Source organism: Lathyrus oleraceus, chromosome 5, assembly GCF_024323335.1.
Source record: "Lathyrus oleraceus cultivar Zhongwan6 chromosome 5, CAAS_Psat_ZW6_1.0, whole genome shotgun sequence".
In the NCBI taxonomy this organism is placed as follows: Eukaryota; Viridiplantae; Streptophyta; class Magnoliopsida; order Fabales; family Fabaceae; genus Lathyrus; species Lathyrus oleraceus.
Window position 1 is genome coordinate 536,682,735 of NC_066583.1, and position 144,179 is coordinate 536,826,913.

At 39.4% G+C, this 144,179-nt stretch overlaps 2 non-coding genes and 1 pseudogene across 2 annotated transcripts; 1 reads left to right on the plus strand and 2 right to left on the minus strand.

Annotated features, from left to right (window-relative positions):
- Nucleotides 1-30,684: 30,684 nt before the first annotated feature.
- LOC127081921 (transcription factor SPATULA-like) lies at nucleotides 30,685-94,055 on the minus strand (annotated as a pseudogene).
- On the plus strand, nucleotides 83,038-83,144 carry LOC127090211 (small nucleolar RNA R71). Its single transcript, XR_007791739.1, has one exon. It is a non-coding gene; the product is annotated as a small nucleolar RNA R71 (small nucleolar RNA).
- A 12,786-nt stretch (nucleotides 94,056-106,841) lies between the features above and the next one.
- LOC127088443 (small nucleolar RNA R71) lies at nucleotides 106,842-106,948 on the minus strand. Its single transcript, XR_007790278.1, has one exon. It is a non-coding gene; the product is annotated as a small nucleolar RNA R71 (small nucleolar RNA).
- Nucleotides 106,949-144,179: the final 37,231 nt, after the last annotated feature.

Sequence of the window (144,179 nt, forward strand, 5' to 3'; positions counted from 1 at the left end):
TTGTGGTTTTATGCTGCTAAATGGAGCTTCAAAATGACAGCAAATGGTGGTTTAAATTTCTGTTTCCATAGTACAGATCATGGTATGGTGGGATATATGGACAAGCATGGTTGAATTTGTACTTTCCTTACAAATCAAGCAACCAAGTATGGATTCATGATGAGTGCAAGTACTGCATATTTTGACTTTGCAAACACATTCTAAATGACATTTATGAGCTGTTCCAATTGGCCAAATGTTGAAAAAATGCTTGAGTCAAAAAGTCAACTCTTGGTCAAACTTTGAATTTAAATGAAAAAGGTCCAAAAATGCCATTTTGATTGGTAAGGTTTTAGGTCATGAAATTTATATTTTTGGAAAGAGGATGAAAAATGTGGTTTGTAGGAAAAAACCCCACCAAATTTGGCCAAACGGTTTGGGAGATATGGCCTTCTGAAGTTCAAGATTTTCTGAAATCGATTCGATCATAACTTGCCAACCACACATGGGAATTGAGAGTTCTAGGACTTTTTGGAAATGGGAGAACAAGATCTTCAACTTTCATGTTGGGCAAAAATTCATTTGAGGCTTGTATCACAATGTAAGTTTGAGGATCAAAACTTTCCATTTTTGGTAAGTTTCAGTTACAGGCCCAGTTTCCGTTTTGGGAAATTCATGATCTGGCTTCAAATTCTTCCATGATGGTGTTTGGCATGATATATGATGACTATTTGGACATGAATGAACTCCCACAAACCAATTCCAATCATCAAATCTCTGATTAAACGGACAGTTGACCAACAGTTGACTATTAGGGTTTTTGTCTGATTATGCATTGACTGATGAATTCCAAACCCTAATTCCTTGAGAACTTGACTTCAAATGATGTCCCAAGTTGTATGAACTCTTGATTATTGACCATGGTGCCCAAATTCCACAAGAATGACCACCATCCATTGCTTTGACTGACAGTTGACTTTCTTAGGGTTTTTGACTGTCTGTGTATGAACTACTGACCTCTGAGCCTTCAACCCTTGACTTGAACACTTCAAATGGATCCCCAAGTCATGTGAGCTTGTTGGACAAACCTCAAGGCCTTGATTCAATGAGAAATTCCTTTGCTTGCTTGGTTGACTGATCAGGAGATTAGTTTGACCTAATTCTTGACTGCTTGCACTTGAGGCAACTGAGGAACAATGCAAATGCTATGCAATGGATCATGACATGCTATGACCTAATATGAAAATGTATGTATAATGATAGGTGCAAATTTGAGGTGCTACACTCCTAACGATGGCATCTCTAAGCCCATCCCAGACATTTATTGCAAGTACAACATATACAGGTTATCAGATACAGCCTAACGTACGGTTCATTCTGATTCAGCCCAACATATGACTTCTTCAGCAACTCCAATGCGGTCTAACGTACGACCCATTTGGACCTTCAAATCCTCAGATGCTGCCTAGCGTACGGTACATTCAGGGGTGTAGTCTAGCGTACGACTACTTTCTTTTTCAGATGCAGCCTAACGGACGGCTCATTCTACAACTCGGATACGATCTAACGTACGATCCATTCTGAACTTCAACAACCCCAACGCGGTCTAACGTACGACCCGTTTGGATCTTACAACCCTCAGATGCTACCTAACGTACGGTACATTTCTGAAGTGTAGTCTGGCGTACGACTACCGCTTTCATCATCAGATGCGGCCTAACAGACGACTCATTCTGCGACGGTCTAACGTACGACCCGTTCGGATGTCCATCCCCTCAGATGCTACCTAACATACGGTACATTTCTGAAGTGTAGTCTAACGTACGACTACCCCTTTCATCATCAGATCCTACCTAACATACGGTACATTTCTGAAGTGTAGTCTAACGTACGACTACCCCTTTCGTCATCAGATTCAGCCTAACGTACGGCTCATTCTGCAACTCAGATACGATCTAGCGTATGGTCCATTCTGATCCTTTATCCCCAACAGCATATGACACACTCCGACTCCCCAGCGAAGTCGGCAGCCTAATGGATGACTCATTATACGGTCTAACGTACGACCCAGTGTGGCACCCATGTCTTCAAATTGGCCTAATATACGGCGCGATCTGAAGCTTTCGTCATCAAACCTCCCAGATGGCATCTTTAAGCCCATCTCCATCAAGACCAACTGTCGATTCTCAAGTGCAAATTTTTGGGGCATTCTAGTGTTCAATAATCTTCCACCTCCAGACCACGAATGGCGTATACACCATTCTAACTCTCTCGGTCCAAGAATATTGAACAGGGGCAGCTGTCATACCCCAAAAATTACCCATCATTTTTCCTAAAAAAAAAAAAAAAAAAAAAAAAAAAAAAAAACGAAAAAAAAAAGAAATTTTTTTTTTTTAATTAATTAATTAATTAATTAATTAATTAATTAATTAAATAATTAGAATAAATATATAAATAAAATATAACAAATTATTTTGGACTTGGGTCTCCCTCATTTCAAGCCCATTACCCACGAAATTAGTCTATAAATACTGAAGTTTCAGTAGGGGAGTTACACTTGGAGTTTACACTGGGAGATTCACTGGAGAAAGAAGGAAGAGAAGCAAAACACTCTGAGGTTTCCTTGGAACAAAACCTTGAGGAAAAAGAAAGAGAGAGAACAGAGAAGGACGGATAGAAACTTTGGCATAGGAACCCTGCCTACCCGGAGAATTCAGAGTAAAGAAACCCTGAAGGCAGCCCATCTGCACCGAAGCCATCGCCGTCCAATTCCCGCTGCCTAACTTATTCCGATACTACAAGTGGTCAATCCCTTCAACCTTGAATTGGCAAACAGGTTTGCGTATCTCTATTGTTTATACTTTCAATTGGCCATATCTACATATATAATGTATCATGATTAAATGTTGATATATAATTTGCTTTCGTATGGGAATCTAAATATGCCTGAATACCCTGAATGTTTGATCATGTTATTCCTGTGATAAAATGCCATAAAATTCAAAGTTCCTAACGTGGGGCTGTTTTCAAATTCAAAATCCGTGGCCTATTCTGTTTTTTTTATGTTTTTATCATAGCCATGCATTATTCATCCTATCCTATTTATTGTTGTGATATTTCTCCGGTGTAATCTTCGATTGCACCCTGATTTGGTGTTCTGACATGTTTCTTTTTTTGAGTTTCGTAAAGGTTCACATATCCCAGGAAAAGGTTATTGGCTAGGTATTCCACTTTATTTGTGGGATACCCTTGTGGAGTTTCACCCTAAATTAATTTTTAATGTATTAATTTCTAATGTATTAATTTTTTAATATATTATTTTTAATAATTTTAATGTGGAGTTTCATCCTAATTATATAATTAATTGTAAAACTTTGCCTTTGAATAAGTGATCTTGGACCTCTCTTTGTTGCCTTACGATTACGATATTACGGTCATGTCCCGCGAACGTGGGGATACCCTTAGCAAAGACCCTTCGGTTAAATCATCATAAAATAAATTATAGTCCCTCGGATGTTGCCTTCGAATATACAACTTTGTCCCTCGATGACCCTCCGATGTTGCCTACGGTTAAAAGATGATAGTCCCTTCGAATGCTAAGGTATCCTCGTAACTGTTGCCTTCAATGACCAATCGATGACCCTACGATGACCCTTTTACATCCAAAGGATAAAACTACTTATTTCTCAATAATAAGGACAGTTTTACCCTCATAAGGATAGGAAATACTCATAAAGACCTTGGGTCGGTATAACTCTTAATTGCTGGCTCACAACCTAAAACATTTTTTCACACCTCACACCTTTCAAAATACCTTCAGAAAATCACCACTTGGTATACATTCATACTAGAATCATTACCGAGTTATATTTTTCTAAACAATTTTCAAAACTAAACGAGATAATCACTTTGTATACATTCATACAAGAATCATTACAAAGTTAAATTCTCTTTTCAAAACAATTTTTCTAAACAATTCACAAACACTTTTTTTTAGACAAAAATAATATAAGTGATCGAGCAATTAAGAGCCCATGGATAACCATGGATACAAAAGGGTGCTAACACCTTCCCTTTGTATAATGTACCTCCCGAACCCAAAATCTAAATTAAGGTTTTTCCTGTTCTTTTCCACCTTTCCTTATTGGATAAAAGAAAAGTCGGTGGCGACTCTTGCTAACCGCGACATTGCGATTAAAACCACAAAAAAGTCCAGTTCACCGTATGACAAATGCGCTTTTGACATCCATTTGATACAGTTTGATAGAATGATTTATAACGAATGAGACAAGTAAGCGAATAGATTCTAACCTGGCGACTGGGGCAAAGGTTTCATTGTAGTCAATGCCTTCTTGTTGACTGTAACCTTGAGCCACCAGTCGAGCTTTGTTTCTGACAACTTCTCCTTTCTCATTCAGCTTGTTTCTGAACACCCATCTGGTTCCGATAATGTGAGTGCCTTTTGGTTTAGGAACAAGATCCCAGACATCATTCTTTGTGAATTGATCTAGTTCTTCTTGCATGGCTAGAACCCAATCGCTATCTTGAAGTGCCTCATCACAGGAAGTAGGCTCGATCAGAGATACTAGTCCCAGAGGAGTTTCTTCAGGTGTCTTGAAGGTAGACCTAGTTCGGATAGGTTCGTCCTTGTTTCCCAGAATCAACTCTTCAGATATGTTGAAGCGACTTTTAGCTTTCTTTGGGATTGCTGGGGATTTAGTTCCTTCTGAGGTTTGAGTGGTAGTTGATTCAAGAGCTTTAATCTTCTCGTCAGAACCTGCAAGAGTAATCTCCAGATCTGCAAGTTTCTCAACTAGCTTTGACTTTTCAGGGTCAAGCTTATAATCAAATCTGACATGAATTGATTCTTCCACAATTTTGGTTTCTGTATTGTATACTCTGTATCCTTTAGAGAGTTCTGAGTATCCTAACATAATACCTTTTTGTGCTTTGGAATCAAACTTGTTCAGATGTTCTAGTATTTGTCGCAACTGGTGCGAAAAAAACAACCGGCGAGGAAAAAGAAAACAGAAGAGTCGTCACCGTTCGTTATTTATCCCAAAGGAGGGAAAGGAAACGATCGAAGAAAACCTGAAGAGAAGGAAAAGACAAGGTCTCGCAACCAAATCTTGGGTTCAGGAGTCGATTATGTGAAGGGAAGGTATTAGCACCCCTGCACATCCGTAGTGCTCTACGGGATCCACTCTTGTTGTTCTAGTCTAAAGGGTGTAGGTATATCTAATGTACTATCTGCTAAAAGAAGGTCAAAAGAAAATGAAAATGACTCGCAAGGGTATCACATCCACTGCCTACGTATCTCATCTGAATATGAGAATCAGAGTCTTCGTAGCTCGGCTACCTATGGGTTAAAGAGAAGTGTGCTCGATAAGACATCACATCTTATGCCTACGTATCTCATCTAGAATGAGAATCAGAGCAAAACGTAGTTCAGCTAACTATGGGAACAAAGGTCTTGATTGCAACTAGGGAAAGAGAAAGGGAAGGTCTCAATCGCAACGAGGGCGAGAGAAAAGAATCGCGGCAAGGGCGAAAGCAAACAAGGATTAGTTGTTAGTCGTCAGTCAAACTCGACAAGACATCGCATCTCGTGCCTACGTATCTCATATGAACATGAGAATCAGAGTTGCCGTAGTTCGGCTAACTAGGGGTTAAGGATTGCCATTTGAACATGGACTTACAAAAGAGGACACCAGCTGTGTCAAAGGAAAGTGGGCAATATGTTCAACATCCTAGCAATAGGTGTCGTAACTCGATGAATCGAGTCTTAGACAGTTACCTCTTTGCAATAGAACAAATTGACATGCCACAAGATCGGAGACGCACGAAAGGTCTAAAACTGGGGAAGCTCTGCCCTAGAGTTGTCATGCAATGTGGACCTATGTGTTAGGATTTACAAAGGGAAATATCTACCTAATGTTAGCATGCAAAGAATAAGGGAATTCTACCTATGTTATCATACAAAGGGTTCTACCTAATGGGTGCTACCTAAACGGAACAAGAGTCGACGGATGGAGCAAGGAGAGGAACCACGGATAAGGGTAGATGGCGATGCCTGAGGCAATCGACTTACAGGTAGATGGAGATGCCTGAAGCAATCGACTTACAAGAGAAATGGCAATGCATGAAGCAATCGACTTACAAAAGAATGGATGAATGCATGCTAGTTATGTTAAGTTTTGAAAATGATTACTCGATGTTGGATCGAGCTTTTGATCTTGCTTTGAAATGATTATCGGATGTTCGTTTTAATTCTTGTATTAACAGATGAATAAAGAATGAAAGAATAAATATTATACACTTCATGGGAGAGGGGTACATTTGTTATGAATGGGGATTGTTCATGGCAATCAAACAATAAGAATATATGCCTCATACATCATACAAGTAGGCAACAATTATCAATCAAATCAGATAAGCACACAGGTATATAACCAAGTCAAAGAATCAAAGAATGAAATAATGGAGCATTAAACAATGCATGGGATGTATGAACATGTTAAACAATCAAGCAATAGAAAGCATGGATGAAAGAAACAAGTATAACAAATGACAGATGAATCAGACAGATAAAAAGATGCACAAAAGGTTCACTGAAATAATTAAATCAAGAAATGAGGTAAGGACCAAATAAAATCAAGATAAAAGGCCTCTAATACATGGCATATGATATGAGCAAGGGAGGATCAAAATATCTCTTCAATTGCCATAAGCAATCCCTAAGTCAAACATCGATCATAAAGAAGTCAACTGAAAATTCAAGTCAACTTAAAAAATATGAAATAAATAGAAAATTAATCAAGAAAATTATGAAAAATTAAACTAAGTAAGGTAGGGTCAGGACATCATCATCCCCCAAAAATATTTTAAAAATAATGAAAATTGGTGCATGAATTAAATGAAATAAAACAAAGGTCAAAACAAAAGTCAACCAATAAGACTAGGTTAGAAATAAATCCAAAATAAATTGAAAATGGGAAATAAAATTCCAAGAAAATGTCAGGTTGACCATGGGACATTGGTCAACCTTCATCCCAAAAATCAAATGCTAAAAGTAATTTTAAGTTATAAAAATAAAATCAAGAAAGAAAAGAAAAAAAAGTGTGTTAAAATGGACCATTTGGAATAAATAATTAAAATAAAATATTAATATTAAATGAATACGAAAATAAAAATTAATAAAATTAAATAAGACATTAATAAATATGAAAAATATTTTTTTATATTTTTATGAATAAAGAAAATATTTTAAAATAATTAAAAACAAAACAGAAAATAAATGGAAATAAAGAAGGAAAATGAAAAGAGAGTATGTTAGTGCTAATGGGCCATGAAGTGTGGGGGTGTGAAAAGCAAACGCGAAGGCCCAAGGTCCATAAACAACTTAAGTCAGGTGTGACATGATTAAATAACATTTTAATTTAAGAAATCATGTGGACATAACATCAATTGGGCAACTTCACTTAAGTGACTAGAAGACAAAAAAGGAATGGACAGTCCAGATTAAAACACAAGTCAAGGATCCAAGGGCTCATGAAGCGCCACATAATCATCTTCTTCACAAACCAAAAACCCTAGCCATGCATGCAGAGAAACGTGAAAAACCAGTGGACTTTCTCAAACTTCCACTCAAGAATACGCATGCTATAGGGCACCAAATGACACGAAATAAAAACCAAAGTTCAAGTACAAAATGTGTAGAACATCATGGTGATTTGTTTTAGTAAAAATAATGGCTTAATCATGGAGAAAAATTGACCACAAGAGGTCAACATGGACACGGGTAAAGTCAAAAAATTCAGCATGCATAAATTAATAACAAGAACACAAGCATGTGGTTGGCATTGTAAACAAGCATGAAAAAAATATGAGCACATGAACAATAATGATAATAATGATGAGCATGGTAATGATGATGATGATGATGAACATGGATATATCCATACATGGCCATGGAAGATAGAATAATAGAGTTTACCTAGTGGAAGTTAGGTCCACTGCCCCTTTGATAGAAGAAGATGATGGAAGAATATGATGCCTCCTTTGTGTTTCAAGAACCCTAATTCAAGAGCTTGTTGAGAGAGAATGGAAGTTGACCTTGTGACTTTGCCTTGCCTTGCCACGAAATTCCAATGCCCTCTTCTTAGGTTTATGGTTTTCCTCTTTTAAATATGTAGGTCAAGTGTTTAAATGGGCTTTGAAACAAATGATATCCATAAGAATAAAAGTGCAAAGTGAGGTGTATTAGGGCATGTGAAGCTTGTGTTATTTTGGGCCAAATTTAAGTGAGTAAATATCCAATGCATGGCCAAAAACGTGGGCTGGTTTGTGCAACATGACTTGGCTTGTTTGGCAAGCAAGAAAACATTCCAAGGTGGTGACTTTATGGCCATGTAACTTGATGATCAAGTCTCCAAATGATGAAATAATGTAAACAGTAGCAAGACCTCATGGAGCATAGCAACTTTCATGTTGAGCACAAGTTTAAGTGATGAATGGAAGAATGTGAAAAATGGCCCTCAAGCTCAGGTTTCATCATGCAAAACTGGTTGGGCCAGTTTGGCCTAAATGCTGCCTAGAAAATCAAGTCATGGTGCCCACTTTAGGTGAATGTATTTCTCAAACCATGAATCCAAATGAGGTGATTCCAAAAGGAGGTGAAAGAGGACATGGCAAGGCACAATTGTTGTGAAGAAAACATTTTCAAATGATGTCTTGAAGTGCAAGAAAACTGGCCAAGAAGTCTTGACAAACTTTGAGGATTTTGAGACTTAGAAATTTTTCTAAGTGTCCTAAAAAAATGTCTCACTTTGACTAAGCATAACTTTCTCAATTTTAATCCAAATGGAGCAAACTTTATATCTATAGAAAGCTTGGGACAAGAGGAACAACTTTTATGTTGGAGAAATTTTCAAATTGAGCTTTTATCTTGACGGAAAATGGGCTTAAAGTGAGTGCAACAATCATGAAAACTTGCCCTAAATGGAAAGTCAACCATTTTCAAATTAAGTAACTTTTCCAATTCCTGATTAAATGATGAATCCATGATCCAACCTTGATCAAATTTCACATGTAGGCTCCCCTAGGCATGAATTTTGAGATTCCACTCTCAAAAAGTCAGGAGTTGACTTTTCTGGCCCCACAGTTGACTTTTCCCAAACTGTCTGATTCCCGATTCCAATGATCAATTGAAGCACCCTTGGCTCAAATAAAGAGCTGATTTTTTGTATGTAGACCCTTGTGGACATATGGAGGGCCATGGAAAAGAGTTTCACCCAAAGAATCAGAAATAAATTGATTTTATACCAAACCCTAGTTTTAGGGCAAAATTGATCGGGAACTGATTGCACTGCTTGCCAATGGATCTTTCTGAGATAATTGTGAATATTCCTAGGCCAAGATGCCTTTATAATCATGAAATGGATGATACCCTCTAATTCCAACCAAACATTGCCTGTTGCAGGTAGCCATGAAACCCTAATTTCCTGATTAAATCCAGATGAACACTCTGATGGCTCTGAATCCTTCACTGATGAACCGAGGACCACAATAAGATACTTGGAACCCCCTGAGACCCTTGAGACTTGTATATTTACAAAATGAAGTCCAATTCTCAATCTTGCTTTGTGTGGGCTCCTTCTGTTAAGGAGTGATCAATCAAAACCTGATTTCCTAGTCACTAATGCACTATGCAATGAGTATGACCTAATATGACACTAATGAAGTGTGAAACATAATCCCATGCTTCCAAGAAAATTGAAGGGTAAATTTTGGGGTATTACAGCTGCCCCTATTCAATCAACTTGAGACCCGAAAGGAAGATAGCAACGACTTTCGCACTTTCGAGGTATCAAGGGATTGAATACGATAAAAGCCCGAAAATTTACACTGAAGTGAAAAATGAAGTAATGATGCCTGTCAGAATCGGAAAAGAGGTGGTCTTAAACAAAGAATCCGTCTAGTACGGTGAGAGTCGGTCTGAACACCGAAAAAGGAATGTTAGCCTGAATACCAAAATAAATGGTAACACAGAAATGACCATGGCCTGAATGCCGCTTGTCAATCTGAATATTGGAAATGACTTCGATCTGAGCATCGAAAGATATTAGATTATCAACATCGGTCTGAACATCGGGAAACTGGCCTAAGTGCCACTTCGGTATGAATATCGGAAACTGGCCTGAATGCCACTTCGGTCTGGATACCGGAAACTGGCCTGAATGCCACAAGTTGCGTCGACCTGAACGTCGGAAACTTCTTTGATCTGAACATCGGAAAATTGGCCTGAATGCCACTTCGGTCTGAATACCGGAAACTGGCCTGAATGCCACAAGTTGCGTCGACCTGAACGTCGGAAACTTCTTCGATCTGAACATCGGAAAATTGGCCTGAATGCCACTTCGGTTTGAATACCGGAAAACTAGCCTGAATGCCACTTCGGTCTGAATACCGGAAACTTTCATGCCTGTCAACATCAGCAGAAAATAGGAGAGTGATGATAATTGAGGCGGCGTGTGGGCCAACGACCCCTGCTGGGAATGATAAAGAATAAGTTATGAACAATCTTCAGTCTGAGTACTGGAAACAAACTTATGGCTTATCACTTGGGATACCAAGAATGTCTTATGCTTTACATGCGTATGTTTGAATGTTTCGATGGCGTAATGCTCCATGAAAATGGAAATGCTATGCGATTTGGGAGGACGCAATGCAATATGATTCTACATGCAGGGATGTGAAATGCTAGGCTAGAGAGAATGCCAAGCCGAGGCAAGGAATTCTGCTGGGGGAATGACCACAATCTTCTGGACCCTGGCAATGCTGTCGGAGATACACAGCACAATGAACTCTGTGGGGAAATTGTCACACCTCGAAAAATGGGGATACGACTTTAAAGAGAAGCGCGATCGCACGCTCGCAATGATGGATTGAACAGAGTCGCCACCGAACTTTATTTATTCCTAAAAAGGAAAGGGGAAATATCGATAAAACCTCTAAAAGAAAGGATAAGATATGGTCATCGCAACCAATATCAGGGTTCGGGAGTCGATTACGCAAGGGGAAGGTATTAGCACCCCTCACGTCCGTTGTACTCAACGGGAACCATTAGGTTAGTTGTGTGCGTTAGTGTTAGTTGAAATGTTAGGCTTTTCGAATTATTAGGTGGGAAAGAAAGAAAAGATGAGAAGAGAATGTTTTTGGATTTTTGACGAAGGACTAAACCTAAGTTTTTTATTAGTGGGCCTGGCAAGATTTACGAATCCTGCTCCTACATATCTCAAAAGAGAAATCAAGGCTTACGTAGTTCTGGGTAGAAAAATGTTTGTTTGTTGGTCGATTTTAGCGAAAGCTATACTGTATTAATCGACGAAAACATTGTTTTACCCAAAACAGATGAGGAGTGGACGCATACCACACATCGAACGGATTTATAAATCTACATTTGGAAAAGCGTCACTTATCTCGACTCAACAATCATGGCCGAAACATTGTTTTGCATCACCTTAAGACAATATATATTTCATTTATGAAAAAGGGTCTTTGATTAGTCGCACGGTGGCGAAAAAGAGTTTGATTGGTTGGGTGTATTTTGAGTAATGGCGAGAACTTGGATGAGTGAGATATCCATCTCGAATCCTAGTCTCAGGAGCGCACGGTATACACCATGTTCCATTTTCATCTTTATTGGCAAAAGTGTTTAATAGAGATTAAGTATTTTTAGGTTTGATTGAGAAAGGGGTTTGAAGAAACCGCATTGACAATTTTAGTCGATGACGAGAGCTAAGATAGGCAAGGCATCCACCTTGAATCTTAATCTCAGGAGTGCACGATATACACCATGTTTCATTTCCATCTTTATTGAAAAAAGTATTAAGGTAGGAATCAAGTGTTTTCGAGTTTGAATGACGAGTACTTATGACTTGCAAACTCTTACAGCCTGGGTCTAACACTCGGGACTACGTCTGGACATTCCACCCAGGCAATCTGTTTCTTTCCAATATTGCTAAGAAAATGATTCGAATATTTACGAATGTTTTGGAGGGAAGACGAATATTTACGGCTTGCAAGCTCTTACAGCTTGAGCCTAATATTCGGGATTATAACTGGATATTCCATCCAGGATAATCTTTTTCTTCACGTTTTATTTAGAATTTTTTTTTTAAATATTGGAGTGTGGAAGAGAAGACGAATATTTACGGCTTGCAAGCCTTTATAGCTTGAGCCTAATATTGGGGATTATAACTGGATATTCCATCCAGGATAATCTTTTTCTTCATATTTTATTTAGAAAAAGATCTGAATATTGGAGTGTGGAAGAGAAGACGAATATTTACGGCTTGCAAGCCCTTACAGCTTGAGCCTAATATTCGGGATTATAACTGGATATTCCATCCTGGATAATCTTTTTCTTCATATTTTATTTAGAAAAAGATCTGAATATTGGAGTGTTAACGGAAGAAAGGCTTGAACGTGTATTTGAAGGTGATGAGGAAATGAAATTGAATGATGAAACTATGTAAAGTTAGTGAAATTTAAATCGAAAATTTAGTGAATTTGAATGTGATTATTTATGTATGTAAAACTATGAGCATGAGTACTAATAACCTAACTAAATTAATCAACACACAAAAATCGATTAATCGAATAAAAATATAAAGGTAAAATAAATAGCAAGAAGTTATGAAATAAATAAATTAAATAATACGCATTAAAAACAAATATAGAGATATGCTACTCCAAAGTATCGAACTCGTCCCACTAAAGCAAGTGAAACTACTCTCTCTCCACTATGCCACTTATGATTATTTATTATTTTGATAATAACTGGAATATATAAACCAGAATAGGTGAAAATAATTTAGAATAAAAACTAATTAGAAGAGGTGGGCAACTGTTAACTAATTAAAACAATGGAGGAATCCCAAAGGATAACCCTAGCCGCCTGACTGTTGGGTTTCCAAAAGATTATGGATTGGGAACATTAAACAGTATTAACAAACACTAATTAATAGAAGGTACAAGGAAAACTAAATGCCTTAAGTTTTAAAATGCTTAAGTGCTTGTTTTTTAAAAATAAATAAAAGAGGATTATTGGGAACGTGAGAGGAATACCTAGCGAACCCAGAAAACCAAAGATCTTCCTCACGAAGAATCTCAGGCACTCTCACTCGCCATCTCTCCATCTCTCCATCTCTCGCTTGCTATCAACTTTCAAACCCCGAATCTCTCATCATCTCCCAACCGTTATCTCTCAACCTAAACGCGAAAAGAAAAAGAAGCCATGGTTTCCAAGAGAAAATCGAACAAGACGGCTCACCTTCGGCGGTGACGGTGAGCTTGACCTTCCTCTCTTTACTAAGTTCTTCACACTGGCGATTGAAATTAGGTTTTTTCCATGTGGTATTTAGCGTTTCTGTTGTTTTCAAGTTAGGATTTCCATTTCTCTTGGTCGCCTCTGAATTTTTCGTCCTCCCTCTTCTCAATCTCACCTTCCCTTTTATATTCAGCAATTAGGGTTTTAGGTTGGCTTATGGAGATCGAAACAGGTATCTCTGCGAAACCCTTTCGGTGTGCTCAGTTTGGATTTCCCTGTTTGATGCTTGTTCTGGAACAGTAATGTGAACCTACCCTTTCTCGCTCTAACTTTGTCTCAATTCCGTTTTGGGATATTTCTTGAAATTTTACTGCCTCGCTGATTTACCTTGCTTTCACTGCAGTGAAAATTGGAACATTCATGGGTAGCTTCGGTTTTCATGGCCTTGATGGTGCGACTCCATTATGAATTCGTTGTAGATGAATTCGTTATGTTGCTGTTATGGCAGTGCAGGTTGGGCTCTCTTTGGCCATTATGGTGAAGCCAAATCCGTAGCAGTGAATGAAAAGAGAAAACAGGTTGCCTTGGTTCTGAAAAAGGTTAGAGGTTAGTTACCGTAAGTTAGAACTTGTTATCCTCTGTGGTGTAGTCGTATTGATTGTTTTGAAGCTTGTTAATTCCTTGTGGTATGTTGTTGCAGGAGTAAAGCCTTAATAGAGGGTTGAAAACTTGATGAGGGGTCGAAATTAGCTATATTTGCCGTGACAGTTCGATTCGAGATGCTGCCTTGTTCTAGAAAACTAAAACTAGGCGGCGCAAAACATTCATCATTTGCAGATGAGGCAATTGCGTTGACAGAATTGTGAAATCCAATATTACCCTCACCAAGATTGAATAAATCGGTTTGAGAAAACATCGTAGGTCGCGATCCTCCTGATAGAGACACCGGATGCAGGCTATAACCATTTCTTATCATTAACATCTGCAGAAATGATCACCAACATTGCACTTGAAGTTGAAGCTGCTTTAAATATTCTATAGCCTCATCAAGCATTGAAGCTTTGTCTTTCTTATTAGAATTCGGAATTAAATTCTGCAAAGCTTTCAATTTCTCATTAATCTTACTCCTCCTTCTCTTTTCAGATAAATTATGAAACTCTGCAGCTCTGCTTTTCTTTGATGAAGAACGTGATGGTGGGGTAACTTTTGATAATGGCAACTCTGAAGCTTCATCATTCAATTCCTGTTATGGAACGAAAGGCGTCGCCGTCATAGCTCATTGGAGAACTATTTGGAGTTGTTATAAGTTTAGGATGGGATTACTTGATGTCTTATTATTTGTTGGCTGCTGTAGCTTGGATTAATGTGAATATGCCTGGGACTGATACAGGTTATTGGCCATTGATGTTTGTGCAGGATCCTTTGGTTTGCACTTACAGGTGTGATGCATAATTGGTTAATTACTGCAGAATTTTGGACATATTTGCTTCAGGAATGAATAGAAAGTCTGAAGGTTATTGGTTAGCTTGGGAATTTCGGCTTGGATACGTCTACGAAGCGCATTGGATGGCGGGGTTATTTTGGAATTCTTATGGGATTGGGTTGGAAACGTATTGAATTGTTAGATTGTGTATTGAAAGTTAATTGAATGAATGGGATCATGTAATGAATGTTTATTGAATTGTATTGAATGGAATTGGATATATTGAATGAAAGTTTGAAAGTTTGAATGAATTGTATGGTTATGGTTGTAGGTTGAACTTGATTGAAGTGATTGTAAAGAATAAGAATGGTTGTAACTTGGTTTATGGAAATGGATATTTGGTTATAAAAATGGATATGGATTTTAGAAATAATCCAAGACTAATCTAAATGTCAATTTAAAATCAAAAAACCAATAAAACCAATTAAAATCAAATTAATCTATAATTTGTTAAAATTACTTTGATATCAATTCTAACATTTATTTGAAAATTAAAATCAATTAGAGTTTGAATCATTAGTAAAAAAACAATTAAGATTAAATTGAAATTTGGAATTAGACTTTATTTGAAATTAAAATCAAATTGAAAATTAAAAAGTCAAATAATTAGAATCCATTTTGTAATTAAAAGCACCATGATCGAAAAGGCCTAGATAATGACCAATGTTTATCAAAGTAGAGACAATATGGATTTGGGAATGGACGGTTGACTTTGGTCAACTAATTGACCAAAAAGTCAACGATTGACCTCAGACGTGAATTAGTGTTTATACTAAAATGAATGCATGATGCATAGTGGATGAATGCAGATGGATCTAAAATCGGGGTATGACAGTTGCCCCTATTTAAGTATCTTCAACTAGAGAATATGAAGCAGGACACTCTTCATATGATTATAGTGGGAGATAGTTAAATACTAAGAAGACCCGGATTTTGATCCTGAATCCCTATGACATGATATGATATGATATGCGCCGATGCAAGATTCTCTTTTTTTTTTGAAATTTTTATCTGCTAGGGATATGATGAACCCTTAATAGGAGATGCTACTAGACAGATCAACCTGTGGGGAATGCTGATAGTCTACAGGGAGACAGACAAATGGTAAAAAACAAACTTGCTGGGGAAGACAAATCCTGCTGGAGAATCAGACACACACTGGGGAGTACTCAAAGTGAAATTTGATAAACGATACTTAGAATACAAGAGATTTCGTTAGTAAGTTCACATATGACTTACTAAACCCGAATAAGGAAAAAAATGCTACAACAGGTTCATATATGACCTGGCAATACTGGAATAAAACACAACAAAAAGGTTCATATATGACCTGACAATGCTGGGGAATATCAAGAAGTTCTGACAGCAGGTTCAGATATGACCTAACAAACTCAGAAAAAATTCAAGAAGAGTGTATCAACAGGTTCACATATGACCTGGTAATACTGGAATGAAAGCTCAACAGCAGGTTCATATATGACCTGACAACACTGAAACGATCATAGAGAAAGACTCTTCAGAACAGGTTCATGCATGACCTGACACTGGAATAAAGCTCAACAACAGGTTCATATATGACCTGACAATGCAATAAAGTTCAACAACGGGTTCATATATGACCTGAATAGCATTGAACAACAGGTTCATATATGACCTGACACTGGAATAAAGTTCAATAACAGGTTCATATATGACCTGAATAGCATTGAACAACAGGTTCATATATGACCTGACACTGGAATAAAGTTCAATAACAGGTTCATATATGACCTGAATAGCACTGAACAACAGGTTCATATATGACCTGATAATGGAATAAAGTTCAACAACAGGTTCATATATGACCCGAATAGCACTGAACAACAGGTTCATATATGACCTGATAATGGAATAAAGTTCAACAACAGGTTCATATATGACCTGAATAGCACTGAACAATAGGTTCATATATGACCTGATAATGGAATAAAGTTCAACACAGGTTCATATATGACCTGAATAAAGCTCAACAACAAGTTCATATATGACCTGATAAAGCTCAACAACAATTGGACTCTTAACCGTAAGTAGTGGATTATAACCAACTTTTAACGGATTTTACCAACAACAATAGGACTTGGAAATGACTGCGAAAACCGGATGTTGGTTTAAGGGCACCAAATACAAACCGGAATTAGAGGTCAAAGGATATAGGATCAACAACAAGACCTAGGTCAATGCAAAATGAGCACGAAGTACATTTTGGCTATGCATGATTTGGATTTTTTTTATGCATGATATATGAATGATCATGATATGCAATACTGACACTTGGCAAACTGGGAGTTTGTAGGGACTGTTTACAGAGATTCTGATTCCTCAACACCGATAACTCAAACCCGTACAATTAACAAGCGCATCCAGAGGAGAATCTATCATGATTGACAATTATAAATAACCAAAGGTCCATCCTTCTAGAGGATTAATAAGTTATACTCCATGGGGACTTTTGTTGGTGATCCAGGAATATTTATGCAACCTTAAGGCTCTCGGGGAAACAAATGATTTTCCTTTGATTTTAACATATATCAAAGTAATTTTGTTCTTTTCACTAAATTTCAAATTCTTTTTCAAGTTTCAAAATTTCATTATCAACAAATAAATGACACTTTACATAACAAAGAAAAGCGTAGACGAACACAACTAACAATGATTGGGAAAACTTGTATTTTATTCAAGAATGGTAGCATACAAATGGCGTAGCTCCATGGAATATTACAATTTGGAAAATGGAAATAAGGAAAGGTTTACGTTGAATTCAGTGACCACTAACATCCTTAATATATATGATTACCCCAAAACCTTGCTTCTAAAGGGAGTGACTGGATTAATCTTCCGCCTCAGATTCTTGGGTGTTAATCAGTAACAACTGATGCAGTTTATGCCTTGTGCCCCTAACTTTTGTCTGGATCGCCCTTTCGGGTTTTCAATCCACCGGGACGCTCCTTTTTTCCTAAGTCGCCTTTTCAGGTTTTCAACTTAGCGAGCTACCATTTTTTTAATTCATCCCTAACTTTTTCCTGGACCGTCCTTTCGGGTTTTCAGCCCACCGGGATACCCTTTTTTTGCCTAAATCGCCCTTTCAGGTTTTCGATTTAGCGGGTTTTTATTAGGCATAGTATTTTTTAACTGCATCAGAGTTCACGGGGTGTGAGAGCTCTTCATCATCCATAGTTGTGAGAATCAAGGCGCCTCCGGAGAAAGCTTTCTTCACAACATATGGGCCTTCATAATTGGGAGTCCACTTCCCACGTGAGTCCTTGTGTATTGGCAAGATCTTCTTAAGCACGAGGTCTCCTTCTCTGAATTCCCGAACACGTACTTTCTTGTCAAAGGCCCTTTTAAGCCATTTTTGGTATAATTGTCCATGGCACAAAGAAGTCATTCGCTTCTCATCTTTGAGGTTTAACTGATCAAATCTGTTTTGAATCCACTCAGCCTCTTCTAGCTTGGTCTCCATCAAGATTCTCATTGAAGGTATCTCTACTTCAACTGGGAGAACCTCTTCCATCCCATATACCAAAGAGAACGGGGTTTCCCTTGTTGAAGTGCGGACGGAAGTCCGGTATCCATGCAGTGCGAAGGGTAGCATTTCGTGCCAATCCTTATAGGTTTTCACCATTTTTTGCAGGATTTTCTTGATGTTTTTATTAGCGGCTTCAACAACGCCATTCATTTTTGGACGATATGGTGAAGAGTTATGGTGCTCAATCTTGAAGCTCTCGCATAATTCTTTCATGGTCTTATTGTTCAGATTCGTCCCATTATCTATGATGATCCGACTTGGAATTCCATAACGGCAAATGATCTCTTTCTTGAGAAACCGTGCAACCACTTGTTTTGTCACATTAGCGTAAGAGGCGGCTTCTACCCATTTGGTAAAGTAATCAATGGCAACTAGGATGAAGCGGTGACCATTGGAAGCTTTAGGCTCGATGGCGCCAATCATGTCGATGCCCCACATTGAGAAAGGCCAAGGTAACGTCAAAACATTTAGTAGGGTCGGAGGCACGTGTACCTTGTCGGCATAGATTTGGCATTTATGACATTTTCTAGCATAATTGAAGCAATCGGATTCCATGGTCAACCAGTAATAACCAGCTCTCAAAATATTCTTGGCCATGGCATGCCCATTGGCATGAGTTCCAAAGGATCCTTCATGAATCTCCTTGATCAACAGGTCTGCTTCACGTCCATCCACGCATCTGAGCAGAATCATGTCATGGTTCCTCTTGTATAACACGCCATTGCTTAAGAAGAACTTGGATGCTAACTTCCTCAATGTTTTCTTGTCAAGGGTTGTTGCATTTGTTGGATATTCTTGATTTTTCAAAAAGCATTTGATGTCGTGAAACCAGGGTTTACCATCGGCTTCCTCTTCAACTGACTGGCAGTAGGCAGGCTCAACTTTCCGCTCGATCTGAATGAGAGGTGCTTCATTATGGAATCTGACTTGGTACATTGAAGCCAACATAGCTAAAGCATTAGCAATTTGATTCTCAGTTCTCGGAATATGACAGAAAGTGATTTCATCAAAGTATTTTATTAGTTCCATGAGATAGGCACGATATGGGATCAACTTGGTATCACGGGTTTCCCATTCGCCCTTGACTTGGTATATCACCAAGGCTGAGTCTCCACATACTTCGAGGATTTTGATTCGGAGATCAATTGCTGCTTCAATGCCTAGGATGCACGCCTCATATTCTGCTATATTATTTGTACAATCAAAACACAACCTTGCTGTGAAAGGAGTGTATCCACCATTCAGATTTAATAGAATAGCTCCTACACCATGCCCCATGTAATTGGAGGAACCATCGAACATGAGCTTCCACCGAGATCCGGGTTCAGGTCCTTCATCAAGTCCTGGGGTTTCACAATCTTTTACTACCATAATGTCCTCATTTGGGAAGTCAAACTTCAACGGCTGGTAGTCTTCAACGGGATGGTTTTCCAGGTAATCAGACAACACGCTTCCCTTAATGGCTTTCTGAGATACATATTGGATGTCATACTCAGATAGTAACATCTGTCAACGGGCGAGTCTTCCAGTCAAAGCAGGCTTTTCAAAGATATACTTTATTGGATCCATTTTTGAGATCAACAAAGTAGTGTGGCAAATCATGTATTGTCTTAGACGACGAGCAGCCCATGCTAAAGCACAACAAGTTTTCTACAAGAGTGAATATCGGGTTTCACAATCGGTAAATCTCTTACTTAGATAGTAGATAGCATGCTCTTTTCGGCCAGTTTCATCATGTTGTCCCAGCACACATCCCATTGACTTTTCAAGCACAGTTAGGTACATAAAGAGTGGTTTCCCCTGAACAGGTGGAATTAGAATAGGGGGCTCTTGCAGGTATTGTCCGATTTTCTCAAAAGCCATTTGGCAGTCAGAGTTCCATTCAACTGCTTGATCTTTTTCTGAGCAACTTGAATATAGGTTCCCACGTAGTAGTCATATGAGATATAAACCTGGAGATATAGTTCAAACGTCCCAGGAATCCTCTAACTTCTTTCTATGTACGTGGAGCAGGCATTTCTTGTATTCCCCTAACCTTGTCTGGATCTACCTCAATTCCTCGTTGATTGACGATGAAACCAAGCAACTTTCCAGATCAGACACCGAAGGTGCATTTAGCAGGATTCAGCCGTAGTCGAAATTTCCGAAGACGCTCAAATAGCTTTTGCAAGTGGTCTATATGAACCTCTTCACTCTAGGATTTCACTATCATGTCATCCACGTAAACCTCAATTTCCTTATGCATCATGTCATGGAAAAGAGTGACCATTGCTCTTTGGTAAGTTGCCCCAGCATTTTTGAGACCAAATGGCATTACCTTGTAGCAAAATGTTCCCCAAGGGGTGATGAATGTGGTCTTTTCCATGTCTTCTGGATCCATCTTAATTTGATTATAACCCGAGAATCCGTCCATAAAGGAGAAGAATGCGAACTTAGCAGTGTTGTCTACCAGAGTGTCAATATGTGACAGGGGGAAATCGTCCTTTGGACTAGCTTTGTTTAGATCTCTGTAATCAACACACATCCTGACCTTGCCATCCTTTTTGGGTACAGGTACTATATTAGCTACCCATTGGGGGTACTTTGCAACTGCTAGAAAACCGACATCAAATTGACGTTTCACCTCGTCACAAATCTTCAGAGCCATGTCGGGTCTTGCTCTTCGGAGCTTCTGCTTTACTGGCGGGCAATCTGGCTGTAGCGGTAGCTTGTGGACAACAATATCAGTGTCTAAACCTGGCATATCCTGATACGACCAAGCAAATACATCTACATATTCTTGTAGCAACTCGATCAATCTTTCTTTGATGCTTGCCCCAAGTGTAGTCCCAACTTTGACCTCTTTCTTGCCTTCCTCGGTGCCAAGGTTGATTGTTTCCACTGGTTCTTGATGTGGCTGAAGGGCCTTTGACTCGTGCTCGAGCATCCTTTCTAATTCTTTAGGGAAATCACAATCTTCCTCACTCTCCTCCTCCGCTTGGTAGATGGGGAGTTCAAAATTATAGGAAGTAGTGGGGTCATCGAATTCAACTGGTTTATTGATTATTCTGCACGTTTTTTAATGATGGTTTTTTAGAAAAATGGAAGTAAAATGCAAAAGAAATAAATAATATTTTTGTAGTTTTTGAAAGGATTGCCATTTTAAGGAAAGAAAAACAAATAAATGAACGACAAGAATTTGAACAAAATGCTCTTTATTTGTCATAATGATTTTTGAAATTTAAAAGGGCCCCTACAAATGATCCATTAGCCTTGGACAAAGCTAAGGATTTTCAAAAACACAAAGGAAAACACAATTACTTTGACACGGGAAAAATTTCTGGAATCTCAACCGCTTCCCAATTTGTTAGGGCTGCCTCACACCGGTATATCAGGTTTGATGTTTCTCCATCTTTAGTGTCATCTTCAACTGCACCAACCTGATCTCCATGGATAAAACCGGTGCTTAGGAAAACTTCTTGTATGCTCCGCACACGGTCCTTTGCAGGGACCAGGGCTCCTCCATTAGTAGAAGGCTTGTACTCCAAACCAAAACGATCATTTTTCTCACTGACATTGATGACTTGCCCCTAACCTGCAGGGCCTCCACTTTCAACTGCTGATCTTGTACTCTTCAAAGAGGCGAACGACAAACTGGTTTTCTCAATAGGATCCTTAACCTCTTCAAGTGTGGCATTGGATATTTCAAGTGCTTGGAAAGAGGTCTCTAAGGCATCCTCATCAGCCTCAATATAACGGAAAGAGGAGAGTTGACTGATGATCAAATCTTCTTCACCCGAGACAATGACGAGCTTGTCATCGACAACAAACTTCATCTTTTGATGCAGAGTAGAAGTTACTGCCCCAGCAACATGTATCCATGGGCGTCCCAAAAGGCAGCTGTAAGCGGGATTTATGACCATGACTTGGAAATTGATGGGGAATACATCCGGTCCGATCTGTATTGGTAGTTCTACCTCCCCAACTACTATCCTTCGAGAACCATCGAATGCTTTTACCACAAGTGCACTAGGTTTCAATTCCGAACCTTGGTAAGACAATTTATCAAGTGCCCTCTTTGGTAGAACATTGAGGGATGATCCAGTGTCAACTAAAACTCTGGCCAGAGCATCTTCTTGGCACTTTATGGATACATGCAAGGTGCGGTTGTGATTCTTCCCCTCCTTGGGTAGCTCTTCATTGCTGAAACTTAGAGTGTTGCAGGCTGTGATATTGGCGACCACCCCATCGAATTGGCCGACCGTTATATCTTGGGTAACATGAGCCTGAGCAAGCACTTTCAGTAGAGCCTCCCTATGAGCTTCAGAATTCAGAAGCAAAGACAAGATAGATATTTTTGATGGTGTTTGATGTAACTGATCAACTATCTTGTAGTCAGATTTATTTATTATCCTTAGGAACTCACTTGGTTCATCTGCTTGCACTGTCGGTTGTGCCCCTCCATGCTCTGGGGTAGGATTTGCATTTGCAGCTTCCCTTTTTGGTTCTTGAGGGTTTATATTAATATTGGGAGTATAAATCCGACCGCTGCGGGTCATCCTGCTCGTCCCTGCGATGTTAGTGATGTCGGTGTCAACATTCTCCAAACCTTTCTTACTTTCAGCAGCTTTGGGTTTTCCATCTACCACTCCATCTACCACTGTTATGTCGTACTTCCAGGGTACTGCTTTAGTGCTTTCAAAAGGAAAGGGGGTAGGCATACAAACTACCACGGGTGATGGATGAACAACATCTTTTCTATGATAAGTTATCTCAAACGGTTCTGGTAAATTGAAAACGGGTTCAATGACTGAAACTTCCTCATTTGTTGTAGGACCGCAAATTTGTAGAACACCTTGATCCATCAAGTTCTGAATGTCATTTCGTACCACTTTACATCCTCTCGGATGAATGACACATTCTTCACAATTATCGTGGCGTGTATCAATCAAACTAGCCCCCACCAATCTTGCATGAAGTGCTAGCAATGGAGTTTTAACATTTTCCACGTTTTTGATTATACACACATCAGAAGCATCCTCGATGGCATTAACATCACCATGCGCTGACAGAGGGTTACTTTTTACGTTGGGTCCGACATCTCAAAATGAAAGAATATTCTTCTCAACCAGGTCTCGCACAATATGCTTTAAAGCATAACATCCCTCTAAATCATGTCCAGGGGCACCCCCATGAAAAGGACAATGGGCATCTAGATTGTACCATGGAGTTAAAGGATTTGGTGGAGGACCCAAAGATCTAGGAGTCACCAACCCTTTTCGTAGTAACGATGGGTACAATTCAGTGTATGTCATAGGGATTGAAGCAAACAGAAGTCTACCCCTTTGTACCCTATTTGGATTTGGAGGATTCTGTGGACGGGGAGCCTGTGCCCTTGGCTGTTGATAAGCAGGTGGCGCGGGCGCTTGCTGGTATACTGGTGCTTGTTGAATAGGTTGATAGACAGGAGCTTGTGACTGGTTGAAATTTGGTGTGACTGCTGCCACATACGGTTGTTGAACATATTGTACTGGATAAGTTGGTTGTTGTCGAGCAAATTGATGTTGCTTCTTCCATGAATGACTCCTTCGTTGACTGGTTGACACTGCATTTGTTTCACCCTCTTTCTTTCTTTAAAAACCTCCGGGAAACTTTTTGGCATTATTACCAGATGTTTCAGAGGTGGTCATCATTTTTCCATTCTTTAATCCAAGCTCAACCTTTATGCCCACAGCGACCAGGTCAGAGAAGCTTGCAGATACACTACTCACCATTCTTTCATAGAACATAGGTTTGACTGTATCCATGAACCACTCTGCTAACTCCTTCTCAGCAAGGGGTGGTTCGACTTGCGAGGCCACTTCCCTCAATCGTTGTGCATATTCCTTAAAAGACTCATTATCTTTCTGGGACATGCTGAGCAATTGCCTCCTATCTGGGGCCATATCCATGTTATACTTATAATGTTGGATGAAAGCATCAGATAAGTCCCGGAAACAACGAATCCTACTTTGATTAAGGCTTAAGTACCACTTAGAGGGAGCACCCCTCAAGCTGTCTTGGAAGCAATGCATCATAAGTTTATCATCCTCCATGTGCGCAACCATTTTTCGATAGTACATAATAAAGTGACTTTTAGGACACGAGTGGCCATCATACCTATCGAAATCTGGGGTCTTGAACTTTGTAGGAATCACAAGACCTGACACTAAGCACATCACCTTAGCAGTAGCACCAAAAACTTGGTCACCTTCCATTGCCCTTAACCTTTTCTCAAGAATCTGGAAATTCTCCTTCATCCCTCTTATGTCTTCCTGCCTTTCATCATCTTCGTCTGAAAAGTTCGGAGCATGTTGTTGATCCTCAAAATAAGGTTGCACATGTGCACGAATGAGAGGTGGTGCGAACGTGTGGACCACTGGATGATTTTCATTGATGGTTGGTAGAGGAGCCATCTGCTGAGTGGATTGTGCAAAACCAGGGGCGCCTTCAACTGGAGGTGTGAAACCAGGAGGTAAACCATAGGCTGGCCAAGTGGTTGGTACTATCCTTGCAGGTTGGGGTTCAATCGTGGGACCGGCGATTTCTGAAACGATTGTCGTTTGGGTGTCTAACTTTGCCCTGATGACCTGTAGTATATCCATGACTTCATCTAAGGTTGCTCTAGCCTCTCTATACAACCTTTTCCAGTACACACAATCATTCTTTAGGAGTAAGTAGGCTGCATCACCTTCTTGGCTCTCCAAAACTGCAAACCTCCTAGTAGCTTCTTCCAACTGGTACCTGAGATGGTGACAGTTTCTTTCAGCTTCTTCCTTTTGGAGTATCTCGCGAGACAACTTTTCCTCGCATTTCTTCAGAGTGTCCCTCAATTCGCGGATCTGTGCCTCAAAGTCGAGCTTAATTTCTTTTTTATCCATAAGAGATTTATCCAACATTCTCCCTAACTCACAGATCCTATACTCAGCTTTCTTGAGCTTTTCCTTCCTGGTTCGGATCACTGATGTGGAACCTATAAGGATATGATCAAGATCATCTTTTTGGTCTTCTAATAGCCTGGCTCTCTTGTTACTATCCTCAAGTTCTTGGGCTTTTCCCTTACGTTCCTCTTTCAAATTCTGATTTTCCAAGATAACTCGGTTCATCTGAATCCGTAATTCAGTATTCTCCAATTCGAGCTCCTTAACCTTAGTAGCGAGTTTCTCCATGTCCTCAGGGAGTATGGGCTTGGGCTCAGGAGTTTTAGGAAAAGCTGAAGCCTTTAAGATAAATGGCAAATGGATTTCCCCAACTCTTTCTTTCACCCATTGAGTGTAAGGTTCTTTGGCGAGAATGTTTCTTTTTCCTAACTCTTTACCCTTCCTTACAACCTTTAACCAAGCCTTTCGTACTGCTCTTACATCAGGATTGCTTGCTTGGATGTCAGAGAGCACAAATGGTTGTAAGTCCTTTGCGTCAGGAGGACCATCCATGGAGTAACCGTGTTGCATTCGAGATAACATAGGGTTATAATTGATGCAACCCTTGGTACCCAACAACGGTACATTAGGAAATTCCCCACAGCTGACTATAATGTCTGGGGTTTCCCACTCTCGGATATACCATCTGATGGAACTTGCGGTGAGAGAAGCTAATTTTTGAGGAGACTTAAGTTCTTTTGCCACAAAAGGACCTTCTTCGGGCATGTGTTGCATGAACCAAGTGTAAAGCAAAGGAGCACAACACAACAAAGTTCCACCCCTCTTTTCATGTCGAGCGTGAAGGGCATGGTAAATGTCAGCTAAGAGAAATGGTACTGGATTGCCAGAGAGAAAGACTTCTACGGCTACTTGATCCACAAATTTTTCAACATTTGGGAAGAGCACAATCCCATGGATCAATAAAGCCAACACAACATAGAATGCATTCCAATTTCCATTTTTCTTGAACTTTAGAGCTAAATCTTCCAAAAACATCGCGGCAAAACCTTCGCAACCCCCTTTTTCAACCCAATTGTCTCGAACAGTCGGGACATTGATACTTAGGGCTGAAGCTATCTTCTTTGGGCACATATCTTCTTCGAGCTTTGGAAATGGATTAAAATATTTCAATTTGAGACCCACGATTCTCTCAACTTCTTCCAAAGTAGGAGCTAGCTGGAAATCAGCGAATGTGAAACAGCGTAGAGGTGGATCATAATATTGTGCCAAAGAGCCGATAATTCCATAATCAACTTTCTTAGGTTCCTTGTTTCCGAACTCAAAATTTTCCCATAGTTTTTTCCGAACTCATCACGTCTGCTGAAAGTTAAATCAGAGATCAAACCCGTCAGACTGTCCAACTTAGGTTCCTTGTACTTAAGCGTGAAAGTGTGTCTCCTTGAAGTTGTCATTTTCAAGTTCTCAATTCCTGAAACAAATAAGAGACAACTAAGAGCTTGCTTTTTATGATGTTGATGCAATGTATGAATGTGATGCATTTTTTTTTATATAGGTTCAATAGGCTTAAGGCGTGGATAAGTCTGATTGCTTTATATAGAACAAGGTTCTCACCAGGTATGAAAAAAAAGTTCCTAGAGTCATGGATCCATTAGACTGTTTGCTACCTGCAGCAACTTACTTGCCGGGCATCAACTCCATCTAAAGAATCTACTCTAAGTGAGGTTCTCGCATCGATCCAACGAGAAATTCATCTCGCAGACCCACACTACGCAACCATCTTTCCTAGTTGGACAAAGAACTAAGGTTCTACAAATGGTTCTCAGAGTCATGGATCCTAAAGAAAATATTGAAGCTTACGGCAACTTACTTGCCGAGCGACAACATCCTCTCAAGAATCTACTCTAAGTAAGGTTCTCGTCCCGACCCAACGAGAAATACATCTCACGAACCCGCACTACTCAACCTCGTCCTATCTTATGTTTTTACTCGAGACTCGAGTAAAAAGTCTTTCCCACAAGGTTTGCAATCAGAGTATCCAAGTACCAAACCATAATCGAACCAATACAACAGATTCATATCAATATGACAATAGAGATAGTAAAAATAATAAAGAAAAGCCACATAGGTAAACAAACAAAGGCACACAAACGACCTAACTAGGCTTGACTCACTTAGGGATTGATAGTCCCCAACAGAGTCGCCATCTGTCGCACCTCGAAAAATGGGGATACGACTTTAAAGCGAAGCGCGAACGCACGCTCGCAATGATGGACTGAACAAAGTCGCCACCGAACTTTATTTATTCCTAAAAAGGAAAGGGGAAATATCGATAAAATGTCTAAAAGAAAGGATAAGATATGGTCATTGCAACCAATATCAGGGTTCGGGAGTCGATTACCCAAGGGGAAGGTATTAGCACCCCTCACGTCCGTTGTACTCAACGGGAACCATTGGGTTAGTTGTGTGCGTTAGTGTTAGTTGAAATGTTCGGCTTTTCGAATTATTTGGTGGGAAAGAAAGAAAAGATGAGAAGAGAATGTTTTTGGATTTTTGACGAAGGACTAAACCTAAGTTTTTTATTAGTGGGCCTGACAAGATTTACGAATCCTGCTCCTACGTATCTCAAAAGAGAAATCGAGGCTTACGTAGTTCTGGGTAGAAAAATGTTTGTTTGTTGGTCGATTTTAGCGAAAGCTATACTGTATTAATCGACGAAAACATTGTTTTACCCAAAACAGACGAGGAGTGGACGCATACCACACATCGAATGGATTTATAAATCTACATTCGGAAAATCGTCACTTATCTCGACTCAACAATCATGGCCGAAACATTATTTTGCATCACCTTAAGACAATATATCTTTCATTTATGAAAAAGGTTCTTTGATTAGTCGCACGGCGGAAAAAAAGAGTTTGATTGGTTGGATGTATTTTGAGTAATGGCGAGAACTTGGATGAGCGAGATATGCATCTCGAACCTAGTCTCAGGAGCGCACGGTATACACCATGTTCCATTTTCATCTTTATTGGCAAAAGTGTTTAATAGAGATTAAGTATTTTTAGGTTTGATTGTGAAAGGGGTTTGAAGAAACCGCATCGGCAATTTTAGTCGATGACGAGAGCTAAGATAGGCAAGGCATCCACCTTGAATCTTAATCTCAGGAGTGCACGGTATACACCATGTTCCATTTCCATCTTTATTGAAAAAAGTATTAAGGTAGGAATCAAGTGTTTTCGAGTTTGAATGACGAGTACTTATGACTTGCAAACTCTTACAGTTTGGGTCTAACACTCGGGACTACGTCTGGACATTCCACCCAGGTAGTCCGTTTCTTTCCAATATTGCTAAGAAAATGATTCGAATATTTACGAATGTTTTGGAGGGAAGACGAATATTTACGGCTTGCAAACTCTTACAGCTTGAGCCTAATATTCGGGATTATAACTGGATATTCCATCCAGGATAATCTTTTTCTTCACGTTTTATTTAGAATTTTTTTTTGAATATTGGAGTGTGGAAGAGAAGACGAATATTTACGGCTTGCAAGCCCTTACAGCTTGAGCCTAATATTCGGGATTATAATTGGATATTCCATCCAGGATAATCTTTTTCTTCACATTTTATTTAGAAAAAGATCTAAATATTGAAGTGTGGAAGAGAAGACGAATATTTACGGCTTGCAAGCCCTTACAGCTTGAGCCTAATATTCGGGATTATAACTGGATATTCCATCCAGGATAATATTTTTCTTCACATTTTATTTAGAAAAAGATGTGAATATTGGAGTGTTAACGGAAGAAAGGCTTGAAATTGTATTTGAAAGTGATGAGGAAATGAAATTGAATGTTGAAACTATAGAAAGTTAGTGAAATTTAAACCGAAAATTTAGTGAATTTGAATGTGATTATTTATGTATGTAAAAGTATGAGCATGAGTACTAATAACCTAACTAAATTAATCAACACACAAAAATCGACTAATCGAATAAAAAAACAATATCGGAAATTCAACCATTAATTAAATCTAAAAGGTAAACATTTAAAAATATAAACAACTAAATAACGATTAAATTAAATTGATAAAAATATAAAGGTAAAATAAATAGCAAGAAGTTATGAAAAAAATATATTAAATAATACGCATTAAAAACAAATATGGAGATATGCTACTCCCAAGTATCGAACTCATCCCACTAAAGCAAGTGACACTGCTCTCTCTCCACTAGACCACTTATGATTATTTATTATTTTAATAATAACTGGAATATATAAACCAGAATAGGTGAAAATAATTTAGAATAAAAACTAATTAGAAGAGATGGGCTACTGTTAACTAATTAAAACAATGGAGGAATCCCAAAGGATAACCCTAGCCGCCTGGCTGTTGGGTTTCCAAAAGATTATGGATTTGGAACATTAAACAGTATTAATAAACACTAATTAATAGAAGGTACAAGGAAAACTAAACGCCTTAAGTTTTAAAATACTTAAGTGCTTGTTTTTTAAAAATAAATAAAAGAGGATTATTGGGAACGTGAGAGGAATACCTAGCGAACCCAGAAAACCAAAGATCTTCCTCACGAAGAATCTCAGGCACTCTCACTCGTCATCTCTCCATCTCTCCATCTCTCGCTTGCTATCAACTCTCAAACCCCGAATCTCTCATCATCTCCCAACCGTTATCTCTCAACCTAAACGCGAAAAGAAAAAGAAGCCATGGTTTCCAAGAGAAAATCGAACAAGACAGCTCACCTTCGGCGGTGACGGTGAGCTTGACCTTCCTCTCTTTGCTAAGTTCTTCACACTGTCGATTGAAATTAGGTTTTTTCCTTTGTGGTGTTTAGCGTTTCTGTTGTTTTCGAGTTAGGGTTTTTGTTTCTCTTGGTCGCCTCTGATTTTTTCGTCCTCCCTCTTCTCAATCTCACCTTCCCTTTTATATTCAGCAATTAGGGTTTTAGGTTGGCTTATGGAGATCGAAACAGGTATCTCTGCGAAACCCTTTCGGTGTGCTCAGTTTGGATTGCCTTGTTTGATGCTTGTTCTGGAACGGTAATGTGAACCTACCCTTTCTCGCTCTAACTTTGTCTCAATTTCGTTTTGGGGTATTTCTTGAAATTTTACTGCCTCGCTGATTTACCTTGCTTTCACTGCAGTGAAAATTGGAACATTCATGGGTAGCTTCGGTTTTCATGGCCTTGATGGTGCGACTCCATTATGAATTCGTTGCAGATGAATTCGTTATGTTGCTGTTATGGTAGTGCATGTTGGGTTCTCTTTGGCCATTATGGTGAAGCCAAATCCGTAGCAGTGAATGAAAAGTGAAAACAGGTTGCCTTGGTTCTGAAAAAGGTTAGAGGTTAGTTACCGTAAGTTAGAACTTGTTATCCTCTGTGGTGTAGTCGTATTGAATGTTTTGAAGCTTGTTAATTCCCTGTGGTGTGCTGTTGCAGGAGTAAAGCCTTAATAGAGGGTTGAAAACTTGATGAGGGGTCGAAATTAGCTATATTTGCCGTGACAGTTTGATTCGAGATGCTGCCTTGTTCTAGAAAACTAAAACTAGGCGGCGCAAAACATTCATCATTTGCAGATGAGGCAATTGCGTTGACAGAATTGTGAAATCCAATATTACCCTCATCAAGATTGAATAAATCGGTTTGAGAAAACGTCGTAGGTCGCGATCCTCCTGATAGAGACACCGGATGCAGGCTATAACCATTTCTTATCATTAACATCTGCATAAATGATCACCAACATTGCACTTGAAGTTGAAGCTGCTTTAAATAATCTATAGCCTCATCAAGCATTGAAGCTTTGTCTGTCTTATTAGAATTCAGAATTAAATTCTGCAAAGCTTTCAATTTCTCATTAATCTTACTCCTCCTTCTCTTTTCAGATAAATTATGAAACTCTGCAACTCTGCTTTTCTTTGATGAAGAACATGATGGTGGGGTAGCTTTTGATGATGGCAACTCTGAAGCTTCATCATTCAATTCCTGTTATGGAACGAAAGGCGTCGCCGTCATCGCTTATTGGAGAACTGTTTTGGAGTTGTTATAAGTTTAGGATGGGATTACTTGATGTCTTATTATTTGTTGGCTGCTGCAGCTTGGATTAATGTGAATATGCCTGGGACTGATACAGGTTATTGGCCGTTGATGTTTGTGCAGGATCCTTTGGTTTGCACTTGCAGGTGTGATGCATAATTGGTTAATTACTGCAGAATTTTGGACATATTTGCTTTAGGAATGAATAGAAAGTCTGAAGGTTATTGGTCAGCGTGGGAATTTCGGCTTGGATGCGGCTACGAAGCGCATTGGATGGCGGGGTTATTTTGGAATTCTTATGGGATTGGGTTGGAAACGTATTGAATTGTTAGATTGTGTATTGAAAGTTAATTGAATGAATGGGATCATGCAATGCATGTTTATTGAATTGTATTGAATGGAATTGGATATATTGAATGAAAGTTTGAAAGTTTGAATGAATTGTATGGTTATGGTTGTAGTTTGAACTTGATTGAAGTGATTGTAAAGAATAAGAATGGTTGTAACTTGGTTTATGGAAATGGATATTTGGTTATAAAAATGGATATGGATTTTAGAAATAATCCAAGACTAATCTAAATGTCAATTTAAAATCAAAAAACCAATAAAACCAATTAAAATCAAATTAATCTATAATTTGTTAAAATTACTTTGATATCAATTCTAACATTTATTTGAAAATTAAAATCAATTAGAGTTTGAATCATTAGTAAAAAAAACAATTAAGATTAAATTGAAATTTGGAATTAGACTTAGTTTGAAATTAAAATCAAATTGAAAATTAAAAAGTCAAATAATTAGAATCCATTTTGTAATTAAAAGCACCATGATCGAAAAGGCCTAGATAATGACCAATGTTTATCAAAATAGAGACAATATGGATTTGGGAATGGACGGTTGACTTTGGTCAACTAATTGACCAGAAAGTCAACGATTGACCTCAGACGTGAATTAGTGTTTATACTAAAACGAATGCATGATGCATAGTGGATGAATGCAGATGGATCTAAAATTGGGGTATGACAGAAATGAACAACCACGCGGTGTTCTGGAAATAACAAGATACCGAGACTCTGACTGGGGAGAGAATGGCACTGAAAGCTTGTTGCTGAGGAAGACGACAATGGTTATAACAACCACAACCTGCGAGAAAGACGACTCAGCAGGGAAAGCAAACACCGATATGGTACCGATATTCTGCTTCAAGGAAAGAGACCATGGATCTAGTGTCGAGATCATCGATCTGGCATCGAACTCTGAGGAGTAGCCGCTTCTGCTGGGAAGATACAGTCTGACACTGTCGACTCCGCTGGGGATATACAGTCTGACACTGTCAACTCTACTGGGGAATGTATAGCCTGAAACAAACGCTTGGGGAAGTACAGTAGTGGGAACCTGCTGGGGATTGAAGAATCCAATGCTTGGATCAGCTCTGCAGGGGTAAGGTACCAACTACCAACTGTTGAGGAAAAACATCTGTGATCATCTGCTGGGAACCTTAAGGAAATGCCCCGAGTGTACCTGTTCTGAATAGACGATCCAAAGCACTTAAAATTTATAGCAATTCTAAATGTTTATTAAGCAAGTACCTGTAAAGCTCTTATGTTCCATGATGCAATGTTTATCAAAAAATTCGGACGTCATTTTTGCAAACAAAACAGTAAAATGAAAATGAACACAGAGATATACTGAATAACATGATTTTATTGATTGAATGGCCTCTGAATAGGCATTTATATCAGGAAGCAATCCCTGGAAAGAGGTAATTGCACAAAAGATAAAAACAGAAATTGATCTAATGGCAATGTGGAATGGATTTCTATCGGGTTCCAATCCTGCTATGACTCGCTCGTCTTCAAGATCCTCCAGATGATCAGCTTTCTGAAAAAGGTGATTGGACTGTTTCCTATCCTTCGAAAGTTTCCAGTTATCGACACAAGATGAGATTCAGAACTACTCAGAACGCAGTCATTCGCTTAATCCCTAACTTTTGCCTGGATCGCCCTTTCGGGTTTTCAATCCACCGGGATACCCATTTTTGCCTAAGTTGCCTTTTCAGGTTTTCAACTTACCGGGTGTACAATCTTTTCATTTTTAATCCCTAACTTTTGCCCGAACCTTTTTCATTTTCTTGGTTTGCTGGGATGCCCATTTTTTGCCTGGACTATTCTTTTTATTGTCCAGCGGGTCTATTTTATACGAAGTATTTTTTAACTGCGTCTGAGTTCACAGGGTAAGTGAAGTCTTCACCATCCATAGTTGCAAGCATTAAGGCTCCACCATCAAAAATCTTGGTGACAATATATGGTCCATCATAGTTAGGAGTCCACTTGCCCCTGTGATCTGTCTGAGGAGGAAGGATCCTTTTCAACACTAAATCTCCGACTTGGAAGCATCGAGGACGCACTTTCTGATCAAAGGCTCTCTTCATCCGACTTTGATACAACTGCCCATGAAAAATGGCTTCCATTCGTTTCTCTTCGATAAGACTCAACTCATTGAACCTTGTCTGAATCCATTCAGCTTCGTCTAACTTGACGTCCATCAAGATTCTTAGAGAAGGAATCTCCACTTCAACAGGTAGGACTGCTTCTATACCATACACGAGGGAGTAAGGGGTTGCCCCGGTCAATTTACATACTGAAGTACGGTACCCATGCAAGGCGAAGGGTAACATCTCATGCCAATCTCTATACGTAACGACCATCTTCTGCACAATCTTCTTTATGTTCTTATTTGCTGCCTCGACAACACCTTTCATCTTAGGACGATAAGGGGAAGAATTGTGATGCTGAATGTTGAAGTTCTTGCACAACTCCTTCATCATTTTGTTATTGAGATTAGAACCATTATCAGTAATGATTCTTTTGGGAATCCCATAACAACAAATGATTTCTCTATTAATGAATCGGGCAACCACATGTCTGGTGACCTTCGCAAATGACGCTGCTTCGACCCACTTGGTGGAATAGTCGATGGCAACAAGGATGAAGCGATGCCCATTGGAAGCAGTCGGCTCAATCTTTCCAATCATATCAATGCCCCACATAGCAAACGGCCACAGCGAAGACATCACATTTAGAGGATTTGGCGGCACATGCACCTTATCAGCATAAATCTGGCATTTATGACACTTCCGAGCATATTTGAAACAATCAGATTCCATGGTCATCTAGTAATAACCCGCTCTCAACAATTTCTTAGCCATTGCATGTCCACCGACATGAGTACCAAAGGAGCCTTCATGAACTTCCTGCATTAACATGTTTGCTTTGTGTCTATCCACGCATCTGAGCAAAACCATGTTGAAGTTCCTCTTATACAACACGTCGTCTTTGTTCAAGAAGAAACTGCCTGCCAATCTTCTTAAAGTCTTTCTATCATTGTTGGATGCCCCTGCAGGGTACTCTTGATTCTTCAGAAAGCATTTGATGTCGTGATACCATGGCTTGTTATCAACTATCAGTTCAGCAACAAACACAAACGCGGCCCTATCGAGGCGCATAACATCGATCTTGGAAACATAGTTCCATCGAATCACCTTGATCATGGAGGATAGAGTAGCAAGAGCATCTGCCATCTGGTTCTCATCACGAGGTATATGATACAGCTTTACTGTTGTGAAGAAAGTCAACAGTCTTCTCGTATAATCTCTGTAGGGGACCAGATTAGACTGGAGAGTATTCCAATCACCATTCACTTGATTGATCACTAGAGCTGAATCTCTGAAAATATCCAGAGTCTTGATTCTCAAATCAATGGCTTGCTCAATACCCAAGATACAGGCCTCATACTCAGCTTCATTATTGGTGCACTCAAAAGTCAGACGAGCGGTGAAAGGCATGTGGGCACCTTTCGGAGTGGCAATGACAACACCAATTCCACTTCCTTTGGCATTGACGGCCCCATCAAACATTAAAGTCCACTTTTCATCTAGATCAGGTCCCTCCTCAACAACTGGCTCTTCACAGTCTTTCATCTTGAGGAACATGATGTCTTCATCCGGGAAATCAAACTTCATCGGCTCATAATCATCAATCGGCTGTTGAGCAAGATAGTCTGACAGAATACTCCCTTTGATGGCTTTCTGGGATATATACTGGATGTCGTACTCTGTCAGTACCATTTGCCAACGAGCAACCCTTCCGGTGAGAGCTGGATTCTCAAATATATACTTGACTGGATCCATTTTGGAGATCAGTAAGGTTGTGTGAGTTAGCATGTATTGTCTCAAGCGCTTAGCAGCCCATGCAAGTGAACAACATGTCTTTTCAAGCATTGAGTATCTCGACTCGCAATCTGTGAATTTTTTACTTAGGTAGTAAATGGCATGCTCTTTCCTACCAGTCTCGTCGTGTTGACCGAGAACACAACCCATGGAATTATCAACTACTGTCAAATACATAATCAGCGGTCTCCCTGGGACTGGAGGCATAAGGATTGGAGGATTCTGCAAATACTCTTTTATCTTTTCGAAGGCCTGTAGCACCTCAAAATTTGCACCTCCCATTTGTACATTCATTTCATTTTTAGGTCATTAACATTGCATTAACATTGCATATCACATTGCATTTCATCAGGCAAAACTGGTTAGGAGGATTCAACTGTGCAAGAGACCAAGCATTTCCATGAGATGAAGGCCCTATGGTTGTTCTAGAGGGTTTGTATGAATCAAGGATCATTTTGATGCAATTTGGCCAAGTGTTGAAGGCTCAAAGTCCACAGTGCAGTTTCAGGTCATCTGGGGCCCATAAAAGTCAACTGAGGGCTAGGAGATGGAGAAATGGTTTGAGACACTTCATTCATGTCCAAAAGAGGTTTGTTCAACATGCCAAACATCTACATTGAAGATTTTGAAGCCAGATCAAAAGTTTCCAAAAATGGAAAGTGACCTGTAATTTGAAAGTTTCCAAAAATGGCAAGTTTTTGGACCAACTTCAACTCAAATTTCCAACAACAAAGAAGCTTCAAATGAATTTTTGTCCAACATGAAAGTTGAAGATCTCCCTCTCCCATTTCCAAAAGGTCCAAGATCATGAATTTATGATGAATGGTTAAAGAGTTATGATCAAATCATTGCAAAGTGTGCTTGAAACTTCAAATGGCCATATCTTTTGAACCAAGACTCCAAATTTGGTGCCTCTTTTTGCATTTTTCTCCTCATGTTATGAAGTTTCTAAATCAATCATTACATTGCATAAAATGTTATCACATGATCATTTACATATCCAAGTCAATTTTGGAGGGAAAATTGGAAATTTAAAATTGATGCATCATGAGAGCTTTCCACCATTGCCATTGTGTTTGAAAAGTGATTTTAAGTGAAAATTATCAGCTACATGGTACTGTTCACGTGGAAATAGCCATGCACCCTCCAATTTTCAAGTTTTGGTCATAACACCTTATCTTGTTTAATTTGAACTAAGCCATGCCTAATTTGGATTAAGAGTGAATTAGTGGAGCATATATATTCCTAATCATAACAGATTTGAAGAGAATTCTGGATCTAGATATCACATTTTTCTCTCTCTCCAAAAATTTCTCATAATCAAATTTCAAAATTCTTCAACATAACACCTTGTTTTTGTTGAAGATTCATGATCAGTGAGTGTAATTGAGTGTGAATTCATCAATTGTTTGAAGATTTGGAGCCATTTTCGAGCACTTGAAGTTCAAGAACCTTGCCATGGAAGTTGATTATTAAGCTAGATCTACACGTTTCTAAGCCTCAAATTCTTCATCAATCATCACTACAAGCATTCTGGAGCAGCTTTGGATCATTTAGAGCTTTGGATCGTGCAAAACCAGAATCTGCTCTTCAAGAGGTGAGTTTTTCGACATTCACAATTCTCAAATCCATGTGTATGTTTGTGTAGATCTCTTCACACTGATGATTCTGAGCTAAAAATCACATGAAATAGTGCATTATTGAATGAGATATGTGTGATTCATGTTTTGCGCACCAAACTTCTTTTGATCGATTCTTGTTATTGGTGTTGATTTAGACTGAATTAGTGCTTGATCTACGATCTACGTTGCATGAGGAATCATTTGGTATATTCATTTCATGATTCTGGAAATTTTTTGGAAAAATCTGGAAAATACGTATGAACATTCATGGTGTTCATCTTCATCTTCATGAAGAAGATGAAGATCTTCATACCAGTCCGTCGCTACCGGTTTAGCGTCCACCCTGGTTATTTCCACGCTGGCCTAGGGCTTGTATCCTGTTGGTCCACGTTTTTGCCTTGCAAGCGAATTGATAGGCTCATAGTTGTTTGACCGGGCCAAGTAAGCGCTGACCATGCCAGCGCATTAATGAAACAGTGCGTTTCATTGTGAAGCGCGCGTCTCATTCAAATGGCTATCGGGTTCGAGTCCTGCTGGTTCCAATATTTCAAATCCATTCATCAATTACCATTTTCCCTCCTTATTTCATATGCCATGTCCATTTTGATTTTCATTTTTTATGCTAACTTAGAAAAATCATAACAAATTGAAAAATGACTCAAATCACTCCCAATTTTTTGCAAAATGATCCTCTGTTTGTCTAGTTTTTTATGATGATGATTTCAAAAGTTGTGCATGGCTGGTTTTTGGTTTGTGTTAGAGTATGTGAACATATGTCTTTCTATCATTGTTGGATGCCCCTGCAGGGTACTCTTGATTATTCAGAAAGCATTTGATGTCGTGATACCAGGGCTTGTTATCAACTATCAGTTCAGCAACAAACACAAACGCGGCCCTATCGAGGCGCATAACATCGATCTTGGGAACATAGTTCCATCGAATCACCTTGATCATGGAGGATAGAGTAGCAAGAGCATCTGCCATCTGGTTCTCATCACGAGGTATATGATACAGCTTTACTGTTGTGAAGAAAGTTAACAGTCTTCTCGTGTAATCTCTGTAAGGGACCAGATTAGACTGGAGAGTATTCCAATTACCATTCACTTGATTGATCACTAGAGCTGAATCTCCGAAAATATCCAGAGTCTGGATTCTCAAATCAATGGCTTGCTCAATACCCAAGATACAGGCCTCATACTCAGCTTCATTATTGGTGCACTCAAAAGTCAGACGAGCGGTGAAAGGCATGTGGGCACCTTTCGGAGTGGCAATGACAACACCAATTCCACTTCCTTTGGCATTGACGACCCCATCAAACATTAAAGTCCACTTTTCATCTGGATCAGGTCCCTCCTCAACAACTGGCTCTTCACAGTCTTTCATCTTGAGGAACATGATGTCTTCATCCGGGAAATCAAACTTCATCGACTCATAATCATCAATCGGCTGTTGAGCAAGATAGTCTGATAGAATACTCCCTTTGATGGCTTTCTAGGATATATACTGGATGTCGTACTCTTTCAGTACCATTTGCCAACGAGCAACCCTTCCGGTGAGAGCTGGATTCTCAAATATATACTTGACTGGATCCATTTTGGAGATCAGTAAGGTTGTGTGAGTCAGCATGTATTGTCTCAAGCGCTTAGCAGCCCATGCAAGTGCACAACATGTCTTTTCAAGCATTGAGTATCTCGACTCGCAATCTGTGAATTTTTTACTTAGGTAGTAAATGGCATGCTCTTTCCTACCTGTCTCGTCGTGTTGACCGAGAACACAACCCATGGAATTATCAACTACTGTCAAATACATAATCAGCGGTCTCCCTGGGACTGGAGGCATAAGGATTGGAGGATTCTGCAAATACTCTTTTATCTTTTCGAAAGCCTGTAGCACCTCAAAATTTGCACCTCCCATTTGTACATTCATTTCATTTTTAGGTCATTAACATTGCATTAACATTGCATTTCATCAGGCAAAACTAGTTAGGAGGATTCAACTGTGCAAGAGACCAAGCATTTCCATGAGATGAAGGCCCTATCTTTGTTCTAGAGGGTTTTTATGAATCAAGGATCATTTTGATGCAATTTGGCCAAGTGTTGAAGGCTCAAAGTCCACAGTGCAGTTTCAGGTCATCTGGGGCCCATAAAAGTCAACTGAAAGTCAACTGAGGGCTAGGAGATGGAAAAAATGGTTTGAGACACTTCATTCATGTCCAAAAGAGGTTTGTTCAACATGCCAAACATCTACATTGAAGATTTTGAAGCCAGATCAAAAGTTTCCAAAAATGGAAAGTGACCTGTAATTTGAAAGTTTCCAAAAATGGCAAGTTTTTGGACCAACTTCAACTCAAATTTCCAACAACAAAGAAGCTTCAAATGATCTTTTGTCCCACATGAAAATTGAAGATCTCCCTCTCCCATTTCCAAAAGGTCCAAGATCATGAATTTATGATGAATGGTTAAAGAGTTATTATCAAATCATTGCAAAGTGTGCTTGAAACTTCAAATGGCCATATCTTTTGAACCAAGACTCCAAATTTGGTGCCTCTTTTTGCATTTTTCTCCTCATGTTATGAAGTTTCTAAATCAATCATTACATTGCATAAAATGTTATCACATGATCATTTGCATATCCAAGTCAATTTTGGAGGGAAAATTGGAAATTTAAAATTGATGCATCATGAGAGCTTTCCACCATTGCCATTGTGTTTGAAAAGTGATTTTGAGTGAAAATTATCAGCTACATGGTACTGTTCACGTGGAAATAGCCATGCACCCTCCAATTTTCAAGTTTTGGTCATAACACCTTATCTTGTTTAATTTGAACTAAGCCATGCCTAATTTGGATTAAGAGTGAATCAGTGGAGCATATATATTCCTAATCATAACAGATTTGAAGAGAATTCTGGATCTAGATCTCACATTTTTCTCTCCCTCCAAAAATTTCTCATAATCAAATTTCAAAATTCTTCAACATAACACCTTGTTTTTGTTGAAGATTCATGATCAGTGAGTGTAATTGAGTGTGAATTCATCAATTGTTTGAAGATTTGGAGCCATTTTCGAGCACTTGAAGTTCAAGAACCTTGCCATGGAAGTTGATTATTAAGCTAGATCTACACGTTTCTAAGCCTCAAATTCTTCATCAATCATCACTACAAGCATTCTGGAGCAGCTTTGGATCATTTAGAGCTTTGGATCTTGCAAAACCAGAATCTGCTCTTCAAGAGGTGAGTTTTTCGACATTCACAATTCTCAAATCCATGTGTATGTTTGTGTAGATCTCTTCACACTGATGATTCTGAGCTAAAAATCACATGAAATAGTGCATTATTGAATGAGATATGTGTGATTCATGTTTTGCGCACCAAACTTCTTTTGATCGATTCTTGTTATTGGTGTTGATTTAGACTGAATTAATGCTTGATCTATGATCTACGTTGCATGAGGAATCATTTGGTATATTCATTTCATGATTCTGGAAATTTTTTGGAAAAATCTGGAAAATACGTATGAACATTCATGGTGTTCATCTTCATGTTCATGAAGAAGATGAAGATCTTCATACCAGTCCGTCGCTACCGGTTTAGCGTCCACCCTGGTTATTTCCACGGTGGCCTAGGGCTTGTATCCTGTTGGTCCACGTTTTTGCCTTGCAAGCGAATTGATAGGCTCATAGTTGTCTAGTTTTTTGCACTCCCAAATTTTTTGCAAAATGATCCTCTGTTTGTCTAGTTTTTTATGATGATGATTTCAAAAGTTGTGCATGGCGGGGTTTTGGTTTGTGTTAGAGTATGTGAACATATGTGCTTTTATGACCTTGCCTTGCTCTTTCTATCATGAAATGCTTGATATTAATCCAAATTGCTTGAAATTTTGCATGAGTATTCTTGACATGTTGCTGAACCTTTGAGGCTTGATGGTGCATTTTTCTCATTTGCCATTTCTGTTTTATGGACATGTTTGCATGGTGTGACAATTTGTGTCACACATGTGGTTGATCAACTTGTGCAATTTAATTTCCATATCAAATGACCTCTAATGCTTCTGATTTTTTGTGTGATGATCATGTTAGATGTGGTGAATGCTCATGAATTTTTCCAGAATTATTTGAATCATTTCTGTTTTGATTTGGAGTTTTCATTCATGATGATCAAATGTATGCCTTGAATTGGTCTTTGACTTCCTTTGCACATAAAATGAACTTGCTTATTGATTTTGGTTTGGTCCTTTTTAGGACTTGTTCTTGATTGATTAAATATGATTCATGTTGAATATCAAGTTCTGTTTTGGCTTTTTAATTCACTTTTGACCCTAGGCTTTGACCTAGTAGTTTGGACTTACCTTTGAGTTGTGAATTTCAGGTTCAAGTATGCATCCGCATGATTGATGTGGCTCCTTCACTTGAGCTTGGTCATTTATTGTTGTTGGCTAACATTTGTTTGTTTTGTAGGCTTTGATGATAGTTCACTTGTGTTTGCCTTATGGCTTACTCATTGTGCATGTTGGATTTGTCTGTCTGTTGATATTGACTGTTGACTGTTGTCTGAATTCTATACTGATTGGTTTAGTTGTTTCCACAGGTACCTAAGTTGCTTTAAGTTCATTTGAACTTTGCTTTGCTTTGCTTGTGATTGGCATACCACTAAGGTATAATCCCTTAATCTTCATGTAGTCTGGAAGACCTGCCATGTTACTTTGGCAGGCACCTGTCTGAAGCCCTCCTTAAGAGGCAATGTTTGTGGTTGTTTAATTTTGTGCCAAGCAGGTTAAGTCCTCTTAAGAGGCAATTGGCAGATAAAAGGGATGTGCAACCTATCCCCTGCTATTCAGTTGTGTCATTCACTTTGCTCACACCATGTGTTGATGCACTTTGAATAAGAACCCAAGATCTTGTTGTGTCAGTCATATGGAGAAGAGTTCCTTCATTCTGAACTCCCACACTTTCATTGTTTGAAGCTCTCCCAGGCCAGGGATAAGAGCTATGAGGTCTAACCCTCATCTCCATTTCATCTGCTTCACCTTAACTCTCAATGTTAGGGTTAAGAGCTCAAAACACCCCTTTCTAGTTGGCTTATTTGTCGAGGTTGATTTGACCCCTTGACTAAAGCCTAGCCTTGTATGAGCCACTTGTTTGCATATAGTGTGTGTGCTTGCTCTCTTGTGCTTGTGTTTGCTATTGTGCTGTGTTTAGGCTAGCTTGTTTCCTGTGCAAGTTAGGGTAGAGACCTCAACATAGGGATCGTATGCATGACAACTTCTAGGCTCAAGTCATAGTCTCCCTAGTAGTCTGTTGTCTCCCTAGTCTCTGGTTAGGTTAGAAGTTCTTTCCCTGTTAAGGGGAACTACGTCGCCCTGGTCCTCATACCAGATGAGGTACGTAGGCAGGAGATGAGCAGATCTCTCCGGGCGCCCTTTTTTTTTCAACTCTGTGTTTCTTTGTTTGGAGTCTGACATAAGTCCAACGATTGGCAGTAGGTTTCCTGTGTGTGTTTGTTGGTTCGGAGTCTGATGTAAGTCCAGCGATTGGCATTCGGTTTCCATGTTTGCCTGTGTGTCTGGAGTTGGATGTAAGACCAACGATTGGCATTCCGATTCCTGTTTGTGTTTTGTTTGGCGTGCGTTAGCCGAACTACGAGTGCTCTGATTCTTTCTCTGGTTAGAGAAGATACGTATGCATAGGATGCGATATCCTAGCGAGCACGTTTCTCGTCCCCCCGAACTACGTCGACTCTGATGTTTGTGTCTGACAAACTACGTAGGCCCAAGATGCGATATCATGCCGAGTCCGCTTCTTCCGTCTTTCATCTGTGTTTCAGTCCAGTTTTGTGCATTCTTTGAGCAGTTTCTTTAGCAACCTTTCTTCTATTCTTTCTGAGCGTGGATCCCATCGAGTACGATGGATGCGTAGGGGTGCTAATACCTTCCCTTCGCATAACCGACTCCCGATTCTATCAATCTCTGGTCGCAAGACCATTTCCTTTCAAGGTTTACTTCGAGCGTTTCCTTTCCCGCCTTTGGGATAAATAACGCACGGTGGCGGCTCTGTTTCGCTTTCCCGCCGGTTTTTCGCATAATGCGACAGCTGGCGACTTCACTGGGGACTATCCCGAGAAGTTGACCTCTTGTTGGTCCATCTTCCCTAAGCGAGTCAATCCTAGCGCTCTTTAGGATAGTTTGGTTGCTTTTACTGCTTTATTTATTGCACTTATGATTATGATGTGATTGTTTATGTTTGCATTTATGTTTGCATTTATGTTTGCATTTATGTTTGCATTTATGTTTGCATGCATCATATATTCATTATGCTGGCTGTGTGTCTGTCTCTCTGTGGGGTGGGAGTTAAAAGAGGTAAAAGGCCCAATACCCAGGCTATGAGTGAACTTTAGAACACCTAGGAATAGAGTGCTTCATGGGAAGCGGGTGGTATAGCGCCACTTAGCGGAACATGGTATCACGAGCAATTCAAATCCTGATGGGGTATTATCGTTGCATACATCTGGTGTGTATATGGTGATATTCTTGAAAGGATTGTTTATCCTGCGTTTCTCTCGACCTTACCCTGGCCTAGATGACACCCGTGAGTGGGGCGGGATTGAATCATTTGCAGGTACAGATGGTGACTATGGTTCAGATGGACCTATGGATATCTATCTCTGAAACGCCGGAATTCTGTCTGTGATATCTATCAGCGGGTTCCGTTTATTTCGGATTCCCGGGTTGAATTTGAGGATACTTGTTCAGAGGATCTGGTTGTCATCCGTTCAGTGGATTTCTTGTGATGATAGTGATATATCCCCCGGTTCCGTTTATTTCGGAACCTCCCAAGTTGGATTTATGGTTACTCGGGCCCTCAGATGATTGTGATCAGTTCAGAGACCGGTCCAGTACAGTTGATCCTCAGTTGACTTGGAAGATGGCACAGTGACCTGCCTGCATGCATTTGCATCATTCCCATTTCGCATCCATCTGCATTTAACCCATGTCTATCCGTACTCAAGGTCCATTTTGTGACTGAGATTCTGGTTGAGAGACATCCTGATGTCAGAATGTCAGAATGTTATCGTCAAATTATTATCCGTCTCAAGGAAGCCAGAATCAAAGGACAGAATATTCCTCATACGTATAGACATTGCATGTGTGAGTCATATTAACCTGTTTGCTGTTTTGTAGGTGTCAGTATCTAACTGGTGCGCATAGCTATTCCGTTCAGATATCTCAGACTGATGGATCCACCCAACACCGACATTCTCGAATTGAAAGAGATGATGAGAGAGCTGTTCAAAGTCGTGCAGGGGCTCGCCTTGGGGCAGAAAGCAATTGCTGAGAGGTTGGAGAGGATTGAAAGCTGGATGATAAAGGAGAAAGTTCAGGGAAAGGCTCCGTCATCCGTAGTAAAGAAGCCCTCTGGCAATGGTCAGCTCAAGAAGGAGGTTGAATCAGGTGGGGTGCAGGCAAAAAAAGAACGCGGTCAGGATCGTTACCACCCTTATGCTGCCACTGTAACCACTCCTGCTGGTAATCCATCTGTACCACAGCAACAACCACCACCTCAACAGAAGGCACCGAAAGCTAAGGGCCAAGTGAAGAAGGGGACGACGGATCGTCAGTTTGATAAGCCACCCGTGACTTATACCCTTCTGTTCAAGAGATTGAGGGATCTTGGGTTAGTTCGGCCGAGGATATTGGTTCCTGTAGAACTGCATCGGAGGCCTGCAAACTACGATGAGAATGCCAGGTGCGAGTTCCATTCTGGAGCACCAGGACATAACATTGAGGGTTGTAGAGCTTTTAAGCATGCCGTCCAGGACATGGTGGATTCTAAGGCCATCAGTTTGGCGCCAACACTGAATGTTAACGCTAACCCCGGGCCAGGTCCCGTGGGGGTGAAGGTGATGTCAAAGGACAAGAGAGGAATAGAGGTGACTGAGGGGGATCAGTTAAAAACTCCAATGTCTATGGTCCCAAAACATCTGATGAAGAGTGGAGCTTTCCCTAGTGTTGATAATTGTTGTGCGGCCGTCGCCACAAAGGGGTGTGTAGTGATGGGGGAAACGATCCAGAGAATGATGGAAGTAGAAATGGAAGGTGAAAAATTTGAAACACCAAGTCAGGCAGTTGAAACCGTCAAGGTAGAGGATGCCATTCTAGCTGAGAAAGAGAAGAAGCTGTCCATTTCTTCTTACAAACAGGCCATGGAAGTGGTGAAGAACAGAGAAGCCCTAGGTTGGGGAAAGATCATAGACATTGTGGTGAAAGCGGATATGTTCGGGATTGGCTACCAGCCAGACCAAGGCTCATCTAGGAAAAATAGAGGACGTCGTCAACCGTTCACATTCGTCAGTGCCGGAATGTTGGATCCAGGTCACGCCTGTACAGTGGGTGAAGAGATTAACAGTGACTGTGAGCTTGACTCGTGGATAAAATCGTGCGTACCAGGGAACTGGAAGGCCTCAAAGATCATCACTGTCACTCATCCTGAAGAGTAGTATTTCTGTTTTTCAAATTTTGTTTGCATGAAAGCCATACGTTTTGCCCGAAACGTAATGGTCCATTGTAAGGGCCACCTCATGTGTTTCATTTTGCAACATTTTGCATCATTAATAAATGGATGTTTTTGTGATTAAAAGCGGTGCTCCCTGTCTTTCATTTCTTTTTGCAGTTTCAAAAAATAAATAAAATAAAAATGGCAATGTTTATTTTCATTTTTCTTTCCTTTTGATTTGCCTTGTTCCGACCTCAAAAGTGACTATCCTCCTAATCTCATTGATAACAATTCGGTTACACCTCTGTATGACTTCGACAATCCAACCCATCCTGCCGAAGAAGAAGGCGAAGAAGATTGTGATCTGCTGGAATTAGCCAGGTTGTTGAAACAAGAGGAGAAGGTGATTCAACCGCATGAGGAGTGATTCAAGATTTTTATTCCAGGCACCGCCGAGGTCAGAAAGGAAGTGAAAGTTGGGGCCGCTTCAGAGGCAAATGTCAAGAGCAGAATGGTAGCACTATTGAAAGAGTATGTCGATATCTTCGCCCGATCTTATCAAAATATGCCAGGGTGGAATACCGATGTCGTGGTGCACAAGCTACCATTGAGAGAAGACTGTCCTCCAGTGAAGCAGAAGCCGGTGCCGGAAAAGGATGAGAAGGTGAGAATGTGTGTTGACTACCGAGATTGAACAGAGCCAGTCTGAATGGTGATTCCCATTACATCGATGTGTGGGTAGATAATACAGCTCAGTTCTCGGTGTTTTCCTTCATGGATGGCTTTGCTGGCTGTAGTCAGATCAAAATGTCGCTAGATGATATGGAGAAAACAACGTCCATCATACCATGGGGCACTTTGCGTTATAAGGTGATGTCGTTCAGTCTCAAGAGCGCCGGGGCCATGTATCAAAGAGCCATGGTGACTTTGTTTCATGATATGATTCATCGTGGAATCAAATGCTATGTTTGATGACATGATAGCAAAGTCCCGAGCAGAAGAGGGGCATCTGGTGGATCTGGCCAATTTGTTTGACCGGTTGAGACAACTCAGACTGAGGTTGAGTCCGAATCAGTGCACTTGTGGAGTGCTGTCCGGTAAGTTGTCGAGGCTTATTGTGAACGAAAGAGGAATCGAGGTCGATCCTGCAAAAAAAAAACAAGAAAAAGCAATACAAAGAAATGCCTGAATCGAGAACAGAAAAGAAGGTTCGTGGTTTCTTAGATAGATTGAATTGCATTTCCCGGTTCATATCTCATCTGATAGCCGCGTGGGAACCCATTCAAAAAAAAAAAAGAGCAAACGGTCAGGTGAATAATGATTGCCAAGGGGCATTGAAAGATCAAAAGAATAAGTTGCAGGAGCCTCCGATTCTGATGCCTCCCGGTGGAGAGACGGTCATTAATTCTGTACTTGACAGCCCTCGAGGGGTCTATGAGGTGTGTACTGGGTCAGTATAACGAGTCTGGTCGAAAAGAGCATGCAATTTACCTTAGCAAAAAGTTTACAAATTGTGAAACAATACATTCACTGCTCGAGAAAACTTGCTGTACTTTGGCATAGGCTGCTCGCCGATTGAGACAGTATATGTTGGTTCATACCACTTTGTGGATTTCCAAGATGGATCTGATCAAGTAAACAAGTGAAAAGCCATCATTGATCAGACGGGTTGCGAGATGGTAAATAATTTCGACTGATGTTGATGTACAGTATACATCTCAGAGGGAAATCAAGGGAGTGTATTGTCCGATTACCTCGCCCAGCAACCCCTTGAGGATTATCAACCGAGGAAGTTTGAGTTCCCTGATGAGGACATCGAGGTTTTCAAATCAAAATATTGTGGGGAACCGATCCCGGAGGAGGGGCCTGACCCTGAATCCGAACGGATTCTGATGTCTGATGGGGCTGTCAATATGAATGGTAATGGGGTTGGTACCGCTTTGGTTACACCAAAGGGATCCCACATTCCTTTTGCTGCCCGGATAACACTTGAATACACCAAGGACATGGTGGCTGAGTACGAAGCTGGTATCCTAGGTATCGAACCTCGGTGCGTGCATCTACTGGGGCAACACCTTCTTCGCGGGTGTATGAGAAGGAATCGGTGCTATCATTTCAGGTCTAGATTTCATCATGGAGAGTCCTGGTGGGCGTAAAATTGGAGAAGACTGAGTGGATAAGGACTTGGTATGACGTGTTGAGCCCGATGGAGGAAAAGAGGCTGGCAGTTACTTGTCACGGGGCAGTTGTACCCAGTGAATGAAGCATGTTGTTGACCGAAAAGGGAGACCTCGTGCGTACCACGTGGGAGAGCTGGTATTGAAAAGGATCCTTCCTCCTCAAGACGATCGTGGGGCAAGTGGATATACAATTATGAATGCTCATTCGTGATCAAGAAGGCGTTCTCTGGCAGAGCCTTGTTGTTGACGACCACGGATGACGAGGATTTTCCATCCCTTGTGAATGCGGACACAGTTAAAAGATACTTCGTAAAAAAAAGAGACCCGCTGGACGAAAAGAATAAAAGAGTCCAGGCAAAAATGGGCATCCTGGCGAACCAAAGAAAAAAAAGAAAAAGGTTCGGGCAAAAATTAGGGATAAAAAGGAAAAAACTGTACATCCGGCAAGTCGAAAACCCCACAAGGGCGACTTGGGCAAAAAAGGGTATCCCGGTGGACTGAAAACCCGAAAGGGCGGTCCAGGCAAAAGAGGGATTGAAACGAACAACTGCGTCTAGCATGATCGTTTGTGCTTTGGATATGACTTGGATAATCCCCGACAGAGATCGATCGGAAGCGTCTTGTTCAGAAGACAGAAAGTGCGGAAAGTCTTGAGGACATATGGGGTGTAACTGAGTTGGAACCCGATGAGATCACGGTTCCACATTGCCATTAGGATAGATTTTTCCTTTTGTGCGCAATCACCTCTTTCCAGGGATTGTTTCCTGTGTGTTGCTCGGTTATGAGCCACCTTTTTTCAGTCAATAAAATGCATGTTCAGTCAAATAATTTTGTTTTTGTTTTCATTACCGCTTTGATTGCAAAAACATCCGTTTAGTTTGATAAAGAATATTTTCATTTTGAAACATGGAGATCCCTTCCGATGCATGTTTATAAGATTGAAATCTGGAAATCTTATTCGGAAGTTTGAGTGACCTAGGTGTTGAAATTTTGGCACGCCTGGGGCACGTTTTTACCTAACGATCTCTTTGCAGGTGCTGTTGGTTTGTTTCCACTCACTGGCAGGTTGTGATATGGAGCTTTTTGACAAAAGATCCCCGCAGAGTCCAATCAGGGGCAAGGGACAGAGGAACGGTGAAAAGACGGTGAAAGAATTACGACGACGATCCCAGAGGGTAATCAAGAAGACTCTTCAAAGTCTGAAGATTAGAGAGTGAGCCCGGATCTGAGGAGATTAATTGTCTCGAAGCAAAGAGAAGACGAGAATACTAGGTGATGAATCAGAAAAGACCGGATGAATCTGGGAGTCCTCAAAAGAGGAGAGTTGACATTGTGGTTGGATGATGAATGCCGGTGTTCGACGAATCGACGGGTGTTCCGTGTCAAATAGGCCGTATCTCCCCAGTGGATTTGGGAGTGTTATCCCCTGCATATTCAAGGTTAGGGATTCCTCAGCAAGGTTGAGGATGTTTCCCCAGCAGGCTTGAAAGTGGCTATGTCCCCAAGCAAGTCTGAAAACTTTTAAGAACTGTTCTTCCCCAGCAGTCGGGTAGCAGGCCTGAAAGTTGATCTATTCCCTAGCTAGTCTGAAGATTGTTAGTCCCCACTGAGCTAGAAGGTTGCCGTATCCCCAACGGTGGTGTCTGTGGTTAGTTTGTTCCTCAGCAGTCAGATCTGAAGTACTGCAATCCCCAACAGGGTCGAGTTTGCAGTTTCCCCAGCAGGGTTATGAACACCTTTCCCCAGTAGGGTTGTGAATGTTTTCCCCAGTAGGGTTGTGTTTGTTCTCCCCAGCGGAGGTTTGCTTTGATGGTTTTCCCAGCGAAGTCCCCAAGCGGATCAGGTTCGGTGAAAATTTTCCCCAGTAGAGTTTATCCTGCCCGTGGATTGGTAAGTTATCCCCAATGGAGGTGAACTTTGGTTGTTTCCCCTAGCGGAGTCCCTAAGTGGATGGGATCGGTGAAGGTTGTCCCCGGTGGGATTTATCCTTTTTCCAGCAGCAATGCTATTCGCCAGCACGGGTGAGAAGTTGGTGTGTTCCCCAGACAGAGTCTCCCCAGAGTTGATTTGGTTTCTTTGCCGTCCCCAGAGTATCAGATCAGCGAAGCACCCCAGCAGTGCGTCTCCCCACAGGGTTGGAGAATATAATCAGAATTGTGTGCTCAGCGGAGCAACCGGCTCTCCTCAGCAGGATTTTTTTTCATCATTTTGCATCTTGCATGAAGTAATCATTGCATCCTCAAATCGCGTAGCATTTTCATTTGATATGGAGCTTTACGCCATAGAAAAATTCAAACATATGCATACATGTCTTAAACTAGATCAGATCATATCCCCAGCAGAGGCGGATCATATTTCAACATTCGTATGGCACATTTGCTACAGTTACTCCTGACAGCATTCAGGGTTTGATAATCCCCAGAGAGGTTTATTTCCTCACCCATCAGTGAAAGGAAAGCTTGACTCCCCAGCGTAGTCCCCGACAAGTGTGTGGCCTTGTCCTGACCTACGTAGATGTCATCCTTGCGGTACCAGTGGGTGTCGTGTTGATCCCCGTGTGGGTCCCTTTTTTGGTGTCTATAAACATCATTTTTTCGATGTTCGTAACATCTGCCTTCCTTTCTCCCATTCATCCGTTGATGTCTGGTCACCTCTCCGTTGGTGTCGGTAAACGTCGAGTTTCTCCCATTCGTCCGTTGACGTATGGTTGAGTCTTCCCATTCAACCATTGATGTCTGGTCACCTCTCCGTTGGTGTCGGTAAACGTCGAGTTTTTCCCATTCGTCTGTTGACGTCTGGTTGTATCTCTTTCCATTCATCCGTTGATGTCTGGTCACCTCTCCGTTGGTGTCGGTAAACGTCGAGTTTTTCCCATTCGTCGGTTGACGACTGGTTGTATCTCTTTCCATTCATCCGTTGATGTCTGGTCACCTCTCCGTTGGTGTCGGTAAACGTCGAGTTTTTCCCATTCGTCCGTTGACGTCTTGTTGTATCTTTTCCCATTCATCCGTTGATGTCTGGTCACCTCTCCGTTGGTGTCGGTAAACGTCGAGTTTCTCCCATTTGTCCGTTGACGTATGGTTGAGTTTTCCATTCATCCGTTGATGTCTGGTCACCTCTCCGTTGGTGTCGGTAAACGTCGAGTTTCTCCCATTCGTCCGTTGACGTATGGTTGAGTCTTCCCATTCATCCGTTGATGTCTGGTCACCTCTCTGTTGGTGTCGGTAAACGTCGAGTTTCTCCCATTCGTCCGTTGACGTATGGTTGAGTCTTCCCGTTCATCCGTTGATGTCTGGTCTCCTCTCCGTTGGTGTCGGTAAACGTTGAGTTTTTTCCATTCGTCCGTTGACGTCTGGTTGTATCCTTTTCTATTCGTCCTTTGACGTCTAGTCGTGATTTCTCTTCCCATTCATCATCTTTCGATGTCTGGTCGTGGTTCCTTTTTCTGATAAAAATCAAAATCCCCAGTGGAGTCGCCGGTAAACGTCTTGTCTGGTCCACTGATAAAAATCCAAATACCCAGTGGAAGTTGCCATTGGTGAACTTTCTTTTCTTTGATCATCCACCGCAGAGTGCAAATTTCTACGGTTCTTTGGTATTCAATCCCTGTGTACCTTGAAGGTCTGACAGCCGTTGCTCTCATCCGTTCAGGTTCCCAGTTGATTGAATAGGGGCAGCTGTAGCACCTCAAATTTTGCACCTCCCATTTGTACATTCATTTCATTTTTAGGTCATTAACATTGCATTAACATTGCATATCACATTGCATTTCATCAGGCAAAACTGGTTAGGAGGATTCAACTGTGCAAGAGACCAAGCATTTCCATGAGATGAAGGCCCTATGGTTGTTCTAGAGGGTTTGTATGAATCAAGGATCATTTTGATGCAATTTGGCCAAGTGTTGAAGGCTCAAAGTCCACAGTGCAGTTTCAGGTCATCTGGGGCCCATAAAAGTCAACTGAAAGTCAACTGAGGGCTAGGAGATGGAGAAATGGTTTGAGACACTTCATTCATGTCCAAAAGAGGTTTGTTCAACATGCCAAACATCTACATTGAAGATTTTGAAGCCAGATCAAAAGTTTCCAAAAATGGAAAGTGACCTGTAATTTGAAAGTTTCCAAAAATGGCAAGTTTTTGGACCAACTTCAACTCAAATTTCAAACATCAAATATGCTTCAAATGAATTTTTGTCCAACATGAAAGTTGAAGATCTCCCTCTCCCATTTCCAAAAAGTCCAAGATCATGAATTTATGATGAATGGTTAAAGAGTTATGATCAAATCATTGCAAAGTGTGCTTGAAAGTTCAAATGGCCATATCTTTTGAACCAAGACTCCAAATTTGGTGCCTCTTTTTGCATTTTTCTCCTCATGTCATGAAGTTTCTAAATCAATCATTACATTGCATAAAATGTTATCACATGATCATTTGCATATCCAAGTCAATTTTGGAGGGAAAATTGGAAATTTAAAATTGATGCATCATGAGAGCTTTCCACCATTGCCATTGTGTTTGAAAAGTGATTTTGAGTGAAAATTATCAGCTACATGGTACTGTTCACGTGGAAATAGCCATGCACCCTCCAATTTTCAAGTTTTGGTCATAACACCTTATCTTGTTTAATTTGAACTAAGCCATGCCTAATTTGGATTAAGAGTGAATTAGTGGAGCATATATATTCCTAATCATAACAGATTTGAAGAGAATTCTGGATCTAGATCTCACATTTTTCTCTCTCTCCAAAAATTTCTCATAATCAAATTGAAAAATGACTCAAATCACTCCTAATTTTTTGCAAAATGATCCTCTGTTTGCCTAGTTTTTTATGATGATGATTTCAAAAGTTGTGCATGGCTGGTTTTTGGTTTGTGTTAGAGTATGTGAACATATGTGCTTTTATGACCTTGCCTTGCTCTTTCTATCATGAAATGCTTGATATTGATCCAAATCGCTTGAAATTTTGCATGAGTGTTCTTGACATGTTGCTGGACCTTTGAGGCTTGATGGTGCATTTTTTTCATTTGCCATTTCTGTTTTATGGACATGTTTGCATGGTGTGACAATTTGTGTCACACATGTGGTTGATCAACTTTAGCAATTTAATTTCCATATCAAATAACCTCTAATGCTTCTGATTTTTTGTGTGATGATCATGTTAGATGTGTTGAATGCTCATGAATTTTTCCAGAATTATTTGAATCATTTCTGTTTTGATTTGGAATTTTCATTCATAATGATCAAATGTATGCCTTGAATTGGTCTTTGACTTCCTTTGCACATAAAATGAACTTGCTTATTGATTTTGGTTTGGTCCTTTTTAGGACTTGTTCTTGATTGATTAAATATGATTCATGTTGAATATCAAGTTCTGTTTTGGCTTTTTGATTCACTTTTGACCCTAGGCTTTGACCTAGTGGTTTGGACTTACCTTTGAGTTGTGAATTTCAGGTTCAAGTATGCATCCCCATGATTGATGTGGCTCCTTCACTTGAGCTTGGTCATTTGTTGTTGTTGGCTAACATTTGTTTGTTTTGTAGGCTTTGATGATAGTTCACTTGTGTTTGCCTTATGGCTTACTCATTGTGCATGTTGGATTTGTCTGTCTGTTGATATTGACTGTTGACTGTTGTCTGAATTCTGTACTGATTGGTTTAGTTGTTTCCACAGGTACCTAAGTTGCTTTAAGTTCATTTGAACTTTGCTTTGCTTTGCTTGTGGTTGGCATACCACTTAGGTATAATCCCTTGATCTTCATGTAGTCTGGAAGACCTGCCATGTTACTTTGGCAGGCACCTGTCTGAAGCCCTCCTTAAGAGGCAATGTTTGTGGTTGTTTAATTTTGTGCCAAGCAGGTTAAGTCCTCTTAAGAGGCAATTGGCAGATAAAAGGGATGTGCAACCCATCCCCTGCTATTCAGTTGTGTCATTCACTTTGCTCACACCATGTGTTGATGCACTTTGAATAAGATTCCAAGATCTTGTTGTGTTAGTCATGTGGAGAAGAGTTCCTTCATTCTGAACTCCCACACTTTCATTGTTTGAAGCTCTCCCAGGCCAGGGATAAGAGCTATGAGGTCTAACCCTCATCTCCATTTCATCTGCTTCACCCTAACTCTCAATGTTAGGGTTAAGAGCTCAAAACACCCTTTTCCAGTTGGCTTGTTTGTCGAGGTTGATTTGACCCCTTGACTAAAGCCTAGCCTTGTATGAGCCACTTGTTTGCATATAGTGTGTGTGCTTGCTCTCTTGTGCTTGAGTTTGCTATTGTGCTGTGTTTAGGCTAGCTTGCTTCCTGTGCAAGTTAGGGTAGAGACCTCAACATAGGGATCGTATGCATGACAACTTCTAGGCTCAAGTCATAGTCTCCCTAGTAGTCTGTTGTCTCCCTAGTCTCTGGTTAGGTTAGAAGTTCTTTCCCTGTTAAGGGGAACTACGTCGCCCTGATCCTCATACCAGATGAGGTACGTAGGCAGGAGATGAGCAGATCTCTCCGGGCGCCCTTTTCTTTTTCATCTCTGTGTTTCTTTGTTTGGAGTCTGACATAAGTCCAGCGATTGGCAGTCTGTTTCCTGTGTGTGTTTGTTGGTTCGGAGTCTGATGTAAGTCCAGCGATTGGCATTCGGTTTCCATGTTTGCCTGTGTGTCTGGAGTTGGATGTAAGACCAGCGATTGGCATTCCGATTCCTGTTTGTGTTTTGTTTGGCGTGCGTTAGCCGAGCTACGAGTGCTCTGATTCTTTCTCTGGTTAGAGAAGATACGTATGCATAGGATGCGATATCCTTGCGAGCACGTTTCCCGTCCCCCCGAACTACGTCGACTCTGATGTTTGTGTCTGACAAACTACGTAGGCCCAGGATGCGATATCATGCCGAGTCCGCTTCTTCCGTCTTTCATCTGTGTTTCAGTCCAGTTTTGTGCATTCTTTGAGCAGTTTCTTTAGCAACCTTCCTTCTATTCTTTCTGAGCATGGATCCCATCGAGTACGATGGATGCGTAGGGGTGCTAATACCTTCCCTTCGCATAACCGACTCCCGATTCTATCAATCTCTGGTCGCAAGACCATTTCCTTTCCAAGTTTACTTCGAGCGTTTCCTTTCCCGCCTTTGGGATAAATAACGCATGGTGGCGGCTCTGTTTCGTTTTCCCGCTGGTTTTTCGCGTAATGCGACAAGGCCCTTTGGCAATCATCATTCCACCTGATAGCCTGATTTTTTCTTAACAATTTGAATATTGGCTCACACGTGGCTGTTAGGTGAGAGATGAACCTTGCAATGTAATTCAACCTCCCTAAGAAACCACAAACTTGTTTTTTTGTTCTTGGCTCAGGCATTTCTTGTATTGCTTTCACTTTGGCTGAATCCACCTCAATCCCTTTTTCACTAACAATAAAACGCAACAATTTTCCAGATCTCACCCCGAAAGTACACTTGTTCGGATTAAGCCTCAGCTTGAATTTCCTCAAACGCTCAAACAGTTTCTTCAAATTCACCAAATGTTCTTCTTCCGTCTGAGATTTGACAATCATATCATCAACGCAAACCTCGATTTCATGATGAATCATATCATGGAAAAGAGTTACCATAACTCGTTGATATGTTGCCCCATCATTTTTCAGACCAAACGACATCACCTTGTAGCAGAAGGTGCCCCATGGGGTTATGAAAGTTGTCTTCTCCATGTCTTCTGGCGCCATCTTAATTTGATTATAGCCCAAAAAGCCATCCATGAAGGAGAATACCGAGAATTGAGCCGTGTTATCCACCAGAACGTCGATGTGAGGTAATGGGAAATCATCTTTAGGACTAGCTCTATTCAGATCCCGGTAGTCAACACACATCCGTACCTTTCCATCCTTCTTAGGTACTGGAACAATATTTGCAACCCATGGCGGATAATTTGTAACCGCTAGAAACCCTGCAGCCAACTGTTTTTGCACTTCTTCCTTTATCTTGACAGCCATCTCTGGTCTTGTTCTTCTGAGCTTCTGCTTGACCGGAGGACAATCTTCTTTGAGAGGAAAATGGTGTACCACAATGTCTGTGTCAAGCCCTGGCATGTCCTGATAAGACCAACCGAAGATGTCAACATACTCTTGCAGCAATTCAATCAACCTTTTCTTCACATTATTTTCCAAAGCAGCCCCTATCTTGATTTCTCTCTTGAAGTCCTCGGTGCCAAGATTAATCACTTCAATAGACTCTTAATGCGATTGAATGACCCTTTCCTCCTGTTTTAACAACCTGGCAAGTTCTTCAGGGAGTTCACAGTCTTCATCACCCTCTTCTTCAGCTTGAAAGATTGGATTTTCAAAGTCGAAGAGAGCCATAACAGAACTGTTATCAATAGGATCCGGTGACGTGCATCTGCATGAGTGATGGTATGTGCTTATGAGTGTGAACAAGGAGTGAAAACTAAACAAAACATTGCCAAATATATTTTTTTTGATTGATTTTTTTGAAAAACTGCAAAAATAGAAAGATAGTGAACAAAATATTTGAATGCAAAAAGACGTCCTTTATTTATGATAAAAAATGCAGGTATCCACATAGATGAGTCCTACAATGAGTCATTACGCCCTGGGCGGAACGTAAGACTTGGATATGCATGAGTAAACAAAGAAAATTACTCTTCAAGAAGAGTGACTTGGATAATCTCTTCAGAAGACCAATTGCGGAGAACTTCACCCGGGACCCTTGGACGCACCTAGTTGTCAATGTCGCAATCACTATCCCCATCTTCTTCGTTGATTGCAGAGATCTGGCCATACTGAATGATGCCAGCACTAGAGAAAGTAATCGGCCCTTGACGAGTCTGAGGCGTTGAAGTTGTAGAAGTCAATGCTGGCTAATACCCAATCCCAAACTTGTCTTCCTTTATAGGTAAATCCAACAGACGTCCCCAACCGGGAGCAACACCTAAATTTACCAAGGCCTGTGCCTGCTTGAAGGACGAAATAGAGGCACCTGCTTTAACCTCTTCCACTGGAGCTGGCTCTATGCACTACACCAAACAAGACCTTAGACAGCGCTTTTTTTGGCCTTAGACAGCGCTTTAAAGCGCTGTCTAAACCTCCGCTGCTAAAGGTTTAGACTGTCTAAGCCCCCCCCCCCTTAGACAGCGCTTTGGCCAAAAGCGCTTTCTAAGACCCTCCTATTTTAATTTTTTTAGGTATACCTTAGACAACGCTTTTGGCCAAAGCGCTGTCTAAGGGGGGGGGGGGGGCTTAGACAGCGCTTTTCAAAAAGCGCTGTCTAAGCCCCCCCTATTTTAATTTTTTAGGTATACCTTAGACAGCGCTTAAGGCAAAAGCGCTGTCTAAGGGGGGGGGGGGGGGGCTTAGACAGCGCTTTTCAAAAAGCGCTGTCTAAGCCCCCCCCTTAGACAGCGCTTTTGCCTAAAGCGCTTTCTAATCCCCCCTTTAGACAGCGCTTTTTACAAAAGCGCTGTCTAATGTATACGAAAATTTTTGAAGCTTTTGTTTTAAACCACATTTTTTCCAGGTTTATAAACCAGAATTTCTACCTGTTTTCAACCAGATTTTGACAGACAGTTATCACATTTTATACATGCCATTTTGGCCTTTTTTCTACCAATTTTTGGCTAACAAATATATATATATACCAATTCAAACCAATTTTGCCTTAAATGTATCAAAATATATACAAATTTATGTACACATTTACAAGTCATTACATATACTACAAATGTACACATTAATTACACAAATTTATGAAAAAACTTTGAGCTCTATCATGAATTGACACCACTCCTCTTTGATTTCGTCCACTTGATCCTTTGTATAAAATGCACACTTGAATTCCTCAAAGTACTACATAATAATATAACATATTTTGAATTAATTCCAACTATTTAATTATATGAGATATGTGTAAATATAAAAATAACTCATAAGTTAGAAATACATACATCGGTGGGAATCACTAATCGGCCCAAAGCAAGAGTATCTCGCATAAACCTCAACACGAAATACCCGCAATCTATTTGATTATCCTCCCCGAATACCTCTTCAAGTTTAGACTTCTTCAAACCCGCCAGGACTTTGAGTTCTTCAATCTGTTCTTGAGCCTTGTCGAGTTGATCTGTCATGTAACCATTGGTTGAACGGGCATACAGAAGCTCATTGTTCTTCTCCTTCAGCAGAGTCTTCAACTTCTCCATCTGACCAGTCAATTCGGCCACCATGTCCTCCTCTTTTGCCTTCCAAGAAGATGAAAATGCATCCCACTGTTCTTGCCACCCAGCTAACTTACCACGAGCATCTGTTAACTGCTGCTTGACTCACCTCAACTCAGAACTGGATGACCCCAAGGCTTCGTCAGTTTTCCTGAAGCGGTTTACCTCCATAGCCAATTTCTTTTCTACTTCCTCTTGCAATCTGACGGCTTCCCTCTTTTGATATTCTGCCTCATGGTATAGATGCATAATGTCTTGCAACTTCACACTTAACTCCGAGTTTTCAATTTGAAGTTCCTCCATGGTACTCTTCAATTTGTCATACTCTTCTCGGCTCACCATTGTTGACTGCTCAGGAGTAGGTGGATATAAAGGTTCTTCAATAGGAATGGGCAGACTAAACTCTTCGACTCTTCTCCGAAGCCAATCTTCATATTGAGGATAAGTCCTGCAATCCCCCTTTCCAAGCACAGTCCTTCCTCTCTCGATTACCTTGAGCCAGGCCTTAGCTGCCTTAAAGGATACAGTCAGATCAGATGAAGAATGGAAAAACAGAGATTCTTCCACATATTTTTCCAAAGGCGGAGTTTTTAAAGCATACCCAAACTATCTAACTGCTAGAGAAGGATTATAGTTGATTCCTCCTCTTCTTCCTACCAACGGCACATTTGGGAAGTTCCCACAACTGTGAATAATATCAGCCTGAAGCAAGTTCTGGTCAGACCACCAAGAAATATCTTTAGCTCTTATCCCCATCAATCTCTTAGACCAACTCAACGAGTCCTTGAAGTCAACGAACGCTCCTGACTTGGGTAGGTGAGAACTGAACCACTTATGAAACAAAGGTGCACAACAGTTCACCAATCCTCCTTTTCTATTCTCATTCCTATGATGCACTGAATGAAAGAAATCTCCCAGCAAGGTCGGCACTGGATTTCCCAACACGAAGAGGCGTACTACGTCTACGTCTACGTCTACAAATTTTGCAACATTAGGGAACAGGACAATCCCGTATACACAAAGAGCCAACACAACATTAAAACACCTCAAATCACCATCCTCGAGCTTCTTCTTGGCTTCTCCCACTAAGAAACTCAGATGAAAACCACTAACTCCTCCTTTCTGACACATATTAGACTCCAAGATTGATTTCCCCAAATATGTGGCCGAAGCAACCATGCTGAAATCGGGCAGAAACTCGGACCTGTAGAATGGCAACTGTGACTTGATAGGAACTCTGAGAAGACTGGCAACCTCCTCCAAAGTAGGGACCGAGATATAATCTGGGAATGTAAAACACCTCAATGGAGGGTCATAGAACTGCAGCAATGTAAAGAGAGCATCGCGTTGATCTTTGGAGAGAACCGTAACGAAACTTAGAATCAACCCGTAATCCTTCCGGAATCTTTCTAGAGAATCATGATCGATTAACTTCATCAGTTGTTGAATGTGATCCAAACAAACCATAGGAAACTTGTAGGCGACATGTCTTTTTCTGCCAATATCCATCTTAGGAGAGCCAAAAAACCCCGACCAGAATCCAGAAGAAGATATAAACCCCTAGTGGATAGATAAACATGTGTTAAATGATATGAATGTAAAATGATGTGATGCAATGATGTGAATGCAAAATGATGTGATGCGATGCAGTGACATCTCAATCAGGATTGCTGCATCTGCTTGAACAACTGTCAGGTTGCACTGTCCGAAGAGAAAACCACCGAGGAACATATAAGAGATCACAATTCTGCTCCAACAAGAATATCAGAAAACCGGGTTGGTTGAAGGTTAAGTTTTCCTGAATTTAGCCCGCCCCTCACTGGTAGGTTCTAAGAACAGAAGTTTGTCAGCTTCTAACCCTTCAGTCGAGAATAATACGTTTACCCCTGAAGGTTTGGCATTATTACGAGACAAAAGACCTCCACTGACTCCCCTCAACAGGACGTCCTAAAAGCAAGTTCCCAACCTTGGGGTCCTCGGATTGAGCAGCGAGAATACGCCCACCAGAGATAACATAACCGCGTCTCAGAGGAGAGGCATTGAATGATTCCTCGGGAAATGGTCACCAGAGTCGACGATTTCTAAAGGAACCTTCTGTCGTTACGGAACACCCGTAGGACATAATATATCCAAAAGAAACCTCGTCTGGGTGTGGGTCTTCATGAACGACTTAACGTAGCAACATACTACGCAAGCCTCATGACTATCCACTCTAAAACCTATGTGTACGCTCAAGCCTGGGTAGTGGGCTTATCTCTCATAGAACAACCCATCCCAACAAACACAACAGATCCAACAAATACCGCAATGATATGTACACAACACAATAAGAGAAAGCAGATAAATGCTGAAAGTAAATAACTGTACAAAAGAATGAACACCCACGACAAACAAGAAACTCACAAAAGCTAGGAGGGACTCGCATAGGGAAACCAGGGTCCCCAACAGAGTCGCCAGCTGTCGCAACTGGTGCGAAAAAACAACCGGCGAGGAAAAAGAAAACAGAAGAGTCGCCACCGTTCGCTATTTATCCCAAAGGAGGGAAAGGAAACGATCGAAGAAAACCTGAAGAGAAGGAAAAGATAAGGTCTCGCAACCAAATCTTGGATTCGGGAGTCGATTATGCGAAGGGAAGGTATTAGCACCCCTGCGCATCCGTAGTACTCTACGGGATCCACTCTTGTTGTTCTAGTCTAAAGGGTGTAGGTATATCTAATGTACTATCTGCTAAAAGAAGGTCAAAAGAAAATGAAAACGACTCGCAAGGGTATCACATCCACTGCCTACGTATCTCATTTGAATATGAGAATTAGAGTCTTCGTAGCTCGGCTACTTATGGGTTAAAGAGAAGTGTGCTCGATAAGACATCGCGTCTTATGCCTACGTATCTCATCTGGAATGAGAATCAGAGCAAAATGTAGTTCAGCTAACTACGGGAACAAAGGTCTCGATTGCAACTAGGGCAAGAGAAAGGGAAGGTCTCAATCGCAACGAGGGCGAGAGAAAAGAATCGCGGCAAGGGCGAAAGCAAACAAGGATTAGTTGTTAGTCGTTAGTCAAACTCGGCAAGACATCACATCTCGTGCCTACGTATCTCATATGAACATGAGAATCAGAGTTGCCGTAGTTCGGCTAACTAGGGGTTAAGGATTGCCATCTGAACATGGACTTACAAAAGAGGACACCGACTGTGTCAAAGGAAAGTGGGCAATGTGTTCAACGTCTTAGCAGTAGGTGTCGCAGCTCGCTGAATCGAGTCTTAGGCAGTTACCTCTTTGCAATAGAACAGATTGACATGCCACAAGATCGGAGACACACGAAAGGTCTAAAAGTGGGGAAGCTCTGCCCTAGAGTTGTCATGCAATGTGGACCTATGTGTTAGGATTTACAAAGGGAAATATCTACCTAATGTTAGCATGCAAAGAATAAGGGAATTCTACCTATATTATCATACAAAGGGTTCTACCTAATGGGTGCTACCTAAACGGAACAAGAGTCGACGGATGGATCAAGGAGAGGAACCACAGATAAGGGTAGATGGCGATGCCTGAGGCAATCGACTTACAGGTAGATGGCGATGCCTGAAGCAATCGACTTACAAGAGAAATGGTGATGCATGAAGAAATCAACTTACAAAAGAATGGATGAATATGTGCTGGTTATGTTAAGTTTTGAAAATGATTACTCGACGTTGGATCGAGCTTTTGATCTTGTTTTGAAATGATTATCGGATGTTCGTTTTAATTCTTGTATTAACAGATGAATAAATAATGAAAGAATAAATATTATACACTTCATGGGAGAGGGATACATTTGTTATGAATGGGGATTGTTCATGGCAATTAAACAATAAGAATATATGCCTCATACATCATACAAGTAGGCAACAGTTATCAATCAAATCAGATAAGCACACAGGTTTATAACCAAGTCAAAGAATCAAATAATGAAATAATGGAGCATTAAACAATGCATGGGATGTATGAACATGTTAAACAATCAAGCAATAGAAAGCATGGATGAAAGAAACAAGTATAACAAATGACAGATGAATCAGACAAATAAAAAGATGCACAAAAGGTTCACTGAAATAATTAAATCAAGAAATGAGGTAAGGACCAAATAAAATCAAGATAAAAGGCCTCTAATACATGGCATATGATATGAACAAGGGAGGATCAAAAGATCTCTTCAATTGCCATAAGCAATCCCTAAGTCAAACATCGATCATAAAGAAGTCAACTGAAAATTCAAGTCAACTTAAAAAATATGAAATAAATAGAACATTAATCAAGAAAATTATAAAAAATTAAACTAAGTAAGGTGGGGTCAGGACATCATCATCCCCCAAAAATATTTTAAAAATAATGAAAATTGGTGCATGAATTAAATGAAATAAAACAAAGGTCAAAACAAAAGTCAACCAATAAGACTAGGTTAGAAATAAATCCAAAATAAATTTAAAATAGAAAAAAATTCCAAGAAAATGTCAGGTTGACCATGGGACATTGGTCAACCTTCATCCCAAAAATAAAATGCTAAAAATAATTTTAAGTCATAAAAATAAAATCGAGAAAGAAAAGAAAAAAAAGTGTGTTAAAATGGACTATTTGGAATAAATAATTAAAATAAAATATTAATATTAAATGAATATGAAAATAAAAATTAAATAAAATTAAATAAGATATTAAGAAATATGAAAAATATTTTTTTATATTTTTATGAATAAAGAAAATATTTTAAAATAATAAAAAACAAAACAGAAAATAAATGGAAATAAAGAAGGAAAATGAAAAGAGAGTATGTCAGTGCTAATGGGCCATGAAGTGTGGGGGTGTGAAAAGCAAACGCGAAGGCCCAAGGTCCATAAACAACTTAAGTCAGGTGTGACATGATTAAATAACATTTTAATTTAAAAAATCATGTGGACATAACATCAATTGGGCAACTTCACTTAAGTGACTAGAAGACAAAAAAGGAATGGACAGTCCAAATTAAAACACAAGCCAAGGATCCAAGGGCTCATGAAGCGCCACATAATCATCTTCTTCATAAACCAAAAACCCTAGCCATGCATGCAGAAAAACGTGAAAAACCAGTGGATTTTCTCAAACTTCCACTCAAGAATACGCATGCTATAGGGCACCAAATGACACGAAATAAAAACCAAAGTTCAAGTACAAAATGTGTAGAACATCATGGTGATTTGTTTTAGTAAAAATAATGGCTTAATCATGGAGAAACATTGACCACAAGAGGTCAACATGGACACGGGCAAAGTCAAAAAATTCAGCATGCATAAATTAATAACAAGAACACAAGCATGTGGTTGGCATTGTAAACAAGCATGAAACAAATATGAGCACATGAACAATAATGATAATAATGATGAGCATGGTAATGATGATGATGATGATGAACATGGATATATCCATACATGGTCATGGAAGATAGAATAATAGAGTTTACCTAGTGGAAGTTAGGTCCACGGCCCCTTTGATAGAAGAAGATGATGGAAGAATATGATGCCTCCTTTGTGTTTCAAGAACCCTAATTCAAGAGCTTGTTGAGAGAGAATAGAAGTTGACCTTGTGACTTTGCCTTGCCTTGCCACGAAATTCCAATGCCCTCTTCTTAGGTTTAGGGTTTTCCTCTTTTAAATATGTAGGTCAAGTGTTTAAATGGACTTTGAAACAAATGATATCCATAAGAATAAAAGTGCAAAGTGAGGTGTATTAGGGCATGTGAAGCTTGTGTTATTTTGGGCCAAATTTAAGTGAGTAAATATCCAATGCATGGCCAAAAACGTGGGCTGGTTTGTGCAACATGACTTTGCTTGTTTGGCAAGCAAGAAAACATTCCAAGGTGGTGACTTTATGGCCATGTAACTTGATGATCAAGTCTCCAAATGATGAAATAATGTAAATAGTAGCAAGACCTCATGGAGCATAGCAACTTTCATGTTGAGCACAAGTTTAAGTGATGAATGGAAGAATGTGAAAAATGGCCCTCAAGCTCAGGTTTCATCATGCACAACTAGTTGGGCCAGTTTGGCCTAAATGTTGCCTAGAAAATCAAGTCATGGTGCCCACTTTAGGTGAATGTATTTCTCAAACCATGAATCCAAATGAGGTGATTCCAAAAAGAGGTGAAAGAGGACATGGCAAGGCACAATTGTTGTGAAGAAAACATTTTCAAATGATGCCTTGAAGTGCAAGAAAAATGGCCAAGAAGTCTTGACAAACTTTGAGGATTTTGAGACTTAGAAATTTTTCTAAGTGTCCTAAAAAAGTGTCTCAGTTTGACTAAGCATAACTTTCTCAATTTTAATCCAAATGGAGCAAACTTTATATCTATAGAAAGCTGGGAACAAGAGGAACAACTTTCATGTTGGAGAAATTTTCAAATGGAGCTTTTATCTTGATGGAAACTGGGCTTAAAGTGAGTGTAACAATCATGAAAACTTGCCCTAAATGGAAAGTCAACCATTTCCAAATTAAGTAACTTTTCCAATTTCTGATTAAATGATGAATCCATGATCCAACCTTGATCAAATTTCAAATTTAGGCTCCCCTAAGCATGAATTTTGAGATTCCACTCTCAAAAAGTCAGGAGTTGACTTTTCTGGCCCCACAGTTGACTTTTCCCAAACTGTCTGATTTCCGATTCCAATGATCAATTAAAGCACCTCTGGCTCAAATAAAGAGATGATTTTTTGTATGTAGACCCTTGTGGACATATGGAGGGCCATGGAAAAGAGTTTCACCCAAAGAATCAGAAATAAACTGATTTTATACCAAACCCTAGTTTTAGGGCAAAATTGATCGGGAACTGATTGCACTGCTTGCCAATGGATCTTTCTGAGATAATTGTGAATCTTCCTATGCCAAGATGCCTCTCTAATCATGACATGGATGAGCCCATCTACTTCCAACCAAACATTGCTTGTTGCAGGTAGCCATGAAACTCTAATTTCCTGATTAAATCCAGATGAACACTCTGATGGCTCTGAATCCTTCATTGATGAACTGAGGACCACAATAAGATACTTGGAACCCCCTGAGACCCTTGAGACTTGTATATTTAGAAAATGAAGTCCAATTCTCAATCTTGCTTTGTGTGGGCTCCTTCTGTTAAGGAGTGATCAATCAAAACCTGATTTCCTAGTCACTAATGTGGTATGCAATGGGTATGACCTAATATGACGCTAATGAAGTGTGAAACATAATCCCATGCTTCCAAGAAAAATGAAGGGTAAATTTTGGGGTATTACAGTATTTAGAATAAAATAAGAACATCCAAAAGGATGAAAATAAGAAATATTGAGTTTTCTTCCTTTACACAGTTCATAGGGAGTCTTCTCCAGAATAGGTCTTATGGAGATTCTATTCTGAATATAACACGTTGTATTTACTGCTTCAGCCCAAAAGTGCTTAGCCACATTTGTTTCATTGATCATGGTTCTGGCCATCTCTTGGAGTGTCCTATTCTTCCTTTCTACAACTCCATTTTGTTGTGGAGTTCTAGGGCAGGAGAAATCATGGGATATTCCATTAGAGTCAAATAATTCCTCAAAAAATTTATTTTCAAATTTCCCACCATGATCACTTCTGACTCTGATGATTTTAGAGTCAAATTCATTTTGCACTTTGGAACATAAGCTAGTGAATACAGAGTGAGACTCACTCTTGTGCTTTAAGAATTTTACCCATGTCCAGCGACTAAAATCATCAATAATGACCAGTCCATATTTCTTTCCATTGACTGATGCTGTTTTCACAGGACCAAATAAGTCAATGTGAAGAAGTTCCAGAGGCTTAGAGGTAGAAACAATGTTTTTCTTTTTAAAAGATGATTTTGAAAATTTTCCTTTCTGACATGCTTCACATAGAGCATCTGAAGAAAACTTCAGCTTAGGTAGACCTCTGACTAACTCGAGTTTATTTAGCTGAGATAACTTTCTCATGCTAATGTGGCCCAAGCGTCTATGCCATACCCATTGCTCTTCGTGAACAGACATCAGACATTTCACGTTTTGTTCTTTTAAATCCGAAAGATTTATTTTATAAATATTGTTTTTCCTCTTGCCAGTGAATAGGACATATCCATTGTTTTGATTTATGGCTTTACATGTTTTTTGATTGAAGATTACATCATATCTGTTATCACTTAATTGACTTATTGATAATAGATTATGCATTAATCCTTCTACATATAACACATTAGATATAGAGGGAAAAGTACCATTACCAATAGTTCCGGAGCCTCTGATCATTCCTTTCTGATCTCCTCCGAAGCCTACGAATCCAGCGTCTTTAAGTTCCAGGCTTTGGAACATATACTTTCTTCCCGTCATGTGTCGCGAGCATCCAGAGTCCAGGTACCATGACTGGTGTTTTAACTCTGCTGCATAAGATATCTGCAACATAAACAATCTTATCCTTTGGTACCTAGAGTCTTTTGGGTTCTTTGTGATTAGTTTTCCCAGAGTTTCTTAATACTTTGGGTTTTCTAGCATTATTAAATTGTTGTGCTTGTGTATGTGTATAGTGATATGAAAATGGAGATTTAGGTTGGTCATTAGTAGAAGTTTTATCTTCACTAGGATCATACCCAATTCCTCTTCTATTGTTCTAACTGGCCCCATAAATCATTGATGCCATTCTGCTCCTCTCTATCCCATTTTTCAGAAACTTTTGAAAAGATTTTTCATATTTATAAATTATTGTGTTTGAAGTCTGTGGAGCTTGAGATAATGCTTCTTCAAGTTTTGAGCAATTTTTCTTTGTTGAATCTCTTTCTAATATCAAAGTTCTGTTTTCATCTTTTAGTTCTAAAATTGTTATCTCAAGTTTTCCACATTCTTCTAATGTTTCTTCAAGAACACCTTTTATAGCTTTAAATTTTTGTTTGAGTTTCTGATATGAGTTTAGAGTTTCAGACATACATGATTCTAGGTCAGATCGAGAAAGTTCAGAAAATACATCTTCAGATTCAGATTCTTCGTCTGAAGTATTTTTGGAGGTGGTAGCCATGAGTGCCACATTTTCCTGTTCGTCAGAGTCTGATTCTGATGAGTCAGATTCACTGTCGTCCCAGGTAGCCATCAGTCCCTTTTTGGTTCTGAAGGAATTTTTCTTGAAGTTCTCTTTTCTGGAACTGTCTTTCTTCAACTTGGGACATTCGTTCCTGTAATGACATGTTTCCTTACATTCATAACACGTAACATCTTTGTTAGATTTACCTTTTGAGGTTGACTCTGATCGATCTCCTTTGGATCTTGGTTTTCTGAAGTTATTATTCCTTTTTCTCCAGAGTTGTTTTACTCTTCTGGTCAGAAGGGATAATTCTTCCTCATTGTCAGAATCTTCCTTTTCAGAGTCATCAACGTCTTCTGTTTCGGCCTGGAAGGCTTTGTTTCTGTCAGACTTGCGCCTTTTAGATCTGGACTTTAATGCTACAGACTTGATCTTCTTCTGAGGCTCATCTTCCTCCAGTTCTATCTCATGACTTCTGAGTGAACTGACAAGCTCTTCAAGGCTGATGTTGTTCAAATCCTTTGATAGTTTTAAGGCTGTGACCATGGGTCTCCACTTCTATGGCAAGCTTCTGACTATCTTTTTGACATGGTCCGCAGTTGTGTATCCTTTGTCTAGCACTTTGAGACCTGCAATTAGAGTTTGGAATCTAGAAAATATTACCTCTACAACTTCATCATCCTCCATTTTGAAGGCTTCATATTTCTGGATTAGAGCCAGAGCCTTTGTTTCTTTGACTTGAGAGTTTCCTTCATGAGTCATCCTCAGGGAGTCGAGTATATCTTTAGCTGTTTCCCTGTTGGTGATTTTTTCATACTCATTGTAGGATATGGCATTGAGAAGTATCGTTCTGGCTTTATGATGATTCTTGAATTCGCGCTTCTGATCATCTGTCATTTTGCTTCTGGGAATAGCAACTCCAACATCTGTTGCAGGAGGTGTGTATCCGACTGTGACAATGTCCCAGAGATCAGCGTCGTAGCCCAGAAAGAAACTTTCAATTCTATCTTTCCAGTAATCGAATTTCTCTCCATCAAAGACTGAAGGCTTAGTGTTGTAACTATCTCTTTCATTGGTGTTGGCCATAGTTTTTCTCGTTCTGGATCTCTCTACACTGTTAAGTGTTTGATTAGAAAATCAATAACAGAGCCGAAGCTCTGATACCAACTGAAGGTGAGAAAAACAAGAAAGGGGGGTTTGAATTGTTTTAGAAATTAAAAGCTTTTTCAAAAGTAAGAACACATAGAATTTTATATTGGTTCACTTATAACACAAAGCTACTCCAGTCCACCCGGCCAAGGTGATTTCGCCTTCAAAAAGGACTTAATGCACTAATCTTGAAAGACTAATACAACCAAACATCTAAGAGAATGATCTCTTAGTCCTCTCAAGTATACAAACTGCGCAGAGTCACTTGAGGAACAAAAACAATTTAGCAAAGTAAATTTGTAATAGAGAGTGCTTCTAAGAGTAAGCAAGTATTACAACAGAATATTTAAACAAGTGTTTTCACGTATGAGCAGCAGCTCGTGAAAAACTGAGAGAGAATGTAAAGAATTTTTCTGTGCGTTGTTGTGTCTCTCAATGAGGTATGTTGTCCTTTATATAGTAGTGAGAAGGATCATTGGTAGTGATGACAGAATATTTGTCTTTGATGAGCATTCAATGTCATTACTTCAGTGTTTCTTGCCATAACCAATTTGTCTCCCTGAATAATTTCTTTCTAAAAATACTTCCTTTCCATTTGAAGAAATTCTTTCCGTTACTCTTTCTGGATTTGGTGAATCTTCATCAGAGTCTTTGTTATCTCGGAGTTCTGCATCAGAAGGAGATTACGTTGAGGTTACATCAGAGCTTCTCAGAGTACTGGTCTTCCAGATCATCAGAACTAAGACCCGTGGATGTTTCGAGCTTCTGGTTCTTTCTACTGTCTTGCTTTGCTCAGATTCAGAACTTCTTTGGGCGCACTTCTTCCTTAGATGCGTCTGATCTTCTAGTACTTTGTATCTGATCAAAGTTTGTATCTGATAAAATGATCAGATTCCTTTGTTGCTGTTCAGAGTCCTGCATACTTAGAGAATTTTCGTTAGGGTGCCATTTTTGGTTTCATCCTTTGTTATCATCAAAATCCTGGAATTCTATTGTAGAACTAATTTTGTTCTTACAGCCTCTCACCACCACAAATCACCGGCGTCCCAACCTTAAAACACCCCTCTCACGACAACTCACAACCACTTCCGGCCACGAACCAACAACCCCCGCCGTCTTCCGCTGTGAACTCCGACCCACAACCACAACACATAAAACTTTCTTCCATTGTTTAACCGTCCTTCTTCATAATCACCGCTGACGAACACCAACGCCACTAACCTCACACACGACCCTCCGACGAATGCCGTCAACACCCACAAATCACCACCACACCATCGCCGCGTGAACGCCGCTACGTTAATTTTGAACCTTGTATTTATTTCCTATTTTTTTAGGTACTGGCATTGTCAGGATTTGAGATGGAAGAGTAAAAACCTCCACTCTAACGTGTTTTCGGTTTAATTTTGGCGTATTCAAAATTTCCAGCAGCAATGTAATCCACCAACAAGTTAGTCATTGGTGTTGCTTTGGTTCGAGTCAGTTAGTTTGAGTTCAAAAAAAATCAACATCTTGAGTCAATAACGGTAATATTCGATCTTTCTTGACTATGTTGATTACTGTTCCGACATTGTTACTGTTATGAGATATCGAAGTCAAGTTCATTGTATCTTTTTTTCAACTTCTGAATTTTTTATTTTATTTTTAGAGTTATTATTATTATTATTGTTGTTATTATTATTAGTATTAGTATTTGTTAACTGTTACTTTACTTGTTTTAACTAAGTGGCAGGTGTTTAAGTCACTGATATGCTCATATTGCCAAATGTTAGAGAAATTTTCCTTTTCAAAATATTTGAGTACTGTTTAAATAGTTGGACTGGTATATTATTTAGGTAGCATTTTGCTTTGGTCATGTGTGAATATGATGATTGATTCAGTTACATTTTGGAAATAATATATATTTTATGTTGTTAGTTGTTTCAATTCCAATGACTTGCGATTGGACTATGAGTGTGTTTGTGCTGAATTTTGGATCATGCATAACATTGCAAATGGTTTTTGTAAATATAATACTCTGATGTTGTTTGGAAGTTGCTAAAGGAAAAGTTTGTAAACCATAATATTTTATGGTTTGTAAATACATACTTCGGATCTCTCGCGTTTTTTACCGGAATAGAATGACACAATGGTATTATCATATGTTATTATGATATTAAACTATATTTAAATGTTAGGTTTTTGTAGTAAATCTTAGGACCATTATCCATCACATGTCCTATACATTTTTAATAATTCGTAACCATTGTGAATAAATTATGGATATGCTACTAGTGTTGCCATTTGATTCTATCGGGTTAAATCAGATTAAATCCGTGGATTCAACAATTTTATGCTGTTATGCCGCCCAAAATTCAAATACATCAATGGAATATTTCATCGCGTTTGAATTTACGTGTGATGTCACTCATATGGTCATTACGTACAAACCGGTTCGAGCACACAGTTTCAATTCAATTATATTTTATATTATCACTTGTATCCTTTTAAAATTAATTAATTAAAGTTTTGATTAAATTAAGATAATTTTGTTAATTAATTTTAATTAACTTAATTAGTTGATTGTGTTAATTCTTAATCAAATAATTTTGATAATTGATTTTAATTACCTTAATTAGATGACTTAATTGAATTTTAATCAATTAATCTTTGGACCGATTTATTCCACTATCATCCTGTTTTCATAATAAGAAATTCAATTTCATTCCATTTCATCGTCAATTCAAAACCAATTTAAAACATTAAATCAAACAATTCTCGATTTAATATCGAGTCCCCATTTTTCATATTTTTTGTAAGTCGATTGCTTTTAGCATCGCCATCAACCTCACATTGCTTACTCTTGGACTTTCTTACAATGAGACCTATTCGATTTTAATTAATTAAGTAGATGATTGATTCACTAAATAAAGTCCAATTCATTCGTAAGCACGGATTTAAAACCTCGGTCCCACATTGAGTATTTTCATTCGAACTCGATTAAAATACTTAATCACAATTAAATACTATTTCTTTAGAAATAAAAAAAGGAGATGGTTTTGAGTTTTCAACTCCTCTCCTCAAATTATTTGAATACGAATTCTTTTACTCGGTTAGTCGAATAATCGTCATTTCTATCCGCCTAAACACAATCAAAAATGGATTCTTATAATAAATAAAAATGAAATGGGGGATGGTTTTAAGCCTTTAACTCCTCCCCTCGATTGTTTGAATACGAGTTTTCTTACTCAGTCAGTTAAACACTCATCATCTCTTTACAAACTTCTAAACCCAGATTAAATCAAATTATTTTCAAAATAAGCCTAATGAAAAGGGAGATGGTTTTGAGTTTTCAACTCCTCTCCTCAATTGTTTGAACATAAGTTCTCTTACTCGGTTAGTCAAACAATTGTCATTCTTCCGTAAATTAATAAATTAATCAAACCATTTTCATAATAAATTGTACGAAAAGGGAGATGGTCTCGAGTCTTCAATTCCTCTCCTCAAGTGCTTGGATATGAGTTGTCTTACTCGGCCATCCAAATACTTGTCGTTTACTCTAAAAAGACCAACCATACATAAACCTATTTTCATAATCACTCAGATGAAACAGAAAGCGGTCTAGATTCTTGATGCGTTGGAAAACTTGATGCGGTGTTTGCAAGTATACGAACGCGTCAGAGTAATATAAAAGATTATCGTATCCACAGAGACCAAGTGTCAAGCTATCGTTATCTGTTGTTATGGTGTTTATCAAAGGCAATCAAAATAAGTGTTTTTGTAGTGTGCAATAAAAAGTAAAGTATTGAAATAGAATATAATTGATAAAGACAGGGTCGAATGTAATTCACGTAATTAATTGATAATCCAAGTACTTGCTAGTAGAGCTACTTATGGGCAGTGTTTCCTACTTTGAAAAGAACTAATTTAACAGGAACTGTCGCTTTCGCGTATTCAGAACCGAGTTGTACTCCCTAATCAAACCCTCTTATTGTCACTTATAAAAAGGCGCGCATTGCGTTAGAGTAGTAAACCTATTTTTAAGAAATATAGTATCTTGACTAAGTTGAAAAGTATTATAACCTGGATTTCTTAACCAAAAGAGGTTCTCACGAACCAGACTCTAAACTTATAAACGCGTCCGAAAAGAGTTTTAAAATCTCTTTTCTTCTTGATGTTAAAAACTCCTAAGGAACTAAACAAAGCGCTTTCGCTGTTTTTGAAATAGTTAAAAACAATTAAGTTTATAAAGATGTTGGACGGCTTTCGATCTTACCCAACGGAATTGAAGTGCGGGAAAACTTAAGTTGAAAGTTAAAATAGCCCTTTAAGTGTTTCTACGAACAATTGTACGGATTACTAGTTTAATTACGATCCTTACATTCTAGCCTTATAAATTTAGCTAGACATGGTAAAGTAAAAGTGCATTAAAATAAATAAAAATAGTGTGAGTGCGGAAAGTAAATAATTTAAAGCGAGTGCGAGGAAATAAATAAAAGTAAAGCGAGTGCGAGGAAATAAATAAAGTAAAAGCGAGTGCGGGAAATAAATAAAGTAAAGTGAGTGCGGGAAATAAATAAAGTAAAGCGAGTGCGGGAAATAAATAAAGTAAAGCGAGTGCGGGAAATAAATAAAGTAAAGCGAGTGCGGGAAATAAATAAAGTAAAGGCGAGTGCAGGAAATAAATAAAGTAAATGCGAGTAATAAAAACCTGGTCCAATCGGAGGGCTGAGTAAATTGCAATGCAGAAAAGAAAATGGCGGCAGGATTAACTTCCTTCCAAAGTGCTCCAACTCGACTACAGACTCTATCACAGACTTGATGACACAATTGTGGTAACACTCCAATGCGAAGCGATTACCACTATAAAATACTGAATATATGCCTAAGTGAAACAAAGTTGCTTCTGAGTTTGCCTCTGCTCTCAGTTTGGATGATTGTAAAACTGAATTCGTGTTTCTATTTATAAGCAAATAAAAAAAGTGGAATTGACTTGGATGCCCTTCAACTTGAAAATAGAGGAAACCGTTTCCTTCTTGTGGCGCCCGCCACAAGGCTATGGCGCCCGCCACAAGCACAAAGTGGGGCGCCTTAGTGGATGAAGTGGGGAAACGTGGGAGTTGAGGAAGTTGGACTTGGACACGTCATGGCTTGGTCTGTGGCGCCCGCCATGGGATAGGCCATAAGCACAAAATGCTGAATTTTAGGGTTTTTAGCCCTTTTTCACTCCTTTTCTCGATCGTGGCTCCGATTAAAGTAAAAACCTGTAAACAAAGAAAAACATAGCAATAACACAATAAAATGATAATAAAACAACTAGAATGCATGTGAAATCGGAGTCAAAAATACGTAAATTTTAGTGTGATCAAACTCTCCCACACTTAAACCTTTGCTTGTCCTCAAGCAAAACATTGAAAAGCTCATAAAAGAAAATTTGTGTAAACGAGTGCTTCAGGTAAAAATTCTAAGTTCAAGTCGGGATGCAGTGATAGGTACTAACTGAGTGAACTAAGGGTATCATGATGACACTAATCCGCAAATACGGACATAAACTTCATTCCTATATTAACCAACCCATATTATCCCACAATACCTAGGCCTGCCTCTTCATCTGTTTTTGTGTCCTTTTCATTCAGGCGCAATCACATTAAGCCCGTTATCCGTACATGCTTCATAGTAGAGTGGCCTGTTAGTGATTATGATCAGAGCTTGGGGTTTTTGGCACATAAACATGTGTAAACCCTTTTATTGGACCCAACTGTAGTTGTGGGGGATCGGATCGTAATCCGCCCTACCGAGTTCAGTGCCAGATACCTCTGAACCAACTAACAGTGAGTACTGCTTTTCTTTTTCTTTTTCTTTTTTCTTTTTCTTTTTGTAGCAATTTTTTACAATTCTTTGGTTTAAATGACTTTGTGAGGGTCACCTATACCGGAGTTTCCTTTTTGCTTTCTTTTATTTTTTTGTTTTTCTGGATCATTCACTTATTTGCATCGGTCCCCTACGTAGAGGATGCGTAGGCCGGAGCTGACTGCTGAGATAAACTACTAAGGACTTATACGGAAATGATGATTAAGGCCATGGTATATGGGGTTTCGGGAATGATTCCTATATTTACGAAGCTTATGGTGCTAAAATAGATACTGATGTTTCACAAAGTTCTCCTAAGTCACCGCATCCTTACTCAAGACATGTCCTTAAAACCTGAAAACTTTCGAAATAACACTATTTTCTTTTGCAAAAAATTTTTGGTGGGGCTAAAGGTATGGGGAGGTAGGATTGTACTAATGATCTACTATATTTGGTGACTCGTCAGATTCATGCATTATACTAAAAACCAAAATAAACAACTAAAAGGAAGTTAATTATCTAAAAACAGCAAAGAAAAACGATAAAGGAAAAGCGAGAAAAACAATAAAGAAAAGATGATAGAGTCTCCTCCCACACTTAAATCGAACATTGTCCCCAATGTTTCGAAATAAGATAAGGAAGAGTTACCTGGCAACCTAATGCTGACCACTAGTGCCCTCGCCATCCTGAGGTGGACGACGGGATCGGGTACGACGACGATCTCTCTGATCCATCCTCGCCTGCAGGGCATCCTGAGCGGTTCTCACCTCTCGAAGGTTACCAATAATGGAACCTTGGGTGGCTTCAATTAGTGCCATGTGTCTCTGGTGGTATTGTTGTTGATGGGCTTGTGTATCGGTGATCACTTGCAGGGACTGTAGGACAGTGTCGTAGAACCTGTCTGTCCTCCGCTGTGATTGTTGCATGAAGTTCATATTATCCGTCATTTGTTGCTGGATGGTAGAGAGTAGGTCGTCACGCCTTTGCTCTCTAGCCAGGTTGTCACGCCACATCTCCTCTGTAATATAGAAGCCAGGAGTGGTACCTGCAAAAGAAAAAGATGGTGCGGTGTGTGGTGGTGAAGGATGATGGGGGGACACATGTGGTACGGGAGATCTCTCTCTCCGATCATATTCATCATCAGTGTCTGGTCCCGCCTCATCAGGAATGTTAGGAGGAAGAGGACCCAAAACAGGTGGAGCATCTAAATCGTAGGTCCAATTCCTCTCATCACGTATATCTGTACGTCTAGTGCAAGGTAGAACAACAGATGGGATGGCCACACCATGAATCATAAGTGTATAACCTCTTTCTCTCCTTGAGCGGCACAATTTCATGTCTCTCAGAAATTTTAAGTTAATTGTGCGAGGAGGTAAGGGGTCTAGGGTAGCCATCTCATTGTTCAGGTTAAGTGCCCGAGCAATAGACGTAATCAATCCACCAAAAGAAATCGGTCCCGCCTTATTCAGAGTTAAAATCATATGGGCGAGCATGAATGGAACCGAATTAATTTTCCTATTTGTGAGGCTTCCTTGAAAATATAGAAGCTCTTTGGCATTAACCTTATTTGGATTCTCCCGACCAAAAATAGTGCATGCCAACAGATATCTAAAAACTCTGATGGCTGGGTTATGGATAGTTGAGGCAAGAACTCCTTCAAAAGAGTTAATGGAAGTGTTTGATAAACGCTCCCAGAAGGAAAATACCTCAACAGACCATTCGGAATCCAAAGGGGCCTCACAAATAGCACCTACCCCATGAGGGATCCCTAACAGACTGGCTAGTTCATCGGTACTGAATTGGTATTCAACAACAAACATTCTAAATTGGACAGTACCGACTGTGCTAGCAGTGTTAGGGTTGACAATATAAATTAAGGAACTTAAAAATTCGATTGTCAGCCGCTCATAGGTGGGTTCTTTGTTGATAAAGAAATTATGCAAACCTAAGATGTCTAATAAATGAAAAATGCTATGGTAGATACCTAAAGTATAGAGACAATTTTCGTCAACATACCTTGTCGGGAGAATTTCCCGATTTTGCAACCGTTCAATGATTTTTCTTTGTCTCTCCCTGGTTTCCCTCCTCGAAGAATGAATCCGTTGAACTCCATTTGAATGCTCTTGAAATGTGGATGAAGAAGATGAAGTGGTTAGTGAAAAGGTTGGATTTTTACAAAATCCGGCGGATGAAATCGAAAATGGAAAGTGGATTAATGATTTGTGTGGTATGATGGTTAGGAAAGTATGAGCTTTTTGTGGGTTCAAGGGCTTTTTTCCAAGGTGAAAAAAATGGGTTTTGGAGGTTGTAAGTTGCAAAAATGGTGAAGGAAAGTGGTCTGCCCCGACCATTTACAGACGCTGTGGCGGGCGCCACAGGTCCTATGGCGGGCGCCACAGGTCCTATGGCGGGCGCCACAAGGCAAAATCTGGCTGGGCCAGATTTTGGTCCTTTGGTTTGGGCTTCGCTTGTCTTTTGGCTTTGAGGGGTCTGGATAGCATTTGTCTTGTGATTCTCCTAGTTTCTTTGACTTGCATAATTTTATAAAAGTAAAAACGAAAAATAAAAAGTGAAACTGAAACAAAAACAAAAACAGAAATTAAATATAAATGAATAAATAATTAAAATGCAAATAAAATATAAAACATATATAGATAAAAATAGAAATACTAATGTATAGTAGTAGTTTATATAATATCCAAATGCGATAATGTAAAATGAGTAATGCAAATACGATAAATATATAAAAGAGAAATAAAGTGAAATGAAATGGTGAAATAAGGTATTAGGGGTGTCGTCTGCCTGAGTGGATCCACGGAGCATGGCTATCTCCTGCCTGAGCTCTGCAATCTCCTGATATAGACAATCGGCTTCAGTAGCATGGGTGAGATCAGACACTCCTATCTGTAAAGTCAGGTCCGCCACTTCCTGTCTAAGCTCTGCAATCTCTCTACGGCACTCAGCAATCTGGGTGCGTATGTCGGGTGTCTGCAATGAATGATTATTAGAGAGAACATTGATTCTAGGAGATGGTGGTGCAGGTGTGTATTCAGCAACTAGGGGCGATCTCGGCTCCTCAACGGTCTCTCCCTGGCCCTCTAGAGCATAACTCCAATTCGCTGGATCATGCACACTGGTCATCATAGGGTCTGGCAATGTGAAGTAATGGATGGCCTCGCTGTCGACTAGCAGTCGGAACTGACATGGGTGGAAAGAGGCTCTCCTCCTCAATCCTCTGGTCAAACAGAAATCGATGTCCATGGTAGTATATCCACAGTAGGTCCGAAGATGCAACAACTTGCGAGACAGACCCAAAGTGACTGCAATCTGTGTGATGATTCCACCAACATGGATGACTCCTTCGGTGGATCTAGAGATACCGTTGAGATTGTTCAATAAAAATTTCCCACATGCTACTGGGCGAGACTGGGATGCTCAAAATAATAGGAAGATCTCCTCTTCACTTAGTAGTGTCTCTGCATCCGGTCTTCCCAGGAAGGAATGTGCTAATATCATCTGAAAATATCTGAAGGCTGGGTTATGTATGACATAAGATAACTGTGTAGATGGATCCTGGCTTCCGCCACCTGATATATCACTCCAAAACTTCTCCACTTCCTTACCCAGGAAATATCCCAAAGGTGTCTCCGGGATAGCATCAGGAGTAATCTGGAAACCTAATAAATCACCGAACTCTTTCTGGCTGAAGGAGTACTCAACTCCAAAGAGTCTGAAAGCAGCATACCCATCTGGTCCAGAATATGGGTCGTAGTCGAATGAACTCAGGAACTCCAAAGTCAGGTTCCTATATGTGTTACTCAAGTCATCAGCAAATTCGTCCCAGTGGAGCCTGTGGCTAAGGAATCGGATACTAGGCTCGATACCCAGTGCCTCCATACAATACTGATCAGGGTAACGTGTGGGTGCCATAGGGCGCTGGTATAAAGCAATGTAGCGCTCCCTCTGAGCATTGTCTCTATAGGCAACATGCATGTCATCAAAACCCTGCATCCTGTAAAAGTTAGGAAAGTGATCCTGAAAATACACACCATTCAAACTTTAGTCTCAATGCAAAATAAGATAAAATAAAATAAAAATAAAAATAAATGTAAATAAATGCGAAAAAAGTAAAATGAAAAGAAAAACCATGGGTTGCCTCCCACGCAGTGCTTGTTTAACGTCATTAGTTTGACGGTTAGAATTTATACACCTGTAGTAGTATGAATCGGTGGATCAATCAGGGTGTGGCTCGAGTAGTATGCTGGAATGTCTCCTCCTTCGTAGAGCTTCAGTCTTTGTCCATTTACAATGAATGGACTACAGGTATCGTTCTTGATTTCTACGGCTCCGGATCTCAGAATCTTGGATACTTCAAAAGGACCAGTCCATCTTGAACGTAGCTTTCTAGGGAAGAGTCGTAACCTAGTGTTGAAAAGGAGAACAGAATCGCCTACATTGAAGTTTTTCTTTACTATTCTTTTGTCATGATAGGCTTTTGTCCTCTCTTTATATATTTTTGCATTCTCGTAGGCAGATTGCCTAAGTTCTTCTAATTTATGAATGTCCAGGGTACGCTTTTCTCCAGCGGCTAGGTAGTCTAAATTCAAAGTTTTAATGGCCCAATAGGCTTTATGCTCTAATTCGAATGGTAAGTGACATGATTTTCCATAAACTAGTTGATAAGGAGTAGTTCCTATAGGGGTTTTGAAAGCAGTTCTATAGGCCCATAACGCTTCTTGAAGCTTCTGAGACCAGTCTCTCCTAGAAATAGAAACAGTTTTCTCTAGGATTTGTTTTATCTCCCTATTAGATACTTCTACTTGGCCACTAGTTTGTGGGTGGTACGGTGTTTCTACTCTATGCCTAACTCCATATTTTCTTAAAAGTTTGTCAAATATTCTTGATATAAAGTGTGATCCTCCATTGCTTATGACTAAACGTGGTGTTCCAAATCTAGGGAATATATAGTTTTTAAATAGTTTGATTACTACCCTAGTGTCGTTTGCGGGTGCAGCTATAACTTCAATCCACTTAGACACATAGTCTACAGCTACTAAGATATACCTATTTCCTAAGGATGGTGGAAAAGGTCCCATGAAATCTATACCCCAAACGTCAAAGAGTTCTACTTCCTGAATGTTTCTTAGAGGCATTTCATCACGTCTTGAAATGTTTCCAGTGCGTTGGCATCTATCACACTTGACAATGAAAACATAGACATCACGCCACATGGTAGGCCAGAATAGGCCAGCTTGAAGAATCTTGGCGTATGTCTTAGAGGTGCTCGCATGTCCACCATAAGGTGCATAATGACAATGCTCGATAATATTATTTACCTCTTCTTCTGGAACTCAACGGCGAAAAATGCCATCTTTACCCCTTTTGAAAAAGAGCGGTTTGTCCCAATAGAAGTTTCTCACATCGTGGAAGAATTTCTTCTTGCGGTGGTATTCAAGATCAGGGGGTACTATATCAGCAGCTAGGTAATTAACGAAGTCTGCATACCAGGGTACGTTATTTATTGCTAAGGAATTTTGGGAATGCTCATAAGGATCTAGGTTATTGTCTTCAATGGTTTCTACTTTAGCTATCAGTCTATCATAGGCGAAATCATCGTTTATGGGTACTAGTTCAGGTTTTAGATGTTCTAGCCTAGAAAGGTGATCATCCACTACATTTTCAGTGCCTTTTTTGTCTCTTATGTCTAAATGAAACTCCTGTAGTAATAGAATCCATCGGAGTAACCTGGACTTGGCATCTTTTTAACTTAATAGGTAACGAATGGCAGCATGATCGGTGTAAACAATAATTTTTGCTCCTACTAGATAAGATCTAAATTTGTCTATAGCGAAAACTACAGCGAGTAATTCTTTTTCAGTTGTTGCGTAATTAAGTTGGGCAGCATCTAGGGTTCTACTGGCATAATAAATGGCATGTAATTTTTTATCTTTCCTCTGTCCTAGAACGGCTCCAACTGCATAATCACTAGCTTCGCACATTATCTCAAAAGGTTCCGACCAATCGGGCGGTTTCATAATGGGTGCAGAGATTAATGCTTGCTTTAAAAGATTAAATGCGTCATTACATTTTTCATAAAAAATGAATTCAACATCTTTCATTAAAATTCCAGTTAAAGGTTTAGTTATTTTGGAGAAGTCCTTAATAAAACGCCGGTAGAATCCAGCGTGTCCAAGAAAGCTTCGGACTTCTCTGATGGTTTTTGGGGGTTTTAGGTTTTCTATAAGTTCTATTTTAGCTTTATCTACCTCTATACCTTTTTCGGAAACTATATGTCCTAAAACTATTCCTTCGGTTACCATGAAATGACATTTTTCCCAATTTAGCACGAGGTTCACCTCCACACATCTCTCCAGGATTTTCTCAAGGTTAGTAAGACAATTGTGAAAATTGAATCCGCAAACTGAGAAATCGTCCATAAACACTTCCATGATACTATCTAGGTAATCTGCAAAGATTGACATCATGCAGCGTTGGAAAGTAGCTGGGGCGTTATAGAGGCCGAAAGGCATTCGTCTGTAGGCAAAGGTTCCATAGGGGCATGTAAAGGTAGTTTTTTCTTTATCTTCTGGGTGAATAGGTATTTGGAAGAATCTAGAGTATCCATCTAAATAACAGAAGTAAGAGTGTCTGGCTAGACGCTCCAACATCTGGTCTATGAATGGTAAAGGGAAATGGTCCTTCCTAGTTGCTTTATTTAATTTTCTATAATCTATACACATCCGCCATCCTCCTTCTAAACGTTTTGCTACATGTTCGCCTTTATCGTTTTGCACGACTGTGATGCCTCCCTTTTTAGGTACTACATGCACAGGGCTCACCCACTTACTATCCGAGATCTGGTAGATTATATCTGCCTCAAGTAACTTAAGAACTTCCTTCTCAACAACATCACTCATTATAGGGTTTATTCTTCTCTGATGCTCCCTAGAGGGTTTTGAATCTTCTTCGAGCGAAATCCGATGCATGCATACGGATGGGCTTATACCTTTCATGTCAGAGATATTATATCCTAAGGCTGAGGGATATCTTCGTAAAACGTCTAAAAGTTGGTTCGTCTCCTCTTGGCTCAAGGTAGCACTGACTATAACTGGGCGGTTCATCTTTTCATCGAGGAACTCATATCTCAGGTTCTTAGGCAGTTCCTTAAGTTCTAAGGTTGGTTTCTTAGGGAATGGCATAGGATCTGGAGTAAGGGATAAACATTCGTAAAGGTTATCATCGATGTAAGGTTCTTTAAAGTCATCATCTTCCTTTATGGGGGTTGATGGTAACTTGATTGTTTTTATAATTTCTTTTTGTTCTCATTCTCTAACACATTCATCAATGATATCTAAGGCATAACACGAGTCTCCCATCACAGGTGCCATAAGAAATTTCGAAAGTATAAATTCTATTTTCTCGTCACCTACCTCAAATGTCAACTTTCCTTTCTTGACATCTATTATGGCTCCTGCAGTCGATAAGAATGGTCTACCTAGAAGAATTGGTATATCATTATCTTCTTTGATGTCCATGACGATAAAATCAGTAGGGATAAATAGTTGACCTATCCTAACAGGAACATCTTCCAAAATGCCTATCTGATATTTGACAGATCTATCGGCTAACTGAAGTGACATCTTAATGGATTATAATTCTCCTAAGTTTAACCTTTCACAAACCGCTAAAGGCATTAAACTCACACTAGCTCCTAAGTCTAGAAAAGCTTTTTCGATGACATGATTACCCAAAAGGCAAGGAATGGAGAAATTTCCAAGATCTTTATCTTTCTTTGCTAATTTGTCCTCGGAAATAGCATTACATTCCAAAGGCTTCGGATCGTCAAGTATACGTTTGTTGGTAAGGATGTCTTTCAAAAACTTTGCATAAGAAGGTATTTGGGTGATGGCTTCTGTGAAAGGGATTTCTACATGAAGTTTTTCTATAACTTTAATAAATTTTTGGTACTGTTTATTGATCTGGGTTTGTTTGAGTCTTCGGGGATATGGTATAGATGGTTTATATGGTGGGGGCGGTACGTAAATTTTATCTTTAGGTTCTTCTCCTTTATCTCGACCTTCCTGATTTTCAGATTCCTCTGGTTCCTTTACTTCGTCCGGGGGTTTGGTACATTCCTTAGAAGTTTCGGGTTCACTTAATCTTGGGTTTGGTGGCTCATCATAAGCGTTCCCACTTCTTAGGGTAATGGCATTGGCTTGTCCTCTCGGATTTTGTTGAGGTTATCCAGGGAATTATCCTCCAGGTGTAGTCTGAGGGGCTTGGTTTAAAGCTACCTGAGAGATCTGGGTTTCAAGCATCTTGGTATGAGCAACTATTTGGTCAACCTTGGTTCCTAACTGAGTAATCAATTCGTTAACATGAATGTTTTGGTTCATGAACTCCTTGTTTTGTTGGGTTTGAGCGGTGATAAAATTTTCCATAATTTTCTCAAGGCTCGACTTTGGTGGTACAGGTTGCATAGGTTAATTTGATCTAGGGGCTTGATAACTAGGTCTCGGAGGTGCATTATTTTGAATAGGGTTATTGTTTTTATAGGAGAAGTTAGGGTGATTCCTCCATCCAGGATTATAGGTATTCGAGTATGGGTTCCCTTGGGTGTAGTTCACTTACTCGGAGTGGGTTTCGTTCAATAGACTGCATTCTGCGGATTGGTGTCCTTGGGTTCCACATATCTCACAATCCGACGAAACTGCGGCTACAGTGTTCGGGTTTATGCACATATGCTCGACCTTAAGGGCTAATGCGTCCATTTTAGCCTGCATCATGTCTATAGAGCTTAGTTCATGCACTCCTCCTTGGGCTTCCTTTTTCTCAACTGTCGCTCGTTCGACTCCCCATGATTGATGGTTTTGAGCCATGTCTTCGATGAGGGCACTAGCTTCAGGGTAAGGTTTGTTCATCAGAGCACCGCCTGCGGCAGCGTCGATGGTCATCTTTGTGTTATAATGAAGTCCATTATAGAAGGTTTGAATGATTAACCAATTTTCTAAGCCATGATGTGGGCATGCTCGTAACAACTCTTTATATCTCTCCCAAGCTTCGAACAACGATTCTCCATGGTTTTGGGTAAATCTAGTTATATGGTTTCGAAGAACGGCGGTCTTACTCGGGGGAAAATATCTAGCAAGAAAAACTCTTCTAAGGTTATCCCAAGTCGTAATGGAATTGGGTGGAAGGGAATCTAACCATGATAGAGCTTTATCTCTGAGGGAAAAAGGGAATAATCTTAAACGTATTGCCTCAGGAGAAGCTCCATTGGTTTTAAAAGTATCTGCTAATTGAAGAAATATTTTTAAATGTTGGTTAGGGTTCTCGGTAGCGAGACCCGCGAATTGTCTCTGTTGCACTAGTTGCAACAAGGATGGTTTAAGTTCAAAATTAGTGGCTGGGATGATCGGGTTTACTATACTAGAACCAGGTTCTTCATTAGATGGTTGAGCGAAGTCCTTAAGAGGTCTTTGGTTTTGATCTTCGGCCATAACTCTCTTAATTCTATGAAAGAATAAACGTGCGCAAGCGTAGCGTTCAGGTTCCGCCAGAGGGTTTACTAAGCTTAAACTTCCGGTGCTGCGAGTTCTTCGCATCGAACGACGGGAAATAACCTAAGTCTAAACGATATAACAACAGGAAAATGAAATTTGACGAAATTGGTCCCCGGCAACGGCGCCAAAAACTTGATGCGGTGTTCGCAAGTATACGAACGCGTCAGAGTAATATAAAAGATTATCGTATCCACAGAGACCAAGTGTCAAGCTATCGTTATCTGTTGTTATGGTGTTTATCAAAGGCAATCAAAATAAGTGTTTTTGTAGTGTGCAATAAAAAGTAAAGTATTGAAATAGAATATAATTGATAAAGACAGGGTCGAATGTAATTCACGTAATTAATTGATAATCCAAGTACTTGCTAGTAGAGCTACTTATGGGCAGTGTTTCCTACTTTGAAAAGAATTAATTTAACAGGAACTGTCGCTTTCGCGTATTCAGAACCGAGTTGTACTCCCTAATCAAACCCTCTTATTATCACTTATAAAAAGGCGCGCATTGCGTTAGAGTAGTAAACCTATTTTTAAGAAATATAGTATCTTGACTAAGTTGAAAAGTATTATAACCTGGATTTCTTAACCAAAAGAGGTTCTCACGAACCAGACTCTAAACTTATAAACGCGTCCGAAAATAGTTTTAAAATCTCTTTTCTTCTTGATGTTAAAAACTCCTAATGAACTAAACAAAGCGCTTTCGCTGTTTTTGAAATAGTTAAAAACAATTAAGTTTATAAAGACGTTGGACGACTTTCGATCTTACCCAATAGAATTGAAGTGCGGGAAAACTTAAGTTGAAAGTTAAAATAGCCCTTTAAGTGTTTCTACGAACAATTGTACGGATTACTGGTTTAATTACGATCCTTACATTCTAGCCTTATAAATTTAGCTAGACATGGTAAAGTAAAAGTGCATTAAAATAAATAAAAATAGTGCGAGTGCGGAAAGTAAATAATTTTAAGCGAGTGCGAGGAAATAAATAAAAGTAAAGCGAGTGCGAGGAAATAAATAAAGTAAAAGCGAATGCGGAAAATAAATAAAGTAAAGCGAGTGCGGATAATAAATAAAGTAAAGCGAGTGCGGGAAATAAATAAAGTAAAGCGAGTGCGGGAAATAAATAAAGTAAAGGCGAGTGCGGGAAATAAATAAAGTAAAGGCGAGTAATAAAAACCTGCTCCAATCGGAGGGCTGAGTAAATTGCAATGCGGAAAAGAAAATGGCGGCATGATTAACTTCCTTCCAAAGTGCTCCAAACTCGATTACAGACTCTATCACAGACTTGATGACATAATTGTGGTAACACTCCAATGCGAAGCGATTACCACTATAAAATACTAAATATATGCCTAAGTGAAACAAAGTTGCTTCTGAGTTTGCCTCTGCTCTAAGTTTGGATGATTGTAAAACTGAATTCGCGTTTCTATTTATAAGAAAATAAAAAAAGTGGAATTGACTTGGATGCCCTTCAACTTGAAAATAGAGGAAACCGTTTCCTTCTTGTGGCGCCCGCCACAAGGCTATGGCACCCGCCACAAGGCTATGGCGCCCGCCACAAGCACAAAGTGGGGCGCCTTAGTGGATGAAGTGGGGAAACGTGGGATTTGAGGAAGTTGGACTTGGACACGTCATGGCTTGGTCTGTGGCGCCCGCCACGGGGTAGGCCATAAGCACAAAATGCTGAATTTTAGGGTTTTTAGCCCTTTTTCACTCCTTTTCTCGATCGGGGCTCCGATTAAAGCAAAAATCTGTAAACAAAGAAAAACATAGCAATAACACAATAAAATGATAATAAAACAACTAGAATGCATGTGAAATCGGAGTCAAAAGTACGTAAATTTTAGTGTGATCAATTCTTCTATTCCTTTTCCCGATTATTAGGATACGAGTTGTCTTACTTGATTATCCGAGTATTCGTCATCCATTCAAAACACCTTAAGTATTATCAAATACTTTCTATAATTAAGGATGAAAAAGAAAGTGGTCTAGAGTCTTCTATTCCCTTTGCCGACTGTTAGGATACGAGTTGTCTTACTCAACTATCCGAGTAATTGTCATCCAAATAAAAACATCTCAACCAATCAAAATATCCCACATATTAATCCAACTTGTCACCCCCGTGTGACCAAAACTATTTTCAGAAAGAACACCATTTAATCCTTTCTAATGCGCATAACAAACCAATGCTTAAGCCTCCGCCGAGAGTAGACAAACCAACGTTTAGCCTTTAGAACACGATCTAAACAGTTGTTCACTAAAAGACACCAACCAACCGTAGTTCCCCAAACTACGAATACTCTGATTTTCTTATTGCACCATAAGGATACGTAGGCAGGAGATTGCTGTATCTTTGCGAGCACACTAATAAAAAACCTCCCTTTTCCCCTTTTTGAGGTTCCCATCCATTTCTATTTTCAATATATTTATAACCCGAAGAAAACAAACAACGTAAGTTAACACTCAAAATCGCAAAATTGAACTAAAAGGTTTCCGTTGAGTACAACGGACGTGAGTGGTGCTAATACCTTCCCCTTGCGTAATCAACTCCCAAACCCGAATATGGTTGCGACGACCATTATTCTTATTTTTTAAAGGTTTTATCAATATTTTCCTATTTCTTCATTGGAATAAATAAAGTTCGGTGGCGACTCTATTCGAACATAATTTTTTCCGTGGCCATATCGAGGAATCGTATTTTTCGAGATGCGACACATGGTCTAGACAATCATGCAAGAGGAAATAACTTCTACTTTAGAAAAGTTTGTAGCTTATACAAAGGAACATGGAGCAGAAACTCTAATTCAAAAACTTGCAGGAAATTATTCAAAGGAAGAACCTTACATAAACACTGATTATTCATGGGAAGAAGATTCATCATCTCAACTTGAAGAAACCCTGACTCAGTTTATAAAGATGACTCAACTCAATTTTGAGAAAATCGACAGGCATCAAGAAACCGTGCGAAGTAACATGGAAACATCCTTCGAGAATTTAGAGATGTAACTTGGTTAAGTATCTAGCCAATTAACAAACTGAGATCTAATGGGTATTTCTATGAAAATGTATTAGATAGTCCTAGAGATGCGAAATTTGAAAGAGAAGTCAAACAGGAATGAGAGGTATTCGATGAAGGAGGAGTTGAAGAAACCTTGACTCAGTTCATAAAGATTACTCAAACCAATTTCCGGAAAATCAACAGGCATAAAGAAACCTTACAAAGGAACATGGAAGTATCCTTTGAGAAGTTAGCTTTACAACTTGGTATAGTATCTAGCCAATTAGAATTAAAACTGACCTCCAGTGGGGAGTTTGATGGAAAAAATTTAGATAGTCCCGAAGATAAATAAATTGAAAGAGAATTCAAACAGGAATGTGAGGTCGTCGATGAAGGAGGAATTGAAAAAGAGAAATAAGAAGAAAAGCGCACACCATTTGATACAGAAATAGAAGCAAGAATAGAAAAAAAAACGAAGGTAAAAGTAATATGTGGTAAAAGAACAAGAATGCAATATGAAGGTTATATAGTTTTGGATGAATCTTCAAGTGCAATAACTTGTTTAGACATAGATGTCTACAAGATATTCAACAAAAGAATAGTCCCACACCTAGCAACGAGGCTGATAAAAGAGGAGAAATATATGAAATATTGGATGAGATTTATGTCTTGTTAAATACTATCAAGCTGAAGAGAATATGAAAGAAAAACCTTCAATTCCTGAAAGTTATGGAATTCCTACCAAACAAAAGGAAGAATAAGGATGATGTGTTTTTCTTGTCATATATGCTGCCCTAAAATAAAAATGGAAAGGTAAAGCTTTGGACCTTAAAGAAGCGCTTAATGAGAGGCATCCCATCAGATAAATTTTTATTTCATTTGTAAAATTTAAAATTCAGTTTATTTTTAATTAATTTTTTTTGTAGCATGTCACATTTATGATCAGTTAGAAAAAGACTTGAGAAAGGGATTGAAAGAAGAAAGAGAGACTAAACACTCTCTCTAACCCTATACTTTTTTTCCAATCTCCTTGCACTTTCTAGTGTTGTTGATGTTGTTTCAGGCAATGGGTCCAAAGCGAAGCCGCTCCTCTCGAGCATCATCGTGAATCAGACGAGGGAAAAATGGACCAAACATAACCAATACTTCAACAACACCATGCAAGATGTGCAAGAATTTTCTTCTCCAATGACATGTTAATTTTGAGTTTTATAAATTTGTATTAATTTCTGCGATTCCCTTTTACGTCCAACAAGAGAATCTCTCAAGTCAATCTAGAGTATTAACTAGAATACTTGGTTCCCCTTTGTGATATTTAGATAAATGTATTTACTAAACAAGTTTGTAGTTGTGTTTCCTTTTTAGATTTGCAAGTTTAGCACTTTAGGATTGAACAAATGATCCAAAATAAAACTTGATCATTATAATAAAAACTTGCAACTTGAAGGCAAAGGATGAGAAAAAAATCAACGAACTTGTACTCAAGCTACATATACCTCATCTAGTAAGGTTTGAGTCAAATAAATTTCATTATTCACTTTTCTTTGTCTATGAGTGTACCCATGCATTATTATTTTATCTGGTTTGATCTATTTCCGATTAAGTTCATCTGGTTTGACTGACACACAATGAGGCAGTTTTTTGTTTACAACTTTGAGCCTTTTTAAACTACCATGTAGTAGTAGGTATATCCACTGCTAACCACTTTGAACTTTAGCCTTTGTTTCGGTGACGTAGACTAAAATTCTTATCCATATGACTTGAAATATCTTTCTTTCCATCCTCTATTTGGAGGTAGGTATAAGTATAGTTTCTAGAGTGTATGAAAATTTTTAAGTTTGAGGTTGCTCTTGGAAGTGAGCAAAGTTTTAAGTTTGGGGTTGGGGTACTAGAGAATATTGGCCAATTTTTTTTAAAATTTATGAGAAAAAAAAAGAAGTGGAAAAAAACACTTCTTTAAAAAAAAGAGAAAAGAAAAAGAATGAAAGTAGAAGAAGGACCAAAGATCTCTATTACCGTAAAAAAGGAACAAAGAGGTATGCTGATAGAAGGATAAATAGGCAAGCAACTCCAAAGGTTTAAACCTACTTTCCTAAAAATATCCTACCCAAACATAAGCAGAGCTCTAATGTGTATGTTGTGATTTAATGTGATGAACTATATTAGAATATGATCAAGCTAAGCATAATTGATTTTTCATGTTGATTGAGAGATAATCCTATCTATTGAGTGAGTCAAAGTGAGCTGAGAGACTGTTGAGTACTCGTCAATGTTTGAGGATGTTTTCTAAATTTTCAGGATAAAAGTTGGAAGCTAGAACGATGGTCAGGTAAAATAAAAATTTAATTTGGTGATGTTCGATTGTTATTGTGCGACTTGTTTTCTGTTGAAATGTGTAGTTGCAAGCGAGTCACTTGAGAACAAGCAACGATTCAAGTTTGGGATTGTAATGATAGTCCATCATGACATGATTTTAGTCGAAGAATCGAATCAAAACAAGTGAAAGATGAGCTAAAATGAAGAAGAAAGACCAAACAATGAGATAAAAATATCTAAGTGTTAGGATTGTGGACTTAGTGAAAATTTGGGTGAAAGGGAGCAAAAAAAGTGCAACTTTGGGAAAAATCACATGTAGCATCGCACGTGCGATAGAGCCATAAAAGCTACATCGCATGATGCAAGTCATCACGCATGCGATGATCCCTTTTATGGGAATTTTCTGATGCATTTGATCCATTATGAGCTCTTTTTAAGGGAAATATTTATACTTTGATAAGGGTTACAAAAATTGGAGAGAAAAACACAATTTGGAGAGGATCAAAGGAGTTTTTAGGACATTTGAAGTCATTAGAGGCCATTACTTTAAGGGAATTTATATGCTATTTTCATCTATCAATTGTGATATTATAATCTGAATTATGAGTAGCTAAGATCCTCTAGGTTAGGTTGTGTGTGATGAATATTTTTCAATATTGTTGGGTATATGTTGATTTGACTTTATATGAACCTTTTGATCTATAATGTCATTCAATTCCTTATTATTCTTAATGCTTTTTATGTGAGATACTCTTTTAAATTGATTTTGGGCACATATGAAATACTGAACCTTATCCTATCTATTGGACCTAGGGCAATTATTGTACTTACGCCGGTTGAATAATGTTGAAAAGTATATTTCCGGCAAATATTTTTGTATCGTATCCACAGAGATTGGTTGTTATTATCGCCGTTCTATAATTCAAATTGTTATAAGTTTAAAATGTAAACCAAGTTGTTTTGTTTGAATAGTTATCTTTTGAGTAAAATGACACTAAGACAATAAAAATAGTTTTAATCAAATATAAAAGGCTTGGCAAGATTGGAGTTCACTATCCAAATTTCTTATGTTTCCTTAATAACAACTATATGGACTTAAAATTATTGATGATATTCAAGTATCCTCTCAATATCATTTATTTCTAAATGATATTGTGATAATCACTATATTAATGGTTAAATGATTTCTCTACCTAACTATCAGTATAACAATCTTTAATGTTTGATACAAAAGAAGAGTAGTGTATAAATCTATTTCTACAACTCATTCACTACTTGAAAGCATATTTTAAGTCAAGACTTGAATAATCTTTCTCAACAACAACTCAAATCTGAATATTCAAAATAGGGCAAAAATATCATTCATTACATCAATAACCTTTTGTCACATATAAGAGTCAAATGGAATACATAAACAATAAGGAATATCTACTACCTCCAATCTTGACAAAGTGGGGTTTAGCTCCTCATCATCATATTTGACAGCAAAATGAAATACCAAAGTAAGCTCTGTTTTTCTTCTACAACTTGTGAATATTTTTTTCCTTTTTTTCCATTGTATGCTTAAAAGAGTTCATCCTTTCCTTAAATGTTCCATTTTGGTCTAAAACTGAAAAACACTCTAAAAATGATACAAAACTGTCACACTTAAGTTGGGTTGAAAACAAAACAATTGGCCCAAACCAAATGTGAAGCTTGCTGTTTTTGCAAGGTTCGCGGCGCCAACCCTGGTCGCGGCGCGAACTGAAGCAATTTCAGCTTCTTTGCCTTGCAAGCTTCATTTAAACATTTCTCTCAAGTTTTGTTCTTCAAATGCTTCCAACTGCCATTGAAACTTCTTCCAAATTATGCTTATTCACTCCAATGCTCTCTTGTCCAAAAACTCTACAAAACTAACAAATACGTGAAATATCTACTCAAAACATAATCAATTAAACTTAATTGCATTTTTACTAAATTGTGAGGATAAAACTGTGTAATTCAATAAGAAAATGGTAAAAGGGACCAATAAAAATATATGAAAAGTAGTGTTAATTGGTCCCTAACAACTCTCCCCAACTTATCATTTTGTTTGTCCCTAAACAAAAGTTTTCACCAAAACAACCAAAGTAATGAAACAATAGATTGAAACAAGGATTAACCAAGGACATTCAAATGGTTCAAAAATGTGTGGCACTTTCTCAATCCACCTATCTCAATGCTAGACAAAACATGAATAAGAACAATGGTTTGGTGCAAATAACATACCAAGGAATTCAAAGTAATACATGTCAAAAATGAATCAAACTTACACACACATCATAATAATGATGAATAAACATGAAGGTTTTCTTTCACTCATCCAAACAATTAAATCAACAATAACTCGAATCATGCGGTCATTGTTAGATGCCCAAAAGTGCTTATTTGAGCTATCAAATGTGGGCATCTTTCACTCCATTTCCTTGCTAAAGTGTTTGAAACCACCTTTGTTTTAGATGAAATGCAATTCAATGATAAACGATCTTGGTACCTTTGATTTGTGTGTTATTGTGCAGGAAGTAGGCATGAAATAATAGAAAGTGAAGACACAAGAAATTTGGCAAAGGGATCAAATAAAACAAGCATTCATCAGCTTGCTCGCTAGGCGAGGGCTGTGGCGAAGGACTCGCTAGGCGAGCGTCCAGCGAGAGCCCAGCGAAAGGCTCCAGTAATTTACAGTGGCAAACATAACCACACTCTCTAGGCGAGCTTCCAGCGAGGTGTGTGGCGAACACGTCCAGACTTGGTGAAAAGCGCAGCCAGCACTCACTCGCTAGGCGAGCCTTTAGCAAGCTTCCAGCGAGCATTCCAGTAGCAAAACCTCTCAACCTCGCTGGAGCGAAGGTTGAAGCGTGGCCTTCGCTAGGCGAAGGTTTTGTTCGCTCAGCGAACATGACAGTCTGGCAATGGTGGTTTCTCTAGGCGCAGGTGCCTCAGGTGCTTCATTTAGGGGCTCGCTAGGCGAGCCATTCTGCTCGCCTAGCGAGCATGACAGCCCAGTAGCAGCTCTATAAGTAGCAAGGGCTACTTTTTGGACCCATACCTTATTTTTCCATACTTTTGTACTTTTTCTAGATATTTTACAGCATTGTTCTAAGGATCTTTTATGACCTAGAAACCATTTTTCTTCATCTCTTAACCATCTTTCACAAAAAGAAGGTGGATTCCCATCCAATCTCGATTATTCGACTCGGATGTTGATCAACCTTCTTCCGAAACTTATTGACCAAGCTACCATGAAAATGAGTAGCTAAGTCCTTCATTTTGTCAAGGTTAGATGTAGATGATCATTAGCTTTGTGTGTAAATGTAAGGATCTTCATTTGTAAATTCTTTAATGGTGAATATATGGTGAAAACTTTGTTCTTATTGAAAACTCTTTGTGTTGGTTTATGATCGAGAGATGTTTACCAACTCTTAACCTAGGTTTTCATCCAATCTTGTTTATTAGCTAGAGATAGTAATGAATGATTTTGTTCACCATAAGGTTGAACCAAAAAGTTGTCATTTTGATAGATTGTGTTAGAGATAAACAATGGATCAAAATGGGAAAACTCACAATGTGTGTTAGAGATAAACACATTGGGAGGACTTTGTGAAATAGTTTATCATCTAAAGGAGTTTATAAGTTTTGTTGATCGAACATATACATGCAAAGTGATCGTCGAACCCTAACTTTGGCAATATTTCTCAAATATTCAAACCAAAACTTTTACCGCATTTTATTATACTTTTATGCAAGATACCGTGACAAATACCAAAACCCCATTGTTACCTTAAGCTAAGAATTAAAACAACTGTCGAAAGGCGGTGATATCTCACAATCCCTGTGGATACGATAACAAAAACCCGACACTTAAAATTACATTCAACAGTCATCAAAGCAAATACTAAATAATGTGAAAAATGAGAATCAAGAGGTCTTTCAAAGGTTGTAATGCGGCTTGGGTTACAAGAAAGGATATGATTAAGAGAATTCAACAAAAATGCCTATCCTAAGGGAGCATTCCCATTAATTCAAACTCAACAACAATTTCCGTTTTTTGATCCCAATCTTTCTTCTTTTCTTATTTTTCACATCCACATAACCATGAGCTTTCTTTTTATTTTTTTTTCTTTCTTTTCTTTTTCTTTGCTCCATAATTTCAAAGGTGACTTATTTTTTCTTGTTTCTTTTCACACTTTCACCTTTTCTAAAACATCACTTTTCCAAGTTTCTAATCAACTCTTCTAATTTACTCTCCCCAACTTTAGATTTCAAGACCAAATTTATTCAATAATGCTCCCTACTTAGACATAGGCGAAAGATAAAATTTGCAAACAAACTCGGTTGAAGGTTCAATTGAAACGAAAGAAATTAGGATTCATTTATTTGCAAAATTTTCAATGAGTTTACACTTATTAATCAAATGAATCCTAAAACAAGCTCAAAGGGGGTTAACTAAGGATCACTCCTCACAAGGTTAGTTGATTCAAAACTTTTTTTTGCCAAGTGGTTTTTCTCAATAACAAACAATGCCTCTATCATTTTCACAAAAATAGATTAATGCATGATTTAGCATGATAAGAATGAATTGAAATAATGTTCGGTTTTCCGCATTTAGTGTATAATGGAAAGCTACCTCACAATTGGTTAAGTTCTACTTTGATTCAAAAATGACATGTATCTCAAGGAATTTATGAAATGAAATTTGCAACACACCATCAAACCATTCATGTTAAGTCTAGAAAGCGATAAAGTGTACCTTGAAATGCTGACACCAATTCTTATCATCACCACTCGAAGTGTCCTACGCTTCCTTCCTTGCTTGCATTACTTGGTTCCTTCACGCTTAACTTAAGAATAAGAAAAATTAAACAAAAAAATGGGGCATACCAAAGTTCATTGCAACACACAATTAAATCTCACAAAAGATCCATGCAATTAATAAACCAAAGTTTATGGTGCAACAAGAGCCACCAAAAGTACAATCATAACTAAACAAAAACAATAATAATAAAAAAACTCAAAATAAAAATCTACTACTACTCCAAACAAAAGTCTTCACTCATCCTCATCATGTCCACCACCTACGGATCCAAGGACATCTTCCATCTCATCATCATGGGTCGCACCACCACCTCCTGCACCCCCCATAAATGCGGGCCTGCCCTCAGGCCAATTAGAATAAGCAGCATACTCCGCCGGGGCCAGAAAAGTGCGGGCTTTCGGGCGCAAGAAAGGTATTCTGAAACTGCTGCTGCATAGCATCAAAAATGAATGATTGAGACCTTCTAGAAGCCTCAAAACTCTCACAGCAGTAGGTGGCGAACGCCATCTGATCAAATGCTGGCGTATTGCGGGCTCGGGGTCTAGAGGAAGAAGTGCCTGCTCCTTCAGCTCTGTCCATTTGGCTCTGGAAAAACCTGTTCAAATAAGCATCATTAATTATACTGGTGATAGACAAGTGTACGTCATCCGGAATAGGCACATTTGCCTTTCGACAAAGTCCCATAATCAGCCCCGGATATGTTAGAACACCGGCTTTCCCACCGAACTTGGTTCCACTAGTCGCAACTTTGCGCATCTCCCCCGCAATGATGGATGCTACATCTACTGATTTACCAATCATGATGTAGTACAAGAGGCATCCGACGTCCAATGGAATGGTGGTGCTATGGCTCCGTGGCCGAATATTATTCAATAGAAGCACCAAATAGGCCCTTGCTTCCAAGTTCAAGTTCTCCCTCTTCCACGACTTTGGAAATCCCTGATCATTCAAATCAAAAGTCCTTCCCTTAAGGCACAAATGAGCACTCATGGTAGGAAGGTCCCAATCATTGGCCATTTCTTTGGCACGGTACTCACACCGCCCATTATCCGCCAAAGTGAGAGGATTACCCAAATAGGCGTTGATCGCGTCCCTACTGAAGGTGATGATCTTTCCCCTCACCCTTGTTTGGTAATGAAATGCCACTCCCACCTCCAACTGAAGAGCATTGGCGTAGAATTCACGCACAATGTCATAGTTGATCTCTGACTCCGGTTCACAAATTTTGTTCCATTTTCTTCTTTCAAAGTTTGCCACCAGCTTCCTATAAGTTCCACCCGGTGACAAACGAATGAATCGTTCCGGTTGAATGGTCCTTTTAATCAATTTTTCAAATCTTTCCTCGTGCTCATCACTAGTGAATCGTCGCACGGATCTTGAAGGATCGGAGCTCGTTGTTTTGGTACGTTTTGACATCTGCAATAAAATCAGAAACAACCACACAATAGCCATGAGTGAAGTTAGCATCCATACTCCAAAAAAAAATGAAACCGAAATTTTCCAGTTCGTGGTGCAAACCCTGCGAACCAGAAAAATTCAGCAGCCTCTAGGGTACCTACTGCTCAAAAATTTGTTTGACAATAATACCGGAAACCCTTACCCAATCCTAATTCGAATCCTCTCTAAACATGCAAGGTGAGATTCAACAATTAAATCATTTTCTAACAAACCCTAGTTCACCTTAATGAGGAACGAAAAAAGGAAAAGAAAGAGAGATTACACATACCTTTGTTAAGAGAAGGAGATTGACTTGATTCTTGTTAAAAAGTTTGGGATTTTTGAAATGGAGAGGGTTAATTTTGAATTTGGAAGTGAGATAGTGAAAGTGATGAAGAGAAGTGTGAAGTTGCAAAATATGAAGGAAACATAAATAACACAAAACAGAATTTAAAAGGGTCTGCCACGCTCAGTTCGTGGGGCAAACTTTGTTCGCGGCACCAACGTGATTTTTCCATTCAGTTCGCGAGGAGAAGGTTGTTCGCTGGGCGAACTGAAGGAAGTTTTTTAAAAATTGTTTGGGCATTGGACAGAACTCCTTTTTCACAAGAAAAACCAAAACAAAATAAAATTAACAACTGAATTGACAAAAACTTAAATGCAAACTTACGACGTTGGGTTGCCTCCCAACAAGCGCTTTGTTTAACGTCGTTTTGAGCTCGACGGTTCAATGATCTTCACGGTCCGACTAGGGAAATGACACAGACGTCTCTATTCACTTCTCCATTGTGGTAGACTTTTAGTCTTTGCCCATTCACAGTCCAGCTTTCTTGTGACTTTGGGTCCTCAACCACGATGGCTCCATAGTTTCGCACCTCCTTTACAACAAACGGTCCCGACCACTTGGACTTTAGCTTACCAGGAAACAACTTCAATCTTGAGTTGAAAAGCAGCACCATTTGTCCAACTTTGAACTCTTTGTGATGGACCTTTCCATCATGGTATGCTTTCACTTTCTCCTTGTAAAGTTTGTTTGAATGGTAAGCGTTGTTCCTTGATTCCTCCAATTCATGAAGCTGTCCTTTTCTTTTCTCTCTAGCTAGAGTGGAGTCAAAGTTCAAGAATTTAAGAGCCCAGAGTGCTCTATGCTCCATTTCCACCGGGAGATGACAAGTCTTCCCATAAACCATCTGAAATCCAATTATTCCAATAAGAGCTTTGTAGGCGGTACGATACGCCCACAAAGCTTCATCCAATTTTAATGACCAATATTTTCTTGAACTCAAAACCGTTTTTTCAAGGACCCTCTTCACTTCTCGGTTAGAAACTTCCGTTTGACCATTCTCTTGTGGATGGTAAGGAGTAGTCACCTTATGCTTTACACCATAATGTTCTAAAACTTTTTCCAAAGGTGTATTGCAAAAATGTGATCCCCCATCGCTTATCAACACCCGAGGCACACCAAAACGTGAAAATATGTTTTTCTTTAAAAAATTTATCACCGTTTTGAAGTCGGCTTTAGGTGAAGCAATTGCTTCCACCCATTTTGATACATAGTCAACGGCTACGAGGATATATTCATTTGAGAAGGAAGAGGGGAATGGGCCAACGAAATCAATGCCCCAACAATAAAAAACTTTTACTTCCAACATGTTGGTTAGAGGCATTTCATCCCGTTTGCCTATCCCTCCACTTCGTTGGCATGTGTCATAACTCTTTGCATGTTCATGTGCGTCTTTAAACAAAGACGGCCAATAAAAGCCCGCTTGGAGGACTTTAGTGGCTGTTCGCAAACCGCTATAATGACCTCCATACGGAGAGTTATGACAATGCCAAAGGATGTCTTTTGACTCTTCAAGTGTCACGTACCTTCTTAAAATACTGTCCACACCCACTTTGAACAAATACGGATCATCCCACACATAGTACTTTGCATCCGCTAAGAATTTATTTCTTTGATTACTAGTGAGGTCTTCCGGTGTCAAACCGGTTGCCTTATAATTAGCAAAATCAGCAAACCAAGGCCTCACTTGAATCGCATAAAGCTTTTCGTCCGGAAATTCTTCCCTTAATTCTTCTTCTTTATTTGTAATTTCCACATTAACCAAACGGGACAAATGATCCGCTACCAAGTTTTCGAAACCTTTTTTATCCCGGATTTCCAAATCAAATTCTTGTAATAACAAAATCCAACAAATTAATCTTTGTTTGGAACCCGACTTGGTTAGCAAATACTTGATTGCCGAATGGTCGGTGTAAACTACAACTTTGGACCCGATCAAATAAGCTCTAAAATTTTTCAATGCATACACTATAGCTAGTAACTCCTTTTCGGTTGTCACATAATTGACTTGCGCCTCATTTACAACTTTACTAGCATAGTGGATGGCATGAAAAATTTTAGCGCTTCTTTGACCCAAAACCGCACCAACCGCATAATCGCTTGCATCACACATAAGTTCAAAATCAAGTGTCCAATTTGGTGCAACGATTATGGGTGCGGTGACTAACTTTTCTTTCAACTCAAGGAAAGCTTTCAGACACGACTCATCGAAAATAAATTGCGTACCTTTGTTGAGCAAATTACTCAAGGGCTTTGCTATCTTTGAGAAGTCCTTGATGAATCTTCGATAAAATCCGGCATGTCCAAGAAAGCTTCTTATTCCTTTGATGTTTGTTGGAGGTGATAATTTTTCAATGACTTCCACCTTTGCTCTATCAACTTCTAGCCCTTCGGAAGAGATTTTGTGACCAAGAACAACACCTTCGGTGACCATAAAATTGCATTTCTCCCAACTGAGCACTAAGTTTGTTTCCACACATCTTTCCAAAACCACATCAAGATTTTTTAAGCACAAATCAAAGGACGACCCATAAACGGAGAAGTCATCCATAAACACCTCAATGCAGTCTTCGATCAAATCCGAGAATATTGCTTGCATACACCGTTGAAATGTTGCCGGTGCATTACATAATCCAAAAGGAATTCTTCGGTAAGCAAAAATGCCGAAAGGACATGTAAAAGCCGTCTTCTCATGATCTGCCGGATTGACCGAAATTTGGTTATAACCCGAATAACCATCCAAGAAACAATAGAAATTCTTGCCGGCCAACCTTTCCAACATTTGGTCCATGAAAGGTAGCAGGAAGTGATCTTTTCTTGTAGCTTGATTTAGCCTCCTATAGTCAATGCACATCCTCCATCCGGTTACCATTCTAGTTGGAATCAACTCATTTTTATCATTTTTGATAACCGTCATACCACCCTTTTTTGGAACTACTTGCACCGGACTCACCCATTCACTATCGGAGATAGGATAAACCATTCCGGCCTCCAAGAGTTTGACAACTTCTTTTCTCACCACTTCTTTCATTGATGGATTTAAGCGCCTTTGAGGTTGTGCAACGGGTTTGAAATTTTCTTCCATCATGATCTTATGCATACAATAGGCCGGACTAATACCCTTTAAATCGGATAATACCCACCCTATTGCACCTTCATTCTTTTTCAACACTTGTATCAATTTATGCTCCTCTTTTATGGATAAGGTATTGCTAATGATCACCAGTTTAGTACAATCATCACCAAGGAACACATATTTCAAGTGTGAAGGTAGCATTTTCAACTCTAGTTTTGGCTCTTCCACTTTATTTTTCACATCCAAGTCTTCATTTGCCTCCTCATGATAAGCAATCTCTCCACAAGACTCCAATTCTTGCAAAATTACTTCAATCTCTTTTTCTTCATTTTTGGTTAAAACATTGTAAGCTCCGATAAGAGATCTCTCTAACGGATTAGAAACATGGACTTGGTTTGCAACCTCCACTATTTCCTCCTTGGTGGAATCGATTCGGAAAGAATCATGCTTGTCATTAGGATGCTTCATGGCCTAAAAAAGATTGAAAGTTACCTCTTCATCTTGCACTCTTACTTTCATGAGTCCATCATCAATGTCAATCATCATTCGGGCTGTTTTCATGAATGGTCTTCCAAGAATTAGAGGAACATCACGATCCTCATCCATGTCCACTATCACAAAATCTACCGGAAACAAGAATTTGTCCACCTTCACTAGCATATCTTGAGCAACTCTATATGGTGAAGTGGTAGACTTATCGGCTAGTTGTAAAGTCATCCTTGTAGATTTAATCTCAACATTCGCCAATCTTTTAACAATGGATAAGGGGATTAAATTGATGCTAGATCCCAAGTCGATCAAACCACTGCCAATGTAAGTGCCTCTAATGGTTACCGGTAAAACGACTCGGCCCGGATCAGATTCCTTCCTTGAGAGAGTTTTTTGGATTATGGCGCTACAACGTGCATCAAGCAAGATTGTCTCGTCTTCCACATATCTCCTTTTCTTTGTGAGAATATCCTTCATGAACTTTGCATATCTTGGCATTTTCTCTAATGCGTCAGTAAATGGAATATTTATTTGAAGTTGCTTAAATATATCCATAAATCGTGCATAGTGTCTAGCATTATCCTTCTTTGATGGTGCGTGCGGATAAGGTAGATGTTGAGATGGAATGGCACTCACTCCTTTGTCTCCTTTTTTCTTCTTTCTTGGCTCTGCTTCTTTCTTCTCATCCACTTCACCCTGTTGTTCTGCTGATTGCTTCTGTTTCTGCTCTTTTCGCGGCGCGAAAGGTGATCGCGGTGCGAAATGAACAGTTTCTGCCTCTTTTTCCTTTTCACACTCCACGTCCTCATTTTCAGGTACAACATCCATATCATTCTCTACTGTAATCTCCTCACTTTTTCCACTTGTCAACTCTTTACCGCTTCTAGTAACAATTGTTTTACAATGCTCCTTTGGATTGGTTTGAGTGTTAGCGGAGAAGGCAGAGCCCGCGTGTTGTTCCGACAATTGCTTCGCAAGTTGGCCTACTTGATTCTCCAAATTTTTGATAGCCGCCTCGTTGCTCTTTTGGTTTTCCATGGAGGCTTGCATGAATTGTGTGAGAGTGTCTTCTAGCTTTGAACTTCCGCCTTGCGATTGTTGTCCTTGAGAATTTGGATGTTGATAAGGACTTTGTTGCTGAAAATTTTGGTTGTTGAACCTTGATGGTTGATAGCCTTGATTGTTCCTTTGATATGAGTTGTTGTGGGGTGGAGGTTTCCTTTGATAACCTTGATTTTGGTTTTTCACATAACTCACTTCTTCCAATGAAGGACAATAACCGGTTGGATGATCTCCTTGAAATAGTTCACAACATGCTACTTGATGTCTAGCTTGAGATCCTTGAATTTCCTTCATTTGTTATGGAAGTTTGGATATTTGTTGAGTGAGCAACTCCACTTGTTGAGAAAGTAGCTTATTTTAGGCAATAATAGCATCATTGGTATTTAATTCAAGAACTCTCGGTTTCCTTTGTGAAGGACTACGGTCATGTTGACTTTGACGATCATTGAGTGCCATCCGGTAAATAATGACTTTCGCCTCTTCTGCATTCTTTGACATAAGAGAGCCACCCGCGGTAGCATCCAAAAGTGTCTTGTGAGTTGATTGGAGCCCATTTAGAAAAATATGGATTTGAGTGAGTTCATCAAAACCATGGCCTTTGCATTTTCTCAACATTGACTTGAATCTTTCCCAAGCCTCATTTAGAGACTCGTTGCTCCCTTGAGTGAATACCGCAATAGCCGTTTTGGCTTCCATGAATCGGGATTGAGGATAATATCTTTCTAGACTCTTTTCTTCTAACGAATTCCAATCCGTCATCACTCTTGGTGCTTGATCAAGATACCACTCTTTTGCTTTCCCCACTAAGGAATGTGGGAACATTCTCTTGAATAATGCTTCTTTACCCGCTTCCTCTATTCTCGTAGAACCCGATATCTCATAGAATTTGATGAGATGGGTATACGGATCTTCATGGTCCATTCCGGTGAATGGATTTGCATAAAGGAGTTGGAGGATTCCGGTCTTCATCTCCGTGTTCCTTCCACCACAAGAAAATTGGGCATTCCGCCTTGGACTATTAGCGGATATTTTGGTAGGAGTTTCATCTGCCATGTTTCCTTCACAAGTTTCTACACCCACTTCTTTGATTTGAACAAGTGAATAAGTAGATACTTCTTCTCTCCGGTTCCTCTCTTCGGCTAGTTTCCTTCTTCTTCGTATTTTGCTATTGAGCTTTCGAAGTGTTCTTTCAATTTTGGGATCGAATTGAAATTGCTCCTCGGCAGGCTTTCCTCGCATGCACTAGAATCTACAAAACTAACAAACCAAGTGAAACAAAAGAGTGATAGTAATAAAAAAAACTTAGAACAATGAATTATTGCAATGCTTGTAATATCGAACACCAATCCCCGGCAACGACGCCAATTTGTTGAAAAATATATTTCCAGCAAATATTTTTGTATCGTATCCATATAGATTGGTTGTTATTACCGTCGTTCTATAATTCAAATTGTTATAAGTTTAAAATGTAACCAAGTTGTTTTGTTTGAATAGTTATCTTTTGAGTAAAATGACACTAAGACAATAAAAATAGTTTTAATCAAATATAAAAGGCTTGGCAAGATTGGAGTTCACTATCCAAATTTATTATGTTTCCTTAATGACAACTATATGGACTTAAAATTATTGATGATATTCAAGTATCCTCTCAATATCATTTATTTCTAAATGATATTGTGATAATCACTATATTAATGGTTAAATGATTTCTCTACCTAACTATCAATATAGCAATCTTTAATGTTTGATACAAAAGAAGAGTAGTGTATAAATCTATTTCTACAACTCATTCACTACTTGAAAGCATATTTTAAGTCAAGACTTGAATAATCTTTCTCAACAATAACTCAAATCTGAATATTCAAAATAGGGCAAAAATATCATTCATTACATCAATAACCTTTTGTCACATACAAGATTCAAATGGAATACATAAACAATAAGGAATAGCTACTACCTCTAATCTTAACAAAGTGGGGTTTAGCTCCTCATCATCATATTTGACAGCAAATTGAAATACCAAAGTAAGCTCTATTTTTCTTCTACAACTTGTGAATATTTTTTCCTTTTTTTCCATTGTATGCTTAAAAGAGTTCATCCTTTCCTTAAATGTTCCATTTTGGTCTAAAACTGAAAAGCACTCTAAAAATGATACAAAACTGTCACACTTAAGTTGGGTTGAAAACAGAACAATTGGCCCAACTAAATGTGAAACTTGCTGTTTTTCCAAGGTTCGCGGCGCCAACCCTGGTCGCGGTGGGAACTGAAGCAATTTCAGCTTCTTTGCCTTGCAAGCTTCATTTAAACATTTCTCCCAAGTTTTGTTCTTCAAATGCTTCCAAATGCCATTGAAACTTCTTCCAAATTATGCTTATGCACTCCAATGCTCTCTTGTCCAAAAAGTCTACAAAACTAACAAATACGTGAAATATCTACTCAAAACATAATCAATTAAACTTAATTGTATTTTTACTAAATTGTGAGGATAAAAGTGTGTAATTCAATAAGAAAATGGTAAAAGGGACCAATAAAAATATATGAAAAGTAGTGCTAATTGGTCCCTAACAAATAGGAATAGGAGACCCCGAGTAGTGGCATAGAGAATTAACATTTTGTGCATCGCCTAACCCTGGTTATGCTGGAGGACTAGAGATAGAAAGATACGAGTAGTGGTTAGTGAGTTATTTCACGAGGGATCAGTTATAATGATTTTGATAATTCGCCTCAGGGTTATAATGATAAGATCATTCATACAAGGCATCAAACAACAATAACAACAATAATGATTAGAAGGCACATTCAACATGCTCAACTATTTATTAGAGCAAGAAAAATCCTTTCTCTTAATTCTCACCAAGGATTAGAGTGAAGAGATGTATGTCTCGCAAGTTCCATTAGTCTGTTAAATTCCCGAAATTTCCCCTGAAAATATCATTTCTCTTCCTCCAGAAAGAGAAGTGAAATCTCAATTGACCTAGTTCCAGGGACGACTCTAGTTTTCATTGCTCTGTACCTTATGTCATCAATCGAACTCAGAGGGTTAAATAGTCAGTTGGAAGAGTTGTTAAATAAGCATTGTATTCGCCTGAGTGTGTCTTTGTGGGTAGCTCCGCTATTGTTAGTAAAGAACAAGGATGACCAGATGCACATATGCATTGACTACCTTTATTTGAACATGAAGGTGAGAAAAAAACAAGAGGGGGGGGTGAATTGTGTTAGAATTTATCTCTGTTGAAAGTTCTAGTCAGATTCTAAATACAAAGTATAAAATCCAAATCAGAGGTAAGTGGTAGACATCAAATAAGGAATGAAAGAAAGAAAAAAGACACACAAAGTTACCCTGATTCCTCTTATAAATCGAGAGTAATCCAGTCTCCTTGTACTTACAAGATATTTGTACTATAATAACACAAGATTACAATTTGCTCAAGCACACAAACAAGAGATTTTCAATGCTCAAACACACAGTAAGAGATTTCTATGCTCAAGCACACAAGCAAGAGACTTAAAATACCAAGCACATAAGCAAGAGATTTCTATGCTCAAGCAAACAAGCAAGAGACTTTAAATGCTCAAACCCTAAGTAAGATACTTCTATTAATCTACCTAACAGATAAAAGATTATTTAGGGTAATACACTTGATATACATCAAAGGTCTATACAAATTACAATCCAAGAAGACTCTTTAGACTTTGGCATTTCTAAAATATACAAAGATAACAAATCCTAAGTTAAACTTGTGCTTATGTTTTGATATAGTAATTGTTATTTGAATGTTAATAGTGCATTGTTCTTCTTCAAGTCTTCAGCTTCTTAAATAGAGAAGGAAAAATAACGTTGGAGAAATTGCATAAGAGATTCTTTGAGAAGCTTGGATATATACATTGAGATGTTTCTTCAAATGGTTAATGTCGTTGAAAGATCATTTGAAATTTATTTTCTTCAAAAGGAATTATCAGATACATCCCAACCATCTATATGAAAAATAGCTTAGGTCTTCATGTGATCAGAAGAAGACAAAACGGCCTTAGAGTCTGACAGTGACCTATCAGAGTCACCTTGATCTTTGCGCTTTGACTGACGTCAGATTCTAATCTTCAGAAGCAGACTTCTTCAAAGTCTGGTCTTCATAGGCTAACTTTTTTAGAGTCTGATCTTCAGGCATTGACTATTTCAGAGTCCGATCTTCAAAAATAGACTTCTGGACTTTAAGCTTCTCTTTAGATGTTCATTATCAAAATCAATATTTAGATTATTCCTGAAATTTTAGTTTATGGTTTTGCACACTTGAACAATTATTAGATTACCCAATTGTTCTTTAAATACTCTATTATCATCAAAACATAGGTGATAACATGAAATAATATCACATTTTTGGACTCGATTTAATTAAATTATATTATTATTTGTTTCAATTTATTTCATATTATTCGATATTACGTGGTATTTTCCCTTCTATTTGTCTCAGGTAACTTATTTGAAGCATAAGTGAAAAAGGAAGAAAAGGGGGGTGAAAAAGAGGATGAAAGCAAATTCCACTAAAGCCCAGCCCACAATTACAAGCCAGGAGCGCTGAAGCTGTGACGAACGCCACACAAGGTGTGACGAGCGTCACGCCCTGCTACTTTGTGTTACGAGTGTAACACACGGTGTGACGAACGTCACACCCCACTCCTATATTTTTGGCCTTTGACGCGTAACAGAGGCACGTTGAAGCTATTCTTGCGCTTGACTCGTTGAAACGTGAAGCTTACTTACTGAATGCATTTTGGGAAAACGGTTACAAAGGGGACTAATATAAATAAAACCAAAGATCCAACCCTGAAGCTCTCACTTCCCTTTCCGCCGTGCAAGCATTTACAACACTAATTTTCTACAGCTTTCTATTATTAGCAATTTTTATTTCCTTTTCTTTTCCAGTCAATTTTCAGAGCACTTAATTAATTTTTCACACAATAGTTTCTACACCGGAAACTATTGTGTATCTTTTACTGGATCTAACCTTACGTTAGATCATAGTATTTTTATCCCTTTGCTTTTATTTTTCTGTCCGATTGAAGAGTGCAAGAACAAATCCAACCGGTCTGTGGTGGAGTGTTCAAGATTCCTATTAATTATTCAGATTCTTTAATTTATTTTTTTAATTTATATATGCTCTGCATTGCTGTTTATTTATATTGTTTGCCTGATATGGTTTTATTTAAGCATGATAATTGTTTAGACCTGTTTAGCATGTCCGGCTAATTAATTTAGATATCGGTATGTAAAGTAAGCAGAATGAAGGAATCAAAACTAAGTTGGTATAATTGTATTTAAAAATAAAGTCACTCTTTTTATGGTCTCAATTTACAGAGTTAATACCAAGGTTTTTGTACGAAAGTAAAAGACATAAAGAAGTTAAAACCAATAGAACGACGGTTTGAGTTTTTAACTGGACAGTGTAAATTGGACATTAATTCTAAATCAGGGCGAAAGCAATTTTTAGAGTTAATTAAATTCTAATCTTTTTCAAAAAGTATTTTTAAAGGTTAAATCTGAGGACGAGAGTTAAGCATTTAAGTTTAATTATATAATCTAAGTCAATAGAGCGAGAGTTTGAGACGAGGGTGTTTAAACGGTTATTATTTTAATGAAAAGAGTTTCTATAGATTCTGTTGTTTTCAAAAGGTGATTTTGGACTTAACTAATAAGTGACAGCTACGTTAATATAAAGTCATAGTCTATTCAATAGAGCGAGAGTTTGAGATAAGACTTTTAATCAATAGTGTCTACTGAAAAGATTTATTTTAAAACCAAGAAACCAACGAAGATTTGATTCCCTAATTACGACGAACTACATACCGATATCCGCTTAATTGATATTTAAATTAGATCCAATTTTAGTTTTACTTCTCCCCCAAATCATCAAAGTATCATCCGCCTTAGCTTTACGAAGTAACCTTTGAAAACGGTATATCGATTCATAAGTCCCTGTGGGATCGATATCTTTTAAAACTACGCGATAAGACTGTGCACTTGCAGTTAGTACCCCAATAGACTTATAAAGTCGCGATCAAGTTTTTGGCGCCGTTGCCGGGGACTTTTATTTAGTCGATATCGTAACCCTTCTGTTGCGCTGTAGAGACTAAGGCAATTTTTATTTCTTTCTTTCGTTGATTTGTATGCCACACACTCGCTCACAAGGCGAGCCGTTTTACTTACGAATCAACGACGTTGAACTATATCTCCGAGTCTTACGACGAATTCGGGAATATCGTGCTGCAAACAATCTCCCTCCTATCGAAGTGCCCGACCTCAAAAATCTTCTTCCTTCGCCGATACCCGAGATGGCAGAACCAGCTCGTGCTCTTCGAGATTACGCCGCTCCATCGCAAGATGAGCCGCATTCGAGTATTGCTCCACCCGTAATCGAAGCAAACAACTTCGAACTTAAACCTTCGTTGTTACAAGCAGTGCAACAGAATCAATTCTCTGGAAATCCTACCGAGGATCCAAACCTTCATTTATCCGTATTTGTCCAATACGCTGATACTGTTAAAGCTAATGGTGTCACTTCAGAGGCGATTCGACTTCGTCTTTTTCCCTTCTCGTTAAGAGATAAAGCTAGAAGATAGCTTCAGTCTCTTCCTTCCAACTCAGTCACCACATGGAATGAGTTGAAGAAAGTCTTTCTTGCCCGATATTTTCCTCCAAGCAAAACAACTATGTTGAGAGCCCAGATAAATGGATTTAAACAGAAAGATAACGAGTCTCTTTTCGAAGCATGGGAAAGATACAAAGACATGATGAGACTTTGTCCACACCATGGTTTAGAGGACTGGTTAGTAATTCATACCTTCTATAATGATCTCTTATACAACACAAGGTTAACAATAGACGCCGCCGCAGGTGGTGCGCTTATGGATAAACCTTATGCCGATGCTTATCAACTTATCGAGAGCATGGCCCAAAACCATTATCAATGGGGAAGCGACCGAACAATGGTAGAAAAACCTCAAACGAAAAGTGGCATGTACGAGATAAGTAGCCTTGATCATGTTAATGCAAAAGTGGATGCTCTGGCCCAGAAAATTGAAAGTTTAAATGTATCACCTCCAGCCACCGTGGTTGCCGCAGATCAAAATTGCGAAGTCTGTGGAATCCAAGGTCACACTCCTGCAGATTGTCAACTCCTAACAGGAATCCAAGCAGAGCAAGTGAATTATGCTCAAGGAAATCCCTACTCGCATACCTATAACTCAAACTGGAAGAACCATCCTAATTTTTCATATAAGAGCAATAATGCTTTATACGCACCAGGTCAATCTCCTAGTCAAGCCCCAGCTATACCCCCTGGATATCAAAAGTCGACCCCATCTACACCTAACAATAATGTTCCTAGAAAATCCAACTTGGAAATCATGATGGAGAACTTCATAGCTTCTCAACAGCAAACCAATAAAGATTTCTTAAACCAGAATGTACACACTAGCGAACAAATTAAACAACTAGCAAGTAAAGTAGATGCCCTGGCTACCCATAACAAAATGCTGGAAACACAAATATCACAAGTAGCTCAACAACAAGCGCCTACTGCTGCCCCAACTGGTACATTTCTTGGACAGCCCCAACCTAACCCGAAAAGCCACGCTCATGCAATCATATTGAGAAGTGGAATAGAGGTAGAAGGACCGTCTGATCCAAGAATTGAAAACCAAAACTCTAAAAAGTCAACTGAGGAAGAAAATAAACCTAAGGAAAAGGAGGAGAGTAATAAGGAAACGGTAGAAAAGAAAGAACCTTATGTACCTCCACGACCTTATAAACCACCTATCCCTTACCCTCAAAGGCTTATTAAAACCAAAGATGCAGGCCAATTTAAAAAATTTGTTGACTTACTGAAACAATTAAACGTCACAATTCCTTTTACAGAAGCTATTACGCAGATGCCCTCATATTCTAAGTTCTTAAAAGAAATTCTTTCTAATAAAAGGAAACTTGAAGATAGCGAAACCGTTACACTCACTGCTGAATGCAGCGCTATAATCCAGAATATGCCTCCTAAACTTAAAGATCCTGGTAGTTTCTCTATACCCTGTCACATAGGAAAATTTGTCATAGACAAAGCTCTATGCGATTTAGGAGCAGGTATCAGTGTTATGCCTTTATCCATATGCAAGAAACTGGAAATGGGAGAATTAAGACCAACTAAAATGTCTGTGCAATTAGCAGATCGTTCAGTTAGATATCCTGTAGGAATTCTTGAAAACGTTCCCGTGCGCATAGGTTAATTCTACATTCCAACCGATTTCATAATTATGGACATAAGAGAAGATGAAGTTACACCCATTATATTGGGAAGACCATTCTTAGCAACCGCCTGTGCGATCATAGACGTAAAACAAGGACAACTCACTTTCGAAGTAGGAGAAGAGAAAATTGAGTTCATTCTTTCCCAATTTTCGAAAGCACCTGCAATAGATGACACATGTTACTTCATGGATATCATCGATGAATGCATAAAAGAAACAGAGTTAGAAAATGACAAATTGTCTGACTATCGTGTAGAAGACAGACTTAACCAATGTTTAGCAATGACATCGGATCCTACGCAATGCCTTAAGAAACCAAACCTCGGCCTGAAAACACTTCCCAAAAATCTGAGATATGAATTGCTAGACTTAGAACTTGAACGACCAGTGATAGTTAATGCAGACCTAGGTGTCGCATTACGCGAAAAACCGGCGGGAAAACAAGAACAACAGAGCCGCCACCGTGCGTTATTTATCCCAAAAGAGGGAAAGGAAACGCTCAGAGTAAACCTGGAAAGAACATGGTCTCGCGACCAAAGAGAATGGGTTCGGGAGTCGGTTATGCGAAGGGAAGGTATTAGCACCCCTACGCATCCGTCGTACTCGACGGGATCCACACACAAAAGGAAGGAAAATGGTTGCTAAAACGCTGCTCACACACACACACACTGGCTGAAAGAGATAAAAGAAACTGACTGAAACTGACTCGGCAGGATATCGTATCCTGGGCCTACTTAGTCTATCAGGCATAGACATCAGAGTCGAAGTAGTTCGGACTGGGGAAACGACACATGCTCGCTAGGATATCGCATCCTATGCATACGTATCTCCTTTGGACGAAGGAGAATCAGAGCATTCGTAGCTCAGCTGACACGCACACAAACAAAACGAAACAACATAGGCAAACGTGGAGCCTGAATGCCAATCACTGGACTTATGTCAGCATCCGAACCTAAACGCACACAGGAAACCAACTGCCAATCGCTGGACTTATGTCGGACTCCAACCAGAACACACACAAGGGTGGTTAAGACACAAAGGGTGAAAAAGAAAAAGGGCGCCCGGAGAGATCAGCTCATCTCCTGCCTACGTACCTCATCTGGTATGAGGATCAGGGCGACGTAGTTCCCCTACGCAGGGAAAAAAGAAGGACTAGCCTAACCAGATAACAGAGGGAGACACAACACTAGGGAGACTACGACTCGAGCCTAGATGTTGTCATGCAAAGTCGTCCCTAAGTTAAGGTTTCTAGCTAACTTGCACAGGAAGCAAGCCTATCCTAAACATGACTTGCACAGGAAGCAAGCCACACCTAACCTAACTTGCACAGGAAGCAAGGGTCTCGATTGCAACTAGGGCAAGAGAAAGGGGAGGTCTCAATCGCAACGAGGGCGAGAGAAAAGAATTAGTGTTAGTTGTTAGTCAAACTCGACAAGACATCGCATCTCGTGCCTACGTATCTCATCTGGACATGAGAATCAGAGTTGTCGTAGTTCGGCTAAACTATTACTGTTGGTTTGTGTTTTTTAAGTGGACAACGTCACTGCGCAATCTACCTGATGCTCGACCTTTGGAGACTTACTCATCTGTAGTAGAAGGAGTTAACGTATCCTTAAGAGGGGATGATGTTTGTTTGTGTTTTAAGAAAGCTCAAGCAAGAAAGGAAGTCCTATACGAAGGAACCGTGCTACCTTAATTGACATGCAAACGAGACTACGCGGAGTCTAGCAAACCTAGGGGATACAATCACACCACACAAACATGTACAGCATAAAATAAACACACCAACAAGGGGGCTCAAACATGGGTTAGGTTTTAGTCGAGGGGTCACATCAACCTCAACAAACAAACCTCTGGAATGGGGTGAATGTTGCTCTTAACCTTGCCATTGAGGGGCTAAGGTGAAGCAGATGAAAGGAGATGAGGGGTGTGCCTCATTGCTCTTATCCCTGGCCAGGGAGAGCATTTGACAAGAATGTGTGGGTTCAGAAAGTGGGAACCCTTCTACACATTTGGTACTGACTCAACTGTACAATTGTACAAGATCTTGGGTTTGTATCTGCAATGCATCAACACAGTGGTGTGAGCAAAGCAGAAGACACACAGAATAGCAGGGGATAGGTTGCTTATCCCTTGGTTCTGCCAATTGCCTCTTCACTTAGGAGGTCTTTGACTATGTACAAGGACAAATTAAACATACACAAACATTGCCTCTTAAGGAGGACTTCAGACAGTTGCCTGGCCAAGTAACAGGCCAGGTCTTCCAGACTACATGAAGATTAAGGGATATACCTCAATGCAAATTGCTTATACAAGCAAAGCAAAGCAAAAAGTTCACAAGGAACTAAGCAACTAAAAGCACCTGAAATAGTCAAACAGATCAGTACACAATTCACAAGTTAAAGCAAAGGAAATAGGAATCAACAGTCAAATCAGACAATCAAATATGCAAAGCACAAGACTCAAATCATGTGAGTCAAGCCACCTACAAAACCAAGAGGTTAGCTCAATGATATTCAAGTAAACTCAATCCAAAGAAATGGTCTCATAGGAGCATTTGTTGGTCAACCTGAAAACACAAGCTCAAAAGTGAGTAACAGGACCACTAGGACAAGCCTAGGGTCAAAAGAGAATGAAAAAGTCAAAACAGCAAAGGGCAAGCATTCACAATCATGTTCAAACAATTAAGAATCAATACTAATTAAGTTCACATTCATATCAATCACTATCATCATTTCATGAACAATTTAAGTCAAAGCATTGCAAACAGAAGCTCATAGGAGTCAACAGAAAGACTTGCATCAAAAGTCAACTCAAACATTTCCAAAAATTACCAAATAAATCATGATCAATCCTAACACATAGCATGGTAAGCATGTAAAATTTCATCACATTTGGACAAGTGGAAGGCAGTCAATGAAAATCAGAAAATCAAAGCCATATTGAACATGCTTAATGAAGTCAACCAAACATGCATCAACTTAGAAAACTCATAAATCAGAGATGGTGTATGATAAATGAATGGGACTAAACCCATGGCCAAGATGAGGATTTCTAATTATCTCATGCAAAATTTCATGTCCATCTAATAAAATATGAGCATTTCACAAAACAAATGGCAAAGTGCATCACACAAGGTCAACATTTGACTAGACAGGGGAACAAAATCTCAAACAATTAGGAAAATGGCACAAACAATTCCACAAAAAATCACATACAAACTAGACACACAATAGAAGGTTCATGCAAAAAATCAATTCATTTGGAGGTCAAGAAGCATGGATACAAAAATCAGGAAGCTGCACATCCATGGTGTGACACAAGTTGTCACACCCTACTTCAAAAAATCACAACTCTCAAACCACATAAGATAAATTCATGATCTTTACATCAAAATAAACATGAATGAGTGTAGATTAAGCACAAAAAATTTCAGGGTCATTGGATATATCCTCATCATTTCACAATTGAATTGGTAAGATGTACAAAATATGCATACATGAGCAAAACCCTAATGCCATTAAAAATCCAGCCATCCAAAAAATCAGCAAAAATCATGATAAAAAAGTAGACACTCATATGAACATGATGCAAAAATTTCCATGAAATTTGGATCAAAGGTGATGATGTTATGAATTTTACAAAATGTGGTATCAATTTGGAATAAATGAACAAAATAAACATGGTTTACTGGTCAAAGTGTTGACCGGTGGCACAATGGTAATTCTGGGCATCACTAATCAAAACGGTGCGCATCAGCCAAGTAAAACCAAATGTTCTGATTGGTTGTAGGGGAATGGAACAGTGAAGTGCAAGCATGCAATACGTGAAAACTCAGATTTTCTGGAAAATAATTAGGGTTTGGCCATGAACAGTATAACTTCATCATCCTCATTCAATCGAAAAAATCAACACGCCCAGAAATAGCAATTAAGCACACCATTCGAACAAGTGAACCAAGCACATGCATAATCCAGCCATAGTTTTCAGTAAATCGAAGCATACAAACAAATCATACAAGAACATGTTTGGATGTAAAATTTGAAAACCAGATTTCTCTTAACACAAGCAACCATTTCAAGTGATACAAAGTTCAATGGAATCAGCATCAAAAGATCTATCCTAAACATAGCATAATTTGGTAAATGGTGAGACTCGAACACTTACTTGATTTTGAAGAAAAGAGTGGAGCAGTGGTTATTTTGGTGATGCAAGCTCAAACAGATGAAGATTATGGTTGATATTGATGGATACTTGAAGCAATCTAGCTCAGCGATGCTTGATACAAACCGATTCGAAATCTGCCATTGTTGGAGCTTTGGATGAAACAGCACTCGAAATGTGGTCACAGCTAGTGTTTTATGCTTGAAATGAGCTCAATATTGATGGTGGATGATGACACAACCAAGCTAGCTCGCGGTTCTTGAGGTTTTGTGGAAAAAGATTCAACAATGCACAAAATGAGGGAATGAGAGAAAGAGTTTTTCTGTGTTAGAATGTGGGCTGCTACTAGGGTTTGAAATGGCAGAAATAATGTTTATATACTTCTGTTTTAAGTCTGCTAAGTGAGTGTTAACCATGATTATCACAAATGAACCAATTGCACCTTTTGCTAATTTTCACCAAGTGGCAAGGAGGTGTGTAATTCTGCACGATTTTGGGCCTTGGCAAGTCAGAAATGATGTCTTAAGTCAATCCCAATTGGCCAATTTGAAAGAAATTGCTTGATTCAAAAAGTCAAAATTGCACCTCACTTGAATTTAAACATGATAGTTCAAAAAGGGCCATTTTGATTGGCAATGTTTTGGCACATGAAATTTATATTTTTGGAAAGAGGAGGTTAAATGTGGTTTGTTGGAAAAAACCTCACCAATTTTGGCCAAATGGTTTGAGAGATATGGCCTTTTGAATTTCAAGAATTTGTGAAAATGAATTGATCATATCTTGACAACCATACATGGGAATTGAGAGTTCTTGGACTTTTTGGAAATGGGAGAACAAGATCTTCAACTTTCATGTTGGGAAAAAATTCATTTGAAGCTTGTATCATGATGTAAGTTTGGGATCAAGAAGTTTCCATTTTTGACAGTTAAAATTACAGGTCCAGTTTCTATTTTTGGAAATTTTCTGATTGGCTTCAAATTCTTCAATGATATTGCTTGCCATGATATATGAGGCCTATTGGGCCATGAATAAGCTCTCTCAAACCAAATCCATCCATCAAAACCATAAAATCAACCACAGTTGACCAAGTTTGACTTTTTAGGGTTTCTGACTGACTGTGCATGAACTGATGACTTCTGAACATCCAACCCTTGACTTAAACACTTCAAATGGACCTCCAAGTCATGTGAACATGTTGGACCAACCCTAGGGCCTTGGCTCCTTGAGAAACACCCTTGCTTGCTTGGTTGACTGATCTCCTGATCAGTTTGACCTAATTCCTTGACTTGCTTGCACTTGAGGCAACAGGGACAATGCAATGCTATGCAGTGGACCATGATATGCTATGACCTAATATGAGAATGTATGTACAATGATAGGTGCAAATTTGAGGTGCTACACTAGGAAAACTCGAAACCGAAAAACTCCTACATATCTTAAGAAAATATCCAACCGCACTAGGATACAACATCACCGATCTTAAAGGAATAAGTCCTTCTATTTGTATGCACCGCATCATGCTAGAAGAAGACTGTAAAACTTCTAGGGAACATCAGAGGAGACTAAACCCGGTCCTGAGTGAGGTAGTGAAAAAGGAAGTAACAAAGTTATTAGAGGCAGGTATCATATATCCTATATCTGATAGCAAATGGGTTAGTCCTGTACACGTAGTACCAAAGAAAGGAGGTATAACAGTTATTGAAAATGAAAAAGGAGAAACTATAACCAAACGAATCGAATCGGGATGGAGAATGTGCATTGACTATAGGAAACTAAACAAAGCAACCCGAAAAGATCATTTCTCTTTACCATTCATTGACCAGATGTTAGAACGATTAGCAAAACATTCTCATTTCTGCTATCTAGACGGGTACTCAGGCTTCTTTCAAATACCAATTCATCCTGATGACCAAGAAAAGACAACATCCACATGTCCTTTTGGTACCTTCGCTTATCGACGAATGCCGTTCGGCTTGTGCAATGCTCCTACAACCTTCCAAAGGTGCATGATGGCAATATTCGCCGATTTTCTCGAAAACATCATGGAAGTATTTATGGATGATTTTTCCGTATGCGGACAAAGCTTTGAAGAATGTCTTGAAAACCTAGAAAGAGTTCTAGAACGATGTGTAAAAGTAAACCTAGTACTTAATTGGGAAAAATGTCACTTTATGGTACAAGAAGGAATTGTTTTAGGACACATCATATCAAATAGAGGAATTGAAGTAGACAAAGCCAAAATAGAAGTAATCGAAAACCTTCAACCTCCGAAAACTGTGAGAGAAGTACGAAGCTTCTTAGGACATGCCGGTTTTTACCGACGATTCATTAAAGATTTCTCTAAAATAACTAAACCTTTAACCGGATTATTGATGAAAGATGCTGAATTCATCTTCGACAATAAATGTTTAGAAGCATTTCAAACGCTTAAACAAGCATTGATCTCCACGCCCATAATGCATGCTCCGGATTGGAATGAACCATTCGAAATAATGTGTGACGCAAGTGACTACGCCGTAGGCGCTGTTTTAGGACAACGAAAGGATAAAAAGCTTCACGTCATATATTACGCAAGTAGAACCCTAGACGAAGCACAAATGAATTACGCCACGACCGAGAAAGAACTTTTAGCAGTGGTGTTTGCACTAGATAAATTTCGTTCTTACTTGGTCAGAGCTAAAATAATCGTTTAAACTGACCACGCTGCCATTAAGTACCTCTTAACAAAAAAGGACGCTAAACCTAGACTCCTAAGGTGGATTTTGTTGCTACAAGAATTCGATTTGGAAATCAAAGATAAGAAAGGAACTGAAAACGTAGTAGCAGATCACCTCTCTAGACTTGAAAACCTGGAACCGGAAAGAACATCGATCAACGATGATTTCTCGTACGATAAACTTATAGCTACTTTGGAAGAAAATAAAGCTGATAAACAGGTAGAGACCACCTTAGCTATATGTGTTACACCATGGTACGCTGATCTCGTCAATTAATTAGCTTCTAGAATAGTTCCACCTAATTTTTCTTACCAACAAAAGAAACGATTCTTCCATGACATAAAACATTATTACTGGGATGACCCTTTACTTTTCAAAAGAGGCCCCGATGGTATTTTCCGTCGGTGTATACCTGAAGAAGAGATAGAAAATATAATCCAACACTGTCACTCCGCTCCTTATGGTGGACATGCAAGTACATCCAAGACCTGCTCTAAAATCCTACAAGCCGGTCTTTATTGGCCAAACATATGGAAGGATGTGCATGCGGCTATCAAGAAATGTGATAGATGTCAATGCACAGGAAACATATCTAGACGTGACGAGATGCCACAAAATGGCATTTTGGAAGTAGAGATTTTCGACGTGTAGGGAATAGATTTCATGGGACCTTTTCCACCTTCTTTTGGTAACAAGTACATACTCGTAGCGGTTGACTACGTATCAAAATGGATTGAAGCTATACCTTCTCCAACAAACGACACACGAGTAGTAACTAGACTCTTTAAGAATATAATTTTCCCAAGATTTGGTGTCCCAAGAATAGTAGTCAGTGATGGTGGATCGCATTTCATATCTAAGGTACTCGAAAAACTACTGTTTAAGTATGGTGTAAGACATAGAGTAGCGACACCTTACCATCCTCAAACCAGTGGACAAGTGGAAGTGTCTAACAGAGAAATTAAACAAATATTAGAAAAAACAGTCGCCACCTCAAGGAAAGACTGGTCATCAAAACTATCCGAAGCTTTATGGGCATATCGAACCGCTTACAAAACTCCCATAGGGACAACCCCATTTAAGCTTATTTATGGAAAATCTTGCCACCTCCCGGTAGAATTAGAACATAAGGCCTACTGGGCTATTAAAAATATAAATTTAAACTATAAGGCCGCTGGTGAAAAGCGAATTCTTGACATAAACGAATTAGAGGAACTTCGACAAGACGCCTACGAAAATGCCAGAATCTACAAAGAAAGAACGAAAAAATGGCATGATAAACGTATATCAAGAAAAATCTTCAAACAAGGCGATATAGTCCTTTTGTTCAACTCTAGACTTAAGTTATTCCCAGGAAATCTACGTTCTAGATGGTCAGGCCCTTTCCAAGTCACCAATGTCTTTCCCAGTGGAGCAGTGGAAATTAAAGGAAAATCCATTGAACCATTTATCGTAAACGGGCAGCGCCTAAAACATTATCATTATGCAGAGAACAATGAAGATTCGCAAGTCCTGCACTTAGACGTAATGCCTCCAGAATTTATAGATTATATTTGATGGTTTTTATGTCGAGCTTGCGACATTAAACAAAGCGCTTCGTGGGAGACAACCCACAAATATTTTTTATTTTTATTTCTTCTTTGATTATTCTTTTAAATTTTATTTAGTATTCATTCTTCATTTATTTTAATTTATAAAAAAATTCTTCTTTTCTTCTTTCGGCATTTGGCCAAATCCTGACTAAAACTCTTGTTTTTCTTTTCTTTAGCTAACACTAACCTGATGGGACAAATTGATCGTATGGGTATCAAATTCAGAGGGAAAGCTTAGAAACAAAAGTTTGAGGAACTAGCAGAGAGAAAGATGCTACCTAGCTTGTATGCTGATGATTGGGCAATGACTGCCCTTGGACTAAGAGAAAGTGTCATGTATTTGCTGAGTCAAATAGGGTGGGAAACCACTCCTATTCGAAGACAATTCGTCACTTACTGGAGACTAACGCTAGAATTCCTTAGCTCCCTGATCTATCTACCCATTCATGGAAAAGGAATAAGCAGAGGTTTCATTCAGTTCAGAATGTTCAACATGGAGTATCAGTTTAACATTCAAGACTTTACTAACCTTTTAGGTTTCCCTACCTCTTTTGATACATTCACAGTGAGCCAAGAAGACCTTTTTGAATATAGAGAACTTGAACATTTTTGGGGAAGTTTGACTGGAAATGATGACCCCGAGGAACATGAGTTTCTTTCTGGAAACATACATAACCCGACCTTTCGTTATTTCCATAAGATCCTGGCCCACACCCTTTTTGGGAAGAAGTCAAATATTACTACAGTGGAGAGCCATCTTAATAGCAAACTACGTGGAGAGCCGATGAATATAAGTGAATGATTCCCAAAATATATATATATATATATATATATATATATATATATATATATATATATACATATATATATATATATATATATATATATATATATATATCAGGAAATGCACTAATTAAGTTAGGTGATCCTTACCAAATCATTTAATCTAAAGGTTGCAGATCATACAAAAGCATAGTACGAAAGATCCATTATGAGTTGGTTCAGCAGGTATCTGGTGCTGAACTTGGTAGGGAGGACTACGGTCCGATCCCCCACAATCTGCAATGGACTAAATAACGAAGTTATCCAACTTATGTACCAGAACTTCAAGCTAAAAAGGGGATCAAAATCACTAACCGGTTACTCCACTATGTGCGCGAAAAGATAAAGGGCTTAATGTGATTTCGCTAGAATGAAAACGGGTGAAATAAGAGTAAAGGAACTAGGATAACTATAATAGCATTACTCGAACTGGTTTGCATAAGGTGGGGTTATCTGAGGCTGTGAAGGTAGTTGTTGATGTCAAGATTAAACTCAAGTTACTTCTAAACAAGGTTTACATGTAATCTAGTACGATTGATGTGTGTTTTGAAATTTCATCTGGCCAAATTTTTAAAACGATTTCTATAATGTATCTTACTTGAGGACAAGCAAATGTCTAAGTATGGGGGAGTTTGATAACATGAAATAATATCACATTTTTGGACTCGATTTAATTAAATTATATTATTATTTGTTTCAATTTATTTCATATTATTCGATATTACGTGGTATTTTCCCTTCTATTTGTCTCAGGTAACTTATTTGAAGCATAAGTGAAAAAGGAAGAAAAGGGGGTAAAAAAGAGGATGAAAGAAAATTCCACTAAAGCCCAGCCCACAATTACAAGCCAGGAGCGTTGAAGCTGTGACGACCGCCACACAAGGTGTGACGAGCGTCACGCCCTACTACTTTGTGTTACGAGCGTAACACATGGTGTGACGAACGTCACACCCCACTCCTATACTTTTTGGCTTTTGACGCGTAACAGAGGCACGTTGAAGCTATTCTTCCGCTTGACTCGTTGAAACGTGAAGCTTACTTACTGAAGGCATTTTGGGAAAACGGTTACAAAGGGGACTAATATAAATAGAACCAAAGATCCAACCCTGAAGCTCTCGCTTCCCTTTCCGCCGTTCAAGCATTTACAGCACTAATTTTCTACAGCTTTCTATTATTAGCAATTTTTATTTCCTTTTCTTTTCCAGTCAATTTTCAGAGCACTTAATTAATTTTTCACACAATAGTTTCTACACCGGAAACTATTGTGTATCTTTTACTGGATCTAACCTTACGTTAGATCATAGTATTTTTATCCCTTTGCTTTTATTTTTCTGTCCGATTGAAGAGTGCAAGAACAAATCCAACCGGTCTGTGGTGGAGTGTTCAAGATTCCTATTAATTATTCAGATTCTTTAATTTATTTTTTTAATTTATATATGCTCTGCATTGCTGTTTATTTATATTGTTTGCCTGATATGGTTTTATTTAAGCATGATAATTGTTTAGACCTGTTTAGCATGTCCGGCTAATTAATTTAGATATCGGTATGTAAAGTAAGCAGAATGAAGGAATCAAAACTAAGTTGGTATAATTGTATTTAAAAATAAAGTCACTCTTTTTATGGTCTCAATTTACAGAGTTAATACCAAGGTTTTTGTACGAAAGTAAAAGACATAAAGAAGTTAAAACCAATAGAATGACGGTTTGAGTTTTTAACTGGACAGTGTAAATTGGACATTAATTCTAAATCAGGGCGAAAGCAATTTTTAGAGTTAATTAAATTCTAATCTTTTTCAAAAAGTATTTTTAAAGGTTAAATGTGAGGACGAGAGTTAAGCATTTAAGTTTAATTATATAATCTAAGTCAATAGAGCGAGAGTTTGAGACGAGGGTGTTTAAACGGTTATTATTTTAATGAAAAGAGTTTCTATAGATTCTGTTGTTTTCAAAAGGTGATTTTGGACTTAACTAATAAGTGACAGCTACGTTAATATAAAGTCATAGTCTATTCAACAGAGCGAGAGTTTGAGATAAGACTTTTAATCAATAATGTCTACTGAAAAGATTTATTTTAAAACCAAGAAACCAACGAAGATTTGATTCCCTAATTACGACGAACTACATACCGATATCCGCTTAATTGATATTTAAATTAGATCCAATTTTAGTTTTACTTCTCCCCCAAATCATCAAAGTATCATCCGCCTTAGCTTTACGAAGTAACCTTAGAAAACGGTATATCGATTCATAAGTCCCTGTGGGATCGATATCTTTTAAAACTACGCGATAAGACTGTGCACTTGCAGTTAGTACCCCAATAGACTTATAAAGTCGCGATCAATAGGGGGTATGATACAAACCAATTTTGTTTCAACAATCTCCTCCTTTTTTATGACAACAAACACAAGTATTTAAGAAATATGGCTGTTAACTTAATTAACAAGTTGACTTCAGGGTCTGAGATTTGTAAGCTCCCCCTACGTCTAATAGTCTAGAGGATGAGGTTTGTAAGCTTCCCCTAAATTCTATTCAGGTCAATTAAATTTTAACATTAAAGCATAATTAATAAATCTTCTGAATTTGAGCATAAATAATAATTGTCAGATCCAAATACTTAAATACTTTTATATCTACTCCCATTTTGTCATCAACAATAATAAAGAAATAGAAAATATATTGACGAAAACAAGTTCGATACTCAAATAAGAATTTTTCATAAGCACAACAATCTTATAATCAAATCCACGAAGATAAATATTTGAGATTTCATCAAATCTGAATAAAAATGGCTCAAAGTTATGTTTGTTTCCGCCCCTTCATCATAAAAAAAATCATTGAAGACATAGTCAAACTAAAAGAAAATTTTATAAATATGATTGAATTATGGCTAGAATGGTTGAGACTTATCTATGTGTTAGGCTAACCAACACAAATGTCTCACTTTACAACGCCTTAACACAAGTTTTTTGAATCAAAATTATGGTTTGACCGTAAAATTCTGGATGTCCTAGTTAATATTTTTTTGTCTCACTTGAAATACTGGTTCCTAGTTTCCCACAGCGGGTTCGACTTTTTTGGCGGGTGTTTGAAAAAACAAATACTCGTGTTTAAGGCAACATCTATTAATCTATTAATATATATTAAAATTGAATATCACACTATTTTATTAACAATTCATTCACTTACTCACCACGTCATTAAAAATCTGATGTGACACACATCCAAACACAACATTCCAAAATTTTCCAAACCTTCTTTTATTTATTTAAGAAAATTATGCAACATTTTCATTTATAAACTCTTTTAATTAAAACACTTCTATTTTCATATTCCATGACTTATCCATTTCTATTCTTTTAATTAAAAATCATGTATACAATTTATTTATTTCTCCATTCCATATATAATGTTATATACTTATACAAATTGTGCATCCACACCATACCTCAAAACTCAAACTATTAAAATTTCATTACATTTTGGATTGCTCACCCTATTTTCTTTAAAAAAAATTAAATTAATTAATTTTCACATAATTCGATAAACATTATGAGGTTTTTTTACCAAAATAACCCACTTTTTCAAGGAAATTCCCAAAATACCCATAGTTTCAAAAAAAATCCCAAAATACCCTACTTTTAGGAGGAGTCGTCAATTGAATTGGAGACTCCTCTTAAAACTTGAATGGAGGAGCCAATTGGATTGGCTAGGGCAGGTGCCCTAGCCAATTCAATTGGTGCCTATGTGTAGGTTTTAAGAGGAGTCGCCAATTCAATTGGAGACTCCTCCTAAAATGCATTTTTTGTGTGTTTTATGGTATAAGTGAAAGATAAATTTGATATAAGACGACTTGATATTAATAAAGTTTGGAGTTTACACAAATAAACCTAATGGTGATGATCGGGATCACCTAACCGACCTCCGGTCCCACATCCTCTAGCTACCCTAACTCTTGGCCCTAACCCACGTTGACGATTCTGCACCGATGTTTGATCATCTGAGGGGCCAGGAGCGTCACTACCAACTACAGGAGAAGGTCCATTGAGGTATTCAGACAAGTCAGCATAGTCTTCAGTATGCATTGATGGTGTACCGCCGTAGTTGAGCTCATGACCCATGCCAGAGAAGTTGGGATGTGGTTGACTCATGGATGGGCGACCATGATGGTTGAAGGGAGACATGGGTGTGAATGATGCGTCGAGGAAAGGTTGTTGGGGTGTTTGGTAGAGATAGGGTTGTTGGATGTTTTGGTTTTGTGATGTTTGGGCTTCTTGGCTACGGTAGGAGGAGGGGCAGTTGGTGTTTTGGCTAAGGCGACTTTGGTAGGGTGATGGGGTGGGTGCGAAGCGATGTTGGGTCTCAGGTTGATGGTCAATTTGTTGGTGGTGGTATGGGGTATGCTCTTGGTATTTGGGTTGGGTGAATGGCATGTTTTGGTTGTATGTTTGTGTGTTTGTGGAATGGAAAGTTTGACGGATAGGGGGTTGTGAGTAACCAAGCTGAGGATGTTGTTGGGGGTTAGATGTTGATCCTTCTTGTGTGTAAGTTGCCTGGCGTGGGTCGTATAGGTACATATCTTCGGTGATGAACTGAAAACAAACTGATGTGTACCAAGCCATATAAGTGCGACTTGGTTTTACCTCAGTTGGCATGACTGCGTCAGTTAACACATGGTCATGACGGTGCTTCCATTTGCGACACTCCGATCTTGCTAAGCTTTGCCATAGATTGAAGTTCCAATGGTCGTTAACTTTACGCAGATGCCATTCTCCTAGGCTAGCTGGGGGATCTGGGATATTCTGGACCATACCGAACTGCAGCTTCACACGATCGGTGTTGTGCATCTCCACAGTTGTGAACCGTATTATCGGTGTGCATGTAGTCCATATGGCTGCGTCTTCAGTGTTGACCTCATGGCCATGATCCAAATTAAGGTATGGACGCCAAATGAATTGAAATGTGAAAGAAGATAGGATTATAATCAATGTAGAAAAAGTTAACAAAATATAACGAAATAATTAAGTTATTTTGCTTACGTTTGTCGGTCGAAGGTGATCCAACAGGTTGCGATACTGAGTAATACAGTGTCTCGGACATCTGTTGTAACTCATACCACGTGCCGACCATCTACACCAAAAAGTAAAAAAAAATTAGTTTGAGGTAATAAACTTTAAGGAAGTAAGTAAAGATATAGCAATTTAAACAACTTACTTTTGTGCATATGGAAAAGTGAAAGGGTTGTTATTGACCGGTGCTAGAGACGGTAGTCTTGACCAACCCCATGCTTGTAGCAAAACAGCACATCCAGAAAATGTAGATGTGTCTTTGTGTGAGTTTTTGCACAAGGAGCTATAGAGATAGGCTAGACAAGCAGATCCCTAACTGTAACTTCCTATTCTATCTACATGTCTAAGTAGAGGTAAGTACATAATATGCATGCTAGAACCACTACCTTCGGGAAATAAAAACGATCCAATTAACAGAATAATGTAACACCTAGTTTTTATTATTCGAGCATCTTCGGTAGAATGCTCATCTAAGTATAAACTATTATAGTAAGACTTAAGGCGTGAGAGTAATATACCTTAACCTCTAGCATTATCATCTAGCAAATCAGTGTCTAAGAGCTCCATGCAAATTGAATTTGCATAGCTGGTCTTACCATTAACAGCCTTACCTTCAATGGGTAGTCCTAAAAGCATGTAGACGTCTTCTAATGTCACGGTACACTCACCGGTTGGGAACCAAAATGTGTGTGTCTCTGGTCTCCATCTTTCGCATAAGGCTAGAATGAATTTGTTATCTATGGACCAAGACAAAATCTTGCTAGTATGACCAAAACCGACGAGTTCAACATAAGGTTGAATCATCGGGTCCATATGGACATATTCGTGGACCCGAGTTCGGAACCTTGATACATCCTATAAAAGAAAGAATAAAAAACTTGACTAAGTTGGTAGTCAAAATAAAATGGGGTTGGTGAAGATGAAAGATAAAAAGTTAACAAAAGAAAAAACTTACATATGTTGCGATGTTTGCAACCGTTCCTCTATGTGCTTCGCCCATTGTGAGGATAGACATTTTGTCGGGGGGTTGGTGTAGATGAAACTACAAGAAGTTGTTGCAGATGAAATTGTAGAAGAAGTATTGTAGAAGAAGTAGTGAGAGTGATAGTGTGGAAGAAGTGTTGATGGAGTGGATGTATTTATAGGCAAATGGATGAGAGCATGAAAAGTTGTGCTTGCATGGTGTCTCCACTTGAATTGGCGACCATGTACAACCTTTAAGAGGGGTCACCATTCAAATTGGCGCCTCCATAGGGACATGCATGCAAGACCTAGGTCTGATTGCTTGGTTTCGAGGTTTGAATGCATGGTGTCTCCACTTGAATTTGCGCCCATGTGCAAGGAATAAGTGGAGGCGCCAATCCATTTGGGGTGTGTGTCTGCATGTCTGACACGTGGTTATCTTGTCTCCTGCATGCTGAACAAGTCACTTCTTGATAGCTTGCATGGTTGACACATCATCTTAGAGTATCTTGCATGTCCGACACGTCATTTCGAACTAGCTTGCATGTCCGACACGTCACTCCAAACTAGCTAGCATGTGAGACACTTCACTCATCTATTTAAGTGTCTTACTATCAACATCCAAGACACTTCACTCACATTCATCTGCAGTAAGAAAATAGTTTTCATCTGCACAATGTCATCTTCATCATTATACAGTGTCAACGTTCACTGCAACGGTGAAACATACGAGTCTGAGCTACATGGTTTTTATTTTCGAAACACTGATACCATTAGAATCACGATCAAGAGAAATGCAACCTTCTTGCATTTGAAAAAAAGAATACAATCCTTTATAGGATCGGGTATGTAGCACCTCAAATTTGCACCCTACCTTTTGTACATTCATTTTCATAATAGGTCATAACATAACATAGGCCACTGCATAACATTGCATTGTCCGTTTGCCCAAGTGCAAGCCCACTGACAAATTAGGTCAAACTGATCAGGAGATCTAGTCAATCAAGCAAGCATGTGCTATTTTCATTGGAATAAAGCCCTAGGGTTGATTTATCAAGTTCATATGGTCCAAGGATCATTTTGAAGTGGTTTGGCCAAAGATTGGATGCTCAGGAGTCATCAGTCATTGTTCAGTCAGCTGGAACCATAGAAAGTCAACTGTGGTCAACTGTGGTCAACTGTGCCTGATTTTATGGATTGGAAGGTGTGAGATGGTTTGAAAGGCCTCATTCATGTCCATATAAGTCTCATTTGACATATCAAAGACCAAGGTTGAAGATTTGGAGGTCAGATCAGAAGTTTCCTAAAATGGCAGGTGACCTGTAATTTCAGCTGCCCAAAATGGAAAGTTTTTCTCCCCAAAATAACTTCATCATACAAGCTTCAAATGGAATTTTGTCCAACATGAAAGTTGAAGATCTTGATCTCACCATTCCAAAAAGTCCAAGAACTTGAAATTCCCATGTGTGGTTAGCAAGATATGGTCCAGTCATTTTCCAGAAACGCCCGAATTCGAAGTGGCATAACTCTCACATGGAGTGGCCAAATTGGATGGTTTTTCTTTGAGAAAATCACATTTAATGTGTACTCTCATAATCCATCACCACATTTTGCCAAAAGCATTCACATAAAAAGGCCATTTTTCAAGTGCACTAATTAAAATCCAAGGGCAAAATGGTCCAACTTTCAAAATATTTGGAATTTTGGCATGGGACTTTTTGCAACAATTTCTAAATGTCATTTGTGACCTGTTGGAACCAAGTTTGGACAGAAAAATCAGCTGCATTAACCAAGGGCATTTTGGCCACACTTGAAAATTGCACATTAACACTAATCATGTACATTTTGCTAATCTTAATTAATTTGTGATTAAGCTTTGGTATAAATAGATAATTGCAACTGTATTCATTAACCACTAATCATTTTTTCAGATCCATAACAGAAAACTCAAGAACTCTCTCACTCTTTCTCCATTTTTTCACAAACTTTTTCCTCAATTCATCAATATTTCACTATTGTTTTTGCAAGATCTTGGTTGAATCTTCATGTGTAGGTAATGTGCAAGTACTGTTGAAGCAAATTGGAGCAAAAACCGCGCAAAAACTCCACTGTTGAAAGCTTCACTCATCAATGGCAAATGGAAAATTCTTCATCTCCAAGACTTGTTGAGCTGCGAAATCATCATCAATCGTCTTCATAATCATCACACTCCATCTGTTTTCATAAATCGGAGCAAGAAACGCACGGATTCACGAGCTGCACGTCAATAAGGTTGGAAATCAAACTCGTTAATTCATGCAATTGTTATGCGGTTTAGGTAGAGCACACGACATAGATCATTCTTCAATTTGAATCGCGCAATTCCGTTAAGTATAGAGCTAGATATGTTGATCTGAATATTTGTGTGTGGATTTTCTTTCGATCGGTTATTTGCGTGCGTTAATCTTTAGACGTTTTCGTTGCCATAACTGTAACCTACACGGAGAGACGGTCACAACGGTATATGGCTCGTGTATTTTCGTTGCAATTTGTTCGTGACCGTAGCTGGTAATGAAGAACACATGAACCGCATGAAGAACGTGAGCAGAACCTGGAAATTTCACGTTTGATCCGTTCACTTTGCATGGCAGTTTCGAATCCTGTTTGCCGCCTAAAACCGGCCAATAAGATGCGTCCAACACATAAATGACGCTACAGTGCGTTTTGGCCACGTTTTGGTATTTACGGTTCTGCCATTGGCAATTAATTAATCCACTTAACACCTTAAATAATTATCACATAATATTACAAAACTTAAAAAATTCATAAAAAAATCAATATTAGTCCAAATTAGGTGGGATTTTTTTGTTAGTTTCCAAATTTTATCTACTTTTTTTTAGGCATAGTAGTGTAAGTTGTGCCTGGTAAAAGTTTGGAATGGTATAGGGATGTTTGACATGTGTGACATAATTGCATGTTTTACCATTTTAACCACCAAATACTCATACATTATCCAAAATTAATGAAATTTCATATGATGATTCTTGACACATTTCTGGAGATTTTGGTATATCATTTGTGATTTTTGGACCTCTGGTTTGTTAGATATGATTTATTCAATTTGAGTGTGACAATATGTGTCACACTATGCCATGCTGAGTTCATAAATTAATTTACCATGCTTCCGTTAGGCCTATGGCTCTGATTTTTGCATGAGATACAATGTATATGTTAACTTTCAACATGAATTTTTGTGGATTTAATTGATCCATTTTCTATTTGATTAGGATTTTTGATTGCTGTTTAGCAATTTTAGGGCTTTGTTTGTGTGACAATTTTACATATGTTGCTAAATCCTCATCCCTAATCCTATGATAATGAAATTTGGTGGAGTGGTTCCTAACATGTGTAGCTTCCATTTGGCTTTGGTCCCATTAATTTCCCATGTGATATCACTGTTTTATGAATTATTGAAGATGATGCTTATGTGGAGGCCTTGAATTGGCTTGTATAATTGTGTCTGGATTTCTTGATTTTCATTGACCTGCTTTATTTTGTCCAATTGAGCTGAAAATTGACATGCTATACATTGAATGTGTCCTGTTTATGTGTGAATTTTTGTGGAATTAATTGAATTGATTTGATATGCTTTTGAGTGAGATAGTTCTGTTTGGTCATTTGAAGTTGCAAATTGCATGATTAATGTTAAATTGTGCATGAATTGATAATGGTGAATGATGTGAGCATGGGACCAATTGCATTTGCTTTTAATTTGCTTTAAGTTGATTTTGGTTGAATATTACTTGCTGTTTAGATTTTTTTATCCCTTTTGGACCCTAGGCTTGGCCTAGTGGTCTAGTTTCTCACATTTGGTTTGGATTTTCAGGTTAAAAGTGCAAAAGGCTTAAGGAGAGAAATGGAAATTGAAAATCGAATTTGTTTGATGTTGTCCACTAACATGTCTTTGTGTTGTAGGTATTAAAGCTTGAGTTTGAGCTTATAGCTTGCACTTGTGTGCATTAACTTGTGTTGCTTGTACAGATTAACTGATTAACCATTTGCTGTTTATTGTTGGTTTGTCTGAGTACTGATGATACTTGATTGATTTCAGGTACATTTAGTCGCTTACAGTTCTTTAAGAACTTGCTTGCTGCTGCTTGGTTTTTAAGCCAATTGAGGTAGGACTTCGATTCTTCATGTAGTCTGGAAGACCTGGCCTGTTACTTGGCCAGGCACCTGTCTGAAGTCCTCCTTAAGAGGCGATGTTTGTGATTGTTTACTTTTGTGCCAAGCAGGTAAAGACCTCAATGAGGCAATTGGTGGATCAAAGAGATATGCAATCTATCTCCCACTATTCTGTTGAGTCGTCCCTCTGCTCACACCACTGTGTTGATGCATTGGGACACAAACCCAAGATCTTGTACAATGTACAGTTGTGTCAGAGTCTTGAGCGTAGAAGGGTTCCCATATTCTGAACCCACGCTCCTTTGTCTGAAGCTCTCCCTGGTCAGGGATAAGAGTTGTGAAGTCTCATCTTCACTCACCTTTCATCAGCTTCACCTTAGCCCCTCAATGGCAAGGTTAAGAGCTAACCTTACCCCGATACAGAGGCTTGTTTGTTGAGGTTGATATGACCCCTCGACTAAAGCCTAGCCCTGATGTTTGAGCCCCTTGCTGGTGTGTTTATTTCATGCTGTATATGTTTGTGTGGTGTGATTGTATCCCCTAGGTTTGCTAGACTCCGCGTAGTCTCGTTTGCATGTCAATTAAGGTAGCACGGTTCCTTCGTATAGGACTTCCTTTCTTGCTTGAGCTTTCCTAAAACACAAACAAACATTATCCCCACTTAAGGATACGTCAACTCCTTCTACTACAGGTGAGTAAGTCTCCAAAGGTCGAGCATCCGGTAGATTGCGTAGTGACGTTGTCCACTTAAAAAACACAAACCAACAGGAATAGTTTAGCCGAACTACGGCAACTCTGATTCTCATGTCCAGATGAGATACGTAGGCACGAGATGCGATGTCTTGTCGAGTTTGACTAACCACTAACACTAAATTCTTTTCTCTTGCCCTAGTTGCAATCGAGACCTTTCTTCCGCCTGTGTCTTTGTTTCGTGTTGTTGTATGCTTGGAAGCTGATGTAAGTCCATCGAGTGGCGTTCGGGTTCCAGTGTGCGTGTGTTTGGTTTGGATGCTGATATAAGTCCAGTGATTGGCATTCAGGCTCCACGTTTGCCTCCTTGTGCGTGTGTTTGGTTCGGATGCTGATGTAAGTCCAGTGATTGGCATTCAGGCTCCACGTTTGTCTTTGCCTGTGTTTGTTTGTGTGCGTGAGCCGAGCTACGAATGCTCTGATTCTCCTTCGTCCAAAGGAGATACGTATGCATAGGATGCGATATCCTAGCGAGCATGTGTCGTTTCCCCAGTCCGAACTACTTTGACTCTGATGTCTATGCTTGATAGACTAAGTAGGCCCAGGATACGATATCCTGCCGAGTCAGTCTCTTGTTCTCTTGTGTCTCTTTCAGCCTGTGTAGATGATTGTGAGCAGCGTTTTTAGCAACCATTTTCCTTCCTTTTGTGCGTGGATCCCGTCGAGTACGACGGATGCGTAGGGGTGCTAATACCTTCCCTTCGCATAACCGACTCCCGATCCCATTCTCTTTGGTAGCGAGACCATGTCTTTTCCAGGTTTACTCTGAGCGTTTCCTTTCCCTCTTTTGGGATAAATAACGCACGGTGGCGGCTCTGTTGTTCTTGTTTTCCCGCCGGTTTTTCGCGTAATGCGACAGCTGGCGACTCTGCTGGGGATTCTAGAGAAGTTGACCTGTGCTGGTCCTTCTTCCCTAAGCGAGTCTCTCCTAGCGCTCTCTAGGTTAGGGCTTTGGTTGCTTTTTGCTGTGTTGTTTATTGCATTCATTGTTTATTGTTTGCATGTATTGTTTGCATTGATGTTTGCATTCATTCATATTCATCTGCTGGTTATGCTGTGTTCTCTCTGTTTGGGGTGGGAGTTACTCGAGGTAAAAGGCCCAATACCCAGGCTATGAGTGAAATCTAGGAAACCTAGGAATAGAGTGATTCATGGGAAGCGGGTGGTATGCGCCACTTAGCGGAACATTGATATCACGAGCAGTTCAGACTCTGATGGGGTATTATCGGTGCATACATCTGGTGTGCACAGGATGATATTCTTGAAAGGGTTGTTTATCCTGTGTTTCTCTCGACCTTACCCTGGCCTAGATGACACCCGTGAGTGGGAGGGGATGATTATTACAGGTACTGTTGCTGATTTGTTGGTGACTTGTTGGTGACTCTTGGTACCGATGATGACTGTGCATTATGGACATTTATTTCTGGGACGCCGGAGTTCTGTCCGTGGTTTATCAGCGGGTTCCGTTTATTTCGGATCCCCGGGTTGAGTTGAGAGTACTTGTTCAGAGGATCTGATTGTCATCCGTTCAGTGGATGTTCCTGTGATGATAGTGATGTAATCTCCGGTTCCGTTTATTTCGGAACTTCCCAAGTCGGATTTATGGTGACTTGGTCCCTCAAATGACTGTGACTGGTTCAAAGAATGGGTCTTCAGATGACTTGGTGGCACAGCGACCTGCATTCATGCATTTGCATCGGTCTCATTTCGCATTCATCTGCATTCAACTCATGTCCATCCGTACTCAGGGTCCATTATTTTTGATTAAGATTCTGGTTGAGGGACATCCAGATGTCGGATTGTTATTAATGAAAAATTCTCTGTCTCTATGAAACCAAAATCAAAGGACAGATATTCCTGGTACGGGTAGACGCTGCATGTGTGAGTCATACTAACCCATTTGCTGTTTTGTAGGTGTCAACCGGTGCGCATAGCTTGTTTGCTCAAATATCCTGCTAGGGGCCACAAATCCAAACTGATGGATCCACTCAACACCGGTAAAGGCAGACATGTTTGGGATCGGTTATCGGCCAGATCAAGAGTCGTCTAGACCAAACAGAGGACGTCGTCCACCGTACATCTTTGTCAGTGCAGGAATGTTGGATCCTGGTCATGCTTGTTCAGTGAGTGAGGAGATCGACTGTGACCATGAGCCCGAGTTGTGGATAAAGTCGTGCGTACCAGGCGATTGGAAGGCCTCCAAAAGCATCACTGTCGCTCATCCGGAAGAGTAGTTTTTCTGTGTTAATTTTGTTTGCATGAAAGCCATATGTTTCGCCCGAAACGTACTGGTCCATTGTAAGGGCCACCTCATGTGTCTCATTTTGCAACATTTTGCATCAGCAATAAATGGATGTTTTTGTGATCAAAAGCGGTGTTCCCTGTTTTTCACTTTTTGCAATTTTAAAAATAAAAATAAAAATGGCAATGTTTTTATTCTCTTTCCTTTTGAGTCATTTGGTTCCGACCACAAAAGTGATTACCTTCCTGATCTCATTGATAACAATTCGGTTACACCTTTGTATGACTTCGACAATCCAAGCTATCATGCCGAAGAAGAAGGCGAAGAAGATTGTGATCTGCTGGAAATAGCCAAGTTGTTAAAACAAGAGGAGAAGGTGATTCAACCACACGAGGAGCAAGTCAAGATTGTCATCCCAAGTACCGCCGAGGTCAGAAGGGAAATGAAAGTTGAGGCCGCTTCAGAGGCGAGTCGAGAACAGAATGGTAGCCCTGTTGAAAGAGCAGGTTGATATCTTCACCTGGTTGCATCAAGATACACCAGGTTGGAATACCCATGTTGTGGAGCACGAGCTACCATGGAGAGAAGGTTGTCCTCCAGTGAGGCGGAAACTGGTGCTAAAAGATGAGAATGTGTGTGGGCTATCGAGACGTGTATGGAGCTAGTTCGAAAGATGAATTCCTGATACTTCACATTGATGTATTGGTTGATAGTACAGCTCAGGTCTTAGTGTTTATCTTCATGGATGGCTTCTGGGCCAAAACCAGATTGAATTGTTGCCAGATGATATGAAGTAAACCATGTTCATCACACAAGGGGTACCTTCTTGTCCTAAGGTGATGCCATTCCGTCTCGAGAAGGCCGGTGCCACATATCAGAGGTCTATGGTGACTTTGATTCATCATGAAAGCGAATGCCATGTTGAGGACATGATGACAAAGTCCCAAACAGAACAGGGGCATCCGGTAGACCGGGGCAAGTTGTTTGACCGGTTGAGATAACTCGTACTGTTGAGTTCGAATCAGTGCACTTATGGAGTGTTGTCCAGCAAGCTGCCGAGGCTTATTGTGAACGAAAGAGGAGTCGAGGTCGATCCTGCTAAAAAAAAAGAGAAAAAAAAAAGAAAAAACAATACTAGAAACGCCTGAACAAGAAAAAAGAAAGAGGTCAAACGGTCAGGTAGGATGATGATTGCCAAAGGGCATTGAAAAATGAAAAAAGATAAGTTGCAGGAACCTCTGATTCTGATACCTTCCGTGGGATGAACAACTGTTAATCTGGTACTTGACAGTCCTCAAAGGGGTCTATGAGGCGTATGGTGTCAGCATCACGAGTCTTGTCGAAAAGAGCATGCAATTTACCTAAGCAAAAAGTTTATCGACTGTGAGACAATACACTCACTGCTCGAGAAAACTTGATGTACTTTGGCATAGGTTGCTCGCCGACTGAGACAGTGTATGCTGGTTCATACCATTTCGTGGATTTCCGAGATGGATCCGATCAAGTACGTGCTTGAGAAGTCAGCATGGACCGGACGGGTTGCGAGAGGGCGAATGGTGTCGACTGAATACGATGTTCAGTATGTCTCCCAGAAAGTAATCAAGAGGAGGGTACTGTATGGTTATCTCACCCACTGATGATTATCAGTCAAGGAAGTTCGAGGTCCCTGATGAGGACATCTCGAGGTACTCAAATCGAAAGATTGAGAGTGACCGATCCCGGAGGAGGGGCCTGACCCTGAATCCGAACGGATTCTGATGTCTGATGGGGAGAGTTTAAAGTGAGAGAGCTAGTGCTTCCCCGATAACAGTTGAAAGCACCAACGATGGTGGCCGAGTACGAAGTTGGTATCCTGAGTGTCGTGCTTCGATACGTGCATCTACTGGGGCAACACCTTCCTCATTCAGTACGGGATGGAAGTGATATTGCCTGCTGGAGGCTAGATCTCATTGTGGAGAGTCCGGATGGATGAGAAGTTAGAAAAGGATGAGTGGATTAGGACTCGGTATGACGCGTTGAGCCTGACTGAGGAAGAGAGGCTGACAGTTACTTGTCATGGGGCAGTTGTACCCAGTAAATGAAGCGTGTTGTTGACCGAGAAGTGTGACCTCGTGCGTACCACGTGGAAGAGTTGGTGTTGAAAAGGATCCTTCCTCCTCAAGACGATCGTGGGGCAAGTGGATAAACAGTTATGAATGTCCATTCGGGGTCGAAAAGGTCTCCTCTGACAGAGCCTTGTGATCGATGACCACGAATGATGAAGATTTCCCATTTCCTGTGAATGCGGACGCAGTTAGAAAATACTTCGTGAAAGAGACCCGCTGGACAAAAAGAATAAAGAGTCCAGGCAAAAAAGGGCATCCCGGCGAACCAAGGAAAAAGAGAAAAGGTTCGGGCAAAAGTTAGGGATAATGAAAAAACTGTACACCCGGCAAGTCGAAAACCCCACAAGGGCGACTTGGGCAAAAAAGGGTATCCCGGTGGACTGAAACCCGAAAGGGCGGTCCAGGCAAAAAAGGGATTGAAACGAACAACTGCGTCTAGCATGATCGTTTGTGCTTTGGTTAAGACATCGCAGCTAGTCTCCGACAGAGGTCGATTGGAAGCGTCTTGTTCAGAAGGCCGAAAGTGCGGAAAGTCTTGAGGACATATGGGGTGTAACCGAGTTGGAACCCGATGAGATCACGGTTTCACATTGCCATTAGGATAAGTTTTCCTTTTGTGCGCAATCACCTCTTTCCAGGGTTTGCTTCCTGTGCGTCGCTCAGTTCTGAGCCACCTTTTTTGTTTCAGTCAGTAAATGCGTGTTCAGTCAAATAGTTTTGTTTTGGTTTTCATTACCGCTTTGATTACGAAAACATCCGTTCGTTTTGATAAGAATATTTGCATTTTGAAACATAGAGGTCCCTTCCGATGCGTGCTTATAAGATTGAAATCTAGAAATCTTATTCGGAAGTTTGGGTGACCTAGGTGTTTAAATATGGGGCACGCCTGGGGCACGCTTTTACCTAACAATCTCTTGTGCAGGTGCTGTTAGATATCTTCATTCGCTGACAGGTGGTGATATGAAGCCTTTTGAAAAAAAAAGAAATCCCCACAGAGTCCAACCAGGGGCAAAGGGATAGACGAACAATGAAAAGACGGCGAAAGAAGGACGACGATCCTGGAAGTAGTTAATCAAGAAGACTCTTCAAAGTTTGAGGACTGGAAAGTTGTATGAATCCCAGGAGTCCGATCCCCGTGGAGTACGGAGGAGCCGAGAATACAAGGTGATGAATCAGAAGAGTTCAGATGAGTCTGAGAATTCTCAAAAGTGGAAAGTCAACACTGCGGTAGGATGGTGAACACCAGTGTTCGACGAATCAAAGGGCGGACCGTGTCCGATAGGTCGTATTTCCCCAATGGGTTTGAGAGTGTCATCTCCCTAGCAGATTCGAGATCGGTGCCTCCTCGGCAAGCCTGAAGGTTACCATGTCCCCAGCGGAGTTGTGATTGTCTTCCAAGTCTGAAGATGTCCTCCCAGTAGAGGTTGTGTTGTTGGTTGTCCCCCAGCAAGTTCCCCAAGAGGATCGGGTTCGGCAGGGCTATCCCCAACAGAGATAAGTATGGGTTGCCTCCCTTAGCAGGGTAATCGCCAAGCAAGTCCGGGTTCGATAGAGGTCATCCCCAGCGAGGTTTGTCTTTCCCCAGCAGGGTGGAAATTGACGTGGTAATGAGATCCTCAGCACAGTTCCTGGAGTTCCCCGGTGTTGTCTCTGGAGGGGACGTATTTTTATGCATCCATCATTTAGACAAGCATAGCATATTGCATCATTAGTGCATAGCATTTCCATGATCATGGGGCATTGTGTAAAACAAAAAAAAAACTCATGCATCAACATTGCAAACATGTCCATTAGCCCTAGGCAGTGGTGACCAGCCGAGATTGGGTTGTTGGAAAGAGTTTAGCATCGCGCCATTGGATCGGCTTCAGAGTTGGGTTCCCCAGCATGGTGAAGAGGTTGGTGTTTTCTCAGCAAGCGACTCCTTAGTCGAGCGGGTATCCCCAGCAGTACAATTCCCCTAGCAGATGTGGGTGTGTCTGATCTCTCCATATAGAGTCGACCCCTTAGGCAGAAAGTGTCGATCATTTCCTTCTGCGCTCCCCACTGAGTTAGATCCTCGTGGATGACGGTTGCTTCCGTTCCCTCCCTAACGGGATGGGTCTTCCCTATTGAGTTCTTTCCTCATTAGGATGAGTCTTGATTCAGTTTGCCTTTTTGGATCGATCCTAAATTGGCTTCCTATTGACTGTTTCTTGTGCTTCCCTGGGGCATGAATGAATAGTGGCTCACTAACCGGCACTCATTCATCTTATCCTCAGCGGAATTTGTGGCTTCTACCTACAAACCGGTAGCTGTAAGTCCTATCGTCGTGGTTTTCTACCTGCAAGCCGGTAGTTGTAAAATCCCACTTTCATACCCTAGCAGAGGTAACCTTTGTGGTTCATTCTGATTGTTGGCGGATTTTTTGGGCCTCTACCTACAAACCGGTAGTTGTAAGTCCTATCGTCGTGGTTTTCTACCTACTCCTGATAGTTGTAAAATCCCACTTTCATCCCCTAGCAGAGGTAACCTTTGTGGTTCATTCTGTCGGTTGGCTTCTACCTACAACCCGGTAGTTGTAAGTCCTATCTTTGTGGTTTTCTACCTACAAATCGGTAGTTGTAAAATCCCACTTTCATCCCCTTGGTGGAGTTAACCCTGTGTGCTCATCTTATCGATGACTGGTTACTTTTCCATGGTTTTCTGCCTACTAACCGGTAGATGTAATCCCCTTTTTGCAGTTATCAGTATCCAGTTTGCGGTATTGATATTCTTTTCCCCTCTGGATACTTGCCTTGATCAAGCAGTATTGTCCCCAGTGGGTCTTCCCCTTTCTTTTGGGTATTTGCTCCGAGTTAGCAATTTTATCCTCTTTTGATTGGTCAGCTTTTGCATACCTAGTCCTGGTACCCTGATGCCTTTCTTTTCGGTCGTTTATCCATCTAACAACCTACAACCCGGTTATGGATAATCTTCCATGCGAGGTTATTATCTACGTTTTGACGGCTATAGATAATATATCTCATGCACTCTCTGGTCAGTCTTTTGATTGTTTTCTCCAGCAGAGTAAGATTCGTATTCCTTGTGGAATCGAATATCCATCCTTTAACAAGTTTGCTTTCGCTCTCTTCAGGATGATGTCGGTCGTTTATCCATCTAACAACCTGCAACCCGGTTATGGATAATCTTCCATGCGAGTGTATTATCTACGTTTTGACGGCTATAGATAATATATCTCATGCACTCTCTGGTCAGTCTTTTGATTGCTTTCTCCAGCAGAGTAAGATTCGTATTCCCTGTGGAATCGAATGTCCATCCTCTAACAAGATTGCTTTTCTAGCCCTCTCCAGGATGATGAGTGTTTTGGAAAACAAACCAATTCACGCTTTGGTCGATCACCTTTTTCATACCTACAACCCGGTATCCTTGGTGTTCCTTCCTGTTTGCTCGCTGTTGTGACCTTGATCCCCAGTGAGATCCCCTGCAAGTGTTTTAGCCTTGCCTTGACACATGTAGATGTCGTCCTGTCAGCACCCGCATGTGTTGTTTCTTTGGTGTCGGTAAACACCATCTTTCGGTGCTTTCCCAGTCATGCGTAAGTGTCTGGTCTTCTTTGGTGTCGGTAAACATCATCTTTCGATGTTCGTAACGTCGTCCTTCTTCCCTAGTGAAGCATTCCTCCTCTCCGCTAGTGTCGATAAACGTCGAGTTTTTCCCGATCATCCGTTGATGATTTGGTTGTGTTCGCGCTCCCTAGAAGAGTCCTCCTCTCCGTTGGTGTCGATAAACGTCAAGTTTTTCCTATGCGTCCGTTGGCGTATAGTTGATATCTTTCCCCACAGGGTCTTCCCCAGTTGAACCTCCTCTCCGTTGGTGTCGATAAACGTCGAGTTTTTCCCGATCATCCGTTGATGATTTGGTTGTGTTCGCTCTCCCTAGAAGAGTCCTCCTCTCCGTTGGTGTCGATAAACGTCGAGTTTTTCCTATGCGTCCGTTGGCGTATAATTGATATCTTTCCCCATAGGGTCTTCCCCAGTTGAACCTCCTCTCCGTTGGTGTCGATAAACGTCGAGTTTTTCCTAGTCGTCCGATGATGTCTAGTTTCTTATTCCCTACAGATCATTTGGTAATACCATATGATTCCCCTCAGAGTTCTCTCCTCTCCGTTGGTGTCGATAAACGTCGAGTTTTTCCTATTCGTCCTATGACGTCTAGTTGTGCCCTTCCCCAAGTGGATTTACCTCCCCGTTGGTTTCGATAAACGTCGAGTTTTTCTCATTCGTCCATGAACGTCTGATTGTATACCCTATTCCCAGTCATTCATTAATGTCCGGTTGATTTCCCAGCCAGAATCCCCAGTAGACGTCCTATTTGGTGTCCGGTTGTGGTCTCCCTTTCGTCCTATGACGTCTGGTTGAGTTTTCTCCTTCTCCGTTGGTGTCGATAAACGTTGAGTCTCCCTTTCGTCCTATGACGTCTGGTTGAGTTTTCTCCTTCTCCGTTGGTGTCGATAAACGTTGAGTCTCCCTTTCGTCCTATGACGTCTGGTTGAGTTTTCTCCTTCTCCGTTGGTGTCGATAAACGTTGAGTCTCCCTTTCGTCCTATGACGTCTGGTTGAGTTTTCTCCTTCTCCGTTGGTGTCGATAAACGTTGAGTCTCCCTTTCGTCCTATGACGTCTGGTTGAGTTTTCTCCTTCTCCGTTGGTGTCGATAAACGTTGAGTCTCCCTTTCGTCCTATGACGTCTGGTTGAGTTTTCTCCTTCTCCGTTGGTGTCGATAAACGTTGAGTCTCCCTTTCGTCCTATGACGTCTAGTTGAGTTTTCTCCTTCTCCGTTGGTGTCGATAAACGTTGAGTCTCCCTTTCGTCCTATGACGTCTGGTCGAGTCTTCCCATTCATCCTATGATGTCTGGTTACCTCTCCGTTGGTCTTGGTAAACATTGAGTCTTTCCCATTTCGTCCGCTGACGTATGGTTGTATCACTATCCTTCCAGTCATTCATTAATGATTGGTTACCTCTCCGTTGGTCTTGGTAAACGTTGAGTTTTTCCCCATTATGTCCGCTGACGTATGGTTGTATCCTTTCCTGGTTATCCCCAGTAGAGTTGATTTACCTCTCCGTTGGTCTTGGTAAACGTTGAGTTTTTCCTAGTTGTCTGCTGGCATCTAGTTGAGATTTCTGCTCCCATTCATCGTGTGTCGATGTCTGGATGTGGTTGTGCTTTTGAAAGAAAAAACAAAGACAAAAACAGAAAAAAAGACAAATCCCAGCAGTGTGCAAATTTCTACGGTTCTTGGTATTCAATCCCTGTTTACCCTGAAAGTCTGACAGCCGTTGCTCTCATCCATTCGGGTTCCCAGCTGATTGAATAGGGGCAGCTGTAGCACCTCAAATTTGCACCCTACCTTTTGTACATTCATTTTCATAATAGGTCATAACATAACATAGGCCACTGCATAACATTGCATTGTCCGTTTGCCCAAGTGCAAGCCCACTGACAAATTAGGTCAAACTGATCAGGAGATCCAGTCAATCAAGCAAGCATGTGCTATTTTCATTGGAATAAAGCCCTAGGGTTGATTTATCAAGTTCATATGGTCCAAGGATCATTTTGAAGTGGTTTGGCCAAAGATTGGATGCTCAGGAGTCATCAGTCATTGTTCAGTCAGCTGGAACCATAGAAAGTCAACTGTGGTCAACTGTGGTCAACTGTGCCTGATTTTATGGATTGGAAGGTGTGAGATGGTTTGAAAGGCCTCATTCATGTCCATATAAGTCTCATTTGACATATCAAAGACCAAGGTTGAAGATTTGGAGGTCAGATCAGAAGTTTCCTAAAATGGCAGGTGACCTGTAATTTCAGCTGCCCAAAATGGAAAGTTTTTCTCCCCAAAATAACTTCATCATACAAGCTTCAAATGGAATTTTGTCCAACATGAAAGTTGAAGATCTTGATCTCACCATTCCAAAAAGTCCAAGAACTTGAAATTCCCATGTGTGGTTAGCAAGATATGGTCCAGTCATTTTCCAGAAACGCCCGAATTCGAAGTGGCATAACTCTCACATGGAGTGGCCAAATTGGATGGTTTTTCTTTGAGCAAATCACATTTAATGTGTACTCTCATAATCCATCACCATATTTTGCCAAAAGCATTCACATAAAAAGGCCATTTTTCAAGTGCACTAATTAAAATCCAAGGGCAAAATGGTCCAACTTTCAAAATATTTGGAATTTTGGCATGGGACTTTTTGCAACAATTTCTAAATGTCATTTGTGACCTGTTGGAACCAAGTTTGGACAGAAAAATCAGCTGCATTAACCAAGGGCATTTTGGCCACACTTGAAAATTGCACATTAACACTAATCATGTACATTTTGCTAATCTTAATTAATTTGTGATTAAGCATTGGTATAAATAGATAATTGCAACTGTATTCATTAACCACTAATCATTTTTTCAGATCCATAACAGAAAACTCAAGAACTCTCTCACTCTTTCTCCATTTTTTCACAAACTTTTTCCTCAATTCATCAATATTTCACTATTGTTTTTGCAAGATCTTGGTTGAATCTTCATGTGTAGGTAATGTGCAAGTACTGTTGAAGCAAATTGGAGCAAAAACCGCGCAAAAACTCCACTGTTGAAAGCTTCACTCATCAATGGCAAATGGAAAATTCTTCATCTCCAAGACTTGTTGAGCTGCGAAATCATCATCAATCATCTTCATAATCATCACACTCCATCTGTTTTCATAAATCGGAGCAAGAAACGCACGGATTCACGAGCTGCACGTCAATAAGGTTGGAAATCAAACTCGTTAATTCATGCAATTGTTATGCGGTTTAGGTAGAGCACACGACATAGATCATTCTTCAATTTGAATCGCGCGATTCCGTTAAGTATAGAGCTAGATATGTTGATCTGAATATTTGTGTGTGGATTTTCTTTCGATCGGTTCTTTGCGTGCGTTAATCTTTAGACGTTTTCGTTGCCATAACTGTAACCTACACAGAGAGACGGTCACAACGGTATATGGCTCGTGTATTTTCGTTGCAATTTGTTCGTGACCGTAGCTGGTAATGAAGAACACATGAACCGCATGAAGAACGTGAGCAGAACCTGGAAATTTCACGTTTGATCCGTTCACTTTGCATGGCAGTTTCGAATCCTGTTTGCCGCCTAAAACCGGCCAATAAGATGCGTCCAACACATAAATGACGCTACAGTGCGTTTTGGCCACGTTTTGGTATTTACGGTTCTGCCATTGGCAATTAATTAATCCACTTAACACCTTAAATAATTATCACATAATATTACAAAACTTAAAAAATTCATAAAAAATTCAATATTAGTCCAAATTAGGTGAGATTTTTTTTGTTAGTTTCCAAATTTTATCTACATTTTTTTAGGCATAGTAGTGTAAGTTGTGCCTGGTAAAATTTTGGAATGGTATAGGGATGTTTGACATGTGTGACATAATTGCATGTTTTACCATTTTAACCACCAAATACTCATACATTATCCAAAATTAATGAAATTTCATATGATGATTCTTGACACATTTCTGGAGATTTTGGTATATCATTTGTGATTTTTGGACCTCTGGTTTGTTAGATATGATTTATTTAATTTGAGTGTGACAATATGTGTCACACTATGCCATGCTGAGTTCATAAATTAATTTACCATGCTTCCATTAGGCCTATGGCTCTGATTTTTGCATGAGATACAATGTATATGTTAACTTTCAACATGAATTTTTGTGGATTTAATTGATCCATTTTCTATTTGATTAGGATTTTTGATTTCTGTTTAGCAATTTTAGGGCTTTGTTTGTGTGACAATTTTACATATGTTGCTAAATCCTCATCCCTAATCCTATGATAATGAAATTTGGTGGAGTGGTTCCTAACATGTGTAGCTTACATTTGGCTTTGGTCCCATTAATTTCCCATGTGATATCACTGTTTTATGAATTATTGAAGATGATGCTTATGTGGAGGCCTTGAATTGGCTTGTATAATTGTGTCTGGATTTCTTGATTTTCATTGACCTACTTTCTTTTGTCCAATTGAGCTGAAAATTGACATGCTATACATTGAATGTGTCCTGTTTATGTGTGAATTTTTGTGGAATTAATTGAATTGATTTGATATGCTTTTGAGTGAGATAGTTCTGTTTGGTCATTTGAAGTTGCAAATTGCATGATTAATGTTAAATTGTGCATGAATTGATAATGGTGAATGATGTGAGCATGGGACCAATTGAATTTGCTTTTAATTTGCTTTAAGTTGATTTTGGTTGAATATTACTTGCTGTTTAGATTTTTTTATCCCTTTTGGACCCTAGGCTTGGCCTAGTGGTCTAGTTTCTCACATTTGGTTTGGATTTTCAGGTTAAAAGTGCAAAAGGCTTAAGGAGAGAAATGGAAATTGAAAATCGAATTTGTTTGATGTTGTCCACTAACATGTCTTTGTGTTGTAGGGATTAAAGCTTGAGCTTGAGCTTATAGCTTGCACTTGTGTGCATTAACTTGTGTTGCTTGTACAGATTAACTGATTAACCATTTGCTGTTTATTGTTGGTTTGTCTGAGTACTGATGATACTTGATTGATTTCAGGTACATTTAGTCGCTTACAGTTCTTTAAGAACTTGCTTGCTGCTGCTTGGTTTTTAAGCCAATTGAGGTAGGACTTCTATTCTTCATGTAGTCTGGAAGACCTGGCCTGTTACTTGGCCAGGCACCTGTCTGAAGTCCTCCTTAAGAGGCGATGTTTGTGACTGTTTACTTTTGTGCCAAGCAGGTAAAGACCTCAATGAGGCAATTGGTGGATCAAAGAGATATGCAATCTATCTCCCACTATTCTGTTGAGTCGTCCCTCTGCTCACACCACTGTGTTGATGCATTGGGACACAAACCCAAGATCTTGTACAATGTACAGTTGTGTCAGAGTCTTGAGCGTAGAAGGGTTCCCACATTCTGAACCCACGCTCCTTTGTCTGAAGCTCTCCCTGGTCAGGGATAAGAGCTGTGAAGTCTCATCTTCACTCACCTTTCATCAGCTTCACCTTAGCCCCTCAATGGCAAGGTTAAGAGCTAACCTTACCCCGATACAGAGGCTTGTTTGTTGAGGTTGATATGACCCCTCGACTAAAGCCTAGCCCTGATGTTTGAGCCCCTTGTTGGTGTGTTTATTTCATGCTGTATATGTTTGTGTGGTGTGATTGTATCCCCTAGGTTTGCTAGACTCCGCGTAGTCTCGTTTGCATGTCAATTAAGGTAGCATGGTTCCTTCGTATAGGACTTCCTTTCTTGCTTGAGCTTTCCTAAAACACAAACAAACATTATCCCCACTTAAGGATACGTCAACTCCTTCTACTACAGGTGAGTAAGTCTCCAAAGGTCGAGCATCCGGTAGATTGCGTAGTGACGTTGTCCACTTAAAAAACACAAACCAACAGGAATAGTTTAGCCGAACTACGGCAACTCTGATTCTCATGTCCAGATGAGATACGTAGGCACGAGATGCGATGTCTTGTCGAGTTTGACTAACCACTAACACTAAATTCTTTTCTCTTGCCCTAGTTGCAATCGAGACCTTTCTTCCGCCTGTGTCTTTGTTTCATGTTGTTGTGTGCTTGGAAGCTGATGTAAGTCCATCGAGTGGCGTTCGGGTTCCAGTGTGCGTGTGTTTGGTTTGGATGCTGATATAAGTCCAGTGATTGGCATTCAGGCTCCACGTTTGCCTCCTTGTGCGTGTGTTTGGTTCGGATGCTGATGTAAGTCCAGTGATTGGCATTCAGGCTCCACGTTTGCCTTTGCCTGTGTTTGTTTGTGTGCGTGAGCCGAGCTACGAATGCTCTGATTCTCCTTCGTCCAAAGGAGATACGTATGCATAGGATGCGATATCCTAGCGAGCATGTGTCGTTTCCCCAGTCCGAACTACTCTGACTCTGATGTCTATGCTTGATAGACTAAGTAGGCCCAGGATACGATATCCTGCCGAGTCAGTCTCTTGTTCTCTTGTGTCTCTTTCAGCCTGTGTAGATGATTGTGAGCAGCGTTTTTAGCAACCATTTTCCTTCCTTTTGTGCGTGGATCCCGTCGAGTACGACGGATGCGTAGGGGTGTTAATACCTTCCCTTCACATAACCGACTCCCGATCCCATTCTCTTTGGTCGCGAGACCATGTCTTTTCCAGGTTTACTCTGAGCGTTTCCTTTCCCTCTTTTGGGATAAATAACGCACGGTGGCGGCTCTGTTGTTCTTGTTTTCCCGCCGGTTTTTCGCGTAATGCGACAGGGTATTGTGTCAAAGATCACATATCAAAATCCAATATTTTTTGAGAATGGTCAATGCAAGTATTTCCCCCTTAAGGTACGAGACGATGAAGATGTTGAATACATGTTTGTTAGTCATGAACATTCAGACTGCAACTGTATTGATTTGTACATTACTCTTCAACCATGTACATCATCTCAACAGTCTCAACTAACCGATCAGGATGAATCTGGTGAAGATGATCGACAATGGTCAGATGACGTCAATCCAGAAGCAGAGGCAGAAATGGATGTCGTTGATGAAGAAGAAGAGGAGACCGAGATACAGGTTGATCACATGCTGAACAACGACGATGAAGATGATGATCAACCACCACCAATACCTCATAGTCATGTCTACAATCCGCCTCAACATATGACAAATATGGATCTTCACGATGATGAAACATCCAACAGTGTTTTCTATAATCCATATCCGAGATCAGAAGGCGAATTAAAGGTGGGAGACATGTTTCGTACCCAAGAAGAATGTGTTCTGGCAATCAAAAAATTCCACATGAACAACTCTGCTGACTTTACAGTGAAACGCACTGATTCTAGAAGGTATGTTATCGAATGTCGTAACATACTTTGTAAGTTTCGTTTGGCTGCGTCTTATAAGAAGAAAAACGACTCTTGGGAGATCACTTCAATAGACCTACCACACAGTTGCATTGCAACTAACGTTGAACAAGATAACCGTAAACTAAGCGCAACTTTGATATGTCAAGACATTCTGCCGTTGGTTAATAAAGACCCATCAGTGAAGGTGAGTATAATTATATCCCATATCAGAACAACATATAATTATACTCCATCTTACAAGAAAGCCTGGATTGCGAGGACAAAGACTGTTGAACAG